The sequence below is a fragment of the Pelodiscus sinensis genome, chromosome 22, assembly GCF_052426305.1.
Source record: "Pelodiscus sinensis isolate ZL-2025 chromosome 22, ASM5242630v1, whole genome shotgun sequence".
NCBI lineage: Eukaryota > Metazoa > Chordata > Testudines > Trionychidae > Pelodiscus > Pelodiscus sinensis.
This window is the reverse complement of record NC_143073.1, coordinates 24,334,932-24,477,709: the sequence shown is the minus strand read 5'-3', so window position 1 is coordinate 24,477,709 and position 142,778 is coordinate 24,334,932. Positions and strand designations below refer to the sequence as shown.

General features: G+C 53.5%; 1 protein-coding gene across 1 annotated transcript; it reads right to left on the bottom strand.

The window, feature by feature from the left end:
• Window positions 1-28,707: 28,707 nt before the first annotated feature.
• On the bottom strand, window positions 28,708-141,170 carry LOC142819583 (guanylate-binding protein 1-like). The gene is made up of 19 exons (XM_089772587.1): window positions 141,016-141,170; window positions 118,929-119,021; window positions 117,586-117,678; window positions 116,067-116,159; window positions 114,712-114,804; window positions 113,189-113,281; window positions 111,825-111,923; window positions 110,454-110,543; window positions 98,544-98,756; window positions 98,279-98,406; window positions 95,692-95,801; window positions 84,639-84,844; window positions 78,959-79,201; window positions 69,237-69,514; window positions 53,721-53,933; window positions 47,113-47,215; window positions 40,475-40,785; window positions 30,991-31,128; window positions 28,708-28,972 (listed from the first exon to the last, which is right to left on the bottom strand). Exons 2-19 carry the CDS (start codon window positions 118,981-118,983, stop codon window positions 28,943-28,945), a joined length of 2,589 nt encoding a protein of 862 aa, XP_089628713.1. The 5' UTR covers window positions 118,984-119,021; window positions 141,016-141,170; the 3' UTR covers window positions 28,708-28,942.
• Between the last annotated feature and the right edge of the window lie 1,608 nt (window positions 141,171-142,778).

Sequence of the window (142,778 nt, the reverse complement as noted above, 5' to 3'; positions counted from 1 at the left end):
ACAGAGTGTCATAGGACATGCCGGCAGGCTGGCAGGTGTTACAGAGTGTCATAGGACATGCCGGCTGGCTGGCAGGTGTTACAGAGTGTCATACGACATGCCGTCTGGCTGGCAGGTGTTACAGTGTCATAGGACATGCCGGCTGCCTGGCAGGTGTTACAGTGTCATAGGACATGCCGTCTGGCTGGCAGGTGTTACAGAGTGTCATACGACATGACGTCTGGCTGGCAGGTGTAACAGTGTCATAGGATATGCCGTCTGGCTGGCAGGTGTTACAGTGTCATAGGACATGCCGGCTGCCTGGCAGGTGTTACAGTGTCATACGACATGCCGTCTGGCTGGCAGGTGTTACAGTGTCATAGGACATGCCGACAGGCTGGCAGGAGTTACAGTGTCATAGGACATGCCGGCTGCCTGGCAGGTGTTACAGTGTCATAGGACATGCCGGCTGGCTGGCAGGTGTTACAGAGTGTCATAGGACATGCCGGCTGGCTGGCAGGTGTTACAGAGTGTCATAGGACATGCAGTCTGGCTGGCAGGTGTTACAGTGTCATAGGACATGCCGGCAGGCTGGCAGGTGTTACAGTGTCATAGGACATGCCGTCTGGCTGGCAGGTGTTACAGTGTCATAGGACATGCCGGCAGGCTGGCAGGTGTTACAGAGTGTCATAGGACATGCCGGCTGGCTGGCAGGTGTTACAGAGTCATAGGACATGCCGGCTGCCTGGCAGGTGTTACAGTGTCATAGGATATGCCGTCTGGCTGGCAGGTGTTACAGAGTGTCATAGGACATGCCGGCTGCCTGGCAGGTGTTACTGAGTGTCATAGGACATGCCGGCTGCCTGGCAGGTGTTACAGTGTCATAGGACATGCCGGCTGGCTGGCAGGTATTACAGAGTGTCATAGGACATGCCGTCTGGCTTGCAGGTGTTACAGTGTCATAGGACATGCCGGCTGGCTGGCAGATGTTACAGTGTCATAGGACATGCTGGCAGGCTGGCAGGTGTTACAGTGTCATAGGACATGCCGGCTGGCTGGCAGGTGTTACAGTGTCATAGGACATACCGGCTAGCTGGCAGATGTTACAGTGTCATAGGACATGCTGGCAGGCTGGCAGGTGTTACAGTGCCATAGGACATGCCGCATGGCTGGCAGGTGTTACATTGTCATAGGACATGCCGGCAGGCTGGCAGGTGTTACAGTGTCATAGGACATGCCGGATTGCTGGCAGGAGTTACAGAGTGTCATAGGACATGCCGGCAGGCTGGCAGGTGTTACAGTGTCATAGGACATGCCGGCTGCCTGGCAGGTGTTACAGTGTCATAGGATATGCCGTCTGGCTGGCAGGTGTTACAGAGTGTCATATGACATGCCATCTGGCTGGCAGGTGTTACAGAGTGTCATAGGACATGCCGGCTGCCTGGCAGGTGTTACAGAGTGTCATAGGACATGCCGTCTGGCTGGCAGGTGTTACAGTGTCATAGGACATGCCGGCTGCCTGGCAGGTGTTATAGAGTGTCATAGGACATGCCGGCTGCCTGGCAGGTGTTACAGTGTCATAGGACATGCCGGCAGGCTGGCAGGTGTTACAGGGTGTCATAGGACATGCCGGCAGGCTGGAAGGTGTTACAGTGTCATAGGACATGCCGGCTGCCTGGCAGGTGTTACAGTGTCATAGGACATGCCGGCTGCCTGGCAGGTGTTATAGAGTGTCATAGGACATGCCGGCTGCCTGGCAGGTATTACAGAGTGTCATAGGATATGCCAGCTGGCTGGCAGGTGTTACAGGGTGTAATAGGACATGCCGGCAGGCTGGCAGGTGTTACAGTGCCATAGGACATGCCGGCTGGCTGGCAGGTGTTACAGAGTGTCATAGGACATGCCAGCTGGCTGGCAGGTGTTACAGAGTGTCATAGGACATGCCGGCAGGCTGGCAGGTGTTACAGTGTCATAGGACATGCCGGCTGCCTGGCAGGTGTTACAGAGTGTCATAGGACATGCCGGCTGGCTGGCAGGTGTTACAGAGTGTCATAGGACATGCCGGCCTGCTGGCAGGTGTTACAGAGTTATAGGACATGCCGGCTGCCTGGCAGGTGTTACAGTGTCATAGGATATGCCGTCTGGCTGGCAGGTGTTACAGAGTGTCATAGGACATGCCGGCTGCCTGGCAGGTGTTACTGAGTGTCATAGGACATGCCGGCTGCCTGGCAGGTGTTACAGTGTCATAGGACATGCCGTCTGGCTGGCAGGTATTACAGAGTGTCATAGGACATGCCGCATGGCTGGCAGGTGTTACATTGTCATAGGACATGCCGGCAGGCTGGCAGGTGTTACAGTGTCATAGGACATGCCGGATTGCTGGCAGGAGTTACAGAGTGTCATAGGACATGCCGGCAGGCTGGCAGGTGTTACAGTGTCATAGGACATGCCGGCTGCCTGGCAGGTGTTACAGTGTCATAGGATATGCCGTCTGGCTGGCAGGTGTTACAGAGTGTCATATGACATGCCATCTGGCTGGCAGGTGTTACAGAGTGTCATAGGACATGCCGGCTGCCTGGCAGGTGTTACAGAGTGTCATAGGACATGCCGTCTGGCTGGCAGGTGTTACAGTGTCATAGGACATGCCGGCTGCCTGGCAGGTGTTATAGAGTGTCATAGGACATGCCGGCTGCCTGGCAGGTGTTACAGTGTCATAGGACATGCCGGCAGGCTGGCAGGTGTTACAGGGTGCCATAGGACATGCCGGCTGCCTGGCAGGTGTTACAGTGTCATAGGACATGCCGGCTGGCTGGCAGGTGTTATAGAGTGTCATAGGACATGCCGGCTGCCTGGCAGGTATTACAGAGTGTCATAGGATATGCCAGATGGCTGGCAGGTGTTACAGGGTGTAATAGGACATGCCGGCAGGCTGGCAGGTGTTACAGTGCCATAGGACATGCCGGCTGGCTGGCAGGTGTTACAGAGTGTCATAGGACATGCCAGCTGGCTGGCAGGTGTTACAGAGTGTCATAGGACATGCCGGCAGGCTGGCAGGTGTTACAGTGTCATAGGACATGCCGGCTGCCTGGCAGGTGTTACAGAGTGTCATAGGACATGCCGGCTGGCTGGCAGGTGTTACAGAGTGTCATAGGACATGCCGGCTGGCTGGCAGGTGTTACAGAGTCATAGGACATCCCAGCTGCCTGGCAGGTGTTACAGTGTCATAGGATATGCCGTCTGGCTGGCAGGTGTTACAGAGTGTCATAGGACATGCCGGCTGCCTGGCAGGTGTTACAGTGTCATAGGACATGCCGTCTGGCTGGCAGGTATTACAGAGTGTCATAGGACATGCCGTCTGGCTGGCAGGTGTTACAGTGTCATAGGACATGCCGGCTGGCTGGCAGATGTTACAGTGTCATAGGACATGCTGGCAGGCTGGCAGGTGTTACAGTGTCATAGGACATGCCGTCTGGCTGGCAGGTGTTACAGTGTCATACGACATGACGTCTGGCTGGCAGGTGTTACAGAGTGTCATAGGACATGCCGGCAGGCTGGCAGGTGTTACAGTGTCATAGGACATGCCGGCTGGCTGGCAGGTGTTACAGTGTTATAGGACATGCCGGCTGGCTGGTAGATGTTACATAGTGTCATAGAACATGCCGGCAGGCTGGCAGGTGTTACAGAGTGTCATAGGACATGCCGGCTGGCTGGCAGGTGTTACAGAGTGTCATAGGACATGCCGGCAGGCTGGCAGGTGTTACAGTGTCATAGGACATGCCGGCTGCCTGGCAGGTGTTACAGTGTCAAAGGATATGCCGGCTGCCTGGCAGGTGTTATAGAGTGTCATAGGACATGCCGGCTGCCTGGCAGGTGTTACAGTGTCATAGGACATGCTGGCAGGCTGGCAGGTGTTACAGTGTCATAGGACATGCCGCATGGCTGGCAGGTGTTACATTGTCATAGGACATGCCGGCAGGCTGGCAGGTGTTACAGTGTCATAGGACATGCCGGATTGCTGGCAGGAGTTACAGAGTGTCATAGGACATGCCGGCAGGCTGGCAGGTGTTACAGTGTCATAGGACATGCCGGCTGCCTGGCAGGTGTTACAGTGTCATAGGATATGCCGTCTCGCTGGCAGGTGTTACAGAGTGTCATATGACATGCCATCTGGCTGGCAGGTGTTACAGAGTGTCATAGGACATGCCGGCTGCCTGGCAGGTGTTACAGAGTGTCATAGGACATGCCGTCTGGCTGGCAGGTGTTACAGTGTCATAGGACATGCCGGCTGCCTGGCAGGTGTTATAGAGTGTCATAGGACATGCCGGCTGCCTGGCAGGTGTTACAGTGTCATAGGACATGCCGGCAGGCTGGCAGGTGTTACAGTGTCATAGGACATGCCGGCTGCCTGGCAGGTGTTACAGTGTCATAGGACATGCCGGCTGCCTGGCAGGTGTTATAGAGTGTCATAGGACATGCCGGCTGCCTGGCAGGTATTACAGAGTGTCATAGGATATGCCAGCTGGCTGGCAGGTGTTACAGGGTGTAATAGGACATGCCGGCAGGCTGGCAGGTGTTACAGTGCCATAGGACATGCCAGCTGGCTGGCAGGTGTTACAGAGTGTCATAGGACATGCCAGCTGGCTGGCAGGTGTTACAGAGTGTCATAGGACATGCCGGCAGGCTGGCAGGTGTTACAGTGTCATAGGACATGCCGGCTGCCTGGCAGGTGTTACAGAGTGTCATAGGACATGCCGGCTGGCTGGCAGGTGTTACAGAGTGTCATAGGACATGCAGGCTGGCTGGCAGGTGTTACAGAGTCATAGGACATGCCGGCTGCCTGGCAGGTGTTACAGTGTCATAGGATATGCCGTCTGGCTGGCAGGTGTTACAGAGTGTCATAGGACATGCCGTCTGGCTGGCAGGTGTTACAGTGTCATAGGACATGCCGGCTGCCTGGCAGGTGTTATAGAGTGTCATAGGACATGCCGGCTGCCTGGCAGGTGTTACAGTGTCATAGGACATGCCGGCAGGCTGGCAGGTGTTACAGGGTGTCATAGGACATGCCGGCTGGCTGGCAGGTGTTACAGAGTGTCATAGGACATGCCGGCAGGCTGGCAGGTGTTACAGTGTCATAGGACATGCCGGCTGCCTGGCAGGTGTTACAGTGTCATAGGACATGCCGGCAGGCTGGCAGGTGTTACAGGGTGTCATAGGACATGCCGGCTGGCTGGCAGGTGTTACAGAGTGTCATAGGACATGCCGGCAGGCTGGCAGGTGTTACAGAGTGTCATAGGACATGCCGGCAGGCTGGCAGGTGTTACAGTGTCATAGGACATGCCGGCTGCCTGGCAGGTGTTACAGTGTCATAGGACATGCCGGCTGCCTGGCAGGTGTTACAGTGTCATAGGACATGCCGGCTGGCTGGCAGGTGTTAGAGAGTGTCATAGGACATGCCGGCTGCCTGGCAGGTGTTACAGAGTCATAGGACATGCCGGCTGCCTGGCAGGTGTTACAGTGTCATAGGATATGCCGTCTGGCTAGCAGGTGTTACAGAGTGTCATAGGACATGCCGTCTGCCTGGCAGGTGTGACTGAGTGTCATAGGACATGCCGGCTGCCTGGCAGGTGTTACAGTGTCATAGGACATGCCGTCTGGCTGGCAGGTATTACAGAGTGTCATAGGACATGCCGTCTGGCTGGCAGGTGTTACAGTGTCATAGGACATGCCGGCTGGCTGGCAGATGTTACAGTGTCATAGGACATGCTGGCAGGCTGGCAGGTGTTACAGTGTCATAGGACATGCCGGATGGCTGGCAGGTGTAACAGTGTCATACGACATGACGTCTGGCTGGCAGGTGTTACAGAGTGTCATAGGACATGCCGGCAGGCTGGCAGGTGTTACAGTGTCATAGGACATGCCGGCTGGCTGGCAGGTGTTACAGAGTGTCATAGGACATGCCGGCAGGCTGGCAGGTGTTACAGTGTTATAGGACATGCCGGCTGGCTGGTAGATGTTACATAGTGTCATAGGACATGCCGGCAGGCTGGCAGGTGTTACAGAGTGTCATAGGACATGCCGGCTGGCTGGCAGGTGTTACAGAGTGTCATAGGACATGCCGGCAGGCTGGCAGGTGTTACAGTATCATAGGACATGCCGGCTGCATGGCAGGTGTTACAGTGTCATAGGATATGCCGTCTGGCTGGCAGGTGTTACAGAGTGTCATAGGACATGCCGGCTGCCTGGCAGGTGTTACAGAGTGTCATAGGACATGCCGGCTGGCTGGCAGGTGTTACAGAGTGTCATAGGACATGCCGTCTGGCTGGCAGGTGTTACAGTGTCATAGGACATGCCGGCAGGCTGGCAGGTGTTACAGAGTGTCATAGGACATGCTGGCTGGCTGGCAGGTGTTACAGAGTGTCATAGGACATGCCGGCAGGCTGGCAGGTGTTACAGTGTCATAGGACATGCCGGCTGCCTGGCAGGTGTTACAGTGTCATAGGATATGCCGTCTGGCTGGCAGGTGTTACAGAGTGTCATAGGACATGCCGGCTGGCTGGCAGGTGTTACAGTGTCATAGTACATACCGGCTGGCTGGCAGATGTTACAGTGTCATAGGACATGCTGGCAGGCTGGCAGGTGTTACAGTGTCATAGGACATGCCGCATGGCTGGCAGGTGTTACATTGTCATAGGACATGCCGGCTGGCTGGCAGGTGTTACAGAGTGTTATAGGACATGCCGGCTGGCTGGCAGGTGTTACAGTGTCATAGGACATGCCGGCTGGCTGGCAGATGTTACAGTGTCATAGGACATGCTGGCAGGCTGGCAGGTGTTACAGTGTCATAGGACATGCCGTCTGGCTGGCAGGTGTTACAGTGTCATAGGACATGCCGGCTGCCTGGCAGGTGTTACAGTGTCATAGGACATGCCGGATGGCTGGCAGGTGTTACAGTGTCATAGGACATGCCGGCTGCCTAGCAGGTCTTACAGAGTGTCATACGACATGACGTCTGGCTGGCAGGTGTTACAGAGTGTCATAGGACATGCCGGCTGCCTGGCAGATGTTACAGAGTCATAGGACATGCCGGCTGCCTGGCAGGTGTTACAGTGTCATAGGATATGCCGTCTGGCTGGCAGGTGTTACAGAGTGTCATAGGACATGCCGGCTGCCTGGCAGGTGTGACTGAGTGTCATAGGACATGCCGGCTGCCTGGCAGGTGTTACAGTGTCATAGGACATGCCGTCTGGCTGGCAGGTATTACAGAGTGTCATAGGACATGCCGGCTGCCTGGCAGGTGTTATAGAGTGTCATAGGACATGCCGGCTGCCTGGCAGGTGTTACAGAGTGTCATAGGACATGCCGTCTGGCTGGCAGGTGTTACAGTGTCATAGGACATGCCGGCTGCCTGGCAGGTGTTATAGAGTGTCATAGGACATGCCGGCTGCCTGGCAGGTGTTACAGTGTCATAGGACATGCCGGCTGCCTGGCAGGTGTTATAGAGTGTCATAGGACATGCCGGCTGCCTGGCAGGTATTACAGAGTGTCATAGGACATGCCAGCTGGCTGGCAGGTGTTACAGGGTGTAATAGGACATGCCGGCTGGCTGGCAGGTGTTACAGTGTCATAGGACATGCCGGCTGGCTGGCAGGTGTTACAGTGTCATACGACATGACGTCTGGCTGGCAGGTGTTACAGAGTGTCATAGGACATGCCGGCAGGCTGGCAGGTGTTACAGTGTCATAGGACATGCCGGCAGACTGGCAGGTGTTACAGTGCCATAGGACATGCCGTCTGGCTGGCCGGTGTTACAGTGTCATAGGACATGCCGGCTGGCTGGCAGATGTTACAATGTCATAGGACATGCTGGCAGGCTGGCAGGTGTTACAGTGTCATAGGACATGCCGTCTGGCTGGCAGGTGTTACAGTGTCATAGGACATGCCGGCAGGGTGGCAGGTGTTACAGTGTCATAGGACATGCCGGATGGCTGGCAGGTGTTACAGAGTGTCATAGGACATGCCGGCTGCCTGGCAGGTGTTACTGAGTGTCATAGGACATGCCGTCTGCCTGGCAGGTGTTACAGTGTCATAGGACATGCCGGCTGGCTGGCAGATGTTACAGTGTCATAGGACATGCTGGCAGGCTGGCAGGTGTTACAGTGTCATAGGACATGCCGTCTGGCTGGCAGGTGTTACAGTGTCATACGACATGACGTCTGGCTGGCAGGTGTTACAGAGTGTCATAGGACATGCCGGCAGGCTGGCAGGTGTTACAGTGTCATAGGACATGCCGGCTGGCTGGCAGGTGTTACAGAGTGTCATAGGACATGCCGGCAGGCTGGCAGGTGTTACAGTGTTATAGGACATGCCGGCTGGCTGGTAGATGTTACATAGTGTCATAGGACATGCCGGCAGGCTGGCAGGTGTTACAGAGTGTCATAGGACATGCCGGCTGGCTGGCAGGTGTTACAGAGTGTCATAGGACATGCCGGCAGGCTGGCAGGTGTTACAGTGTCATAGGACATGCCGGCTGCCTGGCAGCTGTTACAGTGTCATAGGATATGCCGTCTGGCTGGCAGGTGTTACAGAGTGTCATAGGACATGCCGGCTGCCTGGCAGGTGTTACAGTGTCATAGGACATGCCGGCTGGCTGGCAGGTGTTACAGAGTGTCATAGGACATGCCGTCTGGCTGGCAGGTGTTACAGTGTCATAGGACATACCGGCTGGCTGGCAGATGTTACAGTGTCATAGGACATGCTGGCAGGCTGGCAGGTGTTACAGTGTCATAGGACATGCCGCATGGCTGGCAGGTGTTACATTGTCATAGGACATGCCGGCTGGCTGGCAGGTGTTACAGAGTGTCATAGGACATGCCGGCCGGCTGGCAGGTGTTACAGTGTGTTATAGGACATGCCGTCTGGCTGGCAGGTGTTACAGTGTCATAGGACATGCCGGCTGGCTGGCAGATGTTACAGTGTCATAGGACATGCTGGCAGGCTGGCAGGTGTTACAGTGTTATAGGATATGCCGTCTGGCTGGCAGGTGTTACAGTGTCATAGGACATGCCGGCTGCCTGGCAGGTGTTACAGTGTCACAGGACATGCCGGATGGCTGGCAGGTGTTACAGTGTCATAGGACATGCCGGCTACCTAGCAGGTGTTACAGAGTGTCATATGACATGACGTCTGGCTGGCAGGTGTTACAGTGTCATAGGACATGCCGGCAGCCTGGCAGGTGTTACAGTGTGTCATAGGACATGCCGTCTGGCTGGCAGGTGTTACAGAGTGTCATAGGACATGCCGTCTGGCTGGCAGGTGTTACAGTGTCATAGGACATGCCGGCTGCCTGGCAGGTGTTATAGAGTGTCATAGGACATGCCGGCTGCCTGGCAGGTGTTACAGAGTGTCATAGGACATGCCGTCTGGCTGGCAGGTGTTACAGTGTCATAGGACATGCCGGCTGCCTGGCAGGTGTTATAGAGTGTCATAGGACATGCCGGCTGCCTGGCAGGTGTTACAGTGTCATAGGACATGCCGGCAGGCTGGCAGGTGTTACAGGGTGTCATAGGACATGCCGGCTGGCTGGCAGGTGTTACAGAGTGTCATAGGACATGCCGGCAGGCTGGCAGGTGTTACAGTGTCATAGGACATGCCGGCTGCCTGGCAGGTGTTACAGTGTCATAGGACATGCCGTCTGGCTGGCAGGTGTTACAGTGTCATAGGACATGCCGGCTGCCTGGCAGGTGTTATAGAGTGTCATAGGACATGCCGGCTGCCTGGCAGGTATTACAGAGTGTCATAGGACATGCCAGCTGGCTGGCAGGTGTTACAGGGTGTAATAGGACATGCCGGCTGGCTGGCAGGTGTTACAGAGTGTCATAGGACATGCCGGCAGGCTGGCAGGTGTTACAGTGTCATAGGACATGCCGGCTGCCTGGCAGGTGTTACAGTGTCATAGGACATGCCGGCTGCCTGGCAGGTATTACAGAGTGTCATAGGACATGACGTCTGGCTGGCAGGTGTTACAGAGTGTCATAGGACATGCCGGCAGGCTGGCAGGTGTTACAGTGTCATAGGACATGCCGGCTGGCTGGCAGGTGTTACAGTGTCATAGGACATGCCGGCTGCCTGGCAGGTGTTACAGTGTCATAGGACATGCCGGCTGCCTGGCAGGTATTACAGAGTGTCATAGGACATGACGTCTGGCTGGCAGGTGTTACAGAGTGTCATAGGACATGCCGGCAGGCTGGCAGGTGTTACAGTGTCATAGGACATGCCGGCAGACTGGCAGGTGTTACAGTGCCATAGGACATGCCGTCTGGCTGGCAGGTGTTACAGTGTCATAGGACATGCCGACTGGCAGGCAGATGTTACAGTGTCATAGGACATGCTGGCAGGCTGGCAGGTGTTACAGTGTCATAGGACATGCCGTCTGGCTGGCAGGTGTTACAGTGTCATAGGACATGCCGGCAGGCTGGCAGGTGTTACAGTGTCATAGGACATGCCGGATGGCTGGCAGGTGTTACAGTGTCATAGGACATGCCGGCTGCCTAGCAGGTGTTACAGAGTGTCATACGACATGACGTCTGGCTGGCAGGTGTTACACTGTCATAGGACATGCCGGCTGCCTGGCAGGTGTTACAGAGTGTCATAGGACATGCCGTCTGGCTGGCAGGTGTTACAGTGTCATAGGACATGCCGGCTGCCTGGCAGGTGTTATAGAGTGTCATAGGACATGCCGTCTGGCTGGCAGGTGTTACAGTGTCATAGGACATGCCGGCTGGCTGGCAGATGTTACAGTGTCATAGGACATGATGGCAGGCTGGCAGGTGTTACAGTGTCATAGGACATGCCGGATGGCTGGCAGGTGTTACAGTGTCATAGGACATGCCGGCTGGCTGGCAGGTGTTACAGTGTCATACGACATGACGTCTGGCTGGCAGGTGTTACAGAGTGTCATAGGACATGCCGGCAGGCTGGCAGGTGTTACAGTGTCATAGGACATGCCGGCTGGCTGGCAGGTGTTACAGAGTGTCATAGGACATGCCGGCAGGCTGGCAGGTGTTACAGTGTTATAGGACATGCCGGCTGGCTGGTAGATGTTACATAGTGTCATAGGACATGCCGGCGGGCTGGCAGGTGTTACAGTGTCATAGGACATGCCGGCTGGCCGGCAGGTGTTACAGAGTGTCATAGGACATGCCGGCAGGCTGGCAGGTGTTACAGTGTCATAGGACATGCCGGCTGCCTGGCAGGTGTTACAGTGTCATAGGATATGCCGTCTGGCTGGCAGGTGTTACAGAGTGTCATAGGACATGCCGGCTGCCTTGCAGGTGTTACAGCGTGTCATAGGACATGCCGGCTGGCTGGCAGGTGTTACAGAGTGTCATAGGACATGCCGTCTGCCTGGCAGGTGTTACAGTGTCATAGGACATACCGGCTGGCTGGCAGATGTTACAGTGTCATAGGACATGCTGGCAGGCTGGCAGGTGTTACAGTGTCATAGGACATGCCGGCTTGCTGGCAGGTGTTACAGAGTGTCATAGGACATGCCGGCTGGCTGGCAGGTGTTACAGAGTGTTATAGGACATGCCGTCTGCCTGGCAGGTGTTACAGTGTCATAGGACATACCGGCTGGCTGGCAGATGTTACAGTGTCATAGGACATGCTGGCAGGCTGGCAGGTGTTACAGTGTCATAGGACATGCCGGCTTGCTGGCAGGTGTTACAGAGTGTCATAGGACATGCCGGCTGGCTGGCAGGTGTTACAGAGTGTTATAGGACATGCCGTCTGGCTGGCACGTGTTACAGTGTCATAGGACATGCCGGCTGGCTGGCAGATGTTACAGTGTCATAGGACATGCTGGCAGGCTGGCAGGTGTTACAGTGTCATAGGACATGCCGGATGGCTGGCAGGTGTTACAGTGTCATAGGACATGCCGCATGGCTGGCAGGTGTTACAGTGTCATAGGACATGCCAGATGGCTGGCAGGTGTTACAGTGTCATAGGACATGCCGGCTGCCTAGCAGGTGTTACAGAGTGTCATACGACATGACGTCTGGCTGGCAGGTGTTACAGTGTCATAGGACATGCCGGCTGCCTGGCAGGTGTTACAGTGTCATAGGACATGCCGTCTGGCTGTCAGGTGTTATAGAGTGTCATAGGACATGCCGGCTGCCTGGAAGGTGTTACAGTGTCATAGGACATGCCGGCTGCCTGGCAGGTGTTACAGTGTCATAGGACATGCCGTCTGGCTGGCAGGTGTTACAGTGTCATAGGACATGCCGGCTGCCTGGCAGGTGTTATAGAGTGTCATAGGACATGCCGGCTGCCTGGCAGGTATTACAGAGTGTCATAGGACATGCCAGCTGGCTGGCAGGTGTTACAGGGTGTAATAGGACATGCCGGCTGGCTGGCAGGTGTTACAGAGTGTCATAGGACATGCCGGCAGGCTGGCAGGTGTTACAGTGTCATAGGACATGCCGGCTGCCTGGCAGGTGTTACAGTGTCATAGGACATGCCGTCTGGCTGGCAGGTGTTACAGAGTGTCATACGACATGCCGGCTGGCTGGCAGGAGTTACAGAGTGTCATAGGACATGCCGGCTGGCTGGCAGGTGTTACAGAGTGTCATAGGACATGCCGTCTGGCTGGCAGGTGTTAAAGTGTCATAGGACATGCCGGCAGGCTGGCAGGTGTTACAGTGTCATAGGACATGCCGGCTGCCTGGCAGGTGTTACAGTGTCATAGGACATGCCGGCTGGCTGTCAGGTGTTACAGAGTGTCATAGGACATGCCGGCTGCCTGGCAGGTATTACAGAGTGTCATAGGACATGACGTCTGGCTGGCAGGTGTTACAGAGTGTCATAGGACATGCCGGCAGGCTGGCAGGTGTTACAGTGTCATAGGACATGCCGGCAGACTGGCAGGTGTTACAGTGCCATAGGACATGCCGTCTGGCTGGCAGGTGTTACAGTGTCATAGGACATGCCGACTGGCTGGCAGATGTTACAGTGTCATAGGACATGCTGGCAGGCTGGCAGGTGTTACAGTGTCATAGGACATGCCGTCTGGCTGGCAGGTGTTACAGTGTCATAGGACATGCCGGCAGGCTGGCAGGTGTTACAGTGTCATAGGACATGCCGGATGGCTGGCAGGTGTTACAGTGTCATAGGACATGCCGGCTGCCTAGCAGGTGTTACAGAGTGTCATACGACATGACGTCTGGCTGGCAGGTGTTACACTGTCATAGGACATGCCGGCTGCCTGGCAGGTGTTACAGAGTGTCATAGGACATGCCGTCTGGCTGGCAGGTGTTACAGTGTCATAGGACATGCCGGCTGCCTGGCAGGTGTTATAGAGTGTCATAGGACATGCCGTCTGGCTGGCAGGTGTTACAGTGTCATAGGACATGCCGGCTGGCTGGCAGATGTTACAGTGTCATAGGACATGATGGCAGGCTGGCAGGTGTTACAGTGTCATAGGACATGCCGGATGGCTGGCAGGTGTTACAGTGTCATAGGACATGCCGGCTGGCTGGCAGGTGTTACAGTGTCATAGGACATGCCGGCTGGCTGGCAGATGTTACAGTGTCATAGGACATGATGGCAGGCTGGCAGGTGTTACAGTGTCATAGGACATGCCGGATGGCTGGCAGGTGTTACAGTGTCATAGGACATGCCGGCTGGCTGGCAGGTGTTACAGTGTCATACGACATGACGTCTGGCTGGCAGGTGTTACAGTGTCATAGGACATGCCGGCTGCCTAGCAGGTGTTACAGAGTGTCATACGACATGACGTCTGGCTGGCAGGTGTTACACTGTCATAGGACATGCCGGCTGCCTGGCAGGTGTTACAGAGTGTCATAGGACATGCCGTCTGGCTGGCAGGTGTTACAGTGTCATAGGACATGCCGGCTGCCTGGCAGGTGTTATAGAGTGTCATAGGACATGCCGTCTGGCTGGCAGGTGTTACAGTGTCATAGGACATGCCGGCTGGCTGGCAGATGTTACAGTGTCATAGGACATGATGGCAGGCTGGCAGGTGTTACAGTGTCATAGGACATGCCGGATGGCTGGCAGGTGTTACAGTGTCATAGGACATGCCGGCTGGCTGGCAGGTGTTACAGTGTCATACGACATGACGTCTGGCTGGCAGGTGTTACAGAGTGTCATAGGACATGCCGGCAGGCTGGCAGGTGTTACAGTGTCATAGGACATGCCGGCTGGCTGGCAGGTGTTACAGAGTGTCATAGGACATGCCGGCAGGCTGGCAGGTGTTACAGTGTTATAGGACATGCCGGCTGGCTGGTAGATGTTACATAGTGTCATAGGACATGCCGGCGGGCTGGCAGGTGTTACAGTGTCATAGGACATGCCGGCTGGCCGGCAGGTGTTACAGAGTGTCATAGGACATGCCGGCAGGCTGGCAGGTGTTACAGTGTCATAGGACATGCCGGCTGCCTGGCAGGTGTTACAGTGTCATAGGATATGCCGTCTGGCTGGCAGGTGTTACAGAGTGTCATAGGACATGCCGGCTGCCTTGCAGGTGTTACAGCGTGTCATAGGACATGCCGGCTGGCTGGCAGGTGTTACAGAGTGTCATAGGACATGCCGTCTGCCTGGCAGGTGTTACAGTGTCATAGGACATACCGGCTGGCTGGCAGATGTTACAGTGTCATAGGACATGCTGGCAGGCTGGCAGGTGTTACAGTGTCATAGGACATGCCGGATGGCTGGCAGGTGTTACAGTGTCATAGGACATGCCGGCTTGCTGGCAGGTGTTACAGAGTGTCATAGGACATGCCGGCTGGCTGGCAGGTGTTACAGAGTGTTATAGGACATGCCGTCTGGCTGGCACGTGTTACAGTGTCATAGGACATGCCGGCTGGCTGGCAGATGTTACAGTGTCATAGGACATGCTGGCAGGCTGGCAGGTGTTACAGTGTCATAGGACATGCCGGATGGCTGGCAGGTGTTACAGTGTCATAGGACATGCCGCATGGCTGGCAGGTGTTACAGTGTCATAGGACATGCCGGATGGCTGGCAGGTGTTACAGTGTCATAGGACATGCCGGCTGCCTAGCAGGTGTTACAGAGTGTCATACGACATGACGTCTGGCTGGCAGGTGTTACAGTGTCATAGGACATGCCGGCTGCCTGGCAGGTGTTACAGTGTCATAGGACATGCCGTCTGGCTGTCAGGTGTTATAGAGTGTCATAGGACATGCCGGCTGCCTGGAAGGTGTTACAGTGTCATAGGACATGCCGGCTGCCTGGCAGGTGTTACAGTGTCATAGGACATGCCGTCTGGCTGGCAGGTGTTACAGTGTCATAGGACATGCCGGCTGCCTGGCAGGTGTTATAGAGTGTCATAGGACATGCCGGCTGCCTGGCAGGTATTACAGAGTGTCATAGGACATGCCAGCTGGCTGGCAGGTGTTACAGGGTGTAATAGGACATGCCGGCTGGCTGGCAGGTGTTACAGAGTGTCATAGGACATGCCGGCAGGCTGGCAGGTGTTACAGTGTCATAGGACATGCCGGCTGCCTGGCAGGTGTTACAGTGTCATAGGACATGCCGTCTGGCTGGCAGGTGTTACAGAGTGTCATAGGACATGCCGTCTGCCTGGCAGGTGTTACAGTGTCATAGGACATACCGGCTGGCTGGCAGATGTTACAGTGTCATAGGACATGCTGGCAGGCTGGCAGGTGTTACAGTGTCATAGGACATGCCGGATGGCTGGCAGGTGTTACAGTGTCATAGGACATGCCGGCTTGCTGGCAGGTGTTACAGAGTGTCATAGGACATGCCGGCTGGCTGGCAGGTGTTACAGAGTGTTATAGGACATGCCGTCTGGCTGGCACGTGTTACAGTGTCATAGGACATGCCGGCTGGCTGGCAGATGTTACAGTGTCATAGGACATGCTGGCAGGCTGGCAGGTGTTACAGTGTCATAGGACATGCCGGATGGCTGGCAGGTGTTACAGTGTCATAGGACATGCCGCATGGCTGGCAGGTGTTACAGTGTCATAGGACATGCCGGATGGCTGGCAGGTGTTACAGTGTCATAGGACATGCCGGCTGCCTAGCAGGTGTTACAGAGTGTCATACGACATGACGTCTGGCTGGCAGGTGTTACAGTGTCATAGGACATGCCGGCTGCCTGGCAGGTGTTACAGTGTCATAGGACATGCCGTCTGGCTGTCAGGTGTTATAGAGTGTCATAGGACATGCCGGCTGCCTGGAAGGTGTTACAGTGTCATAGGACATGCCGGCTGCCTGGCAGGTGTTACAGTGTCATAGGACATGCCGTCTGGCTGGCAGGTGTTACAGTGTCATAGGACATGCCGGCTGCCTGGCAGGTGTTATAGAGTGTCATAGGACATGCCGGCTGCCTGGCAGGTATTACAGAGTGTCATAGGACATGCCAGCTGGCTGGCAGGTGTTACAGGGTGTAATAGGACATGCCGGCTGGCTGGCAGGTGTTACAGAGTGTCATAGGACATGCCGGCAGGCTGGCAGGTGTTACAGTGTCATAGGACATGCCGGCTGCCTGGCAGGTGTTACAGTGTCATAGGACATGCCGTCTGGCTGGCAGGTGTTACAGAGTGTCATACGACATGCCGGCTGGCTGGCAGGAGTTACAGAGTGTCATAGGACATGCCGGCTGGCTGGCAGGTGTTACAGAGTGTCATAGGACATGCCGTCTGGCTGGCAGGTGTTACAGTGTCATAGGACATGCCGGCAGGCTGGCAGGTGTTACAGTGTCATAGGACATGCCGGCTGCCTGGCAGGTGTTACAGTGTCATAGGACATGCCGGCTGGCTGTCAGGTGTTACAGAGTGTCATAGGACATGCCGGCTGCCTGGCAGGTATTACAGAGTGTCATAGGACATGCCGGCTGCCTGGCAGGTGTTACAGTGTCATAGGACATGCCGGCAGACTGGCAGGTGTTACAGTGCCATAGGACATGCCGTCTGGCTGGCAGGTGTTACAGTGTCATAGGACATGCCGACTGGCTGGCAGATGTTACAGTGTCATAGGACATGCTGGCAGGCTGGCAGGTGTTACAGTGTCATAGGACATGCCGTCTGGCTGGCAGGTGTTACAGTGTCATAGGACATGCCGGCAGGCTGGCAGGTGTTACAGTGTCATAGGACATGCCGGATGGCTGGCAGGTGTTACAGTGTCATAGGACATGCCGGCTGCCTAGCAGGTGTTACAGAGTGTCATACGACATGACGTCTGGCTGGCAGGTGTTACACTGTCATAGGACATGCCGGCTGCCTGGCAGGTGTTACAGAGTGTCATAGGACATGCCGTCTGGCTGGCAGGTGTTACAGTGTCATAGGACATGCCGGCTGCCTGGCAGGTGTTATAGAGTGTCATAGGACATGCCGTCTGGCTGGCAGGTGTTACAGTGTCATAGGACATGCCGGCTGGCTGGCAGATGTTACAGTGTCATAGGACATGATGGCAGGCTGGCAGGTGTTACAGTGTCATAGGACATGCCGGATGGCTGGCAGGTGTTACAGTGTCATAGGACATGCCGGCTGGCTGGCAGGTGTTACAGTGTCATACGACATGATGTCTGGCTGGCAGGTGTTACAGAGTGTCATAGGACATGCCGGCAGGCTGGCAGGTGTTACAGTGTCATAGGACATGCCGGCTGGCTGGCAGGTGTTACAGAGTGTCATAGGACATGCCGGCAGGCTGGCAGGTGTTACAGTGTTATAGGACATGCCGGCTGGCTGGTAGATGTTACATAGTGTCATAGGACATGCCGGCGGGCTGGCAGGTGTTACAGTGTCATAGGACATGCCGGCTGGCCGGCAGGTGTTACAGAGTGTCATAGGACATGCCGGCAGGCTGGCAGGTGTTACAGTGTCATAGGACATGCCGGCTGCCTGGCAGGTGTTACAGTGTCATAGGATATGCCGTCTGGCTGGCAGGTGTTACAGAGTGTCATAGGACATGCCGGCTGCCTTGCAGGTGTTACAGCGTGTCATAGGACATGCCGGCTGGCTGGCAGGTGTTACAGAGTGTCATAGGACATGCCGTCTGCCTGGCAGGTGTTACAGTGTCATAGGACATACCGGCTGGCTGGCAGATGTTACAGTGTCATAGGACATGCTGGCAGGCTGGCAGGTGTTACAGTGTCATAGGACATGCCGGATGGCTGGCAGGTGTTACAGTGTCATAGGACATGCCGGCTTGCTGGCAGGTGTTACAGAGTGTCATAGGACATGCCGGCTGGCTGGCAGGTGTTACAGAGTGTTATAGGACATGCCGTCTGGCTGGCACGTGTTACAGTGTCATAGGACATGCCGGCTGGCTGGCAGATGTTACAGTGTCATAGGACATGCTGGCAGGCTGGCAGGTGTTACAGTGTCATAGGACATGCCGGATGGCTGGCAGGTGTTACAGTGTCATAGGACATGCCGCATGGCTGGCAGGTGTTACAGTGTCATAGGACATGCCGGATGGCTGGCAGGTGTTACAGTGTCATAGGACATGCCGGCTGCCTAGCAGGTGTTACAGAGTGTCATACGACATGACGTCTGGCTGGCAGGTGTTACAGTGTCATAGGACATGCCGGCTGCCTGGCAGGTGTTACAGTGTCATAGGACATGCCGTCTGGCTGTCAGGTGTTATAGAGTGTCATAGGACATGCCGGCTGCCTGGAAGGTGTTACAGTGTCATAGGACATGCCGGCTGCCTGGCAGGTGTTACAGTGTCATAGGACATGCCGTCTGGCTGGCAGGTGTTACAGTGTCATAGGACATGCCGGCTGCCTGGCAGGTGTTATAGAGTGTCATAGGACATGCCGGCTGCCTGGCAGGTATTACAGAGTGTCATAGGACATGCCAGCTGGCTGGCAGGTGTTACAGGGTGTAATAGGACATGCCGGCTGGCTGGCAGGTGTTACAGAGTGTCATAGGACATGCCGGCAGGCTGGCAGGTGTTACAGTGTCATAGGACATGCCGGCAGGCTGGCAGGTGTTACAGTGTCATAGGACATGCCGGCTGCCTGGCAGGTGTTACAGTGTCATAGGACATGCCGGCTGGCTGTCAGGTGTTACAGAGTGTCATAGGACATGCCGTCTTGCTGGCAGGAGTTACAGAGTGTCATAGGACATGCCGGCTGGCTGTCAGGTGTTACAGAGTGTCATAGGACATGCCGTCTTGCTGGCAGGAGTTACAGAGTGTCATAGGACATGCCGGCAGGCTGGCAGGTGTTACAGAGTGTCATAGGACATGCCGGCTGCCTGGCAGGTGTTACAGAGTGTCATAGGACATGCCGGCAGGCTGGCAGGTGTTACAGAGTGTCATACGACATGCCGGCTGGCTGGCAGGTGTTACAGAGTGTCATAGGACATGCTGTCTGGCTGGCAGGTGTTACAGAGTGTCATAGGACATGCCGGCTGGCTGGCAGGTGTTACAGTGTCATAGGACATGCCGGCTGCCTGGCAGGTGTTACAGAGTGTCATAGGACATGCCGGCTGGCTGGCAGGTGTTACAGTGTCATAGGACATGCCGGCTGCCTGGCAGGTGTTACAGAGTGTCATAGGACATGCCGGCTGCCTGGAAGGTGTTCCAGAGTGTCATAGGACATGCCGGCTGGCTGGCAGGTGTTACAGTGTCATAGGACATGCCGGCTGGCTGGCAGGTGTTACAGAGTGTCATAGGACATGCCGGCTGGCTGGCAGGTGTTACAGTGTCATAGGACATGCCGGCTGGCTGGTAGGTGTTACAGAGTGTCATAGGACATGCCGGCGGGCTGGCAGGTGTTACAGTGTCATAGGACATGCCGGCTGCCTGGCAGGTGTTACAGAGTGTCATAGGACATGCCGGCTGGCTGGCAGGTGTTACAGAGTGTCATAGGACATGCCGGCTGGCTGGCAGGTGTTACAGAGTGTCATAGGACATGCCGGCTGGCTGGCAGGTGTTACAGAGTGTCCTAGGACATGCCGCTGGCTGGCAGGTGTTACAGTGTCATAGGACATGCCGGCAGGCTGGCAGGTGTTACAGAGTGTCATAGGACATGTCGTCTGGCTGGCAGGTGTTACAGAGTGTCATAGGACATGCCGGCTGGCTGGCAGGTGTTACAGTGTCATAGGACATGCCGGCTGGCTGGCAGGTGTTACAGAGTGTCATAGGACATGCCGGCTGGCTGGCAGGTGTTACAGTGTCATAGGACATGCCGGCTGGCTGGTAGGTGTTACAGAGTGTCATAGGACATGCCGGCGGGCTGGCAGGTGTTACAGTGTCATAGGACATGCCGGCTGCCTGGCAGGTGTTACAGAGTGTCATAGGACATGCCGGCTGGCTGGCAGGTGTTACAGAGTGTCATAGGACATGCCGGCTGGCTGGCAGGTGTTACAGAGTGTCCTAGGACATGCCGCTGGCTGGCAGGTGTTACAGTGTCATAGGACATGCCGGCAGGCTGGCAGGTGTTACAGAGTGTCATAGGACATGTCGTCTGGCTGGCAGGTGTTACAGAGTGTCATAGGACATGTTGTCTGGCTGGCAGGTTTTACAGAGTGTCATAGGACATGCCGGCTGCCTGGCATACAGGCTTTCAGGCCTCACAGAGCAGGAGTGGAAATGTCCAGCTTTCTGTACCCAGCCTAGCAGAAACGTGTACCCTGCAAGGGTGAACATTGACGCTACGTCTACACTGCAATCTTTTTGTAGAAGAGGCAATGCAAATGGAGCACTCATTAGCAACTTCTCACGCTTCATTTGCATATCTTCTTCCAATGCTTTCTGCGGATGAGCTGTTTGCACAAGGAACTGCGGTGTAGATGGGTCCTTTTTGCACAAAAAGCCCTTTTGAACAAAAGCCGTTCTTCCTCATTTTTTCAGGAAGAACGGCGCTTACGCAAGAGGGGTTTTTTTTTTGTGCAAAAAGGAACCGTCTACATAGCTCCTTTGTGCACAAAAGTTTCGTGCACAAAAATGGCCCCTAATTAATTATGCAAATGAAGCATGGCAATATTCTACTCCACACGTCATTTGCATAAGCTTTTGAGGAAGAAATCTACAGTATAGATGTAGCCCCTGTCTTTGACGTCAACGTACAACACGTCTCAGGTGCTTCTAACAAAGTGGCTGATGCGCTCTCCTATGAAAGTTTCCCAGACTAAGTCAGTTAAAACACTCTCTGTATCCAAGTTGTTCTACTTTAGATAATCACACAGGATCTTCTTCAGGAGGATAAGGCAAAACGCCACATTTATTGCTAATGTAACATTATTCTAGCATATGCAGATAGTGCTCTTATATACACACACTCACCCCCAACTGCCCTGTCCATGTCATAGTTATCAGTCTGGTGCTCACATCTGGTCACTGGCCAGGTGATTTGTTGTGAGGAAATGGGGTCAGGGCTTCTGCCCTCTGGACTGGTTCTCCAAGCTTGACAAGGTGGGACCCGAAGACCAATGCGAGATGCCCCATCTTTTACAGGACTGTTCTTCCATGCAGTTCTGCATGCTTGCATGGTAAGCTCCTCATCAGACATCGTCAGTGCGTGTAAGATCTGTATATCTGGAAGTTGGTTTTCACTGCCAGCACGACATGGTATCGGTTATTGTTGGGGGGGGGGGGGGGGTGCTTGCCTACATCTACACTGGCAGCTTCTTGTGCAAGAATTCTTTTGCGGAAGAGTTCTTGTACAAAAACTCTTCCAGAAGAGAGCGTCTACACTGGCATGTGCTTTTGCGCAAGAGCATCCATGGCAGTGTGGACGCTCTCTTGCACAAGAAAGCTCCGATGGCCATTTTAACCATAGGGCTTTCTTGAATTTCTTGCGCATGTTGCCTGTCTACACTGGCCTCTTGCACAAGAACAGTTGTTCAAAAGGGCTTATTCCTGAGCGGGAGCGTCAGAGGTCTTGCGCAAGAAGCCCTGATTTTATACATTAGACCATCAGTGTACTTGCGCAAGAATACGCGGCCAGTGTTGACAGGCAGCAAGTTTTTGTGCAAGAGCGGCCACTTTTGCGTGAGATCGTGCCGGTGTAGACACAGGCCAAGGCCGTCTATCCATCTGACACCAGTCGCTTTTACCCAGGGTCCATTGGATGGTGTCTTGCTGCTTCCGAGTCTTTTACCTCCCCCTTTGGCCATCTGGACACGGAGGTAACCTCAAGTTTTATCTCTCGCTCCAAACACTCACATTTCTCGCCCATTCACTCCCCCCACCCCCAGGATTACATAATTGCTTCACGTAGGCAGAGGGGTAGAATTGCCTTTGTAAGGTAAACCATCCAATTCTAATATCAACTCTTGTTAGCACAAAACGTCACTGATTTATTCTCTCTTTTACCCCACAGCCTGTATTCTAGCTAGCCCTAGGAGTAACAGTATGAGCATGCTGAGTCGCAGGGATTCCTCTGCTAGCTTTCTGCCTTGACATTAGGACACTCTGCTTGATGCATCTCGACCAATGGCCAGCGAGACCGTTCCGTCCAGCGCGCCAGAGAAGGGTGGCCAGCGGAGTTATAGTAGTTTCACATTTATTCCTGCATGCCCCATTAAGCACATTACATAAAACATTATACAACTCTGTGGGCTACAAAGTCAGTGTATCCCATGCATGTGGGAATCATGTTTAATTCTTTGCATATTCAGTAGTACCTGTAGGCTGTGTCTACACTGACCACTTATTCCGGAAAATCAGCTGCTTTTCCGGAATAACTTGCCAGCTGTCTACACTGGCCGCTTGAATTTCCGGAAAAGCACTGACGATTTCATGTAAGATTGTCAGTGTTCTTGCAGAAATACTGTGCTGCTCCCGCTCGGGCAAAAGCCCTCTTGCGCAAATCATTTGCGCAAAGAGGGCCAGTGTAAACAGCACAGTACTGTTTTCTGCAGAAAAGCCCTAATCGCGAAAATGGGATTGGGGCTTTTTTGCGGAAAAGCGCGTCTAGATTGGCCACGGACGCTTTTCTGCAAAAAGTGCTTTTGTGGAAAAGCGTCCTGCCAATCTAGATGCACTTTTCTGAAAATGCTTTTAACGGAAAACTTTTCCGTTAAAAGCATTTCCGGAAAATCATGCCAGTGTAGACATAGCCGAGGAGTGCTGACCAGCACCCAGTGAATAAGGGGTTAAACTCAGGTCACTAGCAAGGGTGTTGACAGGGGCCAGAAGAGCCAGAGGGGATATGGCGCTGAAATCTGAATTGGCTACAGCTACCGGGTCTGCTCTTCCTTTGTGGCTGTGTCATATGATTTTGCGGAAAAATTTGCAGGCTGTCTACACTGGCCGTTTGAATTTCCGCAAGAACACTGACGATCTCCTGTAAGATTGTCAGTGTTCTTGCAGAAATACTGTGCTGCTCCCGTTCGGGCAAAAGCCCTCTTGCGCAAATCATTTGCGCAAAGAGGGCCAGTGTAAACAGCACAGGACTGTTTTCTGCAGAAAAGCCCCGATCGCGAAAATGGGATTGGGGCTTTTTTGCGGAAAAGCGCGTCTAGATTGGCCACGGACGCTTTTCCGGAAAAAGTGCTTTTGCGGAAAAGCATCCTGCCAATCTAGACGCGATTTTCCGAAAATGCTTTTAACTGTTGTGGCTGTGCCACAGAATGGGGGTTTGGCCCTGCCACAGGAGGGGTGGGGTTGCCCCTGGTGCAGGCTCCCGCGGGGGTTTGGCCTTGTCGCGGAATGGGGGGGTTGCCCCCAGGACAGGCTCCCGCAGGGGTTTGGCCCCCCTGCGGGAGGCAGGGATTAGCCCCGGGGCAAGCGTGCTCGGTGTTTCCCTGCACCGTGGGGGGCCCGGAGGAGGCATGTGCTGGCTTCCCGCGGGGGGGAAGGGGGAGGGAGAGAGAATCCTGGGAGGAGGCAGATGCAGGTGACTCTGCTGCCACTGGCACCCTGTCCCCACTCCCCAGACTCCACTCCCCTGTCCCCAGCTACAGAACTCTGTCCCCATTCCCCTGTCCCCATTCCCATCCCCACTCCCTGAACTCTGTCCCCACTGGCATCCGTCCCCTGCTACAGAACCCTGTCCTCTGCCCTCCCAGCGCCCTGTTGCCTCTCCCCTGCTCCCAGCCGCAGAACTATGTCCCCACAAAATGTATAATTATAAATGCTTCTTTTTAGATTTAAATAGCATGAATAAAAACAGACCATTTATTTCATAACTATAAACACCTGATTTTAATTTTATATATCGCATAATTTAAAAAAAAATTATTTATCAGAGTGTGTAAGTAGGGCTGGGGATAGCAAGTGATGGACAGGAGGAGAATAGAGAGGGCAGGGCTTCAAGGAAGGGGCGGGGCGGTAGATCTTCACCTGTTCTGAGATTTGAAAAGTGATCTTGGGTGTAAAAAGGTTGGAGACCACTGCTCTAGTGGGACCTGGAATCTTTTGCTAGCCTAAGTGGTAGCTAAAGAGTTAAAATCATAAGAGCTGAAATCACTGGTTTGGCCTGGAGCCAGACCCAGTACTGGCTACGTCTAGACTGGCATGATTTTCCGCAAATGCTTTTAACGGAAAAGTTTTTTGTTAAAAGCATTTGTGGAACAGAGCGTCTAGATTGGCAGGATGCTTTTCCGCAAAAGCACTTTTTCCGGAAAAGCGTCCATGCCAATCTAGACGCGCTTTTGCGCAAAAAAGCCCTGATTGCCATTTTCGCAATCGGGGCTTTTTTGCGCAAAAGAAATCTGAGCTGTTTACACTGGCCCTTTTGCGCAAATCATTTGCGCAAAAGGCCTTTTGCCTGAACGGGAGCAGCACAGTATTTCCGCAAGAACACTGACAATCTTACATGAGATCGTCAGTGGTCTTGTGGAAATTCAAGCGGCCAGTGTAGACAGCTGGCAAGTTTTTCCGCAAAAGCGCTTGCTTTTGCAGAAAAACTTGCCTCTCTAAACATAGCCATTGTGACTGGTGGGCGGTTGGTGGGAGCAAGCAGACCACAGGAGCAGTGCCAAGATGACATAACCTCAGGCTCTATGAGTGGAGTCATCAGTGTGATGTGTCAGAGTTTGCACTGACTGGACAAACCTGTAAGTGGGGCGTTTGAAGTGGGGTACGGAGAAAGTTTGGGTAAGTGAATTGGACCCATGGTTGGACTAGTGCACCTGAGGGGCAAAAGACATTGCTCAATCCATTTGAGCTGGGACGGTTACTCGTGGGTTGGTTATGAAATCTGTTCATGGTATTTCCCTGAGTTAATGCCATGTGACTTCTCTCTCTCTTTCAATCACAGTTTCTTTTCTATGCTCAGACTCTGTACTTGTGAGTGGGGAAGCATTGCCTCTTAGAGGTGCCCAGGGGCTGAGTCTACACTGGCCACTTATTCCGGAAAATCAGCCGCTTTTCCGGAATAACTTGCCATCTGTCTACACTGGCCCCTTGAATTTCCAAAAAAGCACTGACGATCTACTGTAAAATCATCAGTGCTTTTCCAGAAAAACTATGCTGTTCCCGTTCGGGCAAAAGTCCTTTTTCGGAAAACTGTCATCAGGGTGATGTGTCAATAGTCTTTTCTGCAAAAAAGCCCCAATCGCGAAAATGACGATCGGGGCTTTTTTGTGGAAAAGCGCGTCTAGATTGGCACGGACGCTTTTCCGGAAAAGCATCCTGCCAATGTAGAAGTGCTTTTTCCGAAAATACTTATAACAGAAAACTGTTCCATTTTAAGCATTTCCAGAAATTCATACCAGTGTAGACGTAGCCAGGGTGTGTGAATGTCTCAGGCTACTGGGTGGGGGCTGGAGCCGACTGTGTGTGAGATGGATGAAAAGGAATCCCAAGATATTGAACCTGGCCCTGGCTGCTGCCAATGCTACTTGGCAGAAGAATCTCCCTGGATGGCCGTTTCTCTGCTTCTGTGTGCTTTGGGACCTCTGGTAGGGACTGAAAGCTGTAGCAGTGCCTGTTGTGCTGGCTTCACTGCCCTGGGGTTCCCCAATTGTGGGGGAGCTGTGGAAGGGACCACATACCCATCTGGGCACCGGAGCATCGAGTGGCCCACTTCATCAATTGGAAGGGGTACTTTTCGATAGTGCTCCAGGCCCTCGTGGACCACTGAGGCCGCTTCACGGACATCTATATGGGGTGGTCAGGCAGGGCACGACACCTGCATCCTCCAAAACTCCAGCCTGTTTTGCAGGCTGCAGGTGGGCACTTTCTTTCCCCAGCGAAAATTGACAGTTAGGGACGTCCGCATGCCACTGTGCATCATGGGGGACGCGGCCTACCCCCTCATGCCCTGGCTGATGTGGCCATACATGGACCCCGGCCAGGAAACATTCACCCTGCACTTGAACCAGGCCCGGAAGCAGGTGGAGTGAGCCTTTGGACGGCTGAAGGCGAGATTCCGTTGTCTGCTCACCTGTCTTGAAATGGGAGAGCGGAACATCGCGGAGGTGGTCGCAGCATGTTGCATGCTGCACAACATAATGGAGCAGAAGGGGAAGGCCTTCCTCCCGGGGTGGATGGCAGGCGAGGGCCGGGCATTTGAGCAGCCCTGCATAGCCGCCATCTGGCAGGCGCACCACAATGGGATGCGCATCCAAGAGGCCCTCAGGGAGTTGTTCTCCCAGGACTACACTAGGTCACTTCTGTCTCGTGTCCACATCTCCCTCCCCCCCCCCACCCTTCCCTCCCCTCCCAGTAAACACAACTGTTTTTGTTAAAGAGTAAACTGTATTTTTTACATAGGAATAAGGATGGGAAATGGGAGGGAGCTGTGACCGGGGAGGGGGAGATAGTGCTGGGAGGGGTGGAGGCTTCAGCACCCTTCAGACTGGGTTGGGTCAGGCAGCACAGGGAGGTGGGCAGGACAGGGTGCAGCAGGAGGGGGATTGGCAACAGCAACAGGAGGGGTGGCAGGAGGGGGCATGGGAACGGCAGGGAGGGCAGGAAGGTGGGGCAAGCCCATGCCATAGTGCACATGCGATCGCAGCACTTCAGGAACTGGCCAGATACCCCAGCGTTCCCTGTGCCCCACCCAGCCCCCTTTACACAGGGGAGAGGTTCTAACCCATCCCCCACCTCCCCTCAGACACCCCAGCGCTCCCTGTGCCCCACCCAGCCTCCACGTCACACAGGGGAGATGTTATAACCCATCCCCCCACCTCAGTACTCCTTGTGCCCCACCCAGCCCCACCTTACAAAGGGGAGAGGTTCTAACCCATCTCACCAATCCTGAACAGGTTCCCCCCGTCCCAAAGGACCAGCCCGAGTCCCAGTTCAATTTGTACCTCACATCTTATCCAAAACAGCTTGCTGGGCCAGTCCTTTAGCATCGACCATCGAAGGTTTATTAACAGCAGAAAACAAAGGTTGAGAGTGAGGTTGCTAAGGAAAGTACATTACATACGTCAAGCACCAAGTTCTTGGTGAGGCTCTTAGCAGAGAGGGAACACACTGCCGGCTTACAGTCTCTGGGGCACGTCCCATGTCAGGACAGGTCAGCAAATCCTTCCCGGCTTTCTGTCCCTAGCAAGCTGCTTCTGGGATCAGGAGCAGGATGGAAGACTAGACGGAGGTGGCCTCGTGGCACTTTTATAATCCTGGTGCCTCCCAAATGGGAGCTGGTCACATGATCCAGAGACCTGTCAGGGGGAAGCTCACAGCCGTGGTGCTGGCAGGGCACCTCTGGGGGAAGCTCACAGCCTTGGTGCTGGCAGGGCACCTCTGGGGGAAGCTCGCAGCCTTGGTGCTGGCAGGGCACCTCTGGGGGAAGCTCGCAACCTTGGTGCTAGCAGGGCACCCCTGGGGAAAGCTCACAGCCTTGTCAGCAATGAGGCCCTGCTGGGAGCAGGAACTCTGGATGCTGCTGGACTTAGCACTAGCAGGCCGGTGGTCACCCAGCTACAGGCAGGGCGGAGGGTCTGTGTGGCTGGGCCCAGCTCCCCTGGCCCTGAAGTGTTTGAGGGAGGGGGAAGGAGAGGCTCTGTGATGGGGTGGAGAAGCCCCAGACTGGAGGGCAGTGAAGGATGCACCCGTGCCTGGCAGGGCTCCCCGGGGGGTCAGTGCCTCCTTGCCCTGTGTGCGTCTGGCTGTGGGGCCCTGACCCCGAGGCCTGGCCGGGGGAGAGGCTAATTCACAGCCCCCCAGGCAAGGGCTGACCCTGCAGCACAGGCCCTGGCAGGTGCAGGGGGGCTCAGGGGCCGAGGCCTTTGCCTGCAGCCGCAGCGGCACCGAGAGCAGCAGCAGCCCGGGGCCAAGGTGCAGTCACGTTCTCACGTGGCAGCCACATTGCGCCAGGCCAGGGGCAGGGCAGGCGGCTCCGAGGCCTCCCGGCCCCTCCCCAGACGGGGGAACAGGCCTTAGCAGAACCCCCCTCTGGCCTTACGCTGCCTGGGTCCAGCCTGGCCAGGCAGCAGGCGAGCGCCTTCTCTCAGGCTCCTTCCATGGCAGGGCCCTTCCCACCCCCTGTGACCCTGTCTCCCCCTGCCCGGCCCTGAGGTACTTATGGCTGGGGGGGGCTCTGCTGTCTGAGGGGCCCTATGAGGGGGCGGCTGCTTGAGCCCCTCACCCTGGCTCACTGGTGCCTCTGGGCCCTTCCCCCCGCCCTTCCCCCTGCCCCAGCCACGGGCCCTCCTGAAAATGACGTGTGGGTCCCCCCACCCGTTCCCCATCCCCCGGGGTGCCCAGGCGCAGAGGGCATCCCCCCCAGAAACCCTCTGGGTGCCCAGCTCTCGTGGGGCCCTGCGCTCCCACGGCACTCAGGCGGGGTCGGCGCGAGGGGCAGCAGGGAACAAACTGCAGAGGCGACGGCTCGGTGCTCAGGAAGCTTTAATCTCCCCAGAACCCCCCCCCCCCCAGCAGGGAAAGCCCCCACCCCAGGGCCTCTGTGGGGCAGGGCGGGTGGGGGGCACCCGGGCGATCAGCGCAGAGCGACCCCCAGAGCCCGGCAGCGGGTTGTGGCGCTTGGGTGAGCGTCGCTCCCAGGACGGGTCGGAGCGTTTCCTCAGGCCCCTCGGCGCGGGTCCGGCACAGCTCAGGACAGGATACAACCGCCCGCCTGTTCCTGGAGAAGGAAGCAGACATGGTCAGTCCCCTCGGCTCCCACACGGGGGGACCAGACCTGGCTCGGGGGCAGCGGGAGCCTGGCCAGGCACAGCTCAGGAGGGGCTGGTCTCCCAGAGGGGCTGACTGAGGCGCTGTGGGGCCGGTGGTGCTGACAGACCTTTCCATGGGCGCCCCTGGCCAGGCCCCGTGGAGGCTCCGCTCAGACCCACCCGCTGCAACTCCCTGGCGAGGGGGCGACTCTCTGGGGTGTCTGGGGGGGCAGGAGCCCAGTGCGAAGGCCGCGTCACAGGGTGGGTGCAGCTCAGACACCCACAGCCCCCTCCCCCAGCTCCCCAGAGAAACGCCGGCCCCGTCACACAAGCCGCCCTCGTGGGACGTCTCAGCCCGTCTGGGCCAGGAGAAGCCTCGTGTCCCCCGGCGGCGAAGGGGGGAGGGGCGCTCGGCGCGTCAGACACAGGCCGCGCTGCACAGCCGAGGGTTGGACGTGGCCCATCACGGGATCCCTCCCGTCGCCCGTTCCCGGCCCCTGACAGACAGGAGTTCGGGGCACCACCCTGGCCAGTCGCCATCCAGGGGCCGGTCTCTGGGAACTCAGCGAATTCTGTTTTCCGATCCCCGTATCAATTTGGCCTCACACCATCCCCTGACGCGGGATCCCAGAGTGACTGCGGGTCCCTCTGGGTTGTTCTAAACCCTCGGCCCGTCCGTTCCGTGTGGGGGCTCCTAGTTCTCGTGTGCGTGGGGAGGAGCAAACGACTCGTCCTCAGTCACTTTCCCCTCCCCCGCCAGGCTGTTACAGCCCCTGCTCACACCCCCTTAGGCGCCTCGTTAGGAACCCAAACACCCCAGGCGGATTAACCCCTCCCCCGCGGAAGCTTCTCCCTCCCCCAGTCATCTGGGTCCTTGTCTGAGCCGTTCCCAAGCCCAGGACAGGCTGGACCCCTCTGCTCCAGCAGCCTCAGGGCCTGACCGGTCCCAAACAAGGGGATTTGCCAGACCAGGGGGGAATCTCTTCCCTCTCAGCCTGGGCTAAACTGCTGCCCTCCACCCCCCTGTCGCTAGGGCTCCAGCTCACCCCGCCGCTGCCTGGATGCTGGTGCTGCCTGGGCTGGAGCTCACTTCTGCTGTGTGGCTACTGCTGGCTCCCTGCTACTGCCCAGCTTCTTGGGCCAGATCTCCCTGCTTCACCACCCCCCTGCACCCCACCACTCCCGGCTCCGGGTGGAGTCGCCACCCTTTTCCCCACCCTCATGCCCCGTGGCCAGACCTCCCTGTGCTGGGCTCTGTGGTCCTGCTGGAGCATGGATCTTGCTGGACCAGAGACCCCAGGGTCAGGGGGGTCCAACCGGTGCCCTTCTCTGGAGATGGGGAACTCAATCTGCAGGCGGGATCCCAGCTGTGGGCCTGCCACGGATTGATACAGAGACAGCAAGACCCTCCCTGTGCTTTGTCTCGCCAGCTCTGGAGGATTCCAGCAGCCTGGTCGCTGTTCGGCTGCCGCTGCCCATCGAGTGGATGTTTGCAGAGAACTCTCCACAGGGACTCCCAGGTCCCTCTCTGGGGCAGTGACAGCCACACGGGACCTCCCCAGTCTGTGTGTGCAGACGCTGTTCTGTGCTCCAGCCGGCATTGCTCTGCACTGCTCAGAGGGATTTCAGCTGCCGTTTGATATCGCTTTGTAGCTCTTAGCAGCCTGCTTTAGACTTAACTATCTTCAGTGGCTGTCAATCATCTGCAAATGCTGCCCCCTCCCTGCTTACCCTTTGCTCCGGGGCATTTATGAATGAGTGGAAGAGGACCAGTCCCGGTGCAGTTACCTTTCGATACCTGATTCCATTCTGAAAACTGACCATTGACTCCTCCCCTTTGTTCCCTGTCTTGTAGCCAGGTACCAGACCATGAGTGGAGCTTCCCTCTTACCCCACGGCTGGCTTCTTTGCTGAAGAGTCTTTGGGGAGGGACCTTGGCGATGGTTTTTGGAAAATCTAAGTACCCGCCATCGTGATGTTTCCTTACCTTCTCATACTGGCGCTGCCTCTCGTTTTCTTCTCTCTGCCACTGGCGCTGCCTCTCGTTTTCTTCTTTCTCCCACTGGTGCTGAAGAATTTTTTCTTCTCCCTCCCACCTCAACCGGTCTTCCTCTCTCCTATTGATCTGGAATTATGCAAAGAAAGGCAACTGAGCACTGCTGGGCAAAGATCCAGCACCCAGCACTGCACACAGCTCAGCCCCCACAGTAACACCACCCGGGTAACCCTGGCAAGTGACTCACCCCCACCCAGCACAGGAAGGTGACTCTCCCCTCCCCTAAAGGTCCCTGTAAATCTGTCCAGATGGAAACGTCCTGCCTGGCCCACCTACAGGAACCCTGAGCAAGTGGGCAAGACCCAGGCAGCCAGGCCATTGACAGAAGAGTACTTGGTGCCCCCAAGGCCTGGCTTTCTCGGTTCAGTGCTCCCTGTGCTGCTGTGTCCACCCCACTTTGAGAGGGAAGGGAATTCAATAAACATGCCTGGGCACAGGGGGGTTAATTCTTTCCTGACCCCTGCTGCTGGCTGCACGGAGCCTTGAAGCAGGAGCCTCGGGAGCACAAGGCCTCTGCCATCAATGAACCCAGGGCTGCTGAGCCCCGCCCCCGCCCTCACAAGCAAACCTGTCACCCCCACACTCAGGCGTGTATTCGGAGGGACTAGATTTGAATCCCACACAGGCAGAGGAGCAAACGCACAAGGGTAAAAGGTTAATTAGGCCTTTCAAAAACTGAGGCCTGAGGCAGAGAACAGGTGGAGAGTCCATCCACGGGGGGATGCAGTAAGACATAGGAGCCATCGGCACTCACTCAGACTAACAACCGTCCCGGTGATTTCAGGTGCACGTGATCATCTGGCACCTGTGTGATCTCCATATGACTGGGCAATAGACGGGAGGTTGTGTCCAAACCGGAAATGTCTCCCACTTGGCGGTGTGGGTTCAACCTCCCTTGTGGGTTCATTTCTCATGCTCACCAACATGGTCTCAATGGCTCATCACCCACCACACAACGCTGGGAGATTTAAGGTCGGGCTGCAGAGACTCGCCCTGGTCTGGGACAGGAGTTCTCTGACGAACAGCAAAGTCACTGTGACTTGTTGGGATTCCGATGCACGTCGGTCGGCCAATGAGTCGTAGCACGGCGGTGCAATGAGAGTTAACGAGGCGCCTCCTGAGTGCCCTGGGGATGAGAGGCGCTGGCGGGAATGCACGCAGCAGGTGACTGGGCCGTGGCAGAAGAAAGGCCCCTGCAGTGCACTCGGGAGGGGGGCGGCTCAAGAGAAAAGTGTCTTGCCCTGGATGTCCAGGTGGGGAATCTGGAGGGAAATGTCCTTCCTGGTTGAGCACTTGCATTGGTCTAAGGAAACTCTCACTCCTGGGAGGAGAAAGGCCTTCGAGGGATGTTGCCATGGCTACCCGGTGCCAGAGGAGCACAGACTTGGGGCCTAGGCTAGGCCGTCTTGCACCAGCTTGTTTCTCCAGGGCCGGCTCGTCAGTTTCCTCCCAACCGGAAGCATCTGAAAAATAAAACAGAAGCTCCGAAGCAGGGAGGAGGGTGGGTCGTGGAGCACCCACGGGGAAACATCTTGAAGAACAGACATTACTGCACAGGGTCCAGTACCAGGGCCAAGTCCCACGGCTCTGGTGGAATTGTGTAGGTCGGGTACAGATTCCTGAGCCCCCTTTAGGAATCTTTTAACTAACGGGTGAGCGAATTTTTGTTTCCACTGGTGACGATTGAGTCAACGTAGGTCCAGGATAGGCCTCCAACCCCCTGACTTCTTCTGGATGAGGAAGTACCGAGAGTAGAAACCTCTCCCCCGGAAATGAATAGGTACCCTCTCCACTGCTCCTATAATAAGTAGTCGACACACCTTTTGCTGTAGAAGAGTCTCGTGAGAGGGGTCCCTGAAAAGGGATGGGGAGGGTGGGGAATGGGGAGGGATTGAGTTGAAAGGGATGGCATATCCTGAAACAACTATGTCGTTGACCCATCGGTCGGTGGAAATCAGAGACCAGCGACGTTGATAAGGCCTCAGCCGATGATGGAATAAAGCTAGCGGATTGTGTGAAGCTCCCGACAAAGGGGTGGTGCGCAGTCCCCTGACTGACCCATCAAACTTGCTGCCGCCCCTGCTGGTGGAAGCATGCCTTGCTAGGCTGTTGTCTTTGTTTCTGTTGGCGTTGCCTTGGCCTCTGCTGCTCATATGGTTTGGCACGGAATGTCACGTAAGAGAAGGGTCTCTCTGTTATAGGGCGTATACCTCTTATGCTTATACGGAGGCATATACATCCCAAGCGTTGTACACTTGGAACACCTGATCAGTGCATTGGGCAAAGAGTGACTTACGATCAAAGGGTAAGTCTTCTACCTTGTTGAACAACTCTTTCGGGGCCACAGCTTGGTGTAACCAGGATGCACGACACATGACTACAGCAGTAGCTGTCGCCCTAGCTGCTGCCTCAGCTGTGTCCAGGACAATCTGCAGTGCTCTTCTAGCCATTGCGTAGCCCTCCTGTATTACTGCCCTTAAGATTTGATACTTAGAGTCTGGTAGGTGTTCTAGAAGAGGGACTAATTTAGAATAATTGTCAAAATCAAGATTCGAGAGGGGAGCCTCGTAGTTACACATTCGGAGAACTGAAGTGGCAGAAGAATATACTTTTCTGCCTAAAATGTCCAGGCGCTTAGCCTCTTTGTCACTTGCGGTATTTTTATTTTGAGCCGTCTTGGATCTCTGTTGTGCGGCATCCATGACGAGGGAATTGGGCTGGGGATGCGTGAACAAAAAGTCCATACCCTTTTGGTTTATAAAATATTTCTTCTCCGACGTCTTGTTAGTCGGTAAGGAAGCAGCTGGAGTCTGCCATATATCATTCTCATAGACTCATAGACTGTGTCTACATTGGCACCCCTTTCCAGAAAAGGGATGCTAATGAGACACTTCAGAATTGCAAATCCACTGGGGATTTAAATATCCCCTGCGGCATTTGCATGAACATGGCTGCCGCTTTTTTCCGGCTCGGGGTTATGCCGGAGAAAAGCGCCAGTCTAGACGCGATTTTTCGGAAAATAAACCCTTTTCTGGAAGATCCCTTATTCCTACTTGAAAGTAGAATAAGAATGCGTAGTCAGAATGCGCAACCCTCATAAAGAGCTCTTGAAATTGCTTATGATCTTCCACGGGAGATAGCTCTTCAGGGAAGACAGCGTCGTACGGTGATGATGATGAATAGTTGGCCAGAGACTCAGGGGTCTGTGGTTCCCTGTTCGGGTTATAATTGTCCTCATGCTTGGCATGATTAGAAATTGAGATAGTGTCCTCCGCAGGCGCTGGTGGAACCATCGGCGAGGGTACGTGAAGTGGAGACACTGGACAAGTGGATAGTGGAGATCATGAATGCTGTCATCGCGTGTTACGAGAAGGGGGACGGTCATCATAGTAATGGTCATATCTCTGACGGTGAGTTGGGGAGCATCTTGGAGAGTAGCCTCTGGATGCATTGCATTGATGTGAATATCTTGAGTGTCTTGAGGATCTTGGTGAGATAGATCTAACAGAAAAACGAGATGGAGAACGAGAACAGCAAGAGTAGTGACAGCGGTAGTGACGGTATGATGGTGATCGATGAGGTGATCTATGGTAGTGATCCCTAGTGGAGACATAACGAGGAGCATGATGGTTGTCTGAGCAAGATGAAGCTGGTGACCAGGGTCTCGGGGAGAACCCAGCTCAGTCTGGCGTGAGGGAAGGTGTCCGAACACGCCTTGACTTGTATAGTGCCTTAGTCGGCACCGGAGGATCAAGAGGGGAAGACGGTGCCGTTTGAAGTGGGGTGGCCCCAGTCGAATAGCTGCCCTGCGGATGAGTCAGCGGTGCCGCAGGAGCTAAAAGCTGTGCCGGTGCCGGAGGAGGCTGTGGTGCAGAGGGCTGCGCTGCGCCGATGCTTACCTGCGGTGCCTGAGTCGGCGCTGTTACTTGCAGCACCCTGGAGAGCGCGGTCACAGCAGCCGGCCCCGCAGGCGTGGGTGCCAGTAGGGCTGTAGTTGACTGCGCATGCGCAGCGTCAGCCGGTGCCGGGGCCACCATAGCCGGCTGTAACACGGCTGTTAGAGCCGTTGCCGGTGCCGATTCCGCCCGTGGCCCTTTACAAAGAGCCAGCATCGGGTCTTTGGAAGGAACAAGGCTCAGGGCTGAGGCACTACGGCCCTTGCCCGTCTTCTCTGTCGGGTGCCTCGGCAAGAAGCCAGAGGTGCCCGGTCTGTCCCCCACGCTCCATCGCTGCGGTCGTTCAGCCAGCTTGCGAAGCTCCTTTGTGGGTGAACGAGCTGCATGAGTCCCGGAGGCAGTGGCGGACGGCTCGCTCGCATCAGTCTGGAGGGCTTTATTGAATAAAATTACTCTCGGTCGCATTTCACGATGGCGCCCGGTGCGCGCTGTCAGTTTCATACAATGCGAGCACTTCATCGGGATGTGCCCGTCCCCCAGACATTTGACACAGCGCGAGTGTCCGTCGGATGCAGGCATGGCATCCTGACACTGAACATTTCCTGAAGCCAGGCATAGTCTTTGTAGGTTGCAAACAACAAGAAAACAGTTTTTTTTAAAGGCTACAGAACACAACTATAGATTAGGACAGAAAAACAAAGATTTTGAAAACTAACTAGACTAACTATTAACAACTATACTAACTATAAACTGCCAAGTGGCAATTAAAGTCTCCAGAGTAAAAATCCCTTTTTCTCCTCAGGCCGGAGAGGGAGCACGTCCTAGGTCCATCTGCGGCCGCGGACGGTTGAAAGGAAAGTGACGAGCCGGCCCGCGCTCAGCTGTAACGGCTCGAACGGCGCGAGGCAGCAGGAGCGCATGCGCGGGCCGGCAGGGCTACTGCTAAGGAAGTTTCTCCGTTTGCGGCGCCGGGACGAGCCCAGCACCTCGAGTGGAGCACCCTCAGGGACACTACTCGACGAAGAAGCCGGGCCGGATGATCCCCAACACCCAACTGTCCGTGGTGACTGGCCCCAGGTGGGGGTGAAAGGGGAAATGGCCCCCAGGGATGACAGGGGTTTCCATGGATGGTGAGGGACGGTCACAGTTCTCAGCATGGATGTCAGACGTGGTGCTTGGGCTGATGCTGGGGAAGGGGAAAGAGGGGCTGAGGGAGGGGCAGGCAAGTGTCCTCTCTGGGATCCCTGCCAGCAACGTGGTGTCTCCTCAGGGCACAGATAGGAAGGTGGTTGGGGGCTGGGTGTTGGGGGGCTGGGTGTTGGGGGGCTGGGTGTTGGGGGGGTGGGGGGCTGGGTGTTGCCTGCCATTGCTGCTGGCGTCTCAGCGCTGGAGTGTGATGCCAAGGGACCAGAGCTTGGCCGTGGAAATCCTCAGAGGAGATCAAGAACCTGCTGGTCTAACAGGGCGCTGGCCCAGGCAGTTTGGGGGCAGCTGACTCCACTTCAGGCCTGCTGGAGGCCTTTAAAAACCTCCCCAGTTAGAAGGTGGGAAGAGGCAGAGAGAGAGAGAGAGAGAGAGAGAGAGAGACGGATGGATGGATGGACGGACACAGACACACACACACCCAACATTCCCATCCCCAGCCAGGTACCAGTGCAGTGCCCAGGGAAACTGAGGCACACACAGGGTTACAGCAGAGCAGCACAGGACAGTAGGAATCACACACAATGTATCAGAGCACACAACCTCCGCAATATCACAGCGTAGCAATAGTAGCTCCTCCTCTGTGCCATGGTGGTTCTCCCTGGCCAGAGGCTCCACCTGAGCAGCCAAGGTGGTGCTCTTCGGAGGGGCTCCTTCCAGGATGGGGGGATTAGGAGCTGCACGTTTGTTGGGTGGGGCCCAGCCTGCTGCTGCTGTTCCCCCGTCCTGCAGCCCTGTGGGGGGCAGCACTCGGTAGGCTGTCGCCAGCCTCCAGTCCCCCCCCCCCCCACCATGCAGTTAGTCTGGGGGCATCGGCACTCAGGGAACGGCCAGGCTCCATGGGCTGCCCAGCTGTCTGGGGGTGGGGGGCTGGTATCTGGGGGCCGACCCGGCATCCAGCACCCGTCCCGTGGCCTGCCAGGTCTCCTGGGGGAGCAGACTCCGGGTTGGGGCAGGAGGGCTCCTTGCCCAGGCTGGAGGCAGACAGGATGGCAGAGCCCAGCTGGGCTGTAGCTGCCCCCAGTGGCCACTCTCAGCATCGCGTCCCTGCTCTCTGTGCCCCCCCACCACTCTGCCTCCTTCCTTTGCATGTTCTGGAAACCAGGCCCCCTCCAGGCACCTCTCACTCCCCAGGTACAACCAACCCTGACTGGGGTTTAATGTGAGGTGAGAGGAAGCTGCTACGGAACTTGGTGGTCCCAGCGCGTGCGGCCTAGGAGGAGATCTTGGACACATGCAAGACGCACAGGCAGGAAGGACTCACAGACACACAGACGCTCTCCTAGAGACAGAATATTTCCTGTGGGATGACAGAATGACATCACCACGTCGCTCTGCGTCCCACCGCCCTCAGCCGCCCGCCATCCTCCCCCCCCCCCCGGAACCAGGGCGGTGGGAGGGTGGGAAAAAAGCCACAAGACCTCTTCCCTCCCCCCTTTGGGGGCCAGGAGCTGCCCCACCACCTCACTGTCCCCCCAACTCTGGTTAGGGTTGCCAAATGGTCGAGCAAAAAAAAAATCCGAAACCGGGATAATGAGCCCCCCAGGAGGAGGAGGTGGCGGGGCCAAGATATGCGCTAGGAGCCTGTGGTTGCGCAGAAGCCTTGCAGGGGCGGGGAAAGTGGCCACTCCCCCTACCCCAGCCCGGCTTCTGTGCAATCACAGGCTCCTAGCGCTGATCCTGGCCCCACCCTCCAGACACTCCCCCCGCTCACGCCAGGCTTCCATCCGGTGCGCAGCCGGAAAAATCTGAGAATACCGGACATTGCACAACACCGGACAAAAAGCGCAAATACCGGACTGTCCGGTGCAATACTGGGCACCTGGCAACCCTAACTCTGGTGGGACAGGAGCCATGAGGCCTCCCTCCTGCCCTCCCCTGGGGGAGCTGGGAGATGGGCCCCTCCCCCTTCCCCTGTGCTCTTGGGGGGCAGGAGTCACGTGGCCTCTCTCCTCCCCGTTCTCCACAGAGGCAGGAGTCATACGGCCTCCCCATCTCTGGTGCTCCGGGGTGGTGGGACGTGTGAGCCATGTGCACTCCCCCCTCCGCCCACCCCCAGTCCCCTCACACACCCACTGTCACGTTACTGGATATTGAAAGGAGCAGTCAGATCACTGCTGCACCCGTGGGGGAGTGTTGACCCCAAATGTGGCACAAAGGGGGCCCTGTGAGGTGTCAAATAGAAGCCTCCTTTCTTCTGATTCCATAGGCACTATTCATGTGATTGTATAATGTCGGTATGTGACGTTATAAGCATGTATTTTGGTGGATACCAAATGTTTCTCTATATGTGGCTGAACCATGGGCAAAGCAGCTCAGCCTATGGACATGCTAACGAGCAAAGCTCTGGAACAATAGCCCTCTATAGGCCAAGGACACACCTCAAGAGTGGGGACTCAGACCTAGGGGCTACCAGCAGGGAACACCGGGATAAGCCATGGGCCAGGCGACCTGCTGTAGCCAAGAAGAGACCAGGAAGGAGGGATAAATAGGCCATGTGGGGGACTCCATCTTGTTCTCAGCTCAGCACTTCATCCCAGAGGTAGCAGTGCAGGGATCGAAGAGCCAGGAAGACCTGTGGACCCATCCTGATTCTAGGATGCGCAACAAGGACTCTTAAGCCAGCAGCTGTAACATCTCTGCTAGAGCCTGCATCGAGGACTGGGAGATTCGATGCATGTAATGTACTATCCTTTAACAACCTTACTCTCATGCTTTTCTTTAATGTAATAATAACCCTTTAGATCGTAGATACTGAAGGATTGGCTCAGCGTGATTTGTGGGTAATGTCCAGAGGGTAAATTGACCAGGGATCTGTGGCTGGTTTCTTGGAACCGGACAGAACTTGTTCGGGGTAGGTGGGATTGGGTGCTAGGACCTCCCACCTGTGTATGAGGCCCGGGGCCATCAGGGGCACGGGTATTGCTGGGGTGTTGGAGGGGTTTTGCTCGTGAGGCTTCAGGCAGGCAGCTGAAGTGCTCTGTGGGACAGGTTGTGGCCTACTTGGGAAGGTCTCCAGTCTGGGGGCTAGAGACAGCCCCGGATTCGAGCAATTCGCCCTGAGCAGACTCCCTCAGATGTGCCCAGACCGGGCCCGGTCAGTAACCCCCACTCAGCTGAGACCTTGCACCCTCTGCCTGCTCCTGCCCCCTCCCCCTGCCAGACACCTGCCCCCAGAGGGGGGGCTGGTGAGCACAGCGAGCAGTGGGCGCAGGCCCCTAGTGATAAGCCAAGGAGAGGAAAGGGGGGAGCCACGGCCCTGGCATGGACAATGAACGAAACAGAAACAAGGCACCAGGCTGCGAGGGGATGAAGCAGGAACTGACCCAGGGCCTGTGGGTAACAAGAGGGGTCAGCAGGGGAGTGAGGGGTGAGAGCTGCAGCTGCAGCGCGTGGCTGGTTCATGGTCTGCCCAGGGACTGGTCACAGACATTAGCCGACCAATCGGAGGGGGTGGTAGGATGCACTGACCAATGGCGTGACGCGTGTGTATTTCGGCTGGTTCCTGGCTATGTGCTGGGTGTGCGGTTCGCCCTCCCCCTCCGCACTAGACCCTTCACCAGCTCCAGTGTATCCGAGGGGAGCCAGGAGGGGACCTCGCTGACCAGTCTGGAGCTGAACTCTGAGTTCTCAGGGTCCAGAGAACTGGACAAAACTCCCCGTTTCTGCAGCCAGCCCGAGGGGCCCCTGGCGGAGCTGGCTGGGTCTGAGCCAGGCCTCACCCCCGCTCTCAGCCCGTCACAGGTCAGCCCCCCCGGCCTGTCACATACGGACCCACACGAGCAGCCCGGCTGGCAGGGCCCCCCAGCCTGGCAGGAAGGCAGCTCCTGTCTCTGCCCACTGGGGGTCAGTGACCAGCCCGTGTCTGGTACCAACAGGGCCCAAGCAACCGGCCCCGCCCTGCTGATTCTCCATGGGGGGCCCAGACGCGGCAGTGAGGGGCGCCGGGTGACACTGATTAGAGAGACGGGAAGGGAGGGGCATTCCTCCCCCCATTCACCACTCGCCTCCTAAAGGCTTCTCCCCACAGGCCTCAGGAACCAACACGGGCAGGGGCTGGATAAACACACAATTCCCCCGCCCCCGACCCGCCTCCCAGTGCATGTGGGACAGGCCCTCATCCGACCTGCCTGGCTCCATTCGGCCGGCAGAATGGGAAACCGAGGCCCAGCCCCACCCCTGAGAGACCCAGCCCTGGCGCAGGCAGCACTGAGCGTATCGACTCCCTGCTTTCCCCACACTGGACACTGTGTGTTCCTGGTGCTCCCTGGAGGAAACGCTCCGTACATCACCCCGCCAGCCCCACAGGGACTCACCCATTCCTGCTGCTGCTTCTCCTCCCGCTCCTTTGCCTCCTTCCGCATCTGCTCCATCTCCTCTTTCAGTAGGTCGGCTTTCTCTTTGAAGCCCTGTTCCAGCAGCTTCTCCTGCTCCCTCAGCTTGCACTGCAGAGCTCTCTCCATCTCCTGCTTCTGCTTTTCAGCCTCCTCCTTCATCTTGGCTTCCATCTGGCGAATGTTCTCCTGCTGGCTGCGTTCTAGGTCCCTCATCTGCTGCTCCAGCTGCTGCCTCCTCTCCTCCTCTGCCTTGCGCTGCTGCTCCAGCTGCTCCAACCTCGCCTGGTCAGCTGTGGAAATGGGAAATGCAAAGAACGTGGCATCAGCCCCCTGCTGTGCAGTCTGCATGGGGCAGAGAGCGCCCAGCCCTGCAGACAGGGGCTGGGGCTGATTCTAACCTGGCAGCTGCCTCTCCACAGGAGGGGCCGGTCAGTTTCCATGGCGATACAATGGCCACCCCTGCTCCACAGGCCGGGCTGCAGGTGGGTTCCCACAGACCGGACTGGGCCCCACTTTGGGCCCCAGAGAACGCCGGGTCAGGCTGAGGGGTCACATTACGCTTGGCCAAGCACCGACTTGTCCTGCAAGCGGGAAGTGACCCGGCCAGGGCAGGAGAGCTGGGACCTTCCTGCCAGTCACGCCCCCAGCCCAGACACCCCACGTGTCCCCGCAGGGAGAGAGATGGGTGGGAAGTTCCCGTCTGTCTCCCACCCTGCAGCTGCAGGTCCCTGGAGGCAGGGTCACGGGGCCTCTGCTGGGGGTGGGGGGCAAACCAAACCCACCTTCAACACCAACTGGGGCAGCCCCAGCCAGACCCCACCCTCGCTGGACAGACGGGCAGAGCCGAGAGGGGGTGACACGGGCTGGAAAGGGTTAAGTGCCTTGGAGCTACATGACCCCAATTCAGCCTGTAATGGCAAACGAGAGCCGTGTGTGAATGGGAGTTAGGGCCCTTCCCTACAAACAGCCAACACAGGCCTGGCCAGTGGACGAGAGCTCTGACAGTGACCTGCAGCCTGAGAGACCTGGGGCAGCACCAATCGGACGTGCTCACAAGAGAGTTTGGTTACATGGTTCTCCCTGCATCTAAAGTCTCTGCCAACATCTCAGGCTATGTCTATACTGCGGGGGGGCTCCGTGATACCAGCGGTATCCCAGAAAAACTCCACCATGTTTAAAGAACGGGTTTGCGCTTCCACTTTTTTTGGCAGAAGGGCAAACGTGCTGTATAGGAAGCCCTGTCTTCCTCCTTCCACGAGGAAGAAGGGGGCTTCGGAAAGAGGGGGATTTTCCAAAATTTGGCCCAGTGTAGACAGGCCGAATTTCAGAAAAGCCTCTTGTGAACAAAAAAATCGGAAAAAGCTACGCAAAATGCAGAGCACATTTTGCATAGCTTTTTCCGAAATAAAGCAGCAGTGTAGATCTACCCTCAGTGACCTGGGAATTCCCCTCTGAAGTCTGCAGCTACTTCCTGGAAATGGCAGAAGATGGTGTGACCGTGTGTTCGGGTTTTCCCATCTCCTGCACCCCAATAGTGTCACAAACAGACTCCACCAGCCAGTAGAATAGAGGGAGTTTATTGCTTCTCCAGGATACAGCACAGCACAGATGTAATCTGGCTACAGGAACTGGGGCTAGGAGGCCTCAGTGCCCCTTTGAGATGGGGGAGACTGGGCTCTTAAATCCCAGCCCCCTTGCTTAGGCTGCTTCCTCCATGATACCAGCCAGAAAACTGCCCAACTTCCAGCCCTGACCCCCAGCCAGGAGCTGCCTTCCTCCTTCCTCCCTTAGTTCCTCTCTCTCAGGGAGGTAACCAGCAGAACCAGTTCAGTGACTTCCCCTATCTGACCCATCAGCTATACTGCTGGGCCGTGCTACAGGCAGCCACCAGCGGGGGTCACGCACAGCCCACTGACTACCCCCACAGTTCGCCACAGATGGGCAATTGCTTTATGTAATCCATGTTGCTAACTACTCCCGATGCTTAGAAAACAGGAGACCAACCTCCAAGCTAAGACAATTGCTTGTGTTCACCCAAGGACGGCCTGCTGCCATGGGGCTGTCCAGGAACTGTGCAAAGGGTTCATAAGACATGATCCTTTACTCTCAGACCTGCTTAAGCTTTTATCAGGGTGTTTGAGATGAAAGGCTGATGTCTGTATACCTTGTTTTACGAGGCAAGAGGGATCCGTCGCCAAAGGCTTTAGTGAGTGATAGAACTGTGGCTAGACTGCTGCTTTTCATAGCCAAAGTTCTGTGGTGATGTGATGTAGTGGGGGTACCTGGCTGGTTTCTATGCTGCTGGCTCTGGGGTAACCCCCACTGGCTGCCGTGGGTACCACGACCCAGCAAAACAGGATGAGTCACTATGCAAACCAGTACGGCCAGACACCCCCCATGGAGAGGAACAAAGGAAGGTGGAATGCTGCCCTGGCTGGGGGGCAGGGCTGGAAGAGTGTTAGTTAGTTGCGGGCTGGAAGCATGGAGGAGACAGCCTAGGGAAAGGGGCTGGAGATTAAGGGGCTCAGTCTCCCCCATCTCAAGGGGGCCTGAGGCATCCTAGCCCAACTCTGTGACCAGATTACATCTGTGCTGTTCTGTATCCTGGAGAGGCAATAAACTTCCTCTATTCCACCGGCTGGTGCAGTCTGTTTGTGCCATTTCGGGGTGCAGGAGACGGGGAACCCCCAACTCGCCGTCACAGGCGACAAAAAGCAGCAGCCATTTTTATGCTAATGAAGCGTGGGAGATTTAAATCCCCGCTTCATTAGTAATTTCGGTATGTCTAATTCACATCCCTCTGGCGACAGAAGGATGTAGTCTAGACATACCCCTACTGTTAATTTGCAGAGGTATATTTGCAGGTGGTAATTCCGGAGGTTCCATGTGGGCAGGGCGGTTCAGTAGCTCTTCAAAATGTTCTTTCCATCTACTGAGCTGCTCGCATGGGTTTGTTAGCACACACTCCTCCTTATCCTGTACTATCTGATCCACTATATGCTGGGACCCAGCTAGCTTCCCTGTGATGTCATACAGCCCTTTCAAGTTTCTCTGTCCTGCAGCTTGTTCCACTTGTTGTGCAAGGTTTTCCACAAAGTTCTTTTTGTCCCTTTTTCCAGCCTTTTTAACTTCTCAGTTGGCTTCTGAATAGTCTCTGAGCTTCCGCTTAGGCTGCTCTTGTTTTGCTGTTGTTGATTGCTGCTTTTCTGTCCTTTCGTTCCTTCACTTTTCTCAGAGTTTCTGCTGTGATCCATTCTTTGTGACGCCTTGTCCTCTTTCCCAATGTTTTATCGCAAGTTTTAATGTGTTCCCAGATTTGTTTCATGGTAGCATCTTCCAGGATAAGGTTTGTCAGAAGTGCATGTCTGTTGGACAGCTTCACTTGGAAACGGGCTCTTGTCTCTAAATCTTTCAGCTGCTCCACATTGAATCTCTGCCCTAGCTTGTTTACAGCATGACAAGATGATGATCTCAACCTACATCTGCTCCTCTTCTAGCGTGGACGTCCTGCATCAATCTTCTGAAAAAACTGCTGATACAGATGTGATCAATCCGGTTTTCTGACTGATGGTCCACTGAAACCCAAGTGACCTTATGGATCTTTTAGTGTGGAAAAACACTACCACCTATCACCAATCTGTTGAAGGATGAAAAGTCACTGAAGCGCTCTCCATTTTCATTCATGTTTTCCCATGATCTGTTCTCTGCCTGTATTTATTCTTCCAATTTTCACATTGAAGTCGCCCATCAAAATCGAGCTGTCCAGATTGCGTGCATCTTGTCTCCCACAAGCCCAAGCTTGTACTGTTTCATCTCCACTGCAATGTGTGCTGTCTTTCCCACTTGATACATGGGGCCCTACGGTGGCCACCTCAACCATCCCTATGGACGGGTCCAGGGCAGCCGGGGGAATTGCCTTGGGCAGTGGGGGCCTGGTGGCAGGGAGGCAGCAGCTCTCACCCCCTGCTGCATTCACCGCGATGGCAGGAGCTGGAACAGCCCCACAACCTGCTCCCCTCTGCTCTGCTTCACCCCCCTCGCTCAGCCCACAGGGCCCCACCCCTCTGCGGCAGCAGGGAGCCGAGCGCTCCAGCCACGGAGCTCCCCTTCCCACCGCGCAGAGAAGTGAGGGGCAGCGGCTGGGAGAGGGCGGTGGGAGGAGCAGAGCAGGCTGCCGGGCCACTCTCGCTCCTGCCGCCAAGGGCAGTGTGGGAGGGGGCAACCCCTCTGCCTCCCCATGCCAGGGCCCATAAACCCCCACTCATGTTGTGCGAGGGAGGGAGATTTGTCAAGGGGGTGGGGCTCGAGGGAAGTAATGGGGTGGGGTGGGGGTGCAGAAGAGGTGAGGGGCCTCTGACACCAGGCTTGCCACAAGCCCCAGGGGTTGCCCCAGGCCCTGCACCTCCCAGGCACGGCTCTGGTCACATCCCTCTGGATCCTAGGCTGGGGGTGGCTTCTATATGCACAGCACCCTGCCTGTGGCACCACCCCCGCAGATCCCATTTGCCAGAGTTCCTGACCAATGGGAGCTTCGGTGTCAGCCCCAAGGCACAGGCAGTGTCAGAGATCCCTTGGCCACTGTCATGAACAGGAGTTGCCAAGGAGAGTCGGACTTACCTGGGGGTGAGGAAAGGGTTAAGCAACTGGAGGTGCACCTGAGGGAGGGGGCTTTGGGCATTCAGCCAATGAAATGGAATTTAAAACCGAGAAAGAATTTTTTCTCTCTTCCTTTGTTTTTAGATCAGAGCAGTTTTTCCCCAGGTAATGGGAGAGATGGGTTTTCCCAGAAACGGACTTTTTAAAATGTGTAAGTAGGGAAAAGTTTAGCTAGTCTGCCAGGGTTTATTGTTTTCCTTGTTTGGGCATTTGGAAATCATGTCTGAGCTGGTTAATTTTTGTAGCTCAGGATTACAGCCCAGGGACTTTCCCCCAGTCTGTTTCACTCCCTGGCTTTTAACCTCCAGTCATGTTCTATGCTTGCAACAATAGTCTTGTTTGATAATAAAAGTGTTTTCTTTTGTTTTTGATTAACTGATATTGGCTGTCCGTAAACTTTTTTTTTTTTTTTTGTCCGTAAACCTTCATGCCTAAGTTACCTGGCAGGAGCACCTCTGTTTGTTTTCCCAAGTCCAGGCGAAATGGAGGTTGGGGAAGGGGGAAGAGCTTTGCTTCGGGGGGGGGGGGGGGGGGGATTCCAGTGACCTCTGCCCTGGAAGGGCTTATTTTATATTATTTATTTGCACTTGATGGTAGGAGCAACCAATCGTCATTCTCGTGGGTTCCAGGGAAACTGGGACTGGACAAGTTTGTCTCTGGGAGGTCCAGAGACAGATACTTAAGGTATGTCTACACGAGACCCCTAGTTCGAACTAGGGAGGCTAATGTAGGCATTCAAAGTTGCTAATGAAGCCCAGGATTTAAATATCCCCCGCACTTGATTTGCATCTTCCCAGCTGGTCGCCATTTTTGAAATTTACAAGTCCGGACTAACTGCCCGCGGCTACACGCAGCAGGGACCCGGTAGTTTGAATTAAAGCCCTAATTCGAACTACCTGTTATTCCTCCTGAAAGGAGGTTTAACAGATAGTTCAAATTAGGGGCTTTAATTCGAACTACTGGGTCCCTGCTGCGTGTAGCTGCAGGAAGTTAGTCTGGACTTGTAAATTTCAAAAATGGCGACCAACCGGGAAGATCCAAATCAAGTGCGGGGAATATTTAAATCCCGGGCTTCATTTGCAGCTTTGAATGCCTACATTAGCCTGCCTAGTTCGAACTAGGAGGCTAGTGTGGACATACCCTTAGAGAGTCTATTCTGCTAGTCATCCCCAAAGCTACACTCAAAGTGCCAAGCTGGGGAATTTAGCCCTGAGAGCTGCCCTGCGCCTACCAGCCAGACCTGCCAGCTGTTTCCAGGAGCCACGTGGAGCCAAGGCACTTGGGGATTCCAAACTGCGACTCCCCTGGGAATACGTTTTCCCTGCATTAAACCTTCTACATCGTCCCTCCTTCCCACTGAGCTCATCGCCCTTCACTCTATTAACTGCCCAACTCACTGCCAGGGCTGCCTGTGCTGCAGGCTCCGGGGAACCAACTGCTCTGGGCCGGGGGCGGGACGCTGGGACGGGGAGAACTGATGTGCTGGGAGTTTTGGCTGATGGGGCCGTTCTCACTATGTTCCGTCGGTCGGGGGGAAGACAGACGGGGGGCTCAGGGGCGGCCTGTGACTCTGTGGTGAGACTGGGGGAGGGACCCAGGGGCACACAGTTGTTACTGACATGGGGAAGTTGAACTCTAGGACCCATCACACATGTGTCTGACAGTCTCCCTGAGACCGGCGCTCACAGCTGTGAGACCCCCAGACAGCCTGACGGGTGAACAACGTGGAACAGCTTCAGCACAGCAACCGAGCAGCCCCTGTAGCTCCCAAAGCACAACCCGGAAATGGGAGACTGCCAATGGCCGTGGTGTTCGCTGTAGGGACACCCTGAGCCCAAGGTGACCATGGATTCCCAGCCATAGCTCTGCCATGTGAGGAGGGAGGGTTGTTGTGGTTGTTGTTGTCTTTGTTATTGAAAAACAGGAAGAAACCTGCTGACAACCCTTCCGCAGAGACTTACCTGCCCGGTTCTTTTCCACCTCTGACAGCATTTTGTCAGACTGGAGAATGCAGGCTGCTTCTGTCTTCTTGCTGTCAATGAACTGCTGCAGCACCTGCTCCGCCTGGGGACGAGGGGGCAGGTCAGTCTCTGCACTCAAGGTGCTGATCTCTGGGTGGGGGCACCAGCAGGGGGAGAATTGCCCGACAAGAACTCAGCCACTCGGCAGAGCAAATCGCCCCCGAGACGCGGCCGGGAGCTGGAAATCCATGAAGGGAGGCTGCTGAGTGACCCGCAGAAAACCCCCCAGAGCCTGCCAATGCAGGGGCCTGTGAGCAGGGGCTGAGGGCAGAGGGTTTGGGTGTATATGAGGTGCTGAAAAGAGATTGAGACCGTGGGGGGGGCTCAGGTTAGGGGTCTGAGGCTGTAGGAGGTGCAGGAGTAAGGGCTGGGGAGTGTGAGGAGCAGCTCAGGGCTGAGGGTTGATAAGTGGGGGGCAGAGGGGTCAGGGTTTGGGCTGTGAGGAGAGGCTGAGGGGAGATGGTTCGGGTGAGTGTGAGTGGGGGAAGGAGTCCGGACAGTGGCCTGGAAATGGTGGGCGGGGTCAGGGAGGGTGTGGGGGGATGCAGGAGTCAGGGCAGGGACTGGGGGTGGGGGCTCAGGGAGGGGCGGAGGGTGTGGGGGGTGCAGGAGTGAGGAGCGTTGGGCAGTGAGGGGGGGAGCTGAGGGCAGGGGCTGGGCTGTGGAGACCGTGTGGGGCCAGCGGTGCCATTCAGAGAGGGAGGGAAGCAGGGAGGGAGGGAGGCTGAAGGCCCCTTCCCCGGGATTCATACCAGGACGCTGCTGCTCCCCTTCCTGTCACTGTCGGGGGGCGAGAGGGAAGGACCCGGCCTGGGTCTCTCACTGCCCTGCCCTCCCCAGCCAGGCGCAGGCTCTGTGCTGTCCTCTCACCCCCTGGCACCCACAGGAAGGGGCAGAGCAAGCAAAGCCCTGGCAGGGATCCTGGGGGAGAGGAGTCAGCCCCTGCCCTCCCTAAACGGTGCCCTGGGGGTGGGTTCTTGGGGCTGGGGCAATCCCAGACTGGTCAGGGGCTCCCCTCCAGCCAGCCCCTTTCACCCGCCTGCTGCTTAGCCTGGCAGTCTGCAGGGGAGCCCCGGAGCCCAGCTGGGAGCCAGCCCCCCCTCCTGCAGCTCAGCGCCCCAGCACCGGACGGCCCCTTCCTTCCCGTTTGTCTGCGCTGAGCTGGGCTAACTGGCCTGTAATGGCCAGGATCCCCCAGGGGCCTTTTCTCCATCGGCATCGCCTGCTCCCCACATGCTCCCCGCTGTGGGTGGGACAGAGCCTGGGCTAAGGGACCTTCCCCCTCAGTAGCCGTAGAGCTTTGTAGCTGCTCCCTTGAGAACTCTGCTCCCCTCCCCAGGGCCAGGAATGGCCGAGCCCAGCGGCACCAGGGCTGTGAATTGCCGGGCCCAGAGGTGCTGGGGCTGCCTCTGGGGCAGTGAGACCTGAGGGCCAGAGTCAGCGCAGCAGCCCTTCCCCACGCGGCGCTCCAGCACGGGGCTGGTGGCTCAGGACGGGGGTACCGGGGCCCTGGCCATGGCAGAGCAGGGCAGGGATCCCACTGAGCTCTGCAGAGTCCCCCAGCGGGGAGGTACCACTCCCTCCCCTCCCTGGGCCGCTTCCTCGCGTGGCCAGTGGTGCCCTGGCCCAAGACGTCTCAGGATTGCAGGTTCCTCGGTGCAGGCTGCCCCCGGTGCTTTGTGAGCTCTGGGAGCTTCGTCTGAGCCCCGGGCCCGCAGCTCCTGCAGGGAGGGGCTGGGGCTGGCTCTCCGCATGCGCCCTTCCTCTCCAGCATCGTCCTGCCCCATGGATTCAATGCTTCCTTTTATAGGGGCCGGCCTTTGAGCATGCTCAGTACAGGCCGGGACTTCCCTTGCCCACAGTGTGGTGTTAACCCCTTCCAGTGCAGTGTGGGGCCTGGGTCACAGTCCCCCAGTGTGAATATACGCGACCCTGGCAGAATGTGACTCAGCGCTCCCAGGCTGGCTTGCAGGGCTACTGCATGTGTCACGCCGACCAGTAACAGTGGTTCAAAGGGGACACTGTGTACAGGGCTGGCCTGAGGCTCTCTGGTGCCCTACACAGCACTACTGAGCTGGTGCCTGTGCCCATTGGCAGCTGGCGAGATGGGATTTTATAACCTGCAGCAACACACCAATGAAATAGTTTGAAAACAAATTTAAACTCCGGACCTGTCAACTGACACAGCAAATCCAGACAGTGATGGGGGCTGGCGGACGCCTGTTGAATGGCCCCGTACCCCTGGAATGGCTCTTCCACAGGGGCTGCTAACAGCTCTGGTGGCTTTGTCACTGGTACGTTAACTAGACCCTCTGCGCAGGAAGCAGACACACAGAACTGGGATGGGAAGAGGCCAGTGGGTGGACAGTAACACCCAGCGGTGCCCCAAATTTAGAATCATAGAATCCCAGAGCTGGAAGAGACCTCAGGAGACATCGAGTCCAGTCCCCTGCCCAAAGGAGGACCAACCCCAACTCAATCATTCCAGCCAGGGCTTTGTCACCTAGATTTCATCACCTCCCTAGGGAACCCTGCCCAGAGCTCCCTCATGTGCCTAGGGAAATAATTTGTCCTAATATTCAACTTAGACCTCCCCAGCTGCAACTTGACCATTGCTCCTGGTTCTGCCATCTGCTGCCACTGAGAACAGCCTCTCTCCAGCCTCTTTGGAGCCCCCCTTCAGGGAGTTGCAGGTTGCTCTCAGATAGCCCCTCACTCTTCTCTGAAGACCAAACATGGTGTAATCCCTCAGCCTCCCCTCATAGGTCATCTGCTCCAGTCCAAACCCTTTCTGTAGGGGGGGGGGGGAGCAGAACTGGATGCAATACTCCAACTGTGGCTTCCCCAGTGCCAAATAAAGGGGAATAATCACATCTCTAGATCTGCTGGCAAGGGTACTCCTAATCCACCCTAATATGCCATTAGCCTTCTTGTTGACTCATATCCAGCTTCTCATCCACTGTAATCCCCAGGGCCTTTTCTGCAGAGCTCCTACTTAGCCAGTCGGCCCCCAGCCTGTAACAATGCTTGGGATTCTTCCATCCTAAATTCAGGACTCTACACTTGTCCTTGTTGAACCTCATCAGATTTCTTGTGGCCCAATCCTCCAATTTGTCTAAGTCACTCTGGACCCTCTCCCTGCCCTCCAGCGTATCTACCTCTCCCCCTAGCCTAGTGTCATCCACAAACTAGCTGAGGATGCAATCCATCCCCTCATCCAGGTCATTAATAAAGGTGTTGAACAAAACTGGACCTAGAAGTGATTTGTGGGGCACTCTACTTGTAAGCGACCACAAATGAGACATCTAGCTATTGATCATGACCCACTGAACCCGACAATCTAACCACCAGTTTCTTATCCACCTTGTAGTCCACGTATCCAATAAAGACTTCATTCGCTTGTTGGCAAGACTATAGTGGGAGACCGTATGAAAAGCTTTGCTAAAGTCATAGTAGATCACGTCCACCACCTTCCCCATATCCACAAATCCAGTTACCCCATCATAGAAGGCAACCAGATTGGTGAGGCAGGACTTGCCCTTGGTGAATCCATGTTGACTGTTCCTGATCATTTTCCGATCTTCCTAGTGCTTGAAAATGGATCAGCATCCCCTCCATGATTGTTCTGGGGACTGAGGTAAGTCTGACTGGGCGGTTGTTCCCTGGATTGTCCTTCTTCCCTTCTTTAAAGGTGTGCACTGCATTTCCCTCAGCCTCTCCTCAGAGGTCATGTGCTCCAGGCCCCTCATCATTTTGGTCACCCTCCACTGGACCCTCTCCAATGCATCCGCATCCTTTCTGTAATTGGGGGCTCAGAACTGGACACAATACTCCAAAGCCAAATAAAGGGGAATAATCACTTCTCTAGATCTGCTCGTAATGCTAGTCTTAATGCAACCTAATATGCTATTAGCCTTCTTGGCTACAAGGACACACTGTTGACTCATATCCAGCTTCTCATCCACTGTAACCCCCAGGTCCTTTTCTGCAGAACTACTACTTAGCCAGTCAGTCTCCAGCCTGTAGCAATGCCTGGGATTCTTCCGCCCCAAGGGCAGGACTCTGCACTTGTCCTTCTTAAACCTCATCAGATTTCTTGTGGCCCAATCCTCCAATTTGTCTAGGTCACTCTGGACCCTATCCCTGCTCTACAGTGTATCTACCTCTCCCCCTAGCTTAGTGTCATCTGCAAACTTGCTGAGGGTGCAATCCATCCCCTCATCCAGGTCATTAATAAAGATGTTGAACAAAACTGGCCCTAGAACTGAACCTTGAGGCACTTCACTAGAAACTGACAGTCAACCTGACATCGAGCCATTGATCATTCCCGCTTGGTCTGACCTTCTAGCCATCTTTCTATCCACCTTACAGGCCATTTATCCAATCCACATTCCCTTAACTTGTTGGCAAGAATATTGTGGGAGATCGTATCAAAAGCTTTGCTAATGTCAAGGTATATCACATCCACTGACTTTCCCATGTCCACAGAGCCAGTTACCTCATCATAGAAGCTAATCAGATTGGTCAGGAAGGACTTGCCCTTTGTGAATCCATGTTGACTATTTCTGATCACTTTCCCCTATTCCAAGTGCCTCAAAATGGATTCCTTAAGGATCCCCTCCATGATTTTTCCAGGGACTGAGGTAAGACTGACCTGTCTGTAGTCCCTGGATCGTCCTTGTAGTGAGGGGAGGGCTGGGAGCTGTTTTTCCCCTTTTCATTCAAATGTTAATTAGTCTCTAGGGCTATGTCTAGACTGGAGGGGGGTTTGGGATACCAGCCGTTTCTTTTTTTGGTGGAAGAGCTGACGCGCTCTTTCAGGGAGCTCTGTCTACCTCCTTCTACAAGGAAAAAGGGCTCCTCCAAAAGAGGAGGCTTTTCTGCCATTTGGCCGTGTATACATGAAGCCAATTGGATAAAGCTACACAAATTATGGAGAGCAATTTGCGTAGCTTTTTCTGAGAAAAGGATATAGCGTAGACGTAGCCTAGCTCAGCCTAATTGCAGTTTGTCTCAGCCCTGCAGCTCACCCCACACTGATCACTGGGGCTATCTTGGTCCGTATCACTGCTGCTAGGCACCGAGTAATTACCTCCAGCCCTGCAGCAGAGCATCACGTCTCCCCCTGGGCAGTTGTATCCTCCCCTCTTCCAGCCTCCTGTTCCCATAAGTTCTGGCTTTTCACCCCTCCTCTCCCTCGAGGAATCCAAGCTGAGCTCCAGTTATTTACTAATCATTATTCTAGCACCATGAATCTAAGTCAAACCCTTTCTCTCAATCACAGCCCCTTGGACCAAGCCTCTGCCTGCGCTACCTTCCAAGGACATGCTCCAATAGGCCTTTAAACCCTCTATGACAAATACCGGTTGGACAAAACTTCCTGTCCAAAGCATTTTCAGTGATTAGTATCCTGACAGACCCAGGGCAGCCAGCTACAATAGTGCGGTGGGGCGCAGACAGACCAGCAGTTTCTGTTTCCTGAATAAACTGCCAGAGACTCCCACCATGTAATCAAGGCAGGCAACTAAAGCTAATTAAGAGCTTGCCTGGAGCAGCAGGCTAATCAGACCCCTGCAATCATTTAAGGCCTGCTGGGCTACTTTAAAAGGTTTCCCCTCTGGTGAGGGAGAGAGAAGGAGAAGAGCGAAGGACTGAGAGGAGGAAGTGTGTTGCCAGAGCACTGAGATAGGACAGAGTGTCTGGGCGGAAGCAGGCATGAGTCACCCAAGAACCCGGGGGAAGGTACTAGGGGAGCATTTGGGGAAGTGGCCCAGAGAAAATGCTGCTAGACTGGGACTAGAGGAAAAACCCATCTGTGGCTGCTACCTGGGGTCCCTGGGCTGGAAACCAGAGCAGTGGGTGGTCCTGCGTCCCCCCTTCCCCCAAACCCACTAAAATGCCTGCCCCTGGAAAAGGAGGCCAGGATTATGGAGGGGTTTCACCCCAATCCTTTGACTTTGCCAGTGACACTGGCAACTAGAAAAGATACGAGGCAGGGAGCAGAGTCACAGTGAGCCCCCGAGGTAAGTAACCAGCTAGAGCAGGGGTCACCAACCAGTCCATTGGAATCTACAGGTAGATCTGGGAGCCCCTGACAGGGGATCCTGACTAGTTTGGCCAAGAGGCCGTCAAGTGCCGGCACTTCAGCTGCCCTTCCCCCCACAGCTGCACATCTCCTGTCCTCTGCCTTGGAGCTGCCCCTCCCTGCCCTGCACAGCAAGCAGGAGGCTCCACAGGGGGAGGGGCAGCTCCAGGCAGAGGACATCTCACAGAACGGAGGAGGGGGCACAACAGGGCTTGGGATGGAGTTTGCTGCCGCTTTTGAGCGTGGTATAGAGACAGGGCAGGGGGGATCCTGCTGTAGCCCCACTGCACCCCCTCCACATTCCAAACCCCTGCCCCAGCCCTGAGACCCTTGGATGCAAACTCCCTCCCAGAGCCTGTACCCTGAACCCCTCCTGCACCCAAACTCCTGCTCCAGGCTCAGCTCAGAGACCTTCAAACTCCCAATCCTTAGCCCAAGACCAGAGCCTGCGTCTCACACTCACCATGGCTCCTTTGTTGGGTGCCCTCTGGAAACTCTCCAGCACTTGTTTCTGGTCAGTCACGTACAGCTGGTACCCGCCGGGCTGCATGTAAACCCCCTCGCTGAGCTTCCTCTCCACGTCGGCTGAGAGCTGGGAGAGCAGGGCCCGGCAGGTCTCCTGGGACGCGGTTTGGTTCCTGCCCAGCACAGCGCTGTAATGTTCATTTATCGCCGTCTGGGGAGTGACAGGGAGAGAGCGGTGAGTGGGGGGGGGGGGGCTGCATTTCTGCCCTGCCCAGTGTGCTAGTGCCCGTGTGCTCAGGAGACGTCCCCCCCTCGGCAGTGGAAGCCCAGGGCCCAGCGTCTGACCCGGGGCCGGGCAGTGTCCGGGTGGAGCTGGCCTGGGTGATTTACTGATGTCAGTGGCGTTTAGAAACAGAACGTCCCCGGGGACCTGTCCCTCCCGCCCAACCCTCGCTGGGACCGTCCGTGGGAATTCGGTGCCAACCCGCTGAAACGTTTGAAAATCCCACTGAGCCCTGAGCTGCCGCCGGGCACCCGACCCTGTGAGCTCTCAGGCCCTTTGGCGCTTGGTGCGACTCAGCCAGAGTCCCAAGAGGGGACGTGTCCCGACCGGCTGGGAGACTCGCTGCTCTGGGCTCAGCAGGGAGCTGCTGCTGTCGCTGAGGGAGATGTGCCCCCACCCCCCCAGCAAGCTCCGTGTGAAGAGCCCTGAGCCCCGGGCTGGGCGTATTAGGCAGCTGCGGGACCGCGCTACCGCACAGCTTAGAGGGGACTTGGCTCCTAGGCACAGGGCTGCCCCGTGGTTCTGTGTGGACACAGCGATGGGCCAAGCAGGCTTCTGGTCCAGGAGGGGGCTACCCAGGTGCCACTGTGACATCCCCAGGAGAGGAGCCCAGGTATGTACAGCAGGGAGACTCCACCTTTTCCTTTCTGAGTCCCCCTCCCCCAACATGCCCAGCCTGCTTGTGACACCACAACTGGGCCTCGCCGAGGGGTGAAAGGCCAGAGCCTGCGATGGGGTAGCAAGCAGGGCACCTCGCTGGGGCTCCACGCCATGGGGGAGGGGCACAAAATAAGTTACTTGGGATTCAGCTTCAGCCCCAGGCCCCGTGAGTCTAACACCAGCCTGGTTCTCGGGTCTATTGGGCCACCCCCTGAAACCTGCTTATGGCCCCACAGTGGGCCCCAGCCCCTGGCTGAGGAGCAGCGATGTACAGCACCTGGCACAGGGGGCCCTGGTCTGTGACGGGAACAGCAAAGCAAGAACACAAATACATAACGCAGAACAATTAATAGAACATTGCGGCTAATGAAATACATTGAAAAACAGCAGCCATCTTGGCTAACTTGGGGTATGTCTACACTACAGCATTAATTCGAGTTAAGCTAATTCGAATTAATGCATCTATACACAAAATCTATTTCGAAATAGCATGTCCACACTGAGTGGACCCTGAACCGAAGGTAAGGCTGGCCGGAACCAGTGCAGGCAGGGCATCAGGTTAGGACCTAGTGCGTGAGGCTAACTGAGCTCTGTGCTTAAAGGGATCCAACCCGCACCCCAGACAGACAGTTCTCAGGGTTCCCCGCTTGCTTGTCTACCTCGATGAGGGACAGCAAAGCAGTCCTGGCTTGGAGTGCCCTGAGTGCCCGCACTTGGGACACCACAGCACTCGGCCACATGGAGCCAGAGCGGCTCCTGGGCATGCCGGTGCGTTTCGTGGGGTTGTTGCCATCAGCCCGGCTGCACTTGCTGCAGGCTGCCATCCGAGGGGTCCATCGGGGGGCTGTCAGGATCCAGGAGGCCCTGTGGAAGAGCATCTACCCCAAGGAGCCCTCAGAGCCACCCTGGTCCTCCATACCGGGGGATCGTGCCCCATTCCTCCCTCACGTCCTTCCACTTACCTCTCGCTAGACCCCCTGATATCAAAGAAATGCTCAGGGCCCAGGATTGGGGATCTCGCTGGACCAACTTGACTTTCATGCAAACCTGCTCCTGAGTTCGCATGTGGCCTTTGGTGGCCAGGCTGGCAGCTATCCTGCCATAGACAGCAGCATTCCTCCCTCTAGTGTGGAGATCATGGACGTTGGGGGCATCCCCCCCAAACCTGAATAAATTCGATGATCTCCACCCTGGATTAGGAAGGCGTCCACCTTCTCCAGCCCCTGGCAGGCTCCTGAGAGCTGGCAGGCTGCTCCTGGGGAGTGGTGGAGGGCTGGCTGCCAGTGGCTTGCTGTCTCACGTTTTGGGACCACTGGGTCAGGGGCCCCGGTGGCCACTGCTGGCTCTGGGCTGGCAGGCTTGGAGCTGGCGCAGGCACTGTGGCCAGGGTCTACCCCTTTAATGGCGCTGGGGCTCAGGAAGAGGAGAGTAAATTTTCCTGGTTGTGCCCAGAGAGGCCACCAGGGCTCCCTGGGAAGGGCTGTTGGCCTCCTATTTCAAATTAAGTGTCTACACAGCACTTAATTCAAAATAGCTATTTTGAATTTGTCGTTACTCTTCATAGAATGAAGTTTACCAAATTCGAATTAAGCACTCCACTATTTCGAATCAATTTCGAAATAGTGGTTTGCATGTATAGATGCTATTAAAGTTAATTTGAAATAACGACTGTTATTTCAAATTAACTTTGCAGTGTAGACAGACCCTTGCAGAGTAACAAAGGTGGCTAGAGGCAAGAGGGCATCCTGTGTAAAAAGAGAAAGCCAAATCCTAATGAGAGAAAATCAAAAGGAGCAGAAACTCTAGCAGGTTAAGTCTAAGAAGATAATTGAAGATGAATATGAACATAAGAACAGCCACACTGGGTCAGACCAAAGGTCTATCCAGCCCAGTACCCAGTCTGCCGACTCTGGCCAATACCAGGTGTCCCAGAGGGAGTGAGTCAAACAGGTAATGATCAAGAGATCTCTCTCCTGCCATCCATCTCCACCCTCTGACAAACAGAGGCTGGGGACACCATTCCTTAACCAGCCTGGCTAATAGCCATTTATGGACTTAACCTCCATGAATTGATCTAGTTCTCTTTTAAACCCTGTTATAGTCCTAGCCTTCACAACCTCCTCAGGCAAGGAGTTCCACAGATTGACTATGCGCTGTGTGAAGAAGAACTTCCTTTTATTGGTTTTAAACCTGCTGGCCGGTTTCATTTGGTGGCCCCTAGTTCTTATATTATGGGAACAAGTAAATTACTTTTCCTTATTCACTTTCTCCACACCACTCATGATTTTATAGACCTCTATCATATCCTCTTTTCCTAGCTGAAAAGTCCCAGTCTCTTTAATCTCTCCTTATACGGGACCCATTCCAAATCCCTCATCATTTTAGTTTCCCTTCTCTAAACCTTTTCTAATGCCAGTATATCTTTTTTGAGATGAGGAGACCGCATCTGTACACAGTATTCCAGATGTGGGTGTAGCATGGATTTATATAAGGGCAATAAGATATTCTCCGTCTTATTCTCTGTCCCTTTTTTAATGATTCCGATCATCGTGTTTGCTTTTTTGACTGCCACTGCACACTGCGTGGACGTCTTCAGAGAACTATCCACAATGACTCTGAGATCTCTTTCCTGATTAGTTGTAGCTAAATTAGCCCCCATCATACTGTACGTATAGTTGGGGTTATTTTTTTCCAATGTGCATTACTTTACATTTATCCACATTCAATTTCATTTGCCATTTTGTTGCCCAGTCACTCAGTTTTGTGAGATCTTTTTGAAGCTTTTCAGAGTCTGCTTTGGTCTGAACTACCTTGAGCAGTTGAGTATCATCTGCAAACTTTGCCACCTCCCTGTTTACCCCTTTCTTCAGATCGTTTATGAATATGTTGAATAGGATCAGTCCGAGGACTCAGGGACTGCAGGTTTGTATAATTTTTGGTGGCACCCAGAATGGGTCTAGTCCCCTCCCCCCCATCTCCTACCTGCCCTGTAAGCCAATATATATTTTATTAAATAATGTAAAAATGGACTGGAAACTGTAAGCGTTTCACAGTTTCCCCTTATTGCACAATATTACTATTGTAAGAAAAATTATTTAATTAAGAATATCAACATTATTGATATTCTTTTGAATATGGAAACTACCAAGCACTCTTTGATCAATAACCCTTAAAAGAAAATACTTTCTAAAATTAAAACAAATATAGCCCCTTCTTTTGCAATGTCCTTCAGGCCCCCTTCTGGGAGCTGTAGGAGGTGGTTTTTCCATATATAACAGATTTTGGAACAATATTTTGTATAAAATTTATAACTCAGTCTCATAGACTCATAGACTCATAGACTCCAAGGTCAGAAGGGACCATTATGATCATCTAGTCTGACCCCCTGCACAGTGCAGGCCATCAAATCTCACCCACCCCTCCTAGAATAATCCTCTCACCTATATCTCCGATATTGAAGCCTTCAAATACTTTGAAGACCCCAAGATGCAGAGATCCTCTAGCTGTGATCTGTACCCCATGCTACAGAGGAAGGCGAAAAACCTCCAGGGCCTCTGCCAATCTACCCTGGAGGAAAATTCCTTCCCGACCCCAAATATGGCGATCAGCTAAACCCTGAGCATGTGGGCAAGACTCATCAGCCAGACACCCAGAAAGTTCCCTATAGCAACTCCTATCATCCCTCCATTGACCTATTTCCAACTGGTAATGAATGGTCAATTAGTTACCAAGATCATGTTATCTCATCAAACCATCCCCTTCATAAACCCATCTAGTTTAATCTTGAAACCAGATAGATCTTTTGCCCCCACTACTTCCCTTGGAAGGCCGTTCCAGAACCTCACTCCTCTAATGGTTAGAAACCTTCGTCTAATCTCAAGTCTAAACTTCCTACTAGCCAGCTTATATCCATTTGTTCTTGTGTCCACATTGGTATTAAACTTAAATAATTCCTCTCCCTCCCTGGTATTTATCCCTCTAATATATTTAAAAAGTGCAATCATGTCCCCCCTCAGCCTTCTTTTGGTTAAAGTAAACAAGCCAAGCTCCTTGAGTCCCCTTTCATAAGACAGGTTTTCCATTCCTCGGATCATCCCAGTTGCCCTTCTTTGTACCTGTTCCCGTTTGAATTCATCCTTCTTAAACATGGGAGACCAGAACTGCACACAGTATTCCAAATGGGGTCTCACCAATGCCTTGTATAATGGCACTAACACCTTATCCCTACTGGAAATACCTCGCCTAATACATCCCAAGATCGTATTAGCCTTTTTCACGGCCATGTCACAATGGCGTCTCATAGTCATTCTATAATCAACCAGCACTCCGAGGTCCTTCTCCTCCTCCGTTACTTCCAACTGATGTGTCCCCAGCTTATAACTAAAATCCTTATTATTAATCCCTAAATGCATAACCTTACACTTCTCACTATTAAATTTCATCCTATTGCTATCACTCCAATTTACAAGATCATCCAAATCTTCCTGTATGATATCCCGATCCTTTTCTGAATTGGCAATAGCTCCCAACTTTGTGTCATCTGCAAATTTTATTAGGACACTTCCACTTTTGGTGCCAAGATCAGCAATAAAAAGATTAAATAAAATTGGCCCCAAAACTGATCCCTGAGGAACTCCGCTAGTAACCTTCCTCCAACCTGACAGTTCACCTTTCAGTATAACCCGCTGTAGTCTCCCCTTTAACCAGTTGCTTATCCACCTCTCAACTTTCATATTAATCCCTATCTTTTCCAATTTAACCAATAATTCTCCATGTGGTACTTTATCAAATGCCTTACTAAAGTCGAGGTAGATTAGATCCATTGCATTTCCTTTATCTAAAAAATCCGTTACTTTCTCAAAAAAGGAGATCAGGTTGGTTTGGCATGATCTACCTTTTGTAAAACCATGTTGTAATTTGTCCCAATTGCCATTAGCCTCAATGTCTCTAACTACTTTCTCCTTCAAAATTTTTTCCAGGATCTTACATACTACAGATGTCAAACTAACAGGCCTATAGTTACCCGGGTCGCTTTTTTTCCTTTCTTTCTAAATCGGAACTATATTAGCAATTCTCCAGTCAAATGGTACAACCCCTGAGTTTAGAGATTTATTAAAAATGTTTGCTAATGGACTTGAAAGTTCATGTGCCAGTTCCTTTAATATTCTTGGATGAAGACCATCTGGGCCCCCCGATTTACTCCCATTAAGATGTTCAAGTTTGGCTTTCACCTCGGATATGGTAATATCTACCTCCTTATCCTCAGTCCCATTTGTTAACTTACCATTATCCCTAAGCTCTTCATTAGCCTCATTAAAGACTGAAGCAAAGTATTTGTTCAAATATTGGGCCATTCCTAGATTATCCTTAACCTCCACTCCATCCTTAGTAATTAGCGGTCCTACTTCTTCTTTTTTTGTTTTTTTCCTATTTATATGGCTATAAAACCTTTTAATATTGGTTTTAATTCCCTTTGCAAGGTCCAACTCTACCTGACTTTTAGCCTTTCTCACTTTATCCCTACATGCTCTAACCTCAATAAGGTAGCTTTCTTTACTGATCCCTCCCATTTTCCACTCCTTATATGCTTTCTGCTTTTTCTTAATCACCTCTCTGAGATGCTTGCTCATCCAGCTTGGTCTAACACACCTGCCTATAATATTTTTCCCTTTTCTAGGGATACAGGCTTCTGACAGCTTCTGCAACTTTAACTTAAAATAATTCCAGGCCTCCTCCACTTTAAGATCCATAATTTCTTTAGTCCAATCAACTTCCCTAACGAATTTCCTTAATTTACTAAAGTTAGCCCTTTTGAAATCAAAAACCCTAGTCTCACAGTTATTTTTGTTTATCCTTCCATTTAATTTAAACTGAATTAGCTCATGATCACTCGAGCCAAGGTTGTCTCCTACAACCATTTCATCTATGGAGAATATTAGTTTTAAATTTTTTTTTAATTGCAATAAATGACAAAGATTGAATGGGGTCTGAGTGCAGAGATTCTTATCTATACCTTTTTTTTTAATAAAAAACCAACAAAATTCTCCCTGAGTATAAGTTAGCTAATTTGGCATGTTTTTTCTTACATGAGAGTTTTGCTATGGCTTGTATATTGCTATCAAAGTGCACGTTAGAATCAGACTGAAATATTTATTCATTTTTTCTTTGTTCATTGTTTCACTTCTCATAAATACTTTGACCTCCCATCTTTCTGCTGTTGGGTGAATTATATTATCTACAGCATCTGAAGTCATGGTCCTGGAGCATGTGAAACCAGTATGTAGGGCCTTTTAAAGCTCAGTTACCTAGAAATATGTTTAAAAATTCCAGTTAACAAACATACATTGTGGCAACAGCCTTGATTAATTCTAACCATCTTTTTATTGCTAAACTGTATCCTCAGAGTTGTCACTTTTTAGTTAAGTGGTTAGTATGCTTGTTGCAGAGTGTAGGCTTCTGTTTTATTTGGGTGACTATCTAGTGTTTTTATCCAAGAGATAAATGTGACAGACAATAGCAACTCCAGATGTTCTCATATTTCAGGTATTGTTACCTGCAGAATGTATGTAACAATACCTGAAATATGTTAGGATGGGTGTTTTTGGATATGTAATATGTTCTGACAGTTATACTGTGTATATTTGCCCATTGTAACCATGAAAAATTGCTCTTTTGAGACTACTATTCTAATCAAGCTTAAAAGATCCATAATTTTGGCCCACGAGGAACTGAATGCAGTCAGTTAAGATAAACTTATTTGCATGTATACTCCATTACATGGTTTCTTGGGTCTGGAAGAAAAAATGAGATGCAACATTTTCAGTAATCATGAGGCCTCTGTTTTAACAATAACAATTAGCTGATTCCTGCTCCCTGGAAATCTAATCAATTGTGCTCAATTAATGGGTTTAAATCAAAATAATTTGGAGTCATCAGCAGATTTACTCTATGTAGACATTCATTTAACTAAGCAGGACTTGGTCCTGTATTTATATTTAAGGATTATTTTTATAAATTAGAATTGATATTTGCACAGAGTTTAAGAAGGCAGGGTTGTTTAATTAGTAATTAAGATCTCAAACATTACCAAAAACATTTCTCTTAACCTGCAGGTACAGGTTGGACCTCCCTGGTCCGGCACCCCTGGACTTGATTGGCCCCAAACCAGGGAGTTTGCTAGGGGAGGTCAAAGAAGATCCAAGGGCACTTGGCCCAGCTCCTCTCCCAACCCCAGCTGGGTCCTCAGCTGCTGGCCCCCTGCTGTCAACCTGGCTCTGCTACTGGGATTCTCTGGTCTGGCAACATCTATGATTCTGCTGCCATAGTCCGTCCCGCCCCCCGCCTCCCCCCGCCACACACACACACATTGCTCCAACCACAGGGTTCCCAAGGATGCCAAACCATAGATGTTGCCAGACCAGTCAGTCCCAGATTAGAAAGGTTCAACCTACGGTCGGTTTTTTACTTTTGCATAATTTGAAGATCAAAATTTACAGAATTAATGTTTTAATGACTCCTCATGATCATAGTATGCACTGTATTCTAAACCTTCAACCCCCCTTCCCATCAAAAGAAAAGTCGTATTTATTTGCCAAGTGAAAATGATAAGTCTGTAAAGTTCTTTTATCTAAACTCCTACAAGCGAATTCCTTCATAATTCACACACAAACAAAAAGACAGAATTTCCAGTCATTGCCTGCATCTTACTTGGGTTTTTAAGAAAACCTTTTTAACATATTAAGTGAATCCAGGAAAGAAATACTGTCCATAATGGACTCTTTCTATTTCTTTTTGTCCCTTGCTTTCTTTCACAGAATCTCTTTTGTTTACTAGATCTACCAAAGTTCTTTTATATAAAATAAAGTAACTTTCTTCTGTTTACAGTGACGATCTAATGTAAGATTGTCAGTGTTCTTGCGCAAATATTATGATGCTCCCATTTGGGGAAAAGCCCTCTTACGCAAATGTATTTGTACAAGAGGGCCAGTGTAGACACCTAAAAACTGTTTTGCACAAAAAAGCCCCGATGGCGAAAATGGTGATCGGAGTTTTCTTGCGCAAAACCGCGTCTAGATTGGCACAGATGCTTTTCCGCAAAAAATGCTTTTGCGCAAAAGCATCTGTGCCAATCTAGGCGCTCTTTTCCACAAATGCTTTTAACGAAAAAACTTTTCTGTTAAAAGCATTTGCGGAAAATAATGCCAGTCTAGACGTTCCACGAGGTGTACGGGTAGTTCAGAATAGGAAGCCTAATCCGAACTACCTAGTCTGTGCCGTGTGTAGCCGCGGGCACGGAGTCCGAACTAGCCGGGATTTAACAATGGCGGCGCCTGGCAAGATGCAAATGAAGCCCAGGAAATTCAAATCCCGGGCTTCATTTGCAACTTCGGTTGCCTACATTAACCACCCTAGATCGAAGTAGGGTGGTAGTATAGACATAGCCTAATAGATTAGTAAGACATGATTTCCCTTTACAGAAACCATGTTGACTTTTGTCCAATAAATTATGTTCTTCTGTATATCTGATATACGGTGACAGGCGATCACACATTGCGGAGTATGATCATCTTCCATGGGAAGAGTTCACCCTCAGGTGGCTGATAAGGCCGATCCTGAAACAACAAGTTCTGTTACAGTGAGGACAGATGTTTCCAGGGACAGCTGGAGGCTGCTGCCCATGGCTAGAAGCCCTCCTCTTCCTCCTGAGCCTCTTCTCCTCCTCAGCTTGTCAGTGAGCAACTTCAAAATGCAGGGAGCCACCGCGTAGGACTTGTCTCCATTTTGAGCGATCCTGGGCGAGTGTCTCCCGAGCGCCAGTATCCATGTCGCTTTTCATGAAGTTCTCCTTTAGCAAGTCCTTATAGCACTTCTGTTGTCCTCCCATGTTGCGGTGTCCTTCTTTCAGCTGAGAAAACAGGACCTGTTTGGGGAGGCGATGGTCGGGCACTCGAATGTGACCAGGCCAGCGAAGTTGCTGGCGGATGCTCCTTGTCTCGATATTGGTGGTCTTTGCCTCTTCCACAACACTGATGTTCCTGCGCCTTTCTTCCCACTGGAACTTCAGTATCTTGAGGAGGCAGCGCTGGTGATGCCTCTCAAGGACTTTCAAGTGATGTCGGTAGGTTGGCCAGGTTTCAGACCCATACATTAGTGTTGGGAGAATGACAAAGTGATAGACAAGGAGTTATGTGTCTGCTCGAATGTTGTGACCTTCAAAACCCGTGTCATAAATAAGGAAAGGCCGCACTGGCACAGCTCAGACAATGTTGGATTTCTATATCGATATCTACTTTGGATGAAAGACAACTTCCCAGGTAGAGAAAATGGCCGACATTCTCCAAGGCCTCTCCATTGATTTTAAAAGATGGGGCGCATGGTACCTGTTGGGATGTTTTAGAGTTAACGGGGTCTTGGGAAGGCTTGCAGAGTTGGCAGGGTTTGGTCTGACCAGGCCTGTAAAACTTTCTTCGCTAGATAATAAGCCTGTTTTCCACTTTGCATGAGGCCCATTTTTTCCCTCCTTGCTGCTTGTAGGAAAGATCAATAAGGCCTGCGTTATACAAAGTGTAACAGTTAACTTGAACTAAGGACTTAGTTCGAATTAACATTTGACTGCTGCGTGTAGCTGTGGGCAGTTAGTTTGGACTAAGGGGATTTAAAACTGGCTCCTGGATGGGAAGATGCAAATAAAGCCTGGAATAATTAAATCCCGGGCTTCATTTGCAACTAAGAATGCCTACATTAGCCTCCCTAGTTCGAGCTAGCGGGCTAGTGTAGACATAGCCTGATGGACTAACTGTGTTTGTTGTTGCCATGCCTGGAGTCAGGGCCTGGAGTCAGGGCCTGGCCAGGCCACATGAACTGACTGTGGTTGTTATTGCCACGCCCTGAACCCGTGCCTGGCCTGTCTACAGCCTGACTTCGTTTGCTTGCGGCCGCACCCTGAACAAGGGGCCTGGCCACTCCCTATAAACTGTGCTTGATGTTGCCTCACCCCGAACCAGGGACTGGTGGTTGTATTGACTGTGTTTACTGCCTCTCCTGAAGGATTAGTGACTTGGGGCTTGACTTAAAGTACCAATGCAGTGGGGCACAGTGACTGCCTACCGACCCGGAGGTGGAGGAACCAAACCGGTTACACCATGCCAAGCTGCTCCATAAAAAGCCTTAATGATGCTAAAGAAACCACATGCATTATGGGTATCCATGAATTGTTGGAGTTCTTGCACTTTCTCAGTCCCTCATTTGTTCTTGAGTTCCCCGCCTTCACCTTAGCATGGGCTTCTCTCTTGGTCTTGCAATTCATATAATTCCTCCAAGCACAAAATGCCATGCTTTTCTCATTGATGAGCTGCTTAATTTCAACATCGTCCTCATCAGACGAGTCCTGAAGCTGTCTGGTGCGGCAGCTAACAGTTTCCTCACAGGCATTGATAATTCCTGCTTTCAGCTGGCTCCAGCGTTCTTCAGTTTCTTCAAGTGGTCATGCTTAATGGGTCCTTCAGATCTTGAATCTTCAGCTTGTGCCTGACATGCTTGTTTTGCACTTGCCAATTGACACCGGATTGTTGATTTGTGCCGGTGTTGTTTTCCCAACAACTGGAAGGTAGCTGTGCAGGACTCCTTTTGAAGTGGAGAGACTGGTGCACAACAGTCACCACAGTGTGCTTGACAGAGAGAGGGCTTGAAGCCAATGGCCTAGACCCCATGACGACTGGAGAGCTTCTGTCTACTGCAGCCTTCATCCGCCTTCCTAGCCGCTGTCACACTGCACAACAGTTTCACCTCCATTGTGCAGTTACCCCCCATCTGCTCTGCCACTGAGGATGGCTTGGACCACACTTTGCCTGGAACCTCACCCCGACTGTTCTGCTAAGGGTGACCCTAAGGCAGTGCACGACTCCAGGCAGTGTTGCTCTCGGGGGTCACTGGAACACACAAGCCTCTCCTCTCCACCCCTACAAGGTGTGATCCATGGCGAGGAGGAAGGTAATTAGAGAAGCAAGGAAAGAACCTGAAGAGCAAGTAACTAAGGACAGAGACTAGCAGATTGTTTTGCACACACAGAGGCAGGAGCTGGGCCAAACCACCGCTGGGGCCACTGGACAATCCAGGTGCTAAAGGTGCATTGACGGTGATAAGCCACCGTGGAACTGCTAAGTGAACTATTGACGAGGAGTCCTGTGGCACCTTATAGACTAACTGAAGTGTAGGAGCATAAGCTTTCGTGGGCAAAGACCCACTTCGTCAGATGCATGTAGTGGAAATTTCCAGAGGCAGGAATAAATATGCAGGCCAGAATCAGGCTGGACATGACGAGGTGGATCCAATCAGGGAGGATGAGGCCCACTTCTAGCAGCTGATCTGGAGGTGTGAATTCCAAGAGAGCAGAAGCTGCTTTGTAGTTAGCAAGAAAGACACCAACAGAACACCACTGGCCATCACCTACAGTCCCCAGCTAAAACCTCTCCAACGCATCATTAGTGATCTACAACCCATCCTGGACAATGATCCCTCGCTTTCACAGGCCTTGGGAGGTAGGTTGGTATTTGCCCACAGACAACCCGCCAACCTGAAGCATAGTCTCACCAGCAACTACACACCGCACCATAATAACTCGAACTCAGGAACCAATCCATACAACAAACCTCGGTGCCAACTCTGCCCACATATCTACACCAGCAACACCATCACAGGACCTAACCAGATCAGCCACACCATCACTGGTTCATTCACCTGCACATCTACCAACGTAATATATGCCATCATGTGCCAACAATGCCCCTCTGCTATATACATCGGCCAAACAGGACAGTCCCTACGTAAAAGAATCAATGGACACAAATCAGATATCAGGAATGGCAACATACAAAAACCTGTAGGGGAACACTTCAATCTCCCTGGACACACAATTGCAGATCTAAACGTAGCCATCCTGCAGCAAAAAAACTTCAGGACCAGACTTCAAAGAGAAACTGCTGAGCTACAGTTCATCTTCAAGTTTGACACAATCAACTCTGGATTAAACAAAGACTGTGAATGGCTTGCTAACTACAAAAGCAGCTTCTAGCTGCTAGAAGTGGGCCTCCTCCTCCCTGATTGGATCCATCTTGTCATCTCCAGCCTGATTCTGGCCTGCATATTTATTCCTGCCTCTGGAAATTTCCACTACATGCATCTGACGAAGTGGGTCTTTGCCCACGAAAGCTTATGCTCCTACACTTCAGTTAGTCTATAAGGTGCCACAGGACTCCTCGCCACTTTTGCAGATTCAGACTAACACGGCTACCCCTCTGCTAAGTGAACTATTTGCATCCGTTGTCACTGCTGAGAGCGCGGGGGAGAATCCTGTCCCAGAGCCACTCGTTGTACGTGACAAATGGGAGGAATGGCCCCAGATTTAGGAGTCAATAAAGGAAGTTTGGAAATATCTGCAGGAGCCGGGATCACACCCCTCACTCCCAGTGTAGACACGTGAGCCGCTTCATACCCTCTGAGCCACCTAAGCTGCACATGGCTGTGGGGAGCCCGTTAGCTGCTCATTAGGCCCTACCCGTGGAGGGGTCTCTAGGCGGCAGGAGACAGGGGGCAGAGTCAGAGGAATGTCGAGAGGAGGAACAGGGTAGGGAACGTGTTGGGTTTGGAGCAGCGCGCGGAAGGGTCGGGTGCGAAGGAGACACGAAGCTCTTTGCACAGAACGTGGCAACAGGTCCTGGAAAGCTGGGGCTCTGGCCACGGGCTGCCTGGTGATTCTGGGGCCAAAGGGCTACACCCAGGAGTGGTGACTGGCAGCAAGTGGGTGACTTTACCTCGGCACCCGGCATTGGTGAGCCAGACACCGTAACACTGTGTCCAGGAGAGTGTTAAACTGGGGAAGTGTAAACACGAGCTGCACAACGCCTGGGAAGCCGGGCAAAGGCCTTGCTCTGACAGACTGCAGGGCATTGGCTGGTTCGGCCTATCTGAAGAACCAAAGACTGAAGGGGACTTGGGAGACATCTCCACAGGGAGAGCACTGGGACACGACAGGGCTCTGCAGCACAGACAGGCAGAACAGGAATCAGAGGCTGGGAGTGAAACCGAACCGATTCCAGCCGCACCCCAGGCTCTGTCTGCGCTGAGAACGAACCAGGCCCCACACGACAGACGTCTCCCTGAGCTTAGCGCCAGGGCAGAGCGCAGTGTCGGGGGGAAGCTCCCGTCGCTGCTCCCCCATCCCTGGCACTGTTCATGGAAGAGGATTATTATGCTGATGAGGGAGCTCTCCCTGGCGGCGGCGACTGTCTACCTGTGTGCCCGGCAGAGGTGCGGCCAGCCTGCTGCAGCTCTCTGTGGGCGAGGTCTAGGGCAGCCAGTGTCATTAGCACTGAGACGCTGCCCAGGGAGTCCCAGACGGATTCTCTGTCAAATGTCTGGAGGCTGCTCTGTTGACACAAGCACCTGAACTCCGTGAAGGGGGAGCCTGGAACTCGCTGGCCTGGCCTAGGCAGGAGAGATGCTCCAAAGGCCCTTTCTGATCTTGGACTCTGACTGACGAGCTGTGGGGTGGGGAAGGCTGGGGCATGTCACCTCTGTCGCCCAACCTCCCCCTCCATGGTGCTCGGGTCTGTCCCCCACCACAGGTCCTGTCTCTGCTGACCAAGTCAGTCCCTGCCCTGCTGGAGCTTTCTCTCCCCACGCCTGCCTCTGGTTCCCAGCTCTCCGGGAGGAGGGTGCTGGATGGGAGCCCCAGGCCTGCCTGGATGGGCAGGAACCAGAGGTGATGCAGGAGCAGGGAAGGAAGTAACACTAATTAACACAAGTCAGGGAATGGGGAGAAATGGTGGGCGAAGAGGGGACTCTCTCCGTACTTGGTGGACATGGCCAGAGGGGGTGGAATGTGATTTGTAGCCAGATATGTAAAATATAAAACATTGTCCCAGCGGAGCTTTTGCTTCCCAACCACCGTGGCTCTGCTCAGAGCAATGACACATCAGTCCCATGTCTGCCAGCTGCTGCTGAGTGAGCTCTTGAGACCCTTGCGTGGGACAAAGACAGAAAATGAACATTTGTGGTGGGAACATGAAGGTGCAGATTTCTTGCCCGGGGAACGCACAGGGAGACGCTTGGAGAGTTGGTTGTGATTTGTTCGTTCCTCAAGCACTGGTGTGACAGACGCCTGGCGGCAGTATTCTCACCGATAAAACCCGCAGGGGTAGCCCATCCTGGGGGCTTTAAGGAGGCTCCCTCGGTACGTGGCAGCATCTCGCTGCACCCCAGGGTCACTGACCCCACAGTGAGTTTGGGGCCACGTTCATTGCTTTCCCGGCCAGGGACAAACGCAGCCGGATCAGCAGGAGCAAGGCTGGGCTGAATATCAGCCCCAGGGCCTGGGCTGGTGGCTTTAGTATCGGTCAGTTCAAGAGCCACCCAGGCAACTGCTATCAGAGCTGTGTACCCGTGTCTTTGTTTTGCTACCAGAGCCGGCATCCAAACACCTGGGGTCTTGTCTGGGCCAGGGCTGGGCCAAGCCCCCATGTCAATCCAGGGCCAGGTCCAAGGCAGGGGGACGTGCAGGGCCCGTACACTTACCGCCAGCTGCTCCTGGAACTTCTGATCCTCATCCTTGAAGGACTGCTGCATGAACAGCTGCAGGGCTGCCCTCTCACACGCCCCATGTGTCTCAAACAGCGCGGCCACCTCCGCCGGGAAAGTGACCTGTTCCTCCATCTGGGCGACATAAAGAGCCAGCCCCTCCCTGACCGCAGCCTCGTTCTGCTTGGCGGCAATGCTGGTCACTGCATCATCCAGGCAGGGCACCTTCCCGCTCATGATGGTCTCCACGTAGCTCTGGGCTAAGAGGCCAAACACTGGGGAACAGCAGGGGAGGGGCGTTAGGAGAATTCCCAGAGACTCCCGTGAGGGCCTGGCCCCAGCTCTGCACTGGCCCTGGGCCCTTCCCTGTCTGGCTGAGTAGCTCCCACAGACACTGGGGGGCCGATTGTTGTATCATGCAAGCAAGGTACTAACAAACTTCATCAGGACTTTATTTACCAAAAGTGAAGCCCCTTTACAAAGCTGCTGCTGCTCCCCTCTTTAGCTCTCACTCAGCCCCTTCTAATCTCCCCCCTCCTTCCTGTTTCCTGGGCTTCCAGACTCCCAACAGCCAGTGCTCCCAGTTCTAATCATTACAAGTAGCATCTAAAACATCACATTCCCTCCTCTCTTATGATGCTCTCTAAAGTATAAAATAAACATTGTTCTAACCACAGCAACAAATATGGAACAAGACACTTTACTGTTGGCAGAAATATGGCACTGAAAACACTGTCCATACTACAGAACAGTCTCTAGTCCAGACAGGTAGTCGTCTGCTCTGACGGGGTAATAATTATAGCGGCATCTAAAACACCACAGCGATGCCGGTGGCAGCTCCTGTCCCTCTGACGTCCAAGCCCAGGAGTGCGCCTGGCCCCTCAGAGCCAGCGCTGTCCCTGCGCCCTGCCCTCAGGTGCTCACAGCCCCATGGACACCCGACAGACAAGGAGCCGGCGAGGCCGTAGGGAGGGAGGAGAGGGGATGGAGCTGAGCAGGGGGGGAAGGGAGCAGAACAAAATGGCTGTGTCTACACTGGACCACTTATTCCGGAAAATCAGCCGCTTTTCCGGAATAAGCTGCGAGCTGTCTACACTGGCCCTTGAATTTCCGGAAAAGCAACGATGCTCTACTGTACAAAATCAGCCGCTATTCCAGAAAAACTATTCTGCTCCCACTCAGGCATAAGTCCTTATCCCGGAACACTGTTCTGGAAAAGGGCCAGTGTAGACAGCCCAGTAGTCTTTTCCGGAAAAAAGCCCGGATCGCGAAAATGGCGATCGGTGCTCTTTTCCGGAAAAGCGCGTCTGCATTGGCCACAGACGCTTTTCTGGAAAAAGGGCTTTTCCGGAAAAGCATCCTGCCAATGTAGACGCACCTTTTCCGGAAAAACTGAAAATGGAATAGTATTCCGTTTTAAGCAGTTCCGGAAATTCATGCCAGTGTAGACACAGCCAAGGAGTGTGAGGGAGAGGGAGGCCCTGGGCACATGGTCTGCGGGAAGCCGTTCCAGGCACGGGAGCACCATGGGAAAGACTGACGCCGAGAGTGGCTGTCATAGGAGGGCTGGGCTGGCCCCAGGGGGTGCAGGAGGAGATGAAGGATGAGAGAGAAAGGCGGGGGTGGGGGGAGGAAGATGGGTGCTGCAAGGAGCATTAGCGCTATTGCTAAGGGGCTGCTCTCGGGTCCTTCTCACTCTTCTCCCAAGTCCGAACGTGCCCAACGCTTTAACCTCCCAACAGGCCAGACTCTCCAACCCAGCGTTTCCCAAACTATGGGCTGTGGCCTGGTACCAGGCCACGGGAAAAAAATACCAGGCCTCAGCGTGGCTGCCGGGAGGGAAGCAGAACAGAGCAGGCTGTGGGGAGGGGGAAGCAGGGTTGGGGGCAGTAAGGCTGTCCCGTGGAGATCCGGGCAGGTGGGTGGGCAGGCAGGGAAGCAGGGTTGGGGGCAGCGGGGCTGTCCGGCAGAGATGGGGGGGCGGGCGGCAGAAGCAGGGTTGGGGGCAGCGGGGCTGTCCGGCAGAGATGGGGGGGGGCGGCAGAAGCAGGGTTGGGGGCAGCGGGGCTGTCCAGCAGAGATGGGGGGGGGGGGCGGCAGAAGCAGGGTTGGGGGCAGCGGGGCTGTCCGGCAGAGATGGGGGGTGGGCGGCAGAAGCAGGGTTGGGGGTAGCGGGGCTGTCCGGCAGAGATGGGGGGGCGGGCGGCAGAAGCAGGGTTGGGGGCAGCGGGGCTGTCCGGCAGAGATGGGGGGGGGGGGCAGGTGGCAGAAGCAGGGTTGGGGGTAGCGGGGCTGTCCGGCAGAGATGGGGGGCGGGCGGCAGAAGCAGGGTTGAGGGTAGCGGGGCTGTCCGGCAGAGATGGGGGGGGGGCGGTAGAAGCAGGGTTGGGGGCAGCGGGGCTGTCCGGCAGAGATGGGGGGGGGGGTAGAAGCAGGGTTGAGGGCAGCGGGGCTGTCCGGCAGAGATGGGGGGGCGGGCGGCAGAAGCAGGGTTGGGGGTAGCGGGGCTGTCCGGCAGAGATGGGGGGGGGCGGTAGAAGCAGGGTTGGGGGCAGCGGGGCTGTCCGGCAGAGATGGGGGGCGGGCGGCAGAAGCAGGGTTGAGGGCAGCGGGGCTGTCCGGCAGAGATGGGGGGGGGCGGCAGAAGCAGGGTTGGGGGCAGCGGGGCTGTCCGGCAGAGATGGGGGGGGGGCGGTAGAAGCAGGGTTGGGGGCAGCGGGGCTGTCCGGCAGAGATGGGGGGGGGGGCGGCAGAAGCAGGGTTGGGGGCAGCGGGGCTGTCCGGCAGAGATGGGGGGGCGGGTGGCAGAAGCAGGGTTGAGGGCAGCGGGGCTGTCCGGCAGAGATGGGGGGGCGGGTGGCAGAAGCAGGGTTGGGGGCAGCGGGGCTGTCCGGCAGAGATGGGGGGGCGGGTGGCAGAAGCAGGGTTGGGGGCAGCGGGGCTGTCCGGCAGAGATGGGGGGGCGGGCGGCAGAAGCAGGGTTGGGGGTAGCGGGGCTGTCCGGCAGAGATGGGGGGGCGGGCGGCAGAAGCAGGGTTGGGGGTAGCGGGGCTGTCCGGCAGAGATGGGGGGGGGGGGGGGCGGGTGGCAGAAGCAGGGTTGAGGGCAGCGGGGCTGTCCGGCAGAGATGGGGGGGGGGGGGGCGGGTGGCAGAAGCAGGGTTGGGGGTAGCGGGGCTGTCCGGCAGAGATGGGGGGGGCGGCAGAAGCAGGGTTGAGGGTAGCGGGGCTGTCCGGCAGAGATGGGGGGGCGGGTGGCAGAAGCAGGGTTGAGGGTAGCGGGGCTGTCCGGCAGAGATGGGGGGGCGGGCGGCAGAAGCAGGGTTGGGGGCAGCGGGGCTGTCCGGCAGAGATGGGGGGGCGGGCGGCAGAAGCAGGGTTGGGGGCAGCGGGGCTGTCCGGCAGAGATGGGGGGGCGGGTGGCAGAAGCAGGGTTGAGGGTAGCGGGGCTGTCCGGCAGAGATGGGGGGGCGGGCGGCAGAAGCAGGGTTGGGGGCAGCGGGGCTGTCCGGCAGAGATGGGGGGGCGGGTGGCAGAAGCAGGGTTGGGGGTAGCGGGGCTGTCCGGCAGAGATGGGGGGCGGGCGGCAGAAGCAGGGTTGGGGGCAGCGGGGCTGTCCGGCAGAGATGGGGGGGCAGGTGGCAGAAGCAGGGTTGGGGGCAGCGGGGCTGTCCGGCAGAGATGGGGGGGGGGCGGTAGAAGCAGGGTTGGGGGCAGTGGGGCTGTCCGGCAGAGATGGGGGGGCGGGCGGCAGAAGCAGGGTTGGGGGTAGCGGGGCTGTCCGGCAGAGATGGGGGGGGCGGTAGAAGCAGGGTTGGGGGCAGCGGGGCTGTCCGGCAGAGATGGGGGGGCGGGCGGCAGAAGCAGGGTTGGGGGCAGCGGGGCTGTCCGGCAGAGATGGGGGGGCGGGCGGCAGATGCAGGGTTGGGGGCAGCGGGGCTGTCCGGCAGAGATGGGGGGGCGGGCGGCAGATGCAGGGTTGGGGGCAGTGGGGCTGTCCGGCAGAGATGGGGGGGCGGGTGGCAGAAGCAGGGTTGAGGGCAGCGGGGCTGTCCGGCAGAGATGGGGGGCGGGCGGCAGAAGCAGGGTTGGGGGTAGCGGGGCTGTCCGGCAGAGATGGGGGGGGGGGGCGGCAGAAGCAGGGTTGAGGGCAGCGGGGCTGTCCGGCAGAGATGGGGGGCGGGCGGCAGAAGCAGGGTTGGGGGCAGCGGGGCTGTCCGGCAGAGATGGGGGGGGCGGCAGAAGCAGGGTTGAGGGCAGCGGGGCTGTCCGGCAGAGATGGGGGGCGGGCGGCAGAAGCAGGGTTGGGGGCAGCGGGGCTGTCCGGCAGAGATGGGGGGGGGGGGCAGAGATGGGGGGGGGGCGGGTGGCAGAAGCAGGGTTGGGGGCAGCGGGGCTGTCCGGCAGAGATGGGGGGGGGTGGGCGGCAGAAGCAGGGTTGGGGGCAGCGGGGCTGTCCGGCAGAGATGGGGGGGCGGGTGGCAGAAGCAGGGTTGAGGGCAGCGGGGCTGTCCGGCAGAGATGGGGGGGCGGGCGGCAGAAGCAGGGTTGGGGGCAGCGGGGCTGTCCGGCAGAGATGGGGGGGGGCGGCAGAAGCAGGGTTGAGGGCAGCGGGGCTGTCCGGCAGAGATGGGGGGCGGGCGGCAGAAGCAGGGTTGGGGGCAGCGGGGCTGTCCGGCAGAGATGGGGGGGGGGGCGGGTGGCAGAAGCAGGGTTGGGGGCAGCGGGGCTGTCCGGCAGAGATGGGGGGGTGGGCGGCAGAAGCAGGGTTGGGGGCAGCGGGGCTGTCCGGCAGAGATGGGGGGGCGGGTGGCAGAAGCAGGGTTGAGGGCAGCGGGGCTGTCCGGCAGAGATGGGGGGGCGGGCGGCAGAAGCAGGGTTGGGGGCAGCGGGGCTGTCCGGCAGAGATGGGGGGGGGCGGCAGAAGCAGGGTTGGGGGCAGCGGGGCTGTCCGGCAGAGATGGGGGGGCGGGCGGCAGAAGCAGGGTTGGGGGCAGCGGGGCTGTCCGGCAGAGATGGGGGGGGGGGCGGGTGGCAGAAGCAGGGTTGGGGGTAGCGGGGCTGTCCGGCAGAGATGGGGGGGCGGGTGGCAGAAGCAGGGTTGAGGGCAGCGGGGCTGTCCGGCAGAGATGGGGGGCGGGCGGCAGAAGCAGGGTTGGGGGCAGCGGGGCTGTCCGGCAGAGATGGGGGGGGCGGCAGAAGCAGGGTTGAGGGTAGCGGGGCTGTCCGGCAGAGATGGGGGGGGCGGCAGAAGCAGGGTTGAGGGCAGCGGGGCTGTCCGGCAGAGATGGGGGGGCGGGTGGCAGAAGCAGGGTTGGGGGTAGCGGGGCTGTCCGGCAGAGATGGGGGGCGGGCGGCAGAAGCAGGGTTGGGGGCAGCGGGGCTGTCCGGCAGAGATGGGGGGGGGGCGGGTGGCAGAAGCAGGGTTGAGGGTAGCGGGGCTGTCCGGCAGAGATGGGGGGGGCGGCAGAAGCAGGGTTGGGGGCAGCGGGGCTGTCCGGCAGAGATGGGGGGGTGGGCGGCAGAAGCAGGGTTGGGGGCAGCGGGGCTGTCCGGCAGAGATGGGGGGGCGGGTGGCAGAAGCAGGGTTGAGGGCAGCGGGGCTGTCCGGCAGAGATGGGGGTGCGGGCGGCAGAAGCAGGGTTGGGGGCAGCGGGGCTGTCCGGCAGAGATGGGGGGGGGCGGCAGAAGCAGGGTTGGGGGCAGCGGGGCTGTCCGGCAGAGATGGGGGGGCGGGCGGTAGAAGCAGGGTTGGGGGCAGCGGGGCTGTCCGGCAGAGATGGGGGGGGGCGGCAGAAGCAGGGTTGGGGGCAGCGGGGCTGTCCGGCAGAGATGGGGGGGCGGGCGGTAGAAGCAGGGTTGGGGGCAGCGGGGCTGTCCGGCAGAGATGGGGGGGGGGGCGGCAGAAGCAGGGTTGGGGGCAGCGGGGCTGTCCGGCAGAGATGGGGGGGCGGGCGGCAGAAGCAGGGTTGAGGGTAGCGGGGCTGTCCGGCAGAGATGGGGGGGGGCGGCAGAAGCAGGGTTGGGGGTAGCGGGGCTGTCCGGCAGAGATGGGGGGGGGGCGGTAGAAGCAGGGTTGGGGGCAGCGGGGCTGTCCGGCAGAGATGGGGGGGTGGGTGGCAGAAGCAGGGTTGGGGGCAGCGGGGCTGTCCAGCAGAGATGGGGGGGGGCGGTAGAAGCAGGGTTGGGGGCAGCGGGGCTGTCCGGCAGAGATGGGGGGGTGGGTGGCAGAAGCAGGGTTGGGGGCAGCGGGGCTGTCCGGCAGAGATGGGGGGCGGGTGGCAGAAGCAGGGTTGGGGGCAGCGGGGCTGTCTGGCAGAGATGGGGGGGCGGGCGGCAGAAGCAGGGTTGGGGGCAGCGGGGCTGTCCGGCAGAGATGGGGGGGCGGGCGGCAGAAGCAGGGTTGAGGGTAGCGGGGCTGTCCGGCAGAGATGGGGCGGGCGGCAGAAGCAGGGTTGGGGGTAGCGGGGCTGTCCGGCAGAGATGGGGCGGGCGGCAGAAGCAGGGTTGGGGGTAGCGGGGCTGTCCGGCAGAGATGGGGCGGGCGGCAGAAGCAGGGTTGGGGGCAGCGGGGCTGTCCGGCAGAGATGGGGGGCGGGCGGCAGAAGCAGGGTTGGGGGTAGCGGGGCTGTCCGGCAGAGATGGGGCGGGCGGCAGAAGCAGGGTTGGGGGCAGCGGGGCTGTCCGGCAGAGATGGGGGGGCGGGCGGCAGAAGCAGGGTTGAGGGTAGCGGGGCTGTCCGGCAGAGATGGGGGGGCGGGTGGCAGAAGCAGGGTTGGGGGCAGCGGGGCTGTCCGGCAGAGATGGGGGGGCGGGTGGTAGAAGCAGGGTTGGGGGTAGCGGGGCTGTCCGGCAGAGATGGGGGGGCGGGCGGCAGAAGCAGGGTTGAGGGTAGCGGGGCTGTCCGGCAGAGATGGGGGGGGGCGGCAGAAGCAGGGTTGAGGGTAGCGGGGCTGTCCGGCAGAGATGGGGGGGCGGGCGGCAGAAGCAGGGTTGAGGGTAGCGGGGCTGTCCGGCAGAGATGGGGGGGCGGGCGGCAGAAGCAGGGTTGAGGGTAGCGGGGCTGTCCGGTGGCGGAGATCAGAGAGGGCAGGCGATGGAACCAGGGCTGGATAGGAGCCGGGGGGGGGGGGGGGGGGGGGCTGGCTAGGGGGAGATCAGGAGGAGAATGATGGGAGAATCAGCTGCTGGAAGCAGGGCTGGATGGGGGTAGGGGGCTGGTGGGTGGGGTCGCTGGGGCAGCGGGGGAGATTGGTGGGGGGCAGGGGGAACTGGCCGCCGGAAGCAGGGCTGGACAGGGGCAGCCGGGCTGGACTGGGGTGAACAGGAAGAGAAAGGAGGGGGGGAGTGGGACTGACCTGGGCACATGCAGACCCTACAGACCCTAGCAGATGAGTGAGTCTGGCCAGGGATTCCATTTTCCCGCCTCCCCCCCATATACCCTCCGTCAAGTAGTATCTAAAGACTGATACACCTAATTATAATAAAACGTACCTAATTAGAAAATACCAGGCATTTTATATGTCTGGTAATTTCTCAATTTCTTTCCCGGACAAACCCCTCAAATACCGGACTGTCTGGTACAAAACCGGACACCTGGCAACCCTACCCCTCCTTGCACCCTCCCTCCTAGCCAGATACCCTGCCCCCAATCTGCTCCGCCTCCTGCTCCTGCCTCCTAAAGTGCTCATGCAGCACTGGGTCCCCCAAGTCCAGGCCCAGAATGGGTGGAGGATGCAGCTGGGTGAAACACTGAAAATTTATTCATTTTTCATTCTTTTTTTTTTACATGCATTTATATTTTTCAGCTGTAAAAGACAGCACTGAAAAAAAAAACAGGTTCCAACTAAAGTAAAAAGTTTGGGAAACCCTGGTCTAGCCAGCTTTCTATCCATCTTACAGTCTATTTATCCAATCCGTATTCCCCTAACTTGCTGGCAAGAATATTGTGGGTGACTGTATCAAAAGCCTTGCTAATGCTGACACTGGGGGCTTTGGGAGGACCAGAAACAACTTATTTGAATATTCATCATTTGCTTATTGAATATGCAAATGTGCAAATGAATGTTACCGGTCCTCCAAAAGCTCATGAATGGATTTACTGGTCCCTGTGTCAAAAAGTTTGGGAACCCCTGCTCTAACCCTTAGGTCAGGTTTTGCTCCCCCCTCAACTGACTGTAATTTGTGTCCATCTAAGTCACCGAAGGCTCCATCCTGGGAGGTGCTGAGCGGCCTGGCCTGGAGCCAGCACTTAAGCAAGGTGATTAATATTGACGTGAGTGATCCCCCGTTCTGTGCACGGGGATTGCGACAGCACGTTCCCAGACAGCCCCACGCACACGACGGCACTTGCTAAGCGACTGTCACCTCCCGTGTTCCACCTCGCTCCCAGCCCCCACCCTTGATCGGCTCCCTATTGTAACGTGGCATGAAACTGAGCTGTATGGTGCAGGGCCCTGGTCTCAGCTAGAGCACAGGCTGCCCCTCGCTGTCACTGTATCCAAACCCCGGCTCAGCTCACGGCTCCGGGCTGAGGAACTCCCCGAATGGTGAAAACTGCTCTGACCACTGCACACCACTGCTCTGTCACTGCTCCACATTGAGCCCATGGGGCCCAAGCTCAGAGGGTAAGCGAGGGCTTCCAGCAGCACCGCCTGGGGCAGGGGCAGCGCCCGCCATCACCGGCCAGAAGCCAGCAATGTGCCTGGGAGCCAGTGGAGAAGAGTGGGGTCTCAGTTGGAGTGGGGGCAGGGTGAAGTGGAAGACGAGGGGCAGGGCCTGGCTGGAGAGGTTGCCCCTCACTCCCCTGGGTGGGGGATCGGGGGAGGAGTCAACTGGCTGGTGCCCCCCTTTGATCCCTCCCCAGCAGTCACCCCTGTGCTGAGGGAGCCTCCCCAGACCAATCTCATCAGAGTCACAGTCTGGGCCCCAGGGCTGGGCCAAAAGATGCTCTGATTTTGCCAAATGCTGTTTTGGGGAAGAGCTGCATCGTGGGAAACCCTTCTCAGATGACCTGAGATCTGAGCCACGGGCTGTTCTCCCCGCTCCCACAAAGCAGAGAGAATTCCACCCAAGCCAGCGGGTGATTTTAACGCACGTAGACGACTCTGTTTTCAACAGGAAGCCCCTGACCCCTCAGTGCTGTGACACAGGTGCTCTGCGATAACTCAGCTGTGCTGTTACTGGTGGGGGATCTGGCCTCCTGAATCCCATGGAGCCATGTCAATTCACCCCAGGGCTGCATCGCCAGGGGATCGGACCCACTGACTCCAGCAGAGCTACACTGAGGTACCAGCTGCAGACCCGGCCCATGGCCAGACCTCCCCGCCCCCGTCTACACGGCAAGCCCTACAGTGGTACACCAAGCTACTGGATCTGGCCCACGGGCTGCCCAGTTCAACCTGTGAGCCACACTGCCTGGGCCCCCAGGCACATGACACCCACCAGATTCAGAGTAGCCCCGTACTGTTCAAAGCGGCTGGGTGCTTTCTGTGCCCCTCTGCTCCAGGTGCTGTGGGGAGGGGCAGGATTCAAGGGCTGTTCCCCCCTCCAAATCCGGCCGATGGAGCTGAGAGGTGGCATTAGGGGCTGGAAGAAACATTCTACCCTCACGTCAGTCCCTGGAGCCTGAGGACCTGCTCTCCCGGCCTTATCCTGGGGAGGGGGCAGCCCGGCTGCACAGACATTCCCCTGGTTTGCTAGTTCCCGCTCATGACTCACTTTGCCCGGTGACGGGGTGGCCTCCTTTCAGCATCTTCACCTTCGACTCCTGGAGAACGTACTGGCAGAATTTGCGGCTCTGCTCCAGGAACTTAGGCTTCAGGGCTCTCTCAGGGAGCGACTCCAGCTGCTTCATTTCCTTGTCGCTGGCTGGCCGGAAAAACACAAAGCACTTGCGCGTGGGGAAGTAATCGCGGATGCACTGGCGTGGGAGGTTGTAATTCAACACCTCCCTGCCCCGACCTGCACCGAGAGGGAAAGGGAGCAGCCAGCAATGCAGAGAGAGAGAGAGAGAGAGAGAGAGAGAGAAGTGAATTCAAACAGGACGATTTTATCTCCCAGCAGAGCATCCTTCCACCCGTCCTGGCTGCTGGCTTGTTGCCACCCAAAGGCAGATCCCTCCCAATTCTGGCTTTACCCCAAGCCCAGCCCCTTCAGTTCCCACCTTCCCAACTAAACACTTGGGGTATGTCAAGACTACATGCCTCTGCTGACAAAGGCATGTAAACTAGGCTACCTAACATAGTCAAAGAAGCCAGGATTTAAATATCCCCAGCTTCATTAAAAGAAACATGGCGGCCGCGCTGTGCCGGCTCAGCGGATCGTCGGCACAGTGCGGCAGTCAAGACGCGAATCGGTCGACTGGGGAAGCCTATGTCGACCGCTCCTGTAAACCTCATTTCACAAGGCATAGTGGAGTGGTCAAAAAAGGCTTCCCTTGTCGACCAATCTGCATCTCGACTCACAGCGTGGTGGCCATGTTTGTTTTAATGAAGCCGGGGATATTTAAATCCCGGCTTCTTTGAGTAAGTCAGGTAGCCTAGTTTACATGCCTCTGTCGGCACAAGCATGTAGTCTAGACATACCCTTGGAAAGCAGGAAGAACAGGCAGGGGAGAAAAGGAGGAGGAGTTGAACTATACGTAAGAGAGCACTATGATTGCTCTGAACTCCAGAATATAGAGGGAGAAAAACCCTTTGAGAGTCTATCGGTTAAATTTAGAGGTGCAAACAACAGCAGTGATGTTGTGGTTGGTGTCTACTATAGGCCACCGAATCAGGTGGATGAGGTAGATGAGGCTTTCTTCGGATAACTGAGAGAAGCTTCCAGATTGCAGGCCCTGGTTCTCGTGGGGGACTTTAATCACCCTGACATCTGCTGGGAAACCAATACGGCAGTACACAGGCAATCCAGGAAGTTTTTGGAGAATGTTGGGGATAACTTCTTGGTACAAGTGCTGAAGGATCCGACCAGGGGCTGTGTGCAGCTTGACCTTCTGCTCACAAACAGGGAGGAAATAGTAGGGGGGAAGTAGAGGTGGGTGACAACCTGGAAAGCAGTGATCATGAGATGGTAGATTTCAGGATCCTGACCAAAGCAAGAAAGGAGAGTAGAAAAATACACAGCTTGGACTTCAGAAAAGCAGATTGTCACTCCCTCAAACACGTGATGGACAGAATCCCCTGAGATGCTAACATGAAGGAGAAAGGAATCCAGGACAGCCTTATTGAAGGCACAGAAAGAAAACATTCTGATGCGTAGCAAGAGAGGCAAACATGGTAGGAGACCAGATTGGCTTACAGGGGAAATCCTTGGTGAACTTAAGCACAAACAGGAAGCTTACAAAAAGTGGAAACTAGGACAAATGACCAGGGAGGAGTTTAAATGTCTAGCTCGAGAATGCCGGGGGGTTATCAGGAAGGCGAAAGCGCAATTGGAATTGCAACTGGCTAAGGATGTGAAGGATAACAAGAAAGGTTTCTACAGACATGTTAACAAGTAGAAGGTGATCAGAGAGGGTGTGTGGCCCCTAATGGATGAAGGAGGTAACCTAGTGACAGATGATGTGGGGAAAGCTGAAGTACTCAATGCTTTCTTTGCCTCTGTCTTCATGGACAAGGTGGGATCCCGACTAATGCGCTGTGACACAAAATGGGATGAAGATTTAGAAAAGCTAAACGTACACAAATCCATGGGTCTAGACTTAATGCAACCAAGGGTACTGAGGGAGTTGGCAACTGTCATTGAGAAGCCTTTGGCCATTATCTTTGAAAAGTCATGGAGAGCGGGAGAGATCCTGGATGATTGGAAAAAGGCAAATGTTGTGCCCATCTTCAAAAAACGGAAGAAGAACCATCAAGGGAACTATAGGTTGGTCAGTCTTACCTCGGTTCCTGGAAAAATCATGGAAGGGATCCTTAAGGAATCTATTTTGTGGCACTTGGAAGAGAGGAAAGTGATTAGGAATAGTCAGCTTGGATTCACAAAGGGCAAGTCTGAGTAGCTTCTGTGATGAGGTTACAGGCTCTGTGGACATGGGGAAATCAGTGGATGTGCTATACCTTGACATTAGCAAGGCTTTTGATACGGTCTCCTACAATATTCTTGCCAGTAAGATGGATAGAAAGCTGGCTAGAAGGCTGAGCCCAACGGGTAGTGATCAATGGCTCGATGTCAGGTTGACTGTCAGTTTCTAGTGGAGTGCTCCAAGGTTCGATTCTAGGACTGGTTTTGTTCAACATGTTTATTAATGACCTGGATGAGGGGAGGGATTGCACCCTCAGCAAGTTTGCGGATGACACTAAGCTAGGGGGAGAGGTAGATACGCTTGAGGGAAGAGATAGGGTCCAGAGTGACTTAAACAAATTGGAGGATTGGGCCACTAGAAATCTGATGAGGTTCAACAAGGACAAGTGCAGAGTCCTGCCCTGGGAACAGAAGAATCCCAGGCATTGTTACAGGCTGGGGACCGTCTGGCTAAGTAGTAGTTCTGCAGAAAAGGACCTGGGGATTACAGTGGATGAGAAGTTGGATATGACCTTTCATGACCCTTGTGCCTCTTTGCAGTGGCCTGCCCCGTTTATGAACGTCCATGAGATGGGGCACCAGACACCGTCTCCCAGCAGTGGTCACGAACAGCAGAGGTAAAACAGCCTCTGTACTCCTACTCCAGGCCCCTGTCCCTGTGTGCTAAGGATGGCATCCCCTGTCTATGAGCACATCTACACTCTTGTACATTTCAAAGGAGGACTGCGGAAGTGCCTATAGAGAAGCAAATGCTTATTGGATAGTCGACTAATCTTTAACATCCTTAGTAGTCACAGCGTACATGAGAGATAGCGTCCATTCAGTGTGGACACTCTGTCAAAAAAGAAAATAACTTTTTTGATGCGCTTTGGCAGTGTGCACACGTTCTTTGGGAAGAAGTTTTTTTTTGACTATCTCTTCCAGAAAAGGTTCTCCCAAAAAAGCCTGCAGTCTTGACGTAGCTGGGTTTGAGAGCCCACCTCCATCAAGAAGCTTTGTATGCACAGCACATGCACTTTCAGTCACTCCAAAACAATTTTTTAAAAGGTGCACGATCTCTTGCACCATATCTAGTCAGGATTCAATTCCCCACCAAGATTTGTGCTGTCAGGTAAAGTGTTGAAAGAGACCTGGATAAACTATGAAAGCTGGGCTGTGAAGAAAATAATTCAGACAAAGCCCGAACTCCAAGGCTTTCTGTTGAAAAATCGATGGAGAAGCCAAGTCAAAAGTAAATAGGTAACTCAGAGTATGTCTACACTACAGTACTATTTCGAATTAACTTATTGCAAATAGTTAATTTGAATTAAGCTAATTCGAAATAACGCATCTATACACAAAAACTATTTCAAAATAGCGTTTTGCTATTTCGAAATAGTGCGTCCACACTGAGTGGACCCTGAACTGAAGTTAAGGATGGCCGGAACCAGTGCCGGCAGGGCATCAGGTTAGGACTTAGTGTGTGGGGCTTCTGCCTGAGGCTAACTGAGCTCCGTGCTTAAAGGGACCCTACCCCCACCCCAGACAGACAGTTCTCAGGGTTCCCCGCTTGCTTGTCTACCTCGATGAGGGACAACAAAGCAGTCCTGTCTTGGAGTGCCCTGAGTGCCCAAACTCAGGATACCACAGCACTCGGCCACGTGAAGCCAGAGCTGCCCCTCTCTCGTGGCCACAGAGAAGGCTGCTGCAGTGGCTGTGGTGGGGGGAGAAGGTGGCCAGGAGGGGAGCCTGAGCGGGGGTGGGGGGGATGGGTAGGGAAGCCGGGTGCTGGGGAAGGAAGCTCTGTCCCACTAGGGATCGGGCGCCCTGGGGCGGTTGCGGTGCCCAACGCCTCGCGACACGGCGCAGGAAGAGCCCGGGCGCGTCTCTTGCTGCTGCCGCTATGAGTGGTACCGCGCCGGGGGCAGCGCTACTGCAGTTGCCGTGGCGACAGTGCTGGCTGCCTGGCACAGGATGGCGCACACACAAGAGCTGGTGTCAGGTGGAAAGGGAGCCGTCGGAAGCGCACAAACGCTGCCCTAGTGACCAGCGTCACACGGATTCTCCTCACGTGTGGCCCAGGGAAAGAGCCATCTGCGTTCGGATTCAGGGGCCAGTCAGTGTCCCCTGGGGAGAGGCGCAGGGCGTCCGTCACCGCACAGAGCCGCCCTGAACATGAAGCTGCTTCACAGCACGTCCAGCCACAGCTCTGTGCCTGGTCCTGCACACACGGAGCCCGCACAGAGCATGAGCCCCCCGGCTTTCACAGGAGTCTCTGCATCTCATCCCATTGCACAGGCAGTGGCAGGGGCAGGCCAAGGGCCTGTACCAATTGAAATGGGGTCCACGTGCCACCGAAGGGAAAGAGCATCTTCACATACACATCGGCTAAGCCAGTGGAGCAGAGTGTCAGCTACAGTCTGTGGGGGTGGGAGACAAAGGCCCACGGTCCGTTAAAAACACAGAGACCAGGGGACTGGTCCGAGTCTGGGGGAAGGAGGGAAATTGCAGCCAGAGGAGAGAACAGCCGGGACAGAGGGGAAGTCCAGTGATTATCTCAGAGGTCTGTATCCCAGTGCATGAAGTGTGGGGAGTGACCAGGAAGAACTAGACATATCAGTAAATAATCACAAATATGGGAAAGGACAAATATGGCGCCATCTACAAAAAGGGGAATAAGGAAAATCCAGGAATACATAGACCAGCCATCTTAAATTTGGTACCTGGAAACACAGTGCAAGAAATGATCAATCGGTTTGTGAGCAGCTAGAAGATAACAAGGCAATAAGCCACAGTCAGCATGGACTGTTCAGAACAAATCCAGTCTCAGCAATCCAGTAGCGATGTTCGACAGGTAACATCCCTCGTGGGCTGAGAGGAAGCAGGAGCTGTCGTCTGTCCTGCCTTTAGTGACCCTTTGTCAGGGCCCCACATGACTCATTAACACACTAGAGACACGGAGCTTAGAGGAACCTACTCTCTGATGGACGCACCTCGGTGTGAAGTGAGTCCCCAGAGCATGTTTGTGCAGCGCCTGCAGACAGCCGCTCGGACACACAGATCCATGTCACTGCACAGGCCAGACGTGGGTCAGCACAGAGCTCAGCCTGGCTCCGCGTGAGCGTCACACTCTCACGACATCACCACGTGGAACCTTCCCCCATCCACAGCTCAGTGTTAACGGGAACCACTTTCACACAGATGCCAACGTCCACACCTGAGCCATCGCTCCGAGCCCGTCGCTCCGAGCCCCTTACACACCCCAGGGTGGGCCCTGCCCTGGCGTATGCGAAAGGACCATGAGCCCTGAGCAGTTCCATCCCCTCTGCCCCTCCGCACTGGGACCTGATTCACTTCCCAGCAATTCTGTCCTGACCCTCGGCCGAGCACTTACCCTTCTTCAGTATCAGGGTGCTCTCCAAATACTCGTCCTCCGTCACCTGCCTCCCCTCCAGCTCCAGCTCCAGTGTGAAGTCCCGCAGGGTCCAGACAAAGCTCGGGAAGAAGCTGACGTACTTGTTATCAGCTGCAGTCTCCTCCTCTTCCTTCTTTCCCACATCACCCTTCACCTTGATGTGCTCCGAGAGCTCAGACACGTAGCTGGCCAGGCAGTTAAGGAATCCAGACAGGTGCCCTGGGATGCTGGTGACAGGGGCTGGGAGTAAAGCAGCCAGACCAGCCCCAGCCAGGCACTGAGTGTCGGCTGCACCCTGTGCGTGGGCCCCACCAGTCGCCCTGTGAGCTGTGTGCTCGTGCGGCCACTCAGGAGACATTCAAGAGCCACCCAGCTGATAAGCAAAGCATCCACAGTTAGGTTCTACTGGTGGTGCACATCTGCACATGCCTTGGTGCGCATAAAAACTTATTCGACACATGGATGGAAAAGATGAGGGAACATTGGAACCTGCCCCCACAAAACCAGGGCACGTCTGTCATTCCCTGCGCACCGATGACCAACCCTTCACATGGCAGCCTGTGCACTAGAGGCAGCTGCAGCGTGCACACACACACACACACACACACACACACGTCTCTTCCCCCCTCCTAGCTGGGTCTGTGCACACACTGTACCTGGGCAAGGCCAGGAAGGCAGGACATGACGCAGCCCTAGAGGGCAGAGGGAGCTGGACCCCCAGCCTGGCCTCTGCACCAGGCACCAACCCAGCGCCTCTCCACTCAGCAGCTCAGAGCTTTGCTCTCCCAACCCCCCTGCTTCTTCCTGCGCAGCTCCCTGCCCCTCCTGCAGGCTGCTCCTGGCTCCTTGTGGCAGGGAGCCGGCTGCCGGCTTCCTCAGTGCAGCCGCCTCTGGGCTGCCAGCTCCTGGGGTGACAGAAGCCCTGCGGTGCCCACCCAGTTGAGCTCCCCCCAGCTACGCTTCACTTCATCCTGGCCCCTCTCCAGGGGCAGCCTCTGGCCACACGGCCCCTCTTGCTTCCACCAGCCATTCCTGAGTTTGGTGAGACCCCATTTGGAATACTGTGTGCAGTTCTGGTCTCCCATGTTTAAGAAGGATGAATTCAAACTAGAACAGGTACAAAGAAGGGCCACTAGGATGATCCGAGGAATGGGAAACCTGTCTTATTAAAGGAGACTCAGGGAGCTTGGCTTGTTTACCTTAACCAAAAGAAGGCTGAGGGGGACATGGTTGCACTTTTTAAATATATTAGAGGGATAAATGCCAGAGAGGGAGAAGAATTATTTAAGCTTAATACCAATGTGGACACAAGAACAAATGGAAATAAGCTGGCTAGTGGGAAGTTTAGACTTGAGATTAGACGAAGGTTTCTAACCATTAGAGGAGTGAGGTTCTGGAACGGCCTTCCAAGGGAAGTAGTGGGGGCAAAAGATCTATCTGGTTTCAAGATTAAACTAGATGGGTTTATGAAGGGGATGGTTTGATGAGATAACATGATCTTGGTAACTAATTGACATTTCACTATCAGTGGGAAATAGGTCAATGGAGGGATGATAGGAGTTACTATAGAGAACTTTCTGGGTATCTGGCTGGTGAGTCTTGCCCACATGCTCAGGGTTTAGCTGATCGCCATATTTGGGGTCGAGAAGGAATTTTCCTCCAGGCTAGATTGGCAGAGGCCCTGGAGGTTTTTCGCCTTCCTCTGTAGCATGGGGTACAGATCACAGCTGGAGGACTCTCTGCATCTTGGGGCCTTCAAAGTATTTGAAGGCTTTGATATCTGAGATCTAGGTGAGAGGATTATTCTAGGAGGGGTGGGTGAGATTCTGTGGCCTGCACTATGCAGGGGGTCAGACTAGATGATCATAAGGAATAAAGTAGGAATAAGAGATCTTCCGGAAAAGGGTCTAGACTGGCGCTTTTCTCCGGCATAACCCCGAGCCGGAAAAAAGCGGCAGCCATGTAAATGCAAATGCCGCGGGGGATATTTAAATCCCCCGCAGATTTGCAATTCCGAAGTGTCACATTAGCATCCCTTTTCTGGAAAGGGGTGCCAATGTAGACACAGCCTATGAGTCTATGAGTGCCCCAAGGCAGGCTCAGAGTCCCAGGGGCCGGTGCCTCCTGAGACTGGGGACACAACCTAACAGGGGTGGCATGGGAACTCAGGCATCACCCCACTTCCAGCCCTCTGCCCCTGGGTCAGGGAAGCCAATTGTTGTATCATGCAAATGTAACCCTTCTGCCAGGCCAAGTTAATAGCAGCAGGGCCAGGTTCAGTACGAAGGGGTACCCTCCCAACAACGTAATGCAACACCGGCTCGAGCCCCCACCCAGTGACCTGGGAAAACTTACACACCCCTGGGTATCCAAAGAGGCAATTCTTTCCCTCTCACAAGCACAGAGCCTCGGTATAGCAGTAAATCTTTAATAACGTGAAGTAACTGACATCAGCATTAAATTGGGAAAACACCACAACTAGAATTCATAGACCAAACCATGAGCAAAGACCCACCCCAGCCAAGAATCACCCAAAGTCCCAAAGTCCAACACCCCAAAAGTCTCTTTCCCGGGTCAGTGCTGCTCCAGGGTTCAAAAGTTTGCCTGCAGGGTTTTTACCTCCCAACCTGGGTAGAATGGAGGGGGCAAGGAGATTGATACACCTTACATGGTCTGCTGATGCCGCTGCCTCTCTGTAGGGTTCTGCTGCCGCCTTTAACGTGAGTCACTCCACTACACTCCACCTGCTATCCCTTGAGCTGCTCCAGCCATCCCGCGAACTGTCCTGCTGTGCCAACCATCTTGTTCCACTCACAGCCACCCGCCAGTTGTTCCTGCAGCTGCTTCGCTGGCCACCTGCTGGATGTTCCCACCAGCCGCTCTGCAGGCCGCCTGCCACTGCTCCTACCGGCCACCTGCCAGTTGTTCCCGCCAGCTGCTCCGCTGGGTCGTTCCCACAAACTGCTCTGCCAGCCATCCCACAAAGTGGTCTGCTAGCAGTTCAGCAATATAGCTTCAGGCTCCCCACAGCACTCATTGGCAAGATTTTGTGCAAATACTTTTAACGCAAGAGTTCTTGTATTTGCGCAAGAGAGCGTCTACACTGGCATGTGACTTTGCACAAGAGATGTGCTTTTGCGCAAAAGCATCTGTGCCAGTGTAGATGCTCTCTTGTGCAAGAAAGCTCCGATGGCCATTTTAGCCATCAGGCTATCTTGCGCAAGAAATTAACATTGCCTGTCTACACTGACCTCTTGCGCAAGAACAGTTGCGCAAGAGGGCTTATCCCTTAGTGGGAGCATCAGAGTATTTGCGCAAGAAACCCTGATTTTATACATTAGAACGTCAGTGTTCTTCCGCAAGTACTCACAGCCAGTGTAGACAAGTAGCAAGATTTTGCACAAAAGCAGTCGCTTTTGCGCAAAATCTTGCCAATGTAGACACAGCCTCGGTGATTCCAGCTCATAGCAGATTTCAGTGCTTTAGAAAGTTCAGCTCATAGTAGGGGAGACTCAGTGCTAGTACATCATTGGCCAAAGTGAAATCAGCTCAGCAGCCTGTAACTAGATTCCTAATAGAAACCAAATTAGCTCTGATATTCCACAGTGGAGAGAGGAGGGGTTGTAACTGGTGCATGAAGCCCTCAGGCAGGGGCACCACCCTCAGGTGCAGCATCTCCCACATCACTGGGTTTGGAACCCATACCCCTTGTCTAGCGAGTGCTACTTAGTTGATGGTGAATCCCTCTGTCATAAAACAGATCCACTGTTCCACTGTCCTTGATTCACATAATCAGGGTAACAACACTTTCTCCCTCCTGCCTCAATAACAGAGAGACTGGGTATCCCACAACTGCCAAAGTGACCATTTGGGCTGCTGTGAACTCACACTAGGCGGGGTGGGTGTGCCTATGCAAACAAGTTCAGCCCCTGAAATCTTTTTGCACCACTCACCACAATTCACCACCAGATGTCAGGGTAGAACTTATCCTGACCCTGTTTACACAAGCAAGGTACTAACAAACTTCATCAGGGCTACATCTACACTGGTGTGATCTTGTGCAAAAACTCTTTAGCACAAGAGTTCTTGCGTTAAAGTAGTTGCGCAAGAGAGCGTCTATACTGGCATGTGCTTTTGTGCAAGAGCATCCTTGCCAGTGTAGACGCTCTCTTGTGCAAGAAAGCTCCGATGGCCATTTTAACCATAGGGGCTTCTTGCACAGGAAATTCATGTTGCCTGTCTACACTGACCTCTTGCGCAAGAACATTTGCACAAAAGGGCTTTTCTTGAGCGGGAGCGTAAGAGTTCTGGCGCAAGAAGCCCTAGTTTCATACATTAGAATGTCAGTTTACTTGCACAAGAACACACGGCCAGTGTAGACAGGCAGCAAGTTTTTGCGCAAGAGCGGCCACTTTTACGCAAGATCGCACCAGTGTAGACACAGCCCAGGACTTTATTTACCAAAAGTGAAACCTCTTTACAAAGCTGCTGCATCCTTCTGTAGCTCTCACTCAGCCCTGGCTAATCTCCTCCTCCCTTCTTCTTGTTTCCTGCGCTTCTAGACTTCCAACAGCCAGTACCCCCGGCATCTAAAACACCACATTCCCTTCTCTCTTAAGAAGCGCTCTCAATTATAAAATAAACATTGTTGTTCTGACCACAGCAACAAATATGGAACAAGTGTTGGCAGAAATATTACATTGAAAACACTGTAAATACTACATAACATAGTCTCAAGTCCAGACAGGTTGTTGTCTGGGTCTGACAGACAGTCCCTCAAATCCCGGTTCCAGTGCAATGTCCTGTTGTGTTGGTGCTACCGTGAAGTCATCCAATGCTGCCTGGGTGTTGGCATCATCTCCTCTTGGTGCATAGGCAGATGCAAGATAAGACGCATTCCATACACGCCCATCAGAAAGTCGATAGGTGTAAGGTCCCTTCTTCTCTATGATTTTAAGAGGAGTGTGACCCCCCCGGCCTGGACTGGGAGCGGGTCAGCCTTTCTCCAAATCGGTTGGCCTAGCCCTTTACGTCAGGGTTTTTGCTGTATTCACCTTCTCCTCGGATGGGGGAAGGAAGTGGGGCCCAGGCTCGCCCTCACTCACAGGTCCCAGCCCAGGGCCCTAAGGACTGAGACTGCGCACCAGTCTCGGTCCGGCTGACAGGGTTGTGCCCCTAAACGCACCAGCCCTTGGGCTATTTCACCGCCCTGCCCTAGGCTACTTCCTTCCTCCCCCCCTCAGGGGTGTCCGTACTCACGGCGTCTGGGCTCCGTGGCAAGACGATCACGGGGGCGTCCGTGTCCCTCCCCTTCTAGGCGGGTCTGTGCAGCCCTCTTGTTTTGCCCCTTCTCTGGCGGCCGGCAGGCTTTTAAAGTTCCTGCCACGCCGGGGCATTTATGTGCCCCACCCCCCTCATCAGCGGAGCCAGGGCGGCTTTTTCGGAGCCGCAGAGCTCCCCCAGCTGAGCCGCGGCGCTACTCAGCTGACCCGCGGCTCGGGAGCAGCCGGCACAAAGCCGGTACGCATCCCATGGTCCCTCGGAGAGGGCGCAGATCTCCTGGTGCAGGATGCGGGGTCTCGGCACCCCGTCACAAGGAGATATGAATTTATGGTCCCTTTTGCACAAAATTCCAAGTTTTCTTACTCTAACTAAGGAACCACACTTAAATTTTGGTTCTTTACCACCCCGCCGTTTGTCTGGGAAAGCCTTATACTTTTCTTGGTTCTGTTCAACTGTTTTTCTCACATCGTCCTCTTTTGGTGCATCAGGTCTTGCCTTTAACAATTCAGCAATGTTCAGTTTAGTATTCATCTGTTTTCCATGCGGTAACTCTGAGGATGATCTTTGCATTGTGGCATGTTGTGCAGCCCTGTATGCTTGCAAGAAATTAGTAGTGAAGGTTATCCACAATTGCCCTTCTAGTTTAGCCGTTTGCAAACTCTCTTTCAAGCTTCTGTTAAAACTTTTGATTTCCCCATTGGTTTGAGGGTAATACACGGATGATCTTCTATGTAAAATGTTTCTCTCTACTAGAAAAGTTTCAAATTCCAGAGAAGTAAATTGACTACCATTATGTGAAACCAGTTCTTTAGGGTTACCTTCCCTGCTAAAAACTGTAGAGAGGAATTTAACTACTGTAGCAGAAGAGATTTGCGATGTAAATGCTACTTCAGGCTATTTACTGAAATAGTCTATTAAAGTGATTGCATAACGACAGTAAATTGGAGCAGAATACAATGGTCCTACAATGTCAATTGCATCTTTTTCCCATGCAGAATTAGAAAGAGGAACAGGCTGTAATGGTGGAGTACATGTCACTGCTGTCTTATCATGCGTTTTGCTGGTGACACACGATTTTATGATTGCTTCAGTTTGGGAGCCCATCCCTGGCCACCAATACAGATCCTGTAGTCGTTGTTTGGTTCTGACAATTCCTTGATGAGTATCGTGTGCCATGTGTATGAATTTTGGCTGTAATTCTTCTGGCACAAGTAGTCAGTGTGTACCTCGTAGTACACAGCCATCAAGCAAAGAAAGTTGATCCCGAACTCTAAAATAAAGCAGCAAAACTGGGCCAAGGTTTTTAGGGTCACTGGGCCATCTCTTTGTCAGAAATTCCCATAGCTTTTGTTGAATTGAACATGCTGAACAAACAGCTTGGAATTGCTCTCTTGTAACTGCAGTAAGAGTGCTTGTAATAAATGCAACTACTTCATCTTCATCCTCTAGTGGACCATCCGGTGAAGACAAAGGCAGACGAGAAAGGCAATCGACTATCCCATATTGGTTTCCATGCTTATATTCCAGTTCATAATTGAAAGAGAGTAGTCTTGCAGACCACCTAGCAATATGATTTCCTGCTCTTCCCAATCCTTTTGTGGCTAGCAATGTTGTCAAAGGGCTATGGTCTGTGCGCAACTTGAATGTGCGGCCCCACAGGTAAGTTCTCCATTTTTCAGTAGCTCAGACACAAGCAAGTGCTTCTTTTTCAACTCTAGAATATTTTCTCTCTGCATCACTCAGTGTCGTAGAAGCAAATGCAACAGTCGCTGTGTTGTCCTCATGAAGTTGTGTGAGGACAGCCCCAAGTCCATAATCAAAAGCATCAGTAGTCACAATTGTGGGCAATGCAGGACTGAACAGTGCAAGTACTGGTCTATGTACAATCAAACCTTTCACAGTTTCCAGGCTAGCTTGTGCATCCATTCTCCACACCAAGGTTGAACTTCTCGTAGTAATTCCTGTAATGGTTCAATGACAGAAGCATCACTGGGAATGAACTTTGCATACCAGGAGGTAAGACCCAAGAAGGAACATAAGGTTTGCAAATCTGTTGGAGGAGGAACCTTTGAAATTGCTAGGATATGATCTGGATCAGGTTTTAGTCCTGCTGGTGACATTGTATGCCTATGCCCCAGAAAGGAGAGTTCTGTTTGTCTAAATTTGCATTTAGAAAAGTTGAGCTTGAGGCCGGCTGTGCTGATGCAGTTTAGTACAGACTGCAGGTTATTGTCATGCTCCTCAGAAGTATTTCCAAACACAATAATATCACCCAGATAGCACCGAACTCCATGTTGATTTTTCAGAATCAATGACATCAGTTTTTGGAAGGCACTTGGGGCAGATTCAAGACCATATAGAACCTGTTTAAAACAAAATAGTCCCTCATGTGTAATAAATGCTGTGAGGTCTCTGCTTTCTTCATGCAACATAACCTGGTGCTATGCGCTCTGCAAATCAAGAGTAGAAAACATCTTTGCTCCATGGAGTTCTGCAAAGTTCTGATAGCTTTCTTTAATAGGATAATGAGTCTTGTGGATAAGGGAGAAACGGTGGATGTGGTATACCTAGACTTTAGTAAGGCGTTTGATATGGTCTCGCATGATATTCTTATCAATAAACTAGGGAAAAATGACTTAGATGGGGCTACTATAAGGTGGGTGCATAACTGGCTGGATAACCATACTCAGGGTATGTCTACACTACCCCGCTAGTTCGAACTAGCGGGGTAATGTATGCATACCGCACTTGCAAATGAAGCCCGGGATTTGAATTTCCCGGGCTTCATTTGCATAAGCGGGGAGCCGCCATTTTTAAATCCCTGCTGGTTCGAACCCCGTGCAGCGCGGCTACACGGGGCTCAAACTAGGTAGTTCGGACTAGGTTCCTATTCTGAACTACCGTTACTCCTCATGGAACTCATATTGCTCGAGGAAATCATATTGCTAGATGAGGGAAGACTGAAGGAATTGGTTTTGTTTAGTTTAGAAAAGAGAAGATTGAGTGGGGACATGAGAGCCGTTTTCAGGTATCTAAAAGGGTGTCATAAGGAGGAGGGAGAAAACTTGTTCATCTTGGCCTCTGAGGATAGAACAAGAAGCAATGGGCTTAAACTGCAGAAAGGGAGGTTTAGGTTGGACATTAGGAAAAAGTTCCTAACTGTAAGGGTGGTCAGATACTGGAATAAATTGCCCAGGGAGGTTGTGGAATCCCCATCTCTGGAGATATTTAAGAGCAGGTTAGATAAATGTCTATCAGGAATGGTCTAGGCAGTATTTGTTTCTGCCATGAGCGCAGGGGTCTGGACTCGACCTCTCGAGGTCCCTTCCAGTCCTAGTGTTCTATGATTCTATGAAATACTTCTATGTGAGACAGAAGGTGGCTGTCAATCACAATAGCTTTATTTGGCTCCCTTAAGTCCACACAAAGGCGAATGCCTCCATTCTTCTGTGTCACTACTATAGGTGAAACCCATTCCGAGGAGTCAATCTCTTCAATTATGTCTTTATGAACAAGTTTTGTAAGTTCCTCTGAAACAGCTTCCCTGACTGAAAATGGTAAGCGCCGTAACTTCTGTCGTACAGGCACCACATTATGTCACATTTTAACCTTGTGCACAAATCCATAAGCACAGCCAAGTTTCTCCTCAACCCTGTCTTGGGTCCCAGCTGAAACTGGTATGTACTACAAGGATGTGTCTAGACTACACATTGATGGAGCCATGTAGATGAGTGTACTTGGCAAAGGGAAATGAAGTGGTGATTTAAATAATTGCTGCTTCATTTACATCAAAATGGCCACCGCGCTCTGCCAATCAGCTGATTGTCGGCACAGCACCGTAGTCTAGACGGGGATCAGCTGACCCCAGAACTCTTTGTCATCAGATCCTGTAAGACTCACTGGACCACTGTCTCTCCACAGCTCCAGGGCTCTCAGCAGCAGCGGGAGCAATTTTCCTGCCAGAGAACCTGCCCCCGGGGCCTCGCCCAGCCAGGGCCACCGCGACCTTCCCGTCCCAGCAGAGCGACTGCTCCAGGCACTGTTTTTCTCTAGCCGCGGAGGCAGAAATCGGAACCTTTCCCTTGAATCCCCTTGGTTTGGTCTTAGCCTGGAGGGAGGCCAAGCTGCCTCCCCACAGCCCTCTCCAAGTCACACGGTGGTCCCAGAGGGCAGGCCCAGGACCACTGGCAGATGCTCCTTCCTCTCAGGCTGTGCTCCGTGCAGGGTGGCTGTGGGGTGCCCCTGAGGGAGGGAAGGTCCCCTCGGCACCATGTTCTCAGCCTCAGCCGCCTCCTGGCTTTGCTCTGGGGCAGCAGGGCAAACACGCAGCCGTGGATTCAGGCCAGGCACTCGGGGGACTGACGGGGCTGCCATGCCAGCGAAGTCCCTAGACAAGCTCTAGACACAATGATCAGCTGCTGCATCTCTGTCCCGCCCACATCGGAGCCAGGGCTGCTTCACTGGACGTGTCTCCAGTGGCACCAGCCCAGAACAGCCTAGCAGCAGCTGTGGGGCGTGGGGAGAGTCTGCGCCCTGCAGCCCTGAGCCCGGCACGGGGCCGAATAGGAAGACGTGTGTCCAGGCGGCCACGCAGGTCAACGGGAATTTCAGGCACAGGCATCGCTGGCCTCTTCCTCCAGCCAGGCCGGGCACCACAGGCCATGCAGAGTCCCTGTGGAGAGAGGCGAGTGCTCTCCAGCCCCGCTCAGCCTTTACCCCATGACCAGTCCAGAGAAAAAAATCCCCCTCTTCTAAAATTTCTTTCTAAAGCAAATGGAGCCTGTTTTCCACTGCAGGCCAGTCCAGACTCAGATGGATGTTGATTCAGGCCAGGGAGTGTCAGCAGGACAGCGCCAGCCCGTTGCTGTTGGAGGCCAAGAGGAGACAGGCTGGTTTCCTGGCCAGGAGCAGGCTGTGGGGCTCCCTGCTGGGCCCTGCCTGGCTCCCGCCCATGGGACAGGATGTCCCCCCGTGACGAGCATGCGCCAGGCTCTCCAGTGCATAGCGGAGGCCTCTGCTCTCGGCCCCGCTCCCTGTCAGAGCCGGCTGTGCCCCAACCCTACCTGGACAAGCTCAGGGCTGTCTCGGGCTCTGCTGTCACTGGAACGTCTCCACACACGGCTCCTCCCAGTAGTGCCTGAGGGGCTCCAGGGGGTCTGTGCCCCAGGCGCTGCCCCTCTCCCTGCCTAGCACCCTCTGCAGCTCTCCCGCTGCTCTGCAGCTCCCACACAGGGCTGTGAGGAGAGGCCCCACCACAGGCCCTGACTTGCCGGGGGGGAGCAGCAGAGATGTCAGGAGGGATGGGCTGAGGGGGCGTAGCCTGGGGTGGCTGTTGGGAACAGGAGACACTTTTCCCTCTTCTCCTGGGCTCATGTGTCAGTTGGTCCTGCGAGCAGGGCCCAGCTGCTGCTGACGATGTGACACTGGGGCTGCCCCCACCCAAGCTACTCACGGTGAGAACGTACCCACAGCCCCATGAGCGCTTGCGGGGGATCACTCGGTGACTCCCCACCCCACTCTGACAACAGGCACTTCTCTGCAGAGCGGAGAGGGGGGGGGACCACAGGGAAGGCCGAGCAGAGGCCGGGTGGGCATTAGGGGAAGCCCAAACACCCGCTTTTGAGGGGGTGGCTCTAGGCCTGCCTAGACCACACCCACCAGGCCTGCCACACCCTGGACCAGGGCCCTGCCCAGCAGCAGCAGCTGCAGCCTCCCCCAGCCCCAGACAACCCCCCGCCGGGAAGGATACTGCAGCTTGCTCATGGCATCCTGGTCGATGGCGCCCTTGCTGTTGTACACCAGGGTGCTGCTCAGCAGGACGGCCAGCGTGAAGATCCAGGTGTCGTGCTTGGGGTCGCCCTGGGGAAACGGGCACAGGGGGAGCAGGGGCTGGGTGAGAGCGGCTCCTTGCGTGCATCCTGCCAGTGGGACACAGCGGTTCCTACCGGCCAGGAGGGGATGGGAACCCTGCAGTGGACTTCACTGCAGGGCCCATGGGGATCAGGCTGGCTGCTAGCTTGCCACCCTCAGGTGCAGAAGGGCTCTGGGCGCCCCACACACCCTGGGGTGGGTGCCCTGCCCCCAGGTTTGTGTCTTTCAGTCCTGCCAGTGGCCTTGCCCTGAGTAATGTGGGGGCTGCTCTCCTCTCGCTCCCCGTTTGCTCCTGCGCCAGGCGCGGTGTCTGTGAGAAGCTGCTTTTTCAACTTGGGCCATTCTTGTCCCTCCCCTTCCGCGAGCTCTGGGCTGGGTCTGTCTGCAGGAGCCAGGGTTGAGCTTTGCCGGCAGCGCCAGCCTGTCCCATTAACCGCTCCCCAGGGCAGGACCCAGGGTGTCTCAAGAGCCACCTGAGGTGGGTCTGCCCCAGCAATCCAGGCCGGCTGCACGACGTTCCTCAGGCCCAGAAGCTCCACCCCCAGTGACTCGCTGAGCCACCCAAGGAGCCTCCCTTAGCCGTGGGGCCAGCCGGATGCACTAGCAGGGACCCACCCACTGCACTGCAGGGTCTGCACAAAGTGCCCGGCCTGCAGCGCTGCCCGGCCCCACGGTCAGTGCAGACGCACCAGGGACACCAGCCGGGGGGTCTCCTGAGCGCTCGGCCCTGCTCTAGGAGGGGACCAGACTGTGGAGAAAAGCCTCCGTCAGACTCGGCCCCGTGAAGGCTTCAGCTGCTTGTCCCACGTCTCCTCAGCCTCCCCCACGAGTGCCGGATCGGAGCGGTGTGTTCGCTCTGCGCCGCGCAGCCCAACGGGACCCTGTGTCACGGCCTCTGTGAACCGGCCAGAATCATTCAGCACCTTTGGCTGAGCCCCGGGACCCACCCAAAGGTCCACAGCACCCGAACGCTGCCCCTACCACGGCTGGAGCGCCATGGTGTGTGCACAGTGTGACTCTGAGGGCTGAGGGGAGAGCACAGCAGGGCGGGCTGGCTGTGACCCAACACTGCCCCTTCCACCCGGGGCCCACCCCTTCCAGGAGCCGGGCCCACCCCACTGTGCCCAAGGACCGTCGGCTCCTCTCCCTGAATCAACCGTGGGACGCTGGCCCAGCACAGTTAGCGCTGGGCCAGGGTTTCCTCCCACAGGGCTGGGAAGGGGCCGTGGACACTGTCGGGGGGGCTTGAGTCGAACGTTACAAGGTCTCCTCTCCCCTGTGTTCTGCCTGCTTTCTCTGGAGCCACGGTGGTGGAGGGAACATCCCTTCAGGTTCAAAGGGGCCACGTGAGTTTGGCGTTTTCTCCAGACTCCCCCCTCCCAACTAGCGCCCAGCGGGTGGGGGAGGGACAGGCCTGACCCCAGGGGGTCCAGCGAGGGGGCTGCTGTAAAAGCTGGAATCTGACCACAGCCAGAGAGGCAGGCGGCTCCATTTCCCTCGGGTGCTGCTGCTCCCTGGAGCCTTTTCCTTACTGCCCAGATGCTGTTCCCTCGCCGTGCTGGGAATGTGACGCCTGAGGCTGCCTGAGCACTGCAGCACGCAGAAGTAATGGCTCAGAAACCGCTCGCTTTGGTCTCAGGCCCAGCCTCCCAGGGCAGGACCCAGGCGGAGAGCCACGACCTGGGCACCTCGCACTGTCACAGAGGCTGCCAAGGGCAGGACTCACAGGCACCACTCGTGGGGCGGCTCTGGATCCGTCACCTGCAGCCACACGGTCACTGAGGTGGGCTGGCTGGGGCCCTTCCTGCGGTACGTGCACAGGCACCTGGTTCTAGCGCATCAGCTCCTCTAGAGCCGGGTTGTACGTCTGACTCACCCCTCCCCCTGCTTTCCAGCCGTTCTGACCCACAGGAGCAGGGATTCTGGACAGAAGCCGAGCTCAGTCTCACGCAGATCACGTCAGTGTGCGAGACTCCAGCCATGGCGCACGGGGGGTGCAAAGCCCCCAGCACTGTCAGAGCCACTGAACTGGCCTCCCATCATACGTGAGAGACCCAGAGCTCGGCCCCCTGGGCCAAACCCACCAGGTCTGGATCATCCCCTGGACCCCGCTCCCCAGGCAGGGCCGCCCCTCCCAAGGCCGCCCATCCCCTCAGGGGGGTTTCAGGGCACTCGGAAGAGCTGCTGAAGAACAGGGAGCATGTTTCCATCTCGACTGTAGGGCAGGATCCTGCCCTGGGGCCGCTGCGCCGCGGGGAGTCTGGCTTAGTGCGCGGATACACGGGTGTTACCCTCACCAGTGACTTGTGCATGTTCCTGAGCCCCCTGAGGGCCCCAATTCCTGCCAGAAGAGCAAACACCAGGTGCCCCTGGAACTCGAGGGCAAATGTAACTGCCACAGGCAGGTGAAGTCCCCTCACCTTACAGTACCACCTGTTCCCACCACACCGCCAGAGCCACCTCACCTTATGTGCATCTCCCAGCCCCTCTGTGTCAAGAAGCACCAGGGCATGGCCAGCCTGGTGGGGGTGGGGATGGCACCACATCCAAATTCCCTTGGTGTGCGACTGGACGGTGGAGCCCAGCGAGAACCCTGGGGAGAGAGGACAGGTTCCATGTAGACACAGACACACAGGACGGCTGCCTGAGGGAGGGAGGTCACTGCGAGCCCCAGAGAGCAGCAGGAAATAACACAGGGGGCAGGAGGGACACATGGCCCAGGCCTCTCACCTTTTCTCTGTCCAGCCAAAGCGTTCATGAGGTAGGACTTGCCCGTGCGGTACAGTCCCACAATGGCCACCACCACCACTGGCTGGGCGATGGCCTCCAGGATCTTCACAGCCTCAGGGTTCACCTGTAGGGCCCCCTTGTCATCGCTCTCAATGAGGCACACGGGCTGCTCCATGCGCCACTCTGGGGCCATCGTTTGTGAGCGGGATCGACCTGCAACCCAGAAAACAGACTGAGCCAGCCAGGCAGACCTGCTGCAGGGATCCCCAGGGAGAGGGCAGAGGGGGGCAGGTCTGAGGGCTCCCAGCTCCCCAGGCAAGCAGCTCCCTCGCTGAGTGTAAGACCAGGCAGGACAAGTCCCAGGGAGCAGAGAGTGCTTCCCAGACACACAGCGGTTCGGTAGCGCAGCGATGCAGAGAGAAGGCAGCACTGTGACATCAGACACACCCTGGGAAGTGCAGAACAGCCCTTCCCCACCCTTGTCCCTTCCTCCAAGGGTATGGCTAGACTGAGTGTGAGTGTGGGGAGGGGGGGTTGGGATACTGGAGGTATCCCAGAAAAACTGTGCTGCATCTAGGTAATGTGTTTGCTCTTCTGATTTATTTTGGTGGATGAGCAAATGCGCTCTTTTGGAAGCCGCTGTTTTCCTCATACCATAAGGAAGAAAGGGGTTTTTGAAAGAGAGGTTTTTCCCAAAATTTTGCCCAGTCTAGATGAGCCATATTTCGGAAAAGCTTCTTCCAACAAAGTATCGGAAAAAGATACGCAAAACGCGGAGTGCATTTTGCGTATCTTTTTCTGATAGATCCTCACAGTCTAGCCATACCTCAAGTGTCAGTAGCAGGTGCAGGGCACACACGTCCAGGGCTGCCAGGGCCACTAGACATCCATGAGGTGAGTCCAGGTCTCTGCCCGGGCTGGGAGCACCCGCTGCAGGTGATGAGTCAGCTCAGGCTGGGGACCGGCGACAGGCCCAGCACTCGGGCGGTGACTCCAGCCAGACTCACACATGGCAGAGCTTTGCCATTGGGCACAGGAAGTGCATGGACAGTCTCTGTCCTTTGTCTGTTACCTCTTAGCCCTGCACCCCTCTAGGACCAGGCTGGGTCCTGGCTTGTGCCAGGGGCAGCTGACATGAGGGATATGAGAGAGACTTTCTCTCTCCAAGAATGGACTTCTTGAAATGTGTAAGGAGGGAAAAGTTTAGCTAGTCCATCAAAGTTTATTCTTTTCCTTGTTTGGGGGTTTGGAAATCATGTCTGAGCTGGCTAATTATTTTTCTCCTTTGTAACTAAGGATTACAGCCCAGGGACTTTCCCTGAGGCTATGTCAATTGTGGCTATTTGCCACCTAGCCAATTTACTATGCTTGCAACGGTAGTTTTGTTTTGATAATAAAGGAGTTTTCCTTTTGTTTTGATTAACCGGTATCAGTTGACTGTTGTGTCCTTAGGGTTATGTACCTAATTCCCCAGGCAGAGTCCATTCTTCTGTGCTGATTCCCTCTGTTTTTCCAACTCCAAGCAAAACAGACTTTGAGGTAGAGTGGAGAGCCTTGTCTTAGGGAGGGGATTCCCAAGCGATCTTTTCCCCGGAAAAGGGTTTATTTTATATCTTTTTAAGTACACTTGGGTTGTGGCAGAGAATTTTTATTTCTTATTTTTTTTCTTGTATTTCAGGGAGACTGAGACTGGACAAGCTTGTCGCTGGGAGTACAAAAAACAGGGTTCATAGAGTGTATTCTTCTAGCTGACCCCCATCTCTGCACTTGGAGGGTCAGGTCGGGGGATTGAGCCATGACAGCATCCTTATGGGCAATCAGGTGCTAGCTAAGCAGGATGCGAACCTTCCTGAGGGGTTACCCCAGGAACACACACAGTGGCAACACTGGGAGACAGACAATAGCCATAGCTTCAGACACAGAAGTAAATTGCACAGGCTGGGTTAGAGAACACACACACAACTTATTCATGAAAAAGGATAGATCAGAAGGGGGAGCAAATAGATGTAAGTAGACTCTTGAACAAGTAAAGCAAACATGCAAACTGAGCTTAACATGCTAATGAAACAGCGTTTGGTGGAGATGAGAGACTTCATTCAACTGTCCAGACATATGTTGAGAAACTAACACAGAAGGGCACAGAATATCCAATAAGTTCTTGGGCTGCACGGGAGACATTTTTTTATTTCAGAAGGCTGAGAAAGCTACTGGGGGTGGGAAGCTGTACTAGATGTGATTTTAACAAACAGCTTGGGTGAAAGTGGCCATGAAATCCTAGAGTTCAGGAATCTAAGGAATGGTAGAAGGGAGGCAATGGATTTTAGGAAGGCAGATTGCAGTAAACTGAGAGAGCTAGTAGGTAAAGTCCCAGGGGAAGCAAGACTAAGAGGAAAAACAACTGAAGAGAGTTGTCAGTTTTTCAAAGGCACACTATTAAGGGCCCAAAAGCAAACTATTCTGTTGACTATGAAAGATAGAAAGTATGGCAAGAGACCACCTTGGCTTAACCAGGAGACCTTACATAACCTAAAAATCAAAAAAGAGTCCTATAAAAAGTAGAAACTAGGTCAAATTACAAAGGATGAATATAAGCAAAATAGCGCAAGTACGCAGGGGAAAGATTAGAAAGGCAAAGGCACAAAACGAGCTCAATCTACCTAGAGACAAAAAGGGTAATAAGAACACATTCTAAAAATATGAAGCAAGATGAAGACCAAGGACAGAGTAGGCCCACTGTTCAGTCAATAGGGAAAAACAAAAAGAGGAAACTTGGAAATGGCAGACGTGCTTAATGACTGCTTTCTTTTGGTTTTCACCAAGAAGATGGATGGTGGCAGGATGCCCAACATAGGAATGCTAGTGGGAATGGGGTAGGTTTAGAAGATAAAATAAAAAAAGAACAAGTTAAAAATTACTTAGAAATGTTAGATGTTTGCAAGTCACCAGGCCCTGATGAAATGCATCCTAGAATGAAATGCTTTCTCTGATAGGATAACGAGTCTTGTGGATAAGGGAGAAGCAGTGGACATGGTATACCTAGACTTTAGTAAGGCATTTGATATGGTCTTGCATGATATCAATAAACAAGACAAATACAAGTTAGATGGAGCTACTATAAGATGGGTTCATAACTGGCTGGATAACCATACTCAGAGTAGTTATTAACGGTTCACAATCCTTCTGCAAAGGTATAGTAAGTGGGTTCTGCAGGGTTACGTTTTGTGACTGGTTCTGTTCAATATCTTTATCAATAATTTAGATACTGGCATAGAGAGTGCGCTTACTAAGTTTGCAGATGATACCAAGCTGGGAGGGGTTGTAACAGCTTTGGAGGACAGGGTCATAATTCAAAATGAACTGGACAAATTGGAGAAATGGTCTGAGTTAAACAGGCTGAAGTGCAAAGTGCTCCACTTAGGAAGGAACAATCAGTTTCACACATGCAGAATGGGAAGCAACTTTCTAAGAAGTACTGCAGAATGGGATTTAGGGGTTATAGCGGTCCACAAACTAAATATCAGTCAACAGTGTGATGCTGTTGCAAAAAAAGGAAACATGATTCTAGGATGTATTAACAAGTATGTTGTGATCACAACATGAGAAGTCATTCTTCTGCTCTACTCTGTGCTGGTTATGCTTCAATTGGAGTATTGTGTCCAGTTCTGGGCACCACATTTCAAGAAAGATGTGGAGAAATTGGAGAGGATCCAGAAAAGAGCAACAAGAATGATTAAAGGTCTAGAGAACATGAGCTAGGAAGGAAGACGGAAAGAATTGGACTTGTTTAGTTTGGAAAAGAGAAGATTGAGAGGGGACAGGATCGTGGTTTTCAGGTATCTAAAAGGCTGTCATAAGGAGGAGGGAGAAAACTTGTTCATCTTGGCCTCTGAGGATAGAACAAGAAGCAATGGGCTTAAACTGCAGCAAGAGAGGTTTAGGTTGGACATTAGGAAAAAGTTCCTAACTGTCAGGTGGTCAAACACTGGAATAAATTGCCCAGGGAGGTTGTGGAATCCCCATCTCTGGAGATATTTAAGAGCAGGTTGGATAAATGTCTATCAGGAATGATCTAGACAGTAGAGGGTCCTGCCATGAGGACAGGGGACTGGACTCGATGACCTCTCAAGGTCTCTTCTAGTCCTAGTATTCTGTGATTCTATGAATACTCAAGGAGCTGATTGAAGAGGTATCTGAGCTATCATCTTTAAAAAGTAATGGAAGTTGGAAGAGATTCCAGAAGACTGGAAAAGGGCAAATCTCGTACCCATCTATAAAAAGGGAAATAAGAACAACCCAGGAAACTACAGACCAGTCAGTTTCATTTCTGTCCCAGGGAACATAATGGAACAAATAATTAAGGAATCCATCTGCAAACATCTGGGCTTTCAAGTAGGAATAAGGGATCTTCCGGAAAAGGGTTTATTTTCCGCAAGATCCCATCTAGGTTGGCGCTTTTCTCCGGCAAAACCCCGAGCCGGAAAAAAGCGGCAGCCATGTTCATGCATATTTAAATCGCCCGCGGCATTTGCAATTCCGAAGTGTCTCATTAGCATCCCTTTTCCGGAAAAGGGTGTCAATGTAGACACAGCCCTGGAACATAATAAGGCAATAGGTAACAGCCAGCAAAGATTAGTAAAGAACAAATCATGTCACTTTCTCTGTTAGAATAACAAGTCCTGTGGATAAGGGAGAAGCGGTGCACATGGTATACCTAGATTTTAGTAAGGCATTTGATACATTGTCACTTGATCTTCTTATCAATAAACCAGGCAAAATACATCTAGTTGGCTTCTATAAGTTGGGTGCACAGCTGGCTCAATAACTGTTCTCAGAGAGTAGGTATCAATGGTTCACAATCCTGCTGGAAGAGCAGAACAAGTGGGGTTCCGCAGGGGTCTGTTTTAGGACCGGTTCAGTTCAATATCTTCATCAACAATTTAGATATTGGCATAGAGAGGACACTTATGAAGTTTGCAGATGATACAAAGCTGGAAGGGTTGTGAGTACTTTGGAGGACAGGATCAATATTCAAAATGATCTGGACAAACTGGAGAAATGGTCTGAGGTAAATAGGATGAAGTTTAATAAGGAGAAATTAAAATAAAAGGAAGTTTTTCTTCACACAGTGCATAGTCAATCTGTGGAACTCCTTGCCTGAGGAGGATGTGAAGACTAGGACTATAACAGGGTTTAAAAGAGAACTAGATAAATACATGGGGTATGTCTACACTAGCCGCCTAGTTCGAACTAGGTAGGCTAATGTTGGCATTCGAAGTTGCAAATGAAGCCTGGGATTTAAATATCCCAGGCTTTATTTGCATCTTCCCATCCGGGCGCCATTTTTAAATCCCCTTAGTCCGAACTAACTGCCCGCGGCTACATGTGGCAGTCAAACGTTAACTCGAACTAAGTCCTTAGTTCGAGTTAACTGTTACACCTCATTCCACGAGGAGTAACAGTTAATTCGAACTAAGGAGTTAGTTCGAATTAACGTTTAACTGCCGCGTCTAGCTGCGGGCAGTTAGTTCAGACTAAGGGGGATTTAAAAATGGCGGCGCCCGGGAAGATGCAAATGAAGCCTGGGATATTTAAATCCCGGGCTTCATTTGCAACTCCAGTTGCCCTCATTTGCCTACCTAGCTCGAACTAACGAGCTAATGTAGACATACCCTCAGAGTGCAAGTAGTGTTCTCATCCATCCTTCCAGTTGAAGGAAAAGGTCCAGGTAGGGATCATCAAATCATGGAAGTCAATGCGTGGTTGCGCAGGTGGTGTCAGAGACAGGGCTTTGGTTTCTTCAACCATGGGACTCTGTTCCGGGCACAAGGATTGTTAGGAAGAGATGGGATCCACCTAACCAAGAGAGGAAGGAGCATCTTTGCGGGAAGGCTTGCAAACCTAGTGAGAAGGCTTTAAACTAGGTTGGTTGGGGGATGGTAACCAGAGCCCTGAGGTAAGTGAGGAAGTTGGCTAATGGGAAGAAACACAAGGAGGAATGAGCAACAAAGGAGGACCCCTGACTCAAATGGAGAAGGTTGGGCAATCAGCTGGTTATCTAAGGTGTTTGTACACAAATGCAAGAAGCCTGGGAAACAAACAGGAAGAATTAGAGGCCCTGGCCCAGATAAAGAATTATAATGTGACTGGAATAACGGAGACTTGGCGGGATGACTCACATGACTGGAGCACTGTCATGGAAGGGTATAGACTGTTCACGAAGAACAGACGGGAGAGAAAAGAAGTAGGAGTTGTATGTTAGGGTATGTCTACACTACAGAGTTAATTCAAAATAACAGACGTTATTTCGAATTAACTGTAATAGCTGTCTACACATACAAACTGCTATTTCAAATTTAATTCAAAATAGCAGAGCCCTTATTTCAAATTAGGTAAACCTCATTCTACGAGGAATAACACCTATTTCGAAATAGCTAATTCAAAATAAGTGCTGTGTAGACACTTATTTCAAATTAGGGGGCCTCCAGCCCTTCCCAGTTCCCCCTGGTGGCCACTCTGGGCCAAACCAGGAAAACTCCTCTCCTCTCCCCCAGCCCCAGGGCCCTTAGAGGGGCAGACTCTGGCCACTGGGCACGTGCAAGATCCAGGCCTGCCAGCAGCCGCAGACTCTCAGCCAGTGGCCAGAGGATGGCAGCCAGTGGCAGCCAGCTCTCCCCCACCCACTCCTCCAGCAGCCAGGGGCCATAGACGGCGCATGCCCTCTTGGACTAGTGCGGAGGTCATGGACCTCATTGAGGTTTGGGGGAGGCCCCCAACTTCCATGATCTCCGCACTAGGCACAGGAACGCGGCCGTCTACGGCCTCATAGCAGCCACCATGGCCAGGAAAGGCCACAGGTGCACCCAAAAGCAGGTGCTCCTGAAGGTCAAAGAGCTGCGGCAGGCATATGCCAGGGCCACCAGGGGCGCGCCGCAGCACGGGCTGACACCTGCCCCTACTTCCCCGCCCTCGACCGACTCCTAGGAGGCGGGGCGGTCCACACCAGCCCAGGAGGCAGCGAGCCAGGAACAGAAGGCCCAGATCTGGGCACACCGGAGGGGCCACTGCCAGCTGTTCTGGGACCTGAGTCGGCAGGGTCATCGAGGGAGGCCATACCAAGTAAGTGCCAGCACTGTCCCCTACCCGGCAGGGAGGTGGAGAGGGAGACGAGGGATCACACGCATGGGCCATGCCTCCCACGGATCACGCAGCCACCTGTGCACGTGCGAGCACATGCCATGCCACCCTTGGGCAGGTGGCTCCAGCTGCGTGACACCCAGGGGCCGTGGCCCAATACGCACATGCATGTGTGAAGAGACCTGACACTCTCCTGAAACCGGGGCGGGACCCAGCAGGACGCCCTCCCTTCACACGTCCCCTCTACACAGAGGCAGGGGACATCTCCCCCCCCCGGCCCCGGTCACACTATACATGGCACAGGGACATGGGTGCGGTCCTGGGGCAGCTCCTAGTCCTGGGGAGAGCCAGACATCCTGACTATGGCCTCTGTGGAAGCACAGCGGCTCTGACGGTGCAGAGCATGGTCGCCCTCACAATGCAGTGGGGGGGAGGGGGGCTGGGCATCATCCACTGTGTCCCAGGGAGAACTGACCACTTCTCTTCTTTCTCTACAGCTGCACCAGCTGCTCGTGCAGGGCGCACTACTCCGCCCGGGACATGCTCCTGCACCCGCGGCCTGCTCCGGACCGCCAGCACGGAGCAGGAATACTGGGACCAGCACCTGGGGGCCCTGCGAGCCCTGCACCTCACCATCGAGGCCTGGATGCGGGAAGACCTGCAGGTCTGCTGGGAGCAGCTTGTGGAGGACTGAGTGAGGAAATGTCTCCTGCAGGCCCTGTTGCAGAGCATGAGGCCCCATGCTGGTCCTGCACCTGCTGCCCCCCAACTACTGTCCCCCCTCCCACTCCTGCCCCCCCACCTCTTCCTCCTCAACCTCCACACCCTCCTCCACAATGTCTACACCCCCCACCTCAACCTGCGCACCCTCCACCCCATCTCCCCGGGGATACTGAGGACCCCTCCCCTGTGGTGCTGGGAGGTGGTTGGCTCTGCGAGACTGCCCCCACCCCTGAACCCTGAGCTTCCTCTCCCCCTTCTTCCCCTGGCTTCCCCCTTCCAGGTCCCACCTCCCAGTTTCCCCCCTCCCCTCTCCCACCCTCCCTCCTGCCCTCTCCCACCTCCTTTCCCCTGTCTTCACACAGTTTCATTCCCCTTCCCCAGTTGTGTTAAATGTAGAGAGTGTCTATTTTTGAAAACACGTGTATTTTATTTGACATCAGGAAGGGGGGGATAGGGAAGGGGAAGGGGAAGGACGAGAGGGAGGAATGGGGTACGAGCCCCCGGTGGGGCAGACCAGGGAGACTGTTAGCACTCCTCAGGGTGGAAGCTCTCCCACAGAGCCTCCTGCATCCTGACATCCCCTTGACGGTCCTCCCAGATGGCAGCCTGCAGACAGTGCAGCCAGGCTGGTGGCAACATGTCCACAAGATGCAGCCGAGTCCCCGGGGGCAGGTCTAGTTCCATGTTGCAGAGTGCCGTGGTACCCCGAGTGAGGGCAATCAGAGCACTCTGAGACACAAATGCTTTGCGAGGTGGACCAGCAAGCAGAGAAACCTGAGAACTCTCTGTCCAGGATGGGGGAGTTGGGTCCCATCAGACCTCGGCTAGCCTGAGGCAGCAGCCCCACACACTAAGTCCGACCCTGATGCCCTTTTGGCACTGGTTCTGGCCTTACCTTCGATTCAGGGTCCACTCAATGTGGATGCGCTATTTTGAATTAGAAAAATGCTATTTCGAATTAGTTTTTGGGTCTAGATGCGTTCTTTCGAATTAGCTTAGTTCGAATTAACTAATTCAAATTAAGTTAATTCAAAATCGTGCTGTAGTGTAGACATACCCTAATAGTATGTCTACACTAGCTCCCTAGTTCAAACTAGAGAGGCTAATCTAGGCATTCAAACTAAGTCCTTAGTTTGAACTACCTGTTACTCCTCCTGGAATGAGGTGTAACAGGTAATTCGAACAAAGGAGTTACTTCGAATTACCGTTTAACTGCCGCGTGTAGCCACGGGCAGTTAGTCCTGACTAGTGGCATTTAAAAATGGCAGCTGGATGGGAACATGCAAATAAAGCTGGGGATATTTAAATCCTGGGCTTCATTTACAAGTTCGAATGCCTACATTAGCCTCCCTAGTTCGAACTAGGGGGCTAGTGTAGACATAGCCTAAGAGAGCAGTATGATTGCTCGGAGCTCCAGTATATAGAGGGAGAAAAGCCTGTTGAGAGTCTATGGGTTAAATTTAGAAGTGGAAGCAACAGGAGTGATGTTGTGGTTGGTGTCTGCTATAGACCACCAGATCAGGTGGATGAGGTAGATGAGGCTTTCTTTAGAAAACTGAGAGAAGCTTCCAGATCACAGGCCCTGGTTCTTGTGGGGGACTTTAATCACCCTGACATTTGTTGGGAGACCAATACAGCAGTACACAGACAATCCAGGAAATTTTCAGAGAATGTTGGGGATAACTTCTTGGTACAAATGCTAAAGGAACCTACCAGCGGCCATGTGCAGCTTGACCTGCTGCTCACAAATAGGGAGGAACTACTAGGGGAAGTAGAGGTGGGTGACAACCTGGAAAGCAGTGATCATGAGACGCGATTTCAGGATCCTGACCAAAGGAAGACAGGAGGGTAGCAAAATACACACCCTGGACTTCAGAAAAGCAGGCTGACTCCCCTAGAGAACTGATGGGCAGGATTCCCTGGGATGCTTGCATGAAGGGGAAAGGAGTCCAGGAGAGCTGGCAGTATTTTAAAGAAGCCTTATTGAAGGCACAGGAAGAAACCATCCTCATGCACAGCGGCGGTGTCTAGACTGCATCCCTTTTCGGTAAAAGGGATGCAAATTAGACACATCGCAATTGCAAATAAAGCGGGAATTTCAATCCCCCCACTTCATTTGCATAAAAATGGCTGCCTCTTTTTTCTGGCTCGGAGCTTTGCTGGAAAAAACCACCAGTCTAGACGCAGATCTTTCAGAAAATAAAGCCTTTTCCGAAAGATCCCTTATCCCTCTTAAAATAAGGAATAAGGGATCTTTCGGAAAAGTCTTTATTTTCTGAAAGATCCTCTTACATTGATCAGTTTGTTCCAAAACCTCCCCTAATAATACCTCAATCTGGAACAATTCTTCAGATTTCTGACCTAAAAGAATGGCTCAGGATTGGGAATCTCCTTAACATCCTCAGCCATGAAGACTGAAGCAAAGAATTCATTTAGTTTCTCCTCAATGCCTTTTTCATCTCTGAGTTCTCCCTTAACATCTCAGTTGCCCAGTGGCCCTACTGGATGTTTAGTAGGCTATGTACTTCTCATGTACAGGCAGTCCCTGGGTTACCTGGATCCGACTTACATCGGATCCCTACTTACAAACGGGGTGAGACAACACCGCACTAGCTGCTTCCCCCAGTAGACCAGGGAGACGCGAAGCTAGCGCCCTTCCTCCCCCCCTCCAAGCAGACCAGGGAGATGCGGGGCGGCTTTTCTCATCAGACACCTCAGCTTGAGAATAAAGGACTGAGGGAAGTGAGGTGTGGGAGAATAAAGCTGAGCTCTGGAGAAATGTTTGGCTAGAGTTTCCCCTACAATATGTACCAGTTCCGACTTACATACAAATTCAACTTAAGAACAAACCTACAGTCCCTATCTTGTACGTAACCCGGGGACTGCCTGTACATACAAAAATTGCTGTTACTTTTTGGCATTCTTAATTATATTTTTACACTGTATTTAAGACTGTGATGCTCCTTCTATTTTCCTAATTGGGATTTAAATTCTACATTTCAAACAATGCCTTTTCATTTCTCACTGCTTCTTTTACTCTGTAGTGAAGCAATGAAGGCATTTTTGAAATTCTCTTATGGTATTTTTAATTTGGGGTATATATTTAAGCTGACTATCTATTATTTGGCTGAAAAGTTTCCATGAAGCTTGCAGAAATTCTACTTTTGACACTGTACCTTTTACTAACTAACCTCCTCATTTTCCCCGTTCTGAAATTAAATTCCACAGTGTTGGGCTCCTGAGGTGCATTTCTCACCACCAGATAATTCAGAAAACCCCTCTCACCTGCGGCACTAATTCTATCTCTGTTCAGTTTGATTTTGTGGGGAAGCAATCCCATTCCAGGCACATCCCATTTCCTGGAAACAAACCAATCATTACCTCGCTTTAAGCTATCATATGAGGAAGCGGTATAACTAATTTGATGGTCCTCGCTCTTACAATTTCAGGAGAGTTTTTCAATAGACAGGAAGACTCTCCTAAATATAGAGTAAATTAGTTTTTAACCAGCAGCTAGTTTACAACAAAGTGTGATCTTTTCAACTGAATTCAGTAATCATTAACATTAGTTAGAAATATTGAAAACAAAGTATATAGAATAAGGGAAAGCTTTAAATGGGAATTTGTACTTTGAAGTTCATGCAAGTGAATTTAACAGGTGGAATGCTTGGGGTTCAGGCAGTCCCAACTGGGGGTGGGGTACACCCAGACAGCCGCTCACACATGTCTGGTGCTTCTCTCTCTTTTCGGCTTCTTTTGTGACATGCAATCCCATTCCAGGCACATCCCATTTTCCTGGCACAAACTAACATTTCCTGAATGTAAGTTATCATATGAGGAAGCCGCATGCTGAATACGGTGTTCCTAGTACTTACCATTGAGGAGGAGAGAGGGTCACTTTCTCCATCAGATAGTAAAATATTACTTTCCCACCGTATATATTAGATAAGAATTCCACCCCCTGGAGATCAGCCCTGAATGGCATGTGTTAAGATAATGCAGAAAAAAATAGTAGAATAGAGGAATATTGCTCATCGTGTATTCTAGTTGTACCTGTTATAGTTGCTAGTAATTCCTTGGAGTTCTTTCCAAACTTCAAGTTCATTTCCAATTTCTTACCACCAATTTTCCACACACGTTTACCTGGTGGAAATAAAAGAGTTTTTATCTTCTCATCAGCAGTTGACATTCTCTCAAACACTAATGATGCCTATTCCCTCAACAAAACTTTTTGGTTCAGGGGAGAGTTGCTGTCATATTCTCTAGGGACAGACCCATGTCTATGGGTTCGAATTTCCTCCTGGTTTCAGGAAATACGGCGGGAGTATCTCTACCAAGGGAACGGTAGGGAGACAATGCCGAGAAAGGGTGGGTCCTCCAGGAGACGCACGCTTTGGGATCTAGCTTCCACTCCCTGCACTTCAGCAGTGCAAGGAGGGTGCACCCTGCACAGTTGCCACGGAGAATATAATGCTGACGCTTCTCTCATTGCTTTCCCTCCTGTAATTCTATTCCCTTAAGAGAAGCCCCTTCTCCCCGCCTTCCTTTGTGCCCCTCGTATACCAGCTTCTGCAGCACCGTCATGGACCCAAAGATTTACCGGACATTGCTCGGCTACTTCCCTTCATTCATTTGTGTTTATTGGAAAATAATAGGAAATGTGCCTGTTTAATTCAAATCATGGCTCTGAGGCGGGGCTGGAGTTGAGGGGTGCAGTGTGCAGGCTGCCCAGGGTAGAGAGGAGCATGCCAGCTGTTTTTCACTGCAGCCCCATGTGGAAGGTGAGAAGCGCCTCTCTCTTGCAACTGCAGCTTCTTATATTACCGACGGGGAGGGTGCACATCCCCCGACTGAGGCAATGCCAGGTTCCCTGCCCCACGCTTTCCTGGCCATTAGAGGAATGCAGGACACTGTGCTCTTTTCCCCGTTAACTGCTGATGGGGAATTGTCAGCAATGTTGCCATATGAGAGAGGGAGGTTGGAGCCTCCCCCACCCGCCGACACACCCTTTACCAGTGTATGTAATGAGTGGGATGCTTGGGGTTGAGGCAGTCCCGATTGGGGGCAGAGCACACCCAGACAGCCGCTCACACATGTCTGATGCATCTCTTTCTTTTTGACTTCTTTTGTGACATGCAATCCCATTCCAGGCACAGCCCATTTTCCTGGCACAAACTAACATTTCCTGAATGTAAGTTATCATACGAGGAAGCCGCATGCTGAATACGGTGTTCCTAGTACTTACCATTGAGGAGGAGAGAGGGTCACTTTCTCCATCATATAGTAAAATATTACTTTCCCACCGTATATATTAGATAAGAATTCCGCCCTCTGGATATCTGCTCTGAATGGCATGTGTTAAGATATTGCAGAAAAAAATAGTAGAAAAAGGGAATATTGTTCATCGTGTGTTCTGGTTTTTACCTGTTGCAGTTGCTGGTACTTCCTTGTCGGAGTCCTTTTCAAACTTCAAGTCCATTTCCGCTTTCTTACCACCAAATTTCAACAAATTTCCAATTTTACCTGGTGGAAATAAAAGAGTTTTTATCTTCGCATCAGCAGTTGACATTCTCTCAAACACTAATGATGCCTATTCCCTCAACAAAACTTTTTGGTTCAGGGGAGAGTTGCTGTCATATTCTCTAGGGACAGACCCATGTCTATGGGTTCGAATTTCCTCCTGGTTTCAGGAAATACGGCGGGAGTATCTCTACCAAGGGAATGGTGGGGAGACGATGCCGAGAAAGGGTGGGTCCTCCAGGAGACGCACGCTTTGGGATTGAGCTTCCACTCCCCGCACTTCAGCAGTGCAAGGAGGGTGCACCCTACACAGTTGCCACGGAGAATATAATGCTCACACTTCTCTCATTGCTTTCCCTCCTGTAATTCTATTCCCTTAAGAGAAGCCCCTTCTCCCCGTCTTCCTTTGTGCCCCTCGTATACCAGCTTCTGCAGCACCGTCATGGACCCAAAGATTTACCGGCCATTGCTCGGCTACTTCCCTCCATTCATTTTTCTTTATTGGAAAATAATAGGAAATGTGCCTGCTTCATTCAAATCATGGCTCTGAGGCGGGGCTGGTGTTGAGGGGTGCAGTGTGCAGGCTGCCCAGGGAGAGAGGAGCACGCCAGCTGTTTCTCACTGCAGCCCCGTGTAGAAGGTGAGAAGCGCCTCTCTCTTGCAACTGCAGCTTCTTACATTACAGACGGGGGAGGGTGCACATCCCCTGGCTGAGGCAATTCCAGGTTCCCTGCCCCACGGTCCCCTGGCCAATGGAGGAATGCCCTTTTCCCCGTTAACTGCTGATGAGGAAAGGTCAGCAATGTTCCTATATGAGAGAGGGCGGTTGGGGCCTCCCTTCCGCCCGACACACCCTTTACCAGTGTATTTAATGAGTGGGATGCTTGGGGTTGAGGCAGTCCCGATTGGGGGCGGGGCATACCCAGACAGCCTCTTACACGTGTAAGATGCCTCTCTCTCTTCTCGGCTGCTTTTGTGACATGCAATCCCATTCCAGGCACATCCCATTTTCCTGGCACAAACTAACATTTCCTGATTGTAAGTTATACGAGGAAGCCGCACGCTGGATACGGTGTTCCTAGTACTTACCATTGAGGAGGAGAAAGAGTCACTTTCTGCATTGCATAGTATAATATTACTTTTCCATCTGATATATTAGATCAGAATTCCACCCTATGGATATCAGCCCTGAATGGCATGTGTTCAGATATTGCAGAAAAAAATAGTAGAATAAGAGAATATTGTTCATCGTGTATTCTGGGTTGTACCTTTTACGACTGCTGGTACTTCCTTGTTGGAGTCCTTTTCAGGCTTCATGTCCATTCCCGCTTTCTTACCACCAGATTTCAACACAGTTTTTCCTGGTGGAAATAAAAGAGTTTTTATCTTTGTATCAGCAGTTGACATTCTCACAAGCACTAATGATGCCTATTCCCTCAACAAATTGTTTAGGTTCAGGAGAGGCTCGTTGTACTATTCTCTAGAGGCAGACAAATGCCTATGGGCTCAAATTTCCTCCTGGTTTTAGGAAATAGGGCAGGAGTACCGCTCCCAAGGGAACGGTGGGGAGACCAAGCCAAGAAAGGGCGGGTCCTCCAGCAGACACACACTTTCAGATCTAGCTTCCAACCTGCACAGTTGCCACGGAGAATCTAATCCTCACGCTTCTTTCATTCCTTTCCCTCCTGTAATTCTCCTCCCTTAGCACAGGCCCCTTCTCCCCACCATTCTTGTGCCCCTCATATACCAGCTTCTGCAGCACCATCATGGACCAAAAGATTTACCGGCCATTGCTCGGCTACTTCCCTCCATTCATTTTTCCTTATTGGAAAATTATAGGTAATGTACCTCCTTTATTCAAATCATGGTTGTGAGGCAGGACTGGCCTTGAGGAGTGAAGTGTGCAGGTTGCCCAGCGCAGAGAGGAGCACGCCGGCTGTTTCTCACTGCAGCCCCTTGTGGAAGGTGAGGAGCGCCTCTCTATTGCACCTTCTTACATTACAGACGGGGGAGGGTGCACGTCCCCCGGCTGATACAATTCCAGGTTCCCTGCCCCACGCTTCCCCAACCAATGGAGGAATGCAGGTAACTGCACCCTTTCCCCCGTTAACTGCTGATGGGGAATGGTCAGCCATGTTCCCATATAACAAAGGGAGGTTGGAGACTCCTCCTCCTCCCGACACACCATTTACCAGTGTATTTAATGGGTGTGATGCTTGGGGTTGAGGCAGTCCCGATTGGGGGCGGGGCACACCCAGAAGCTGCTCACACATGTCTGGTGCTTCTCTCTCTTTTCGGCTTCTTTGTGGACATGCAATCCCATTCCAGGCACATCCCATTTTCCTTTCACAAACTAACATTTCCTGATGGTAAGTTATCATACGAGGAAGCCTCACACTGAATACGGTTTCCCTACATTTTGCAGCGTGAGAGCCAGGAGTCGCCGCCCTGCCTCCGCCCCGCTGTGGCTCCGGCCGGCCGGCGGGCGCTCCGCTTGGGCTCTCTGCCTGCCTGCCACGATCGCTCCTGGCCCTGCCTCCCCTGTTGCGGAGCCAGGCATTCCTCCCAGCGGGGGGTTTCCACCCGGCCGGGGCTTCCCCTGTCCCCCATACCGCCTGCCTGCCCGCCCGGCACCGGGGGGAGGGCGATCCCCACCCCGGGGTGAGTGCGGACCCGACTGGATCCGTCACACCACCTTTTTAAGACCAGTTCTCAATAACATTTGTTAAGATATTGCTGAAAATGTTGATAGAATAAGGGAATGTTGTTCATAGTGTATATTGGCTTGTACCTGTTACGGTTGGTGGTACTTTCTCCTTGGGGTCATTTTCAGTCTTCAAACCCATTTCCTCTTTTTCACCGCCCAGATTACTCTCACCTTCACCTGGTACAAATAAAAGAGTCTGTGTCTTCCTCTGAGGTGTTGGGATTGACAGAAACACCAATAGTGCCTATAGGTTCTCGAGAGACACGCTATCATATTCTCTGCATGCAGGCCAATGCCTACGGACTCGAATTTCCTCCTCGTTTCCGGAAATACGGCAGGAGTACCTGGCCCAAAGGAACAGTGGGGAGGCGACACCTGGAAAGGGCGGGGCCTCCAGGAGACAGACACTTTGGGATCTAGCTTACATTCCCTGCACTTCAGCACTCTAAGGAGCATTTGCCCTGCACAGTTGCCACGGAGAATCTAATGCTCACGCTTCTCTCATTCCTCTCACTGCTGTAATTCTCCTCCCTAAACACAGGCCCCTTCTCACCACCATTCTTGTGCCCCTCATATACCAGCTTCTGCAGCACTGTCATGGACCCGAAGATTTACCGGCCATTGCTCGGCTTCTTCCCTCCATTCATTTTTCTTTATGGGAAAATAATAGGAAATGTGCCTGCTTCATTCAAATCAGGCTCTGAGCTGAGTGTGGCATTGAGGGGTGCCGTGTGCAGGCTGCACAGGGTAGAGAGGAGCACACCAGCTGTTCCTCACTGCAGCCCCATGTGGAAGGTGAGAAGCGCCTCTCTGTTGCAACTGCAGCTTCTTACATTACAGATGAGGGAGGGTGCACGTCCCCTGGCTGAGGCAATACCAGGTTCCCTGCGCCACATTCCGCTGCCCAATGGAGGAATGCAGCAAACTGCGCCCTTTCCCCCGTTAACTACTGATGGGGAACGGTCAGCAATGTTCCTATATGAGAGAGGGAGTTTGGAGCCTCCCTCGCCCCCTGACACACCCTTTACCAGTGTATCTAATGGGTGGGATGCTTGGGGTTGAGGCAGTCCTGACTGGGGGAGGGGCACACCCAGACATCCGCTCACTTGTGTCTCGTGCTTCTCTCGCTTTTTGACTTCTTTTGTGACATGCAATCCCATTCCAGGCACAGCCCATTTTCCTGGCTTAAACTAACATTTCCTGATTGTATGTTATCATATGAGGAAGCCGCACGCTGAATATGGTATTCCTAGTACTTACTGTTGAGGAGGAGACAAAGTCAATTTCTTCACTATATTGTAAAATATGACTTTCCCACCTTCTCTGTTACATCAAAATACCACCCTTTTAAGATCAATCCTCAATGGCATGTGTTCAGATATTGCAGAAAAAAATAGTAGAATAAGAGAATATTGTTCATCGTGTATTCTGGGTTGTACCTTTTACGACTGCTGGTACTTCCGTGTTGGAGTCCTTTTCAGGCTTCATGTCCATTCCCGCTTTCTTACCACCAGATTTCAACACAGTTTTTCCTGGTGGAAATAAAAGAGTTTTTATCTTTGTATCAGCAGTTGACATTCTCACAAGCACTAATGATGCCTATTCCCTCAACAAATTGTTTAGGTTCAGGAGAGGCTCGTTGTACTATTCTCTAGAGGCAGACAAATGCCTATGGGCTCAAATTTCCTCCTGGTTTTAGGAAATAGGGCAGGAGTACCGCTCCCAAGGGAACGGTGGGGAGACCAAGCCAAGAAAGGGCGGGTCCTCCAGCAGACACACACTTTCAGATCTAGCTTCCAACCTGCACAGTTGCCACGGAGAATCTAATCCTCACGCTTCTTTCATTCCTTTCCCTCCTGTAATTCTCCTCCCTTAGCACAGGCCCCTTCTCCCCACCATTCTTGTGCCCCTCATATACCAGCTTCTGCAGCACCATCATGGACCAAAAGATTTACCGGCCATTGCTCGGCTACTTCCCTCCATTCATTTTTCCTTATTGGAAAATTATAGGTAATGTACCTCCTTTATTCAAATCATGGTTGTGAGGCAGGACTGGCCTTGAGGAGTGAAGTGTGCAGGTTGCCCAGCGCAGAGAGGAGCACGCCGGCTGTTTCTCACTGCAGCCCCTTGTGGAAGGTGAGGAGCGCCTCTCTATTGCACCTTCTTACATTACAGACGGGGGAGGGTGCACGTCCCCCGGCTGATACAATTCCAGGTTCCCTGCCCCACGCTTCCCCAACCAATGGAGGAATGCAGGTAACTGCACCCTTTCCCCCGTTAACTGCTGATGGGGAATGGTCAGCCATGTTCCCATATAACAAAGGGAGGTTGGAGACTCCTCCTCCTCCCGACACACCATTTACCAGTGTATTTAATGGGTGTGATGCTTGGGGTTGAGGCAGTCCCGATTGGGGGCGGGGCACACCCAGAAGCTGCTCACACATGTCTGGTGCTTCTCTCTCTTTTCGGCTTCTTTGTGGACATGCAATCCCATTCCAGGCACATCCCATTTTCCTTTCACAAACTAACATTTCCTGATGGTAAGTTATCATACGAGGAAGCCTCACACTGAATACGGTTTCCCTACCTTTTGCAGCGTGAGAGCCAGGAGTCGCCGCCCTGCCTCCGCCCCGCTGTGGCTCCGGCCGGCCGGCGCTCCGCTTGGGCTCTCTGCCTGCCTGCCGCGATCGCTCCTGGCCCTGCCTCCCCTGTTGCGGAGCCAGGCATTCCTCCCAGCGGGGGGTTTCCACCCGGCCGGGGCTTCCCCTGTCCCCCATACCGCCTGCCTGCCCGCCCGGCACCGGGGGGAGGGCGATCCCCACCCCGGGGTGAGTGCGGACCCGACTGGATCCGTCACACCACCTTTTTAAGACCAGTTCTCAATAACATTTGTTAAGATATTGCTGTAAATGTTGATAGAATAAGGGAATGTTGTTCATAGTGTATATTGGCTTGTACCTGTTGCGGTTGGTGGTACTTTCTCCTTGGGGTCATTTTCAGTCTTCAAACCCATTTCCTCTTTTTCACCGCCCAGATTACTCTCACCTTCACCTGGTACAAATAAAAGAGACTGTGTCTTCCTCTGAGGTGTTGGGATTGACAGAAACACCAATAGTGCCTATAGGTTCTCGAGAGACACGCTATCATATTCTCTGCATGCAGGCCAATGCCTACGGACTCGAATTTCCTCCTCGTTTCCGGAAATACGGCAGGAGTACCTGGCCCAAAGGAACAGTGGGGAGGCGACACCTGGAAAGGGCGGGGCCTCCAGGAGACAGACACTTTGGGATCTAGCTTACATTCCCTGCACTTCAGCACTCTAAGGAGCATTTGCCCTGCACAGTTGCCATGGAGAATCTAATGCTCACGCTTCTCTCATTCCTCTCACTGCTGTAATTCTCCTCCCTAAACACAGGCCCCTTCTCACCACCATTCTTGTGCCCCTCATATACCAGCTTCTGCAGCACTGTCATGGACCCGAAGATTTACCGGCCATTGCTCGGCTTCTTCCCTCCATTCATTTTTCTTTATGGGAAAATAATAGGAAATGTGCCTGCTTCATTCAAATCAGGCTCTGAGCCGAGTGTGGCATTGAGGGGTGCCGTGTGCAGGCTGCACAGGGTAGAGAGGAGCACACCAGCTGTTCCTCACTGCAGCCCCATGTGGAAGGTGAGAAGCGCCTCTCTGTTGCAACTGCAGCTTCTTACATTACAGACGAGGGAGGGTGCACGTCCCCTGGCTGAGGCAATACCAGGTTCCCTGCGCCACATTCCGCTGCCCAATGGAGGAATGCAGCAAACTGCGCCCTTTCCCCCGTTAACTACTGATGGGGAACGGTCAGCAATGTTCCTATATGAGAGAGGGAGTTTGGAGCCTCCCTCGCCCCCTGACACACCCTTTACCAGTGTATCTAATGGGTGGGATGCTTGGGGTTGAGGCAGTCCTGACTGGGGGAGGGGCACACCCAGACATCCGCTCACTTGTGTCTCGTGCTTCTCTCGCTTTTTGACTTCTTTTCTGACATGCAATCCCATTCCAGGCACAGCCCATTTTCCTGGCTTAAACTAACATTTCCTGATTGTAAGTTATCATATGAGGAAGCCGCACGCTGAATATGGTATTCCTAGTACTTACTGTTGAGGAGGAGACAAAGTCAATTTCTTCACTATATTGTAAAATATGACTTTCCCACCTTCTCTGTTACATCAAAATACCACCCTTTTAAGATCAATCCTCAATGGCATGTGTTAAGATATTGCAGAAAAAATGAGAGAATAAGAATAGTGTATTTTAGCTAGTACCTGTTACGATTGGTGGTACTTCCTTGTTGGGGTCATTTTCAGTCTTTGTCTCCATATCTGCTTTCTTACCACCCAATTTCCTCACACCTTCACCTGGTAGAAATAACAGAGACTGTATCTGTATTTTGCTCTGAGCTTTTGACATTCTCACAAACACTAAAGTTGCCTATTGCCTCAACAATACGTTTTGGTTCAGGAGAGATACGCTGTCATATTCTCTGGAGGCAGAACAATTCTTCTGGGCTTTAATTTCCTCCTGGTCTGAGGAAATGAAGGGAGTACCGGGCCCAAAGGAACAGTGGGGACTCGATTCTTGGATAGGGCGGGGCCCTCCAGTGGAAGGACGATTTGGGATCTAGCTTCCACTCCCCAGACTTTAGCTCTGCAAGGATTGTGTCCCATAAACCAGTCCTTTGACTCGTGTCTGCCTCCCTCCAAGCTAGGGCCTTGCCAGTGCTTTTTCTCTGCGGGGTTGCCCATATGGGGTAAGGAGGCTGAGGCAGGAACCAGAGCTCGGCCTGGTCTCAGGACAGGAGCAGTGAGCGGGGGTGGGGTGGCAGGAAGCAGTGAAGCCCTGAGCATGGGTCTGCCAGTGGAAAATCAGGACCCTGAGTCAGGTCTGCGAATAGAGCCTGTGGGCGAGGCCAGCAGGCAGGACTCTGCAAGGGGGCTATGAGGAAATACCTGGGTATAGAATCATAGAATAATAGGACTGGAAGGGACCTCGAGAGGTCATCGAGTCCAGCCCCCCGCCCTCAAGGCAGGACCAAGCTCCGTCTACACCATCCCTGACAGATGTCTATCTAACCTGTTCTTAAATATCTCCAGAGAGGGAGATTCTACCACCTCCCTTGGCAATTTATTCCAATATTTGACCACCCTGACAGTTAGGAATTTTTTCCTAATGTCCAATCTAAACCTCCCCTGCTGCACTTTAAGCCCATTACTCCTTGTCCTGTCCTCAGAAACCAAGAGGAACAAATTTTCGCCTTCCTCCTTGTGACACCCTTTTAGATATTTGAAAACCGCTATCATGTCCCCCCTTAATCTTCTTTTTTCCAAACTAAACAAGCCCAGTTCATGAAGCCTGGCTTCATAGGTCATGTTCTCTAAACCTTTAATCATTCTTGTCGCTCTTCTCTGTACCCTTTCCAATTTCTCCACATCTTTCTTGAAATGTGGCGCCCAGAACTGGACACAGTACTCCAGCTGAGGCCTAACTAGTGCAGAGTAGAGCGGCAGAATGACTTCACAAGTTTTGCTTACAACACACCTGTTGATACAACCTAAAATCATATTTGCTTTTTTTGCAACAGCATCACACTGTTGACTCATATTCAACTTGTGGTCCACTATGACCCCTAGATCCCTTTCCGCCATGCTCCTTCCTAGACAGTCGCTTCCCATCTTGTATGTATGGAACTGATTGTTCCTTCCTAAGTGGAGCACTTTGCATTTCTCTTTATTAAACCTCATCCTGTTTACCTCTGACCATTTCTCTAACTTGCTAAGGTCATTTTGAATTATGTCCCTATCCTCCAAAGAAGTTGCAACCCCACCCAGTTTGGTATCATCTGCAAACTTAATAAGCGTACTCTCTATCCCAATATCTACATCATTGATGAAGATATTGAACAGTACGGGTCCCAAAACAGACCCTTGAGGAACTCCACTTGCTATCCCTTTCCAGCAGGATTTAGAACCGTTAACAACAACTCTCTGACTACGGTTATCCAGCCAATTATGCACCCACCTTATCGTGGCCCTATCTAAGTTATATTTGCCTAGTTTATCAATAAGAATATCATGCGAGACCGTATCAAATGCCTTACTAAAGTCTAGGTATATGACATCCACCGCTTCTCCCTTATCCACAAGGCTCGTTATCTTATCAAAGAAAGCTATCAGATTAGTTTGGCATGACTTGTTCTTCATAAACCCATGCTGGCTATTCCCTATCACTTTATTACCTTCCAAGTGTTTGCATATGATTTCCTTAATTACCTGCTCCATTATCTTCCCTGGGACAGACGTTAAACTGACCGGTCTGTAGTTTCCTGGATTGTTCTTATTCCCCTTTTTATAGATGGGTACAATATTTGCCCTTTTCCAGTCTTCTGGAATCTCCCCTGTCTGCCATGATTTTTCAAAGATCATAGCTAAAGGCTCAGATACCTCCTCTATCAGCTCCTTGAGTATCCTGGGATGCATTTCATCAGGACCTGGTGATTTGCTGACATCTAACTTTCCTAAGTGATTTTTAACTTGTTCTTTGTGTATCCGATCTTCTAAACTTACCCTCTCTCTGCTTGCATTCACTACGTTAGGCACTCTTCCAGACTTCTCGGTGAAGACCGAAACAAAGAAGTCATTGAGCATCTCCGCTATTTCCAAGTTTCCTGTTACTGCTTCTCCCTCCTCACTAAGCAGTGGGCCTACCCTGTCCTTGGTCTTCCTCTTGCTTTTAATGTATTTATAAAAGGTCTTCTTGTTTCCCTTTATGCCTATAGCTAGTTTGAGCTCATTTTGTGCCTTTGCCTTTCTAATCTTGCCCCTGCATTCCCGTGTTGCTTGCTTATATTCATCCTTTGTTAGTTGTCCTAGTTTCCATTTTTTATATGACTCCTTTTTTATTTTGAGATCATGCAAGATCTCCTTGTTAAGCCAAGCTGGTCTTTTGCCATATTTTCTATCTTTCCTACACAGCGGAATTGTTTGCTTTTGGGCCCTTAACAACGTCCCTTTGAAATACTTCCAACTCTCCTCAGTTGTTTTTCCCTTCAGTCTTGCTTCCCATGGGACCTTACCTACAAGTTCTCTGAGCTTATCAAAATCTGCCTTCCTGAAATCCATTACCTCAATTGTGCTGGTCTCCCTTCTACCTTTCCTTAAGATCATGAACTCTATTATTTCGTGATCACTGTCCCCTATACTGTCTTCCACTTTCAAGTTCAAAGTGGGTAAAACTAGAGATGCTGCAGCTCTGCCCCTCTCCCCCTCCCCCCTGCCCGCACTCAGAATTTCCATGTCTTTGGAGTGCCATGACTTCTTCTGACCTTGTGACTGTGGCAATTATCCTCTTCACCCCACCACAACTGGTTGTTGGTGTGTGATGTGCTGACACTAACTTGTCACTCAACAGGCCCCAGGGACCTTTCTCTGGGAGCTAAATGATGTAGCAGTGGCGGAGGGATGGTGAATGCTGCTGCTTGAGTCTCTCCTGTGCGTGAAGCAACTCGCCCTCTGCTGCCAGCGCCATCCCGAGGCATACCCCCCCCCCCCGCCCGGGGTGAGTGATCAGATCGTGGGCCCTGCTGGCACCTGCACACAATGGTTTGGATTCCTGCTCCCCTCCCCCTACAATCCCCACTCCTACCCGCCCGCCCCCGAGTTTCTAGCTGCTCCTGCTATTGCGGCTGTGGGACTGGGATCCCTCGGGTCCTACAACCCTACGGCCGGAGCAGTGGGCACAAGGTGCAGGTGGCAGCGGGTATTGTAGAGGTGCTGCAGGGGTGGGATTGAAGCAACCGTCCTGCATGCTGCAGGCAACATGAATCCCCAGCTTTGAAGGCAGCAGCACAAGAGTGAAGATGGCTGGGTACATGGTTTCCCGCCCTGAGCTCTGTGCTGCTGGCAGCTGCCCTGCCTTCAGTGCTGGGTGGTCAGAGAAAAGCAGCTGCTGGCTGGGTGCTCTGCTCTGAAGGCAGCACCATGACCAGCAGCACAGAGCTACGAGTGTCACAGAGCTACGGGTGTCACAGAGCTACGGGTGTCACAGAGCTACGGGTGTCATGGGGACGGTTTGGTGACAGGACTCCCAGGATCCCAATTCCACTACAGGCCTCTACCCCCAAACATTGCTTTTACCTGCCCCACTTTCCCACCACCTGCTGGTTTGCACCCTGGGCAGCTGCCCCTCCCCCTGCCCTGGCTACAGCCCTGGTGAATGCAGCCGTGTTGAGAACGGCAGGGAGAGCTCACGTCCCAGCACAGCAAACTGGCTTTTTTAAACTTACATCTCCGGCACGGTAAGTGCAGAGTTTGGGGCCAGGAATGTCCAAGCCTGGAGTTTCTGGAGCTCAGTCCCGGCCAGCTCTGGCTCACACAGCTCTTTGCAGACCTACCACTAGTCGGTTATTTTCCCCTTTCAGAGCATGCCCATTCCTGTTCCTGTTCCACTTGACCGATGTGTCCCAAACAGGCCAGACATTCTTCCTGCCAGGGGCAGTTATCCCTTGTGCCAGGGTCGGGCGAGATGGCTGGAGGAGAAGGGTCTTATTGGATTGCAAGGAAGTGTTACAAGGACTCCCCTCCCTTCCCCCTGACATTTGGGGAGGATCCACTGAGCCCAGGAACTCAACTGATTATGAGGGACAACCAAAATGGTCCAAACAAGGGAACGGGAAGGGAACACCAAGCAGAGAACTCTGCCAGAACCCACTGGTAGTCCAAGGTGTCAAGCAGATGCGACCAAGAGGACCTCTGCCCAGATGTGTGGATGAACAAAACATCAGAAAAAGGCCCCAGAGTCACAAGAGATTCTCTTAACCCACTTCCTCTCTCTGCTTTTATAGGTGGCCACTTTGGCCAAAATTCGGAGGAAGTTGATAAGGAGTTCCTGTGACTTGGGGATTACAGTGGATAAGAAAATGGAGATGGGGCAACAGGGCGCCCTTGTAGCCAAGAAGGCTAATGGCATATTAGGGTGCATTAGGAGGAACATTGCCAGCAGATCTAGAGAAGGGTATGTCTACACGACAGTTTTTCTCAGAAAAATGACTGTTTTTCTGAAAAATCTTCAATTCTGTCCACACTGCAATTGCGTTCTCTCAAAAACAAAATCGAGAGAACGGAGAGCTTTTCCCAATATTGGTAAACTTATTTCTTCAAGGAAGAAGCCTTTTTCCAAAAGAGCTCTGTTGGAAAAATCGTGAGTGAACAGGGAAGAAGGAATTTTTTGAAAGAAGAGGAAAGAGAAAAAGCACAGGTGCCCTTGTGGCCAGTCTGTCCATAGTAATCACTGCTTAAATGCAATTCAGTGTGGACGCTATCTTTCAAAAAAGCAGATCACTTTTGTGATGCTGTTTTGCTGTGTAGATGTGATCTTTTGGAAGAAGTTATTTCAGAAGATCTCTTCCAGAAAAGCTTCTTCTGAAAGAAGCCTGCCGTCTGGACACAGACGAAGTGATTATTCCCCTTTATTTGGCACTGGTGAGGCCACATCTGAAGTATTGTGTTCAGTTCGGGACCCGCAGTATAGAAAGGATGTGGACGCATTGCAGACAGTCCTGTGGAGGGCAACCAAAATGATGAGGGGGCTGGAGAACATGACCTGTGAGGAGAGGCCGAGGGATTTGGGCTTGTTCAGTCTGCAGAATCGAAGAGTGAGGGGGGATTTGAGAGCAGCCTTCAACTCCCTGAAGGGGGGTTTCAAGGAGGCTGGAGAGAGGCGGTTCTCAGGGGTGGCAGGTGGCAGAACAAGGAGGAATGGGCTCAGGTTACAGTTGGGGGAGGTCTAGATTGGATATTAGAAAAAAAACTATTTCCCTAGGGCTGTCCACACCACAGTTCTTGCACAAAAGCTGATGGAAATGGAGTTTGCTTTAGCTGTGTAGACGGCTCCTTTTTGCACAAAACCCCCTTTTGCACAAGAGCCGTTCTTCCTCATTGTGTGGGGCCTGGAGATGGGGGACAAGGACCTGGGTGCACAAGCCCATCAGGCCCTGCCCTTCCTCCTCCAGGGGAGGATGGAGAACCCTGCTGGGAGGGACCAGTGCAGTGCCGGCGGACAAAGCTCAAGAACCAGCTTCTGGCAGTTGGCGCTGAGCTAGTGCTGGAGCATGGACAGGACCAGCTGATTGAGCCCCAGAGCCCTCCCTCAGGGAGAGGCACCAGAGTCACCCTGTCCACCTCCACAAGCCTCAAGACCCCATGGCCTCTGAACCGGAGTGCCTGTGGGAATGGGAAACACCAAGACAAGGGCCGGTGTTTTACCAGGTGGTCTAAGGCACAGGTGGGAGGGAGCTCCCCTGCTACCCACTCCGCCCACCAAGCAGAGCTCTTGCCCCAGTTCCCCTGGGTGGGGGAAGCTGCGAGTAGATGGCCTGGCCGGCCTCTCCTGCACCAGGTCTCCCAGGTCCGGGACCACAAGGGGCATGTTGCCTGCGTATGGCTGACAGACCCAGCCGCAGCTCCGGCTCTCAGCACCAGCCTCTTCAACCTCATGTGGAAGCAGGCCATACAAGGCTTGAAAGTTTGGTCAAAGGACTAGGCCTAAACGTGGTGCATGCTGGGTCAGAAGCGAGTCTTCTCAGTGAGCTGAGTTACAGACAAAGAAACTGCAAGGTTTGCAAAAAAGAAGAATGTACTAACAGATGTAACCACTTATGTACATATGGTTCAAGTTTTCCCATCCATACCATTATGTGCTCACGGGAATTACAAAGGTATAAATAATCTGAGATTTTCTTTGTTAGGCAGAGCACGTCTTTGCGTCCTCTCCTGTGATCACAGTAAATAAACGCTTCTGGCTGGCCTGAATCTGTAAATCAGACTGTGTGTTTATTCCGCGACACTCAGATGGAGGAGACAGAGGAAGGGCTCGGTTGCCACGGGTCACCCCTGAAATTTGCCTCTCCCAAAGCTGAGCACTGCACTCAGTGTCCAGGTGAGTCTCACTGGACACTCCATGGACAAGCACAGCAGTTGCCAAAGCCCCAGGAACTAGAACCCCAAAACAAAATGCTCAGTGTCCCACAGACCAGAGGAAGAGATTATGCCACAGTCTCTCAAAGAAACTGGGGGATCACCTCATCAGCATCCCATACAACACACAGAAGGAAATCAAGGAGGAGCTGTCAACATTAGAGACTCTCAAAAAAACCCAAACTTCCACATGCACTTCCTCTTGGCTGGACTTTACTAAACCCAGCAAGCCACCTACAATGCTCATGGCACCTCCTTCACTAGAAAAAGCACAAAAAACTATCCAAATGCCTACACACCTCAGGATATTTCAATCCCGGCACCTTCAACTCACCTAGCAACATTGTCAGCCTCTCCAACCACACGCTTAGCCCGGTGGAGGAATCTGTCCTATCTCAAGGACTCTCCTTCTGCCCCACCACCCCACAAATATGATTTAGTTCTGTGGAAATCTGGAAGCCTATTTTCGCCACCTCCATATAAAGGAAAATTTCCTACACACTAATGAAGACATTGACCCTCCAGCTCTGCCCCACCCCCGCCAATCCCACAAGACGAAGGCATCTATGTGGACCACTCCTGACGATCATAACAAGAGTTTTGACTTCTACATCGATTGCTTCAGCAAACGTACTCGGGCTGACATTGTCAGCAAACAACAACGTGAAACATCTAACCTCAGCCATGCAGAATGCAATGCCATACAGAGCCTCAAAACAATCCTCACATCATAATCAAAGAGGCTGACAGATGGGGTGCTGTGGTCATTAGGAGCAGAACAGATTACGAACAGGAGGCTGCCGGTCAACTCACCAACACCAGATTCAACAGGCTTCTCTCCTCTAATCCTACCAATGAATACCAAAGAAACTAAACCACCTGCTCATGAAACTTCCTGCTACAACTCAAGAGTAAAGCTACAGAAACTCACCCTCAAATCTCTGATCAGGAGTTTTCTATCTACTGCTCAGGATACACAAACCTGGATATCCCAGACGACCCATCATCTCAAGCATGGGCACATTTACAGCAGGATTATCTGGTTATACTGACTCTCTCCTCAGACCCTATGTTACCAGAACTCCTAGTTTTCTCCTAGCTATCCACCGACTTCCTGAGGAAACTACAGAAAATCAGCAATCGTCCTGAAAACACCATCCTGGCCATCATGGACATAGAACCTCTTTACAACAACATTCTACATGATGATGGATTACTGGCTGTCATGATGCCCCGGCACACCTGGTTACAGAGCTCTGTCACTTTGTCCTCCACCCACAACTATTTCCATTTTGGAGACAACTTATATCTTCACGTCAGCAACTCAGCCATGGGAACCCGCATGGCCCCACAATATGTCAACATCTTTGTGGCTGGCCTCGAACAATTTGTTCTCAGCTCTCGCCTCCTAGCACCCTTACTCTACTTATAACGCACTGATGACATTTGTATCACATGGACCCACGGGAAGGAGACTCTTGAAGAGTTCCACACAGATGTCAACAAATTCCATTCCACCATCAACGTCAGCCTGGACCAGACCACACAAGGTCCACTTCCTCAACACTACAGTACAATTACATGACAGCCACATTTCCACCCCTTATACCAGAAACCTACCGACCATAATACTTACCTACATGCCTCCAGCTTCCATCCAAAAGACATTTCTCAATCAATTGTTTACAGCCAGGCCCTAAGATACAACCAGATTTGTTCCAATCCTACAGACAGAGATACAAACCTACGGGATCTCTATCAAGCATTCTTAATACTAAAATATCCACCCAGAAAAGTGAAAAAACAGATTGACAGAGCCGGACGAGTACCCAGACATCAGCTTCCTCAAGACAGGCCCAACACAGAAAACAAAAGGACAATGCTTGCCATTACCTACAGCTCCCAACTTAAACACCTCAGCTGTGTCTACATTGGCACCCTTTTCCGGAAAAGGGATGCTAATGAGACCAGTCGGAATTGCAAATGCCCCGTGGATTTAAATTTTCCCCGCGGCATTTGCATGAACATGGCTGCCGCTTTTTTCCAGCTCGGGGCTTTGCCGGAGAAAAGTGCCAGTCTAGACAGGTATCTTTCAGAAAATAAACCCTTTTCCGGAAGATCCCTTATTCCTGATTTTAAGTAGGAATAAGGGATCTTCCAGAAAAGGGTTTATTTTCCACAAGAGCCCTGTCTAGACTGGCGCTTTTTTCCAGCAAAGCCCCGAGCTGGAAAAAAGCGGCAACCATGTTCATGCAAATGCCGCGGGGAAAATTTAAATCCACGGGGCATTTGCAATTCCAACTGGTCTCATTAGCATCCCTTTTCCGGAAAAGGGTGCCAATGTAGACACAGCCCTCCAGTGCATTATCTACTATTGGGGCATCTACAAATGAAGAGGGGTCTGGGATGGCTATACATTAGTGGTTAATGAGTCTAGCCAAAATTGATGCTGCTGTTTAAACATGTTTTCCCCTTTGTCCTGGCAGCCTTGGAAGATGGCTGCACTGAATAGTGTCTTGTTTTGTCTTTGGACTTTTTCTGGGAAAAAATGTCAGGGTCAAAGTGCTTTCCCCTTCCCTGTCACTGCTGGTTCAGACAGCACACAGGGCTGATTCAGCTACAAATCAGTAAAGAACAATCAGGGCGGGTATAGTTGTGTTCATCACCTGCTTATTAATATTCATTGTGTAGGAGGTCACCTTACTGAATTAGATTTTAGAAAAAGTAGTGATAGACGTGTGAATTAACACACTAACATAGATCAAGGGGTGTAATTGGGGCCAAATTGTTAACACTCGGACATTGTGTTGGAATGTCCGAGGTAAGTGTGAGTGGCAATAAAGCAGTTCCCTTTCCCCCATCCGCTCCTGGGTCGCCGTCTCTTCTCTAACACCAACAATCTGCAATTTATCCTGGAAAAAGACCCCTCACTCTCACAGGCCTTGGGGGAAAGGCCAATTCTCGCCTACAGACAACCCCCCCCAACCTCAAACAAATTCTTTCCAACAAGCGCACAGCACATGTCCATCATACTCACCAAGGAGCCCACCCCGCAATCAACCCCGGTGCCAACTCTGTCCACACATCTATACAAGTGACACCATCACAGGACCTAGTCACATAAGCCACCGCATCAGAGGCTCCTGCAATGGCACATCCAGCTGTCACATTACTGGATTCTAAAGATCACTGTTGCCCCATGGGGGGGGCTTGCCTCAAAATTCTGTACAAAGGGGGTCATGTGAGATGTCACATGAAAGCTTGTGTTGTACTGATTCTGTATCTGCTATTCATGTACCTGTGACGTCTGTATGTGGGATTATAAACATGTACTCTGTGTTTATGCTGGAAGATTCTCTGTCTGAGAATGGGCCAGGAATGTTCATTCAATGGCTATACCAATTAGCAAGGGTCCAGGGACAATAGATCTCTAGGTGCCAAAGACACACCTGGGGAATGAGTCTGGATGCCTGCAGACCAGCCAGAATAATGATTGCTGGCTTGGGACACTAGGATAGGTCCCTGGGCCATGTGACCCACTCCAGCTTGGAAGAGACCAGGCATGGATATAAAATGCCATGTGGCAGACTCCTTTTTGTCTTGAGTTCAGCTCCTGACCCCAGATGCAGCCTTGCAGGGAACAATGATCCAGGCAGAACTGTGGACCCGTCCTGACATAGGATGTACACCAGAGACTTTTTAGATAGCAGTTTATAACACCTCTGCTAAGAGTCTGCATTGAGAACTGGGAGATTCAATGCATGTCATGTATTCTCCTTCACAACCTTATTCTCCTGCTTTTCTTTCTTGTATTAATAAACCTTTAGATTTTAGATTCTAAAGGACTGGCTCATCGTGCTCTTGTGGGTAAGATCCAGAGTTAAACTGATTGGGACCTGTGGCTGGTTTCTTGGGAACAGAAGTAACTCGTTCAGAGTTGGTGAGATTTTGTTCTAAAACCCCACATCTGTGTGTTAGGCCTGGGGTTGATTGCGGCACAGGAAGAGCTGGGGTGTCTGAGGGGTTTTGCTTGTGAGGCTTCAGGCTGGCCAGATTGGCAGCTGAAGCACTTGGTGTGACTGGTTTGTGGCCTATTTGAGAAGGTCCCCGGTCAGGTGCTGTAAGAAGCCCGGTGTTTTGAGCAATTCACCCTGAGCGGATGCCCTCAGCAGTACCCAGACCCGGCCCAGCCCATTACATCCAGCAATGTGATCTATGCCAGCAAGTGCCAGCCATGCCCCTCTGCCATGTACAGTGTCCAAACCAGACAGTCTCCATGACAAAGGATTAATGGACACCAATCAGATATTTGAAAAGGTAATACACAGAAGCCTGCTGGGGAACATTTTAATTTGCCCAGGCACTCATTGATGGGTCTCAAAGTCACCGTATTATTGCAAGACAATTTCAAAAAGCAGCTTGAAAGGGAAGCTACAGAATTTCATTTCATGTCCCAGTTTGGTACCTGCCACAGGAGTCTGGAGTCCCAATGCATTCCTGAGGAGAGGGGCATCTTCACCCTTGCCTCCCAGTCAGGGCCCTGTGATAACAGCCCAGGGGCTCAGTGAACCCACGTGGCCCCCGCTCAACAATCTGCTCTGTCTTAGATGCCTGTCTACAAATGTAAGGAGTATTGGTAATAAGCAGGAAGAATTTGAAGTGCTAAACATAACTATGACACAGTTGGTATCACACAGACCTGGTGGGATAGTACACGTGATTGGAATATTGGTGCAGAAGGATTCATCTTACTCAGGAAGGAGAGGCAGGAAAAAAGTTAAAATCACCTAGAAAAGTTAGATGCCTGCAAGTCACCAGGGCCTGATGAAATGCATCCTAGAATACTCAAGGAGCTGATAGAGGAGGTATCTGAGCCTCTAGCTATCATCTTTGGAAAGTCATGGAAGACAGGAGAGATTCCAGAAGACTGGAAAAGGGCAAATATAGTGCCCATTTATAAAAAGGGAAAGAACAACAACCCAGGAAACTATAAACTAGTTAGTTTAACTTCTGTGCCAGGGAAGATAATGGAGCAAATAATTAAGGAAATCATCTGTAAACACTTGGAAGGTGGCAAGGTGACAGGGAACAGCCAGCATGGATTTGGAAAGAACAAATCATGTCAAACCAACTTTATAGCTTTCTTTGATAAAATAACAAGTCTTGTGGATAAGGGAAAAGCAGTGTATGCGGTATACCTAGACTTTAGTACTGCATTTGATACGGTCTTGCATGACCTTCTTATCAATAAACTAAGAAAATACAACTTAGAAGGGGCGACTATAAGGTGGGTGCATAACTGGCTGGATAACCGTACTCAGAGTAGTTATTAATGGTTCACAATCCTGCTGGAAGAGCATAACAAGTGGGGATCTGCAGGGATCTGTTTGGGAGCTGGTTCTGTTCAATATCTTCATCAACAATTTAGATATTGGTATACAGAGGACACGTATCAAGTTTGTGGATAATAGGAAGCTGAGAGAGGTTACAAGTGCTTTGGAGGATAGGGTAATAATTCAAAATGATCTGGACACACTGGAGAAATGGTCTGAGGTAAACAGGATGAATTTGAATAAGGACAAATGCAAAGTGCTCCACTTAGGAAGGAACAATCCATTTCACACACACAGAATGGGAAGTGTCTGGGAAGGAGTCCTGCAGAAAAGGATCTAGGGGTACGTCTAGATTACATGCGTCTGCCGACAGAGGCATAACAGAGTGGTCAACAAAGGCTTCCCTTGTCGACAGATCCGTGTCTTGACTCGCGCGCTGTGCGGACGATCAGCTGAGCCGGCACAGTGTGGTGGCCATTTTTATTTTAATGAAGCTGGCGATATTTAAATCCCCGCTTCATTGACTATGTTGGGTAGCCTATTTTATGTGCCTCTGTCAGCAGAGGCATGTAGTCTAGATGTACCCTAGGGGTTATAGTGGACTACAAGCTAAATTTGAGACAACAGTGGAATGCTGTTGCACAAAAAGCAAACATGATTCTAGGATGCTGTCCTTCCCCACTCTGGCATGATAAATGCAGAAGTGGGGACCCGCAAAAGTACCCCAAAACAATGTTTTCAGGCTTTGGTATTAAACTTACCCCCAAAAACTTAAAAACCTACATTTTGAGGATAAAATCCGCAGCCACCACCCAAGTAATGATAGGAAAAATCAGGGGATAGATCACTTGGGAGATCTCTAAAAACCAGGACACAAAAATTAACCAATAGCAGGTTAATAAAAAGAAAAGGGAAAGAACTGTTATTATCACCACAATATTCCTGATGCAAGCATAGGGTATGTTTACACTGCAAAGTAAATTCGAAATAACAGCCATTATTTCGAATTAACTTCAATAGCGTCTATACATGCAAACCACTATTTCGAATTTAATTCAAAATAGCGGAGAGCTTATTTCGACTTTGGTAAACCTCATTCTACGAGGAGTAACGCCAAATTCGAAATAGCTATTTTGAATTAAGTGCTGTGTAGACACTTAATTCGAAACAGGGGGCCTCCAGCCCTTCCCAGGGAGCCCCGGTGGCCACTCTGGGCAGAACCAAGAAAGCTGTCTGCTTTCCTTCCCCCCATGCCCAGCCCCAGATCCCTTCAAGGGGCAGACACTGGCCACAGTGCCCAGGCCAGTTGCAAGCCTGCCAGCCCAGAGCCAGCAGACCCTGCACTTGGCACAGCATGAGCCAGCAACCTGCTGCCACACAGCCCTCCGCCACTCCCCAGGACCAGGCTGGCAGCTCCCAGGAGCCTGCCAGAGGCTGCAAAAGCCGGGCGCCTGCCTGGTCTACTACGGAGATTGTGGTCCTCATTGAGGTATGGGGGGAGGCCTCCAATGCCCACGATCTCCGCACTAGGTGTAGGAATGCGGCCGTCTACAGTCACATGGCTGCCAGCCTGGCCACATGCACAGCCAGGAACAGGTGCGGACCAAAGTTAAGGAGCTGCGGCAGGCCTATGCCAGGGGCTCCCAACCAGGGGCTGACCCGGACACCTGCCCACATTATGAGGCCCTGGACCACATCCTAAGGGGGTCAGAGGGTCCATGCCCCCCTGGCTGTCATCAACCCGGGGGCAGAGGGCCCTGTCCCTGGCACAGGAGAAGAGGAGGAACAGGAGGAGGATGGCAGCCAGGAGCCTGCAGAGAGCATGCCCTGCACCCAGGACCCCCGAGCCGTACTAGAGAGCCCGTCAGCAGCCTCATCTGAGTCCGGGGAGGCCTCCACATGTGAGTGCCATCATGGTCCCCTTATGTGTCCGGGTGCCATGCAGGGGCCCTGGCCTGTTTCCCACATGCATCTATGCGTGAAGGCGCATGACAGGCTCCTGACCCCGGGGAGAGACACTGCACACTGCCCTCCCTCCAGACGCCCCCTCTACACAGAGGCAGGCACATCTCCCCTCTCCCCCCACACATCACACTATAGGCATCACAGGGGCTGGGGTGCAGTCCTGGGCCAGCTCACACTCCCAGAGATAGCAGGACGTGATAGTGCGGAGACCTGCCGTCCTCGCCTTGCAGAGGGGGGCTGGGTTTTACCCACTGTGTCCCCAGGGAGAACTGACCACTTCTTTATTTCACCGCAGCCGCAGCACCTGCGAGTGCAGGACACACCACCCTGCCTGGAACATCCACCTGCACCTGGGCCAGCAGGTGCACCCACAACCAGGAGGAGTACCAGCGGCAGCACCTGGGGTTACTGGGAAGGCAGGAGCAGTGGGTGCAAGAAGACTTGCATCTGCGGCAGGAGAGCTTGCAGGAGCTGCGGGAGCAGGGCCGTGCCCTCCGTGAGCACCTGCAGACCCTGGTGCGACGATTGCTGCCTCCTGCTGCTCCAGCCCCTGCGGCCACCCCAGCTCTCGCTCCTCCTCCCACCCATGCTCCCCCTCCTGCTTCTTCCACCCCCCCATCCCTCCTGCCCCACCTTCCATACCCACTCCCCACCCCCGGGGATGCCGAGGCCCCCGCACCCGCAGTGTTGGGAGACAGGAGGGCAGGCAAGACCCCCCAACCCTGAGCTTCCCCTCCCCCTTCCTCCCCTTGCCTCCCGCTTCCAGCTCCCTCCTCCCAGGTTTCCCCCCTCCCCTCTCCTGCCCTCATTTCCCCCTCCCCCCACCCCAGTTATGTTAAATAAAGAGCTTTTTGTGGCAACACAGGTGTTTTTATTGTATATCAGGAAGGGGGGTTAGGGAGGGGAAAGGAGAAGGAGGTGGGGGTGAAATGTAAGGCACAAGGCCCCAGTGGGGCAATCCCGGGGGACTTCACTCCTTGTCCACCTGGAGGCTCTCTCACAGGGCTCCCTGGATGTGGACAGCCCCTCGAAGGGCCTCCCGGATGGCAGCTGTGTGGGGCTGCATGTACTGGCCAGCCATGTGTTCAGCCTCTGCCATCCAGGCTGGCAGGAAAGCCTCCCCCTCCCTCTCACATAAATTGTGGAGCACACAACATGCTGCCACCAGATGCGGAATATTGTGCTCGGAGAAGTCGAAGTGGGTGAGGAGGCATCTAACTTGGGCCTTCAGCCGGCCGAAGGCCCCCTCGACCACAATGCGGGCCCTGCTTAGCCTGGCATTGAAGGCCTGCCGGGAGGGATTCAGGTGTCCCGTGTAGGGCTTCATCAGCCAGGGCTATAGGGGGTAGGCCACACCCCCACCAGGCACACTTGCGTGTCCACGTCCCCAACACTGATGTGGCAGTCAGGGAAGAAAGTCCCGGCGTGCAGCCTCTGGCACACGGAGGAGTTGCGGTACACCCACACATCATGTGCCTTGCCGACCAGCCCACATTGATGTCCGTGAACTGGCCCCGGTGGTCAGACACGGCCTTCAGGATCACTGAGAAGAACCCCTTGCGGTTGACGTACAGGGAGGCCTGGTGTTCTGGGGCATGGATGGGTCTGTGCATCCTGTCGATGGCCCCCCCGCAGTTGGAGAAGCCCAGGGCGCCAAACTCCTCGATGACGTGTTCAGGTCGGTGAGGCAGACGACTCTGCGGAGCAGCACCCTATTGATGGCCTTGACCGCCTGCAGAGAGACACACAAAACTGAGGGTCACTGGGGTGCCTGGGTGGCTGGGAGTGTTCGTTCCCCACGACTGCCCCGCGCCCCACTCCCAGGAGCAACCCCCACTGCAATCCTGGCCAGCGAGGGCGATATGTAGTGCAGCTGGGACAGACTGAACCCTCCTGAGGAGGGCACTTACATCACCTCCCCTCCGTTTTCCCTGGGGCAGCCCATCTCCTCCTTGCAGACCCCCCCCCGGCCCAGTGGCCGACGAGTGCCGTACCTGCATGAGCACGGCTCCGATGGTGGATCTCCCCACACTGAACTGGTTGCCGATGGATCAGTAGCTGTCCGGCGTGGAGAGCTTCCAGAGGGCGATGGCCACCTGCTTGTGGAGGGGAATGGCGGGCCTCATGCGTGTGGTCCATCGCCGCAGAGCAGGGGCGAGCCACTCGCAGAGCTCCAGGAAGGTGTCCCTCTTCATCCTGGAGTTCTGGGTCCACTGTTGGTCCCCCAGCGCTCCAGGATCAGTCCTTGAGGGGGCCATTTAGAGATGTGGGGCAATCTGTGAGGGATGGTTGGTCCTGCTGTGAAGGCGGGGGACTGGACTCAATGACCTTTCAAGGTCCCTTCCAGTTCTATGAGATAAGTATATTTCCATAACAGGGGTGGACTGGCCCAGCGGGGTACCAGGAATTTCCCGGTGGGCCACCATCAGAGCAGGGCTGGCACATTTCTAGGGGGCGGGGCAGCATTCCAGCCCTCAGGAGGAGCAAGCGCTGAGCCCCGCAGAGGCCGCCCCAAGCTGGGAGCCCCACGCCCAGCTGCTCGGAGCCTGCGCCTGGCCCCGGGGCACTGGAAGTGCGGGATGCTGGGAGGGTGCCTGGCCTCAGCACAGGGCTGCCGCGACTGCTCATGGGGATGCTGAGCCCAACGGGGCAGGCTGCGGCCATGGTGGCTGCTCCCGGCAGCTGGCTCCTGGCTCACTGGAGCGGAGTTCAGGAGCTCGGTGCGGCCCCATCCCTCGAGGGACAAGTGAGACCCTCCTCCAGCTCCTCCAGCCACAAATGCAACCAGGGGCACCCGCAGCCCAGTGCTGTCACTGCATGGGCCCCCTGCCATGTGTGCCGCCTGCCTGGGCTTTGGCGGCTCCGGCTTGGTGCAAGTGGCAGACACCTTCCCCTGGCTGCCCCTCAGCAGCCGGCTCCCATTGCTGCTGCTGCCACCACTACAGCGGCCTCCTGTCTGGTGCCCACCAAGTGCTTGAGCAATCAGCATCTGGAGACAGCAATCGCCTGCTCTGGTGGGAGAGCTGCAATCACAGCCGCTCCTCCTGCCACCCTCCACTGCGGTTCCCTCCAGCCGGGGAAGCAGCAGCAGAGAAAAACGGGGAGGGGGGGATAAGAGAGAGCCAATTCTATTTTTTGGGGAGGGGGCATTGCTAGTTTCTAACGGGTCCCCATGCAGCAGCAGCAGCAGCCTCTGTTCCCCGCTGGGGATCCCCGATTGCAATGCGGCGCCCTCCACAAACTCTCCTCTGGCTGGAGGGAAGGCGAGGCAGCCGGCTAATCCCAGGCTCTACCAAAGCCCCAGGGGTGCCTGGATCTGGCTCGCTCTCTCCCACACATGTGCGAGCCCCTTTCCCCCTCACACAGCGTGGGACCCACACGTGCGGTCCCAAGCTGGCCGACTGGAGCCGGGAGCCACAGCTCCCCCACTCCGCCCGCCTCCTCCAAGTCGCGGGGATCTCCCTTCTGGAGGCAGGCTCCTCAGTTTTCAATGGTGACACCATGAGGGCGGGGGAGGCGAAAGAACATGCTATAAAAGGACCCGTCCACCTCTTGCCGCCACACAGGCACAGTGGGGACGCAATAATTCGGAGGGAAGCCCCAGCAAGTGGAGCGGTAACGACAGCCGTTCCTGCCACTGCGAAGCGGCTAGGGAGCAGGGTGACAGCGAATAGCGGCCAGGCACGCAGTCAATCCCGAGCCCCTTCTTCTCCGGGTGGCTCTCCAGCAGCCTAGCCAAAGGCGGGGAAATTGGGGTGGAATGCACGGGAATGAAAGAGAAGTCAGGGTATGTCTACACTACAGCACTAATTCGAACTGACTTAGGGTATGTCTACACTATCCTCCTAGTTCGAACTAGCGGGGTAATGTAGGCATATCGCACTTGCAAATGAAACTCGGGATTTGAATTTCCCGGGCTTCATTTGCATAAGCGGGTAGCCGCCATTTTTAAAACCCCGCTGGTTCGAACCCCGTGCAGCGCGGCTACACGGGGCTCGAACTAGGTAGTTCGGACTAGGGTCCTATTCCGAACTACCGGTACACCTCGGTGCACGGGGTTCAAACCAGCGGGGTTTTAAAAATGGCGGCTCCCCGCTTATGCAAATGAAGCCTGGGAAATTCAAATCCTGGGCTTCATTTGCAAGTGCAGTATGCCTACATTACCCTCCTAGTTCGAACTAGCGGGGTAGTGTAGACATACCCTCTGTTAATTCAAACTAAGCTAATTCGAACTAATGCATCCAGACTAAAAAACTAGTTTGAATTAGCGTTTTGCTATTTCGAACTAGCATGCCCACACAGAGTGGACTTGAACCGGGGTTAAGGCTGGCCAGAAGCAGTGCCGCAGGGCATCAGATTAGGACTTGGAGCATGGAGCTGCTGTCTCAGGCTAGCCGAGGGCTGTGCTTAAAGGGACCCGACCCCCACCCCGGACAGACAGTTCTCAGGGGTGCCCCACTTGCAAAGCAGTCCTGGCTTGGATTGCCTGGAGTACCCACACAGGGCACATCAGAGCACTAGGCCATCAGACCGGCTGCACTTGCTGCAGGCTGCCATCTGGGGAGAGGGGGCAATTGGAGGGCTGAAGGACAGCTTCCACCCCCAGAAGCCCGCAGAGCCAGCCCAGTCCTCCCCATCGGGGGCTCGTACCCCATTCCTCCCTCACCTCCTTCCACTTACCCCTCCCTAGCCCCCCTTCCTGATGTACAAAATAAAGGACAATTGTGTTCAAAAATAGAATCTCTCTTTATTGAACAAAACTGGGGGAGACTGGGAAAAGGAGGTGGGAGAGAGGAAGAGAGAGGGTGGGAGAGGGGAAGGCAACTACAATGATGAGGGGTTTGGAACAGGTCCCATATGAAGAGAGGCTAAAGAGACTGGGACTTTTCAGCTTAGAAAAGAGGAGACTGAGGGGGGATATGATAGAGGTCTATAAAAGCATGAGTGGGGTGGAGAGGGTGCATACAGAAAAGTTCTTCATTAGTTCCCATAATAGAAGGACTAGAGGACACCAAAGGAAAGGAATGGGTAGCAGGCTTGAAACTAGTAAGAGAAAGTTGTTCTTCACAAAGCAAAGAGTCAACCTGTGGAACTCCTTGCTGCAGGAGGCTGTGAAGGCTACAACTAGAACAGAGTTTAAAGAGAAGTGAGATAAAATGATGGAGGTTGGGTCCATGGAGTGGTATTAGCCAGGGTGTAGGAGTGGTGTCCCTGCCCAAAGTTTGTGTAAGGCTGGAGAGGGATGGCACGACACAAATGGCTTGGTCACTGTCTTCGGTCCATCCCCTCCAGGGTCCCTAGGGTTGGCCACTGTCAGCAGACAGGCTACTGGGCTAGATGGACCTTTGGTCTGACCCAGTACGGCCATTGTAAGCTCAGGGCTCAGGGTCGGGGGTCTCAGTGGATTTTCATGCACACCTGCTCCTGGGTGGCCAGGCTGGCAGCTCTCCTGCCCTAGCCGGCCACCTTCCTGTGCCTAGTGCGGAGATCGTGGACGAGGTCCATGATGTCTGCAGTAGCCCAGGAGGGTGCCCGCCTCTTGCGGTCCCGGGCAAGCTCCCGGGAGCCGCCAGCCTGGTCCCGGGAAGAGGGGGAGAGCTGGGGGTATCGGGTGGCTGGCTCGATCCGTGCCAGGTGCAGGGTCTGCTGGCTGGGTGCTGGCAGGCTTGCACCTGGCATGGGCACAGTAGCCAGCCCGTGCCTCTTTAAGGGGTCCGGGGCCAGGAAGGGGGCAATAGAGTTTCCCTGGTGTTGGCCAGAGTGGCCACCAGGGAAAGCTGGGGAGGGCTAGCCTCCCACTAGTTCGAATTAAGGGGCTACACAGCCCTTAATTAGAACTAGCTAGTTCGAACTAGGCTTAATCCTCGTGGAATGAGGTTTACCTAGTTCGAACTAGCGGAGCGCTAGTGTAGCGCCTATCATAGTTAATTCGAATTAACTTTGCAGTATAGACATACCCTCAGAGACCTGTGTAAATACAGGGAGCTCTCCCTCAGCAAGCCCTGCAAGCTGCATTTGCGCACGCACCCTCCCTGGACAAAAAACAAGGCGGGGGCGGCCAAAAATTTTTTTCGGGGGGAGGGGCAGGCAAAAAACCTAGAGCTGTCCCTGGATGCAGGGAAAAAGGGAGGGGCATGCAGGGGTGACATCATGGGCAGGGCTGTTCTCAACCCCTTTCCCGGGCCTATTTTCATTGCCAGTCTACCCCTGCTCCATATATTACTATATATTACAGCCCCCCCATAAGCGTTTCTATCCACTGTACAAAATAATCACTTTTTTAATCACTGCACGTTGATTTTCCGGTCTATTTGAAACATTCCATGGACCCCTCCAGCACCATCGCAAACCATACGTCGGGAACCACGATTTAAAGGAAAACCCTCAAACTGATTTTATTTAAGGACCTGAGCAAACCCTCGTCAATCTTCTAGTATTTTATACATGCACATTCTACAGGGGAGCTTATAGCAGAGTCAGCTACAGAGAATTAACACGGGGCAGCTTATTTGCATGCCCAGGAGTAACTCACTTCATCTAAATGGTGATGTGCCTGGAGAATCCCAAATACCCATTCCCCTCTGGGGCTGTTTGCCTTGTGGATGGATCCGACAGCGAGTGTGGTGTTGCTCTCCCAGTTAGTGGCACAGGAACAGTTGGGGAGTTCTTTCGTCTCCAGGAACTCAGGCTGAGCACCCCATTTTCTCTGCCCCAGAAAGCAAAGCCCTGTCTGTGCAGCGTCAGCTAAAGTGCTGCATGGGCACCGACTTCCCCTCTGTGCGATGCAGGGGGAGGGGGACATTGCTGGACCGGAGTGGGAGGAGTTGGTCAGTGAGGTGACTCGTGGGCAAGAGTCAGGGGGAGAAGGGAGGCAGAGGACAAGTCTGGCTGCTGGGGGGGCTCAGAACCCAGCAACCCACCAGAGAAAGGAGTCACTAGTCCAGGTCAGAAGACAGAAATTCAGCCACTCGCTTTCTAGATAATTATTTGGTAAAACAAAAGGAAAAAAAATGATGCAGCACTTTAAAAACCAAACAGATAGTGTATTAGGTGATGAGCTTTTGTGGGGCAGATGATCGGAAGAAGTGGGTGGCCCCACAGATGCTCATCACCTAATTAACTATCTTGTTAGTCTTTAAAGTGCTACATCGTTTTTTCCTTTTGTTTTACCAAGATCAGACTAACATGGCTACTTCTCTCTTACTATTGAAATACTTGGCATTTGCCTGGCTGTGATGGTGGCAATAGCTCAGGGGTGGAAAACGCAGGTCTAAACACCGCCCGCCCCTCTGAAATGCCCGTTAGCTCCAAACAAACCGGTCTGTTTGTTCTGTCAAAAGTTCACCCTGCCTGGCAAGTCAACGCAGCTTTGAGGCTTCACTGCGCAGAAGAAAAATGCAGCTTCTAACCATCTCGGTGTGAATGAAACAAGCACAGAGACAGTTTCCTTCGAGTCCCACATCTCTCTGGGTGTGTCTGCAGAGCAGCGTTATTTCAGAGAAACGTCCCTTCTTCCAGCATCACTCTGCGAGCGTCTACACAGCCGGCCTGTTATTTCAAAATCATTTTGGAATACCAGGCAGCTTATTTCAGCATTTTCAAACCTCATTCCAGGAGGAATAACGCCTCTTCCCACATAGCTATTTCGGAATAGCGGGAGCGTGGGTGCTTCACCGCTGTTATTTCGAAATAGCTCCTCCCCGGGGCCATTCGAAGTCATTCCTCCCCGGTGCTTCCTGGAGCTCTAAATGGAGGGAGCACATCCACACGAACGGAGCCTGCGCTGGGCTAGTTTAAAGGCTTCCCTATAGTATGGGTGTGCTATTTCAAAATAAGCTATTTTGCAGTATTTCTTCCGGAGTAGCTCGTTCTGGGATGAGTGTCCAATGTAGACGTACTCTTTAAAACTTTGTTTTTTCTAGTAGGTCACATTCCCCTGTCTCTGCTGTTACCTGATTCTGTAATTCTGGATCCAACTGCGCTGTGTGGGGAGCAGGCAGCTATGACTTTGGTGTTTGTAACACTGCAGCAGTTCTACTGTCCATGCAAGTTTACAAGCAACAGGACAGAGGAGCATCTCTTACCTCGCCCGGGGAAACGCTGCAGGTGCTGGGTTCTGTCGGAGTCTCAAGTCCTGCAGCAGCCCTGGCTATTTTCCTCTCTGCTCCTCTCCCTGGCTCCGGCTGGCTGCTTTTCAAGCCCCTTTCTTTTATAGAGACAAGACTAGAAAGTGAAAGTAGCAGCAGGACTTTTCTGTCCCATAAATAGCCCGTTAGATAATGAATAAGAGAACAATGCTTAGGGAGGGGGAAGAGGGGAGCTAAACTGGACCCTAGGGAAGGGGAAAGAGGGGGGCTTAGAGAGGGAAGCTGGGGCCTTCAGGTGCTGCATGTGGGGCGGGGAGTGGATGTCAGTTTTGTTCCTCCTCCCTGCTCGCATTCCCCATCTTCTCCCCATTTCTAAACTAACTGTTATAGTGCAGTCCAGCCATAGACCCTGCCCTGCCCCCAGCACCCCAGCAGGCCCCAGCCCCCCCCACTCTGGCACAGGGCAGCCCCCTTGACAGCTACACCCCCCCTGCCCCGGCCTCCCCAGAAGGCCTAGCCCTCTCCCCACCCCCCAGATAACTGCATCCCCCGCCCCAGCCTCTCCACCATCTCTTACACAGTGTTTCAGTTGTAATGGAAGTGGTGCTGGGGCTTGAGGAATTTTTCTATATTTATAACTGGTGCATCAGACCCAGAGGATCCGGGGCTGTGAACTGCCCAGCCTAGAGGGGGCAGGCTCGGCCCTGCCAAGCCCTGGCACAAATCAGGCATGTTGGCCTTGCAGCCGACCACAAGCCCCATGTCACTCCCCCTGTGCCTGCCAGAAATTGCTCTGTCCCTGTTCTAGCCTCCATCCACCTGCTAGGAACCCAGAGCTCCCTCCCTGAGCACCAGGTAGCGACTGTCCAATGTACCGCAGCAGCTTCTCTTCTGTGAGTCTACTGGGCCCTGATTGGTTGCTCCCGGCAGCCCTTCCCTGATTGGCTGTACCAAGCACAGCCTCTAGGGTGCTTGGGGGGGGGCTGTCCACACTGTCCATTCCTGGGGTTAACACCTTCCACGCCTGGGCAGGGTGACAGGGCATCCCAGGGGCTTTCATCACAATTAACAGGAAAGGGAAACCCCTCCCCTCTCCGGGGCATGGATCTGACAATGGAGTGTAACAGCTCAACCAAAGCGCCGCTTCTCACAGAGACCTGGGGACTAATGGAAAGAGCCAGTTAAAGGATCAACACAAGCCGGTCGCTGCCCAGGGGGATCCGAGATGGGGAACTTGAGTGAGGTGAACGGCTCCTGGAAGAACTTTCCTGCTCACAGCTGGCACCACGGGATCTGATGCCCAGAACAACCATACAGATGGGGGAGGGATCGCTCAGTGGTTTGAGCCTGCTAAACTCAGGGTTGTAAGTTCAATCCTCGTGCAGGCCATTTAGGGATTGGGGCTAAAATTTGTCAGGGATGGTACTTGGTCCTGCTGTGAAGGAAGGGGACTGGAATCAATGACTTTTCAAGGTCCCTTCCAGTTCTAGGAGATAGGTAATCTCCACTAATTTATTTTTAAACATTATTTTAAACACCCAACTGGAGTGAGCTGAGGGGCTCAAACAGAAGCGCAGGCCTGGGTTCTAAAGGGCAGGACGTGGCGTAGGGTCAGGGCCTGCTCACCACACTCGCACGAACAGGCGGATGGTGCAGACACACTCGCTGGTGGCAGGCAGAGGCTACACACACTCCAGAGACAGCGACACCTCGTTAGGGAGAGGGCCGACAAGGCGGGGCCTGGAGTGATAAAATGACAC

Coding starts and splice junctions, on each gene's coding strand:
- LOC142819583 (XM_089772587.1), bottom strand. CDS start 118,983: ATGGAGACAAAGACTGAAAATGACCCCAACAAGGAAGTACCACCAATC. Junction 114,805..116,066: donor AGTACCAGCAGTCGTAAAAG/GTACAACCCAGA, acceptor TATTTGTACCAG/GTGAAGGTGAGAGTAATCTG. Junction 28,973..30,990: donor GGCAGCGCCAGTATGAGAAG/GTAAGGAAACAT, acceptor TTCCTTCTCCAG/GAACAGGCGGGCGGTTGTAT.